This window comes from Phyllobates terribilis, unplaced genomic scaffold (genome assembly GCF_046119375.1).
Source record: "Phyllobates terribilis strain yellow unplaced genomic scaffold, ASM4611937v1 Scaffold_11__3_contigs__length_659146591, whole genome shotgun sequence".
Classification (NCBI taxonomy): Eukaryota; Metazoa; Chordata; class Amphibia; order Anura; family Dendrobatidae; genus Phyllobates; species Phyllobates terribilis.
The window spans coordinates 574,615,448-574,724,495 of NW_027362771.1; the positions used below are offsets into that span (position 1 = coordinate 574,615,448).

General features: G+C 46.5%; 25 non-coding genes across 25 annotated transcripts; all 25 read right to left on the bottom strand.

Moving 5' to 3' along the window:
* Positions 1 to 232: 232 nt before the first annotated feature.
* On the bottom strand, positions 233 to 372 carry LOC141168115 (U4 spliceosomal RNA). Its single transcript, XR_012251865.1, has one exon. It is a non-coding gene; the product is annotated as a U4 spliceosomal RNA (small nuclear RNA).
* Positions 373 to 9,780: 9,408 nt separating this feature from the next.
* LOC141168256 (U4 spliceosomal RNA) lies at positions 9,781 to 9,920 on the bottom strand. Its single transcript, XR_012251999.1, has one exon. It is a non-coding gene; the product is annotated as a U4 spliceosomal RNA (small nuclear RNA).
* Positions 9,921 to 10,608: 688 nt separating this feature from the next.
* TRNAK-UUU (transfer RNA lysine (anticodon UUU)) lies at positions 10,609 to 10,681 on the bottom strand. Its single transcript has one exon. It is a non-coding gene; the product is annotated as a tRNA-Lys (tRNA).
* Positions 10,682 to 13,122: 2,441 nt separating this feature from the next.
* TRNAK-UUU (transfer RNA lysine (anticodon UUU)) lies at positions 13,123 to 13,195 on the bottom strand. The gene has a single exon. It is a non-coding gene; the product is annotated as a tRNA-Lys (tRNA).
* Positions 13,196 to 16,683: 3,488 nt separating this feature from the next.
* LOC141168213 (U4 spliceosomal RNA) lies at positions 16,684 to 16,823 on the bottom strand. The gene has a single exon (XR_012251958.1). It is a non-coding gene; the product is annotated as a U4 spliceosomal RNA (small nuclear RNA).
* Positions 16,824 to 20,584: 3,761 nt separating this feature from the next.
* TRNAK-UUU (transfer RNA lysine (anticodon UUU)) lies at positions 20,585 to 20,657 on the bottom strand. The gene has a single exon. It is a non-coding gene; the product is annotated as a tRNA-Lys (tRNA).
* Positions 20,658 to 23,169: 2,512 nt separating this feature from the next.
* On the bottom strand, positions 23,170 to 23,242 carry TRNAK-UUU (transfer RNA lysine (anticodon UUU)). Its single transcript has one exon. It is a non-coding gene; the product is annotated as a tRNA-Lys (tRNA).
* Positions 23,243 to 27,656: 4,414 nt separating this feature from the next.
* LOC141168361 (U4 spliceosomal RNA) lies at positions 27,657 to 27,796 on the bottom strand. Its single transcript, XR_012252099.1, has one exon. It is a non-coding gene; the product is annotated as a U4 spliceosomal RNA (small nuclear RNA).
* Positions 27,797 to 29,525: 1,729 nt separating this feature from the next.
* LOC141168093 (U4 spliceosomal RNA) lies at positions 29,526 to 29,665 on the bottom strand. The gene has a single exon (XR_012251845.1). It is a non-coding gene; the product is annotated as a U4 spliceosomal RNA (small nuclear RNA).
* Positions 29,666 to 33,832: 4,167 nt separating this feature from the next.
* On the bottom strand, positions 33,833 to 33,972 carry LOC141168241 (U4 spliceosomal RNA). The gene has a single exon (XR_012251985.1). It is a non-coding gene; the product is annotated as a U4 spliceosomal RNA (small nuclear RNA).
* A 3,988-nt stretch (positions 33,973 to 37,960) lies between these two features.
* LOC141168420 (U4 spliceosomal RNA) lies at positions 37,961 to 38,099 on the bottom strand. The gene has a single exon (XR_012252157.1). It is a non-coding gene; the product is annotated as a U4 spliceosomal RNA (small nuclear RNA).
* Positions 38,100 to 38,796: 697 nt separating this feature from the next.
* On the bottom strand, positions 38,797 to 38,869 carry TRNAK-UUU (transfer RNA lysine (anticodon UUU)). The gene has a single exon. It is a non-coding gene; the product is annotated as a tRNA-Lys (tRNA).
* Positions 38,870 to 40,893: 2,024 nt separating this feature from the next.
* LOC141168082 (U4 spliceosomal RNA) lies at positions 40,894 to 41,033 on the bottom strand. The gene has a single exon (XR_012251835.1). It is a non-coding gene; the product is annotated as a U4 spliceosomal RNA (small nuclear RNA).
* A 4,012-nt stretch (positions 41,034 to 45,045) lies between these two features.
* On the bottom strand, positions 45,046 to 45,185 carry LOC141168437 (U4 spliceosomal RNA). The gene has a single exon (XR_012252174.1). It is a non-coding gene; the product is annotated as a U4 spliceosomal RNA (small nuclear RNA).
* A 786-nt stretch (positions 45,186 to 45,971) lies between these two features.
* TRNAK-UUU (transfer RNA lysine (anticodon UUU)) lies at positions 45,972 to 46,044 on the bottom strand. Its single transcript has one exon. It is a non-coding gene; the product is annotated as a tRNA-Lys (tRNA).
* An 8,256-nt stretch (positions 46,045 to 54,300) lies between these two features.
* Positions 54,301 to 54,440, bottom strand: LOC141168308 (U4 spliceosomal RNA). Its single transcript, XR_012252049.1, has one exon. It is a non-coding gene; the product is annotated as a U4 spliceosomal RNA (small nuclear RNA).
* Positions 54,441 to 58,439: 3,999 nt separating this feature from the next.
* Positions 58,440 to 58,579, bottom strand: LOC141168370 (U4 spliceosomal RNA). The gene has a single exon (XR_012252108.1). It is a non-coding gene; the product is annotated as a U4 spliceosomal RNA (small nuclear RNA).
* Positions 58,580 to 64,096: 5,517 nt separating this feature from the next.
* On the bottom strand, positions 64,097 to 64,236 carry LOC141167884 (U4 spliceosomal RNA). The gene has a single exon (XR_012251669.1). It is a non-coding gene; the product is annotated as a U4 spliceosomal RNA (small nuclear RNA).
* Positions 64,237 to 64,942: 706 nt separating this feature from the next.
* On the bottom strand, positions 64,943 to 65,015 carry TRNAK-UUU (transfer RNA lysine (anticodon UUU)). Its single transcript has one exon. It is a non-coding gene; the product is annotated as a tRNA-Lys (tRNA).
* Positions 65,016 to 65,894: 879 nt separating this feature from the next.
* On the bottom strand, positions 65,895 to 66,034 carry LOC141168106 (U4 spliceosomal RNA). The gene has a single exon (XR_012251857.1). It is a non-coding gene; the product is annotated as a U4 spliceosomal RNA (small nuclear RNA).
* A 3,822-nt stretch (positions 66,035 to 69,856) lies between these two features.
* Positions 69,857 to 69,996, bottom strand: LOC141167896 (U4 spliceosomal RNA). The gene has a single exon (XR_012251680.1). It is a non-coding gene; the product is annotated as a U4 spliceosomal RNA (small nuclear RNA).
* Positions 69,997 to 73,642: 3,646 nt separating this feature from the next.
* Positions 73,643 to 73,715, bottom strand: TRNAK-UUU (transfer RNA lysine (anticodon UUU)). Its single transcript has one exon. It is a non-coding gene; the product is annotated as a tRNA-Lys (tRNA).
* Positions 73,716 to 74,878: 1,163 nt separating this feature from the next.
* TRNAK-UUU (transfer RNA lysine (anticodon UUU)) lies at positions 74,879 to 74,951 on the bottom strand. The gene has a single exon. It is a non-coding gene; the product is annotated as a tRNA-Lys (tRNA).
* A 13,343-nt stretch (positions 74,952 to 88,294) lies between these two features.
* Positions 88,295 to 88,434, bottom strand: LOC141167907 (U4 spliceosomal RNA). The gene has a single exon (XR_012251689.1). It is a non-coding gene; the product is annotated as a U4 spliceosomal RNA (small nuclear RNA).
* A 10,559-nt stretch (positions 88,435 to 98,993) lies between these two features.
* On the bottom strand, positions 98,994 to 99,066 carry TRNAK-UUU (transfer RNA lysine (anticodon UUU)). The gene has a single exon. It is a non-coding gene; the product is annotated as a tRNA-Lys (tRNA).
* Positions 99,067 to 109,048: the final 9,982 nt, after the last annotated feature.

The following is a 109,048-nucleotide window of genomic DNA, read 5'->3' on the forward strand; positions in this document are numbered from 1 at the left end:
TAAAAACAACTAAAGCATGACTCCATATGGAGAAATCTCCGGGGAAGCAACTGACTAGATAGTAATCCTGTAATTGATCCCGCACGTTTCTTTGCTGATTCTCTTGTCCTCAGGGAAGTGAAATGTCACTTAAAATTCTCAGCCCGACACATGTAACATACGGCTCCAATACAACTGTATACACGTAACTATCTCCGATAAACACCTCTTCTAACATTAACCACCTATTCAGTCTCCTGGGAGACTGTCAAAAATTGCCATGCTGACTGTACTACGAGCCCTCATGGCGAGATATTGGGAAAAGTTTTCAACTAGCAATAATCACGCCTCGGATAAACCTCATGGGCTATGATACTGCCACTGCGCAAAGCTGGAGGCCATCTGTGAGGAGCTGCGGCCTCCGGATCTGGGGCTCTGTCTACACTGAGGAGAGACAAAGTCATTAGGGGGCTGTGCGAGCAAAGGATTCTGGGAGTGGATATGCTAATAACACCCCTCTCCTAAGTCTGTAATGGCAGAAAGAAAAGCTCCCCAGGCTGGGGGAGGGGAGGGGGTTTATGCACTGATATAATACCGTTATACCATGAGCGCAGAATAACACAAAGTAGTGACTAAATACCAACTTACCATGATCTCATAATAATGCCAGATAGTGAGAGAATACTATCTCTGGGCTCGGCCTCTCCGATCATTTATAGACACCCGCATCCTGTGTAATACCAGGTCCATCAGGTGGTCGAAAAGGGATGTTGTAATCTGTGGCCCTATAGAGGCCACAATGTAAGGAACTGTACAGGTGACCTAGTTGTGGCGCCATCAGAGGAGATCACCGCTAGTCCTCCATGCTGAGCCTCCTCCCATAATATTAGGCCTGTTGTGCTGTATATTATATTATATCACCTATATATCATGGAGTCATTTCAACATTTTTTATTCAATTTTATTAAAAGTTTCAGCCTGAAAAGGTACTCGAACCCTGAACTAAAGATTTAGGACTATTTCAGGCTGGACCTAACTCGCTTCCATTAGCCTCTGAGCACTTCCGAAGAGTGAATGCAACCACGGTCTCTTATAAGAAGGTGCATAGACAGGTTTTTTTAAGCCCTTTTACAATGTAACCACTGCAGCCAATCACTAGCCACAGCAGTAACCAATGTGACTGGAGACTGACAGTAGTGATCACACTTCTGTACGGCCAAAATAGGATGTACAGAGATGGGCTGTTTCCTATTTATGGAGGCGAATATTAAGCAATTGCAGGTTTAAGTCCCCTAAGGGGACTGATAAAAATAAGATCATGCCCATCTGTGCGTCCAGAATAGGATGTACAGAGGCTGCCTGTATAGAGGTGAGTATTAAGCAATCGCAGGTCCAAGTCCCCAAAGGGGACTGATAAAAATAATATCACTCCCCTTTTACAAATATGTAAAAAAATTAGCACATTGGGTATTGCTGGGTTTCTAAATATCTGAACTAATAAAATATTTTTATCCCAAATGCTACAAGCCGAAACCGAAGAAAAAAAAATCTAAATGGCAGAATTGCAGGGGAGGTTGGGGGAGGGGTCATGTCACCTCCCAAAATAAAGTGGAATTAAAACAGATACGAAAGTGTTGGAGGCCAACAGGTACAATATATATATATATATCATAGGAATGACTGAACTTTGAGTGCTGGATATTTCCAGGACTCTATCAAGAGACACTAGGTACAAGGTTGTGAACCTGCTAGGCGAAAAGGCCGGTGTTCTTTGTGTGATGTCCTTTGTTTTAGTGATAAAGTAAAGGTTGCATCTACATATGGAATGAGTATAGGCCCTCCAGCCTCCTGGATGATACAGGTACACACACCTTCTGTGGTGAACTTGAATACAGATCCTGTTTTTGTGTCCTAGTGTAATCTACATATGTACACTGCCCCTGTGGATTTGAATTGTATACCATTGCTCCTGAGGTAGACATCCTGTCTTCAGCCTATGGATATGTATATTGGTGCACAATGCTTTTGATGAACATCTTGGAGCCAGCCCAAATGGAGTTGAACCTACACAAGGACTTTCTTCCAGAAGTACAAGAGTGCCATCTGCAGGAAGGTGTTGACCAATGCAGCCAATGACAATGCTCATACTACCCTGAAGATGATTGGATATTTGCCACAGAAGATACCGGAGAAGAAGGGCGGAGTCGTGGGTTGTATGTGGGTGTGGATGTGAAATTTTTAGTATAAATGAAGTAGAGTCAAGACTATCTCTCTCTCTCTCTCTCTGCCATGAAGGATCATTGCTAAGTATACTTATAATTGTATTTGTATTTTCTCTAATTAGAGGACATTGAAGAAAGGTTCTATTGTGAAATTGTTGATTGAATTGCCTTATTATTATCTTATTTTTCTTGTCATTAAACATCTGTATTATTTTCCCAAAACTTGAGTTATTGATTATATAGGAAAGGTTCAGGACAGGATATAGAACGGGAAATCACCACCTACAGAAAGTCATATGGACCCCAAAATGGTACAATATAGACTACACCTCGCCCCGAAAAAAACAAGACCTCGTACAACTCTAACAACCCAAAAAATAAAAGTTATGGCTCTCAGAATATGATGGCTGAAACAAGATATTTTTATTTAAAGCAGTTTGATTTTTTTTTTTTTACAGTAAAACAACTATATAAAATGTGACATCACGATGATCACACTGACAAGTAGAAGAAAGTTATCAGGTCATTTTTACAGCAACTTGAACGCCAAAAAATCAAAACTCAAATAACAATGGCGGAATCAAAACTTTTTCATTACTTGGAATTTTTCCCACTATTCAGTATATTTTATGGCAAAATGAATGCTATCATACAACACTAAATCTCGTCCCGCAAGAGATGAGCTCTCATACAGCAACGCGGATGGAGAAATAAAAATGTTGTGGCTTTTAGAAAACAGAGAGAAAAAAAAATAGATTGGCCACTTCTTTCATCGTCAGCCTGCAGACAAGTCAGATCTCCCACCTCCACAAAATAGGAAAGCACATCAATTATAACCACATGATTCAGTCTCAAAAATGCAACTACTAGTTTATAGCAATTTTTCGGAGTTACAAAAAACAGCGCCACCCCTGTGAACAGGTTGTTTGTGGTATTGCAGCTAGGCCCTATTCTCTTCAATAGAGCTCAGCAGTAATACCAGACTTAATCGGGTTTTTGCACCATCCAGAAATTTCTAGACAGTTCTTTATGGGTTTTCAATGTGTCCATAAACCATGTTCTCTGTTTGTGACTTTCGAAAAGTTGTTCAGAAAAAAAATAAAAATCAGGCTGGCGGCTCCGGACACAACTCTGGACTAGTGTGGAACAGACATTTTTTTCTAATCCTTGCCAAAAACTGACCAATGTGACTTCTGACTAATTAACGAATCAGCCTCGGGTTATTTATACTTACCCGAAATCTGTATAAAGCCGGGTCTTCCCCAAGGTGATCCAAAAAGGGACGGTGTAATCTGTGGCCTATGGATGCCACAATATGGGAAACTGTGCAGGTGACCTTACATACATATCATGCAGTTGTTTGAAAAAAAATGTCATGAAATTTTATTAAATAACAATTCTGCCCAAATGAGGACTTGAACCCTGGACCCTCAGATTAAAAGTCTGATGCTCTACTGACTGAGCTATCCAGGCTCTGTAGAAAACATAGGAGTGGTAAGATTTCAGTGTGGAACTAACAACAACTAACACCTTGTATTATATAAATACATTATTTCTTGCACCTGGGAAGTATGAAGGGATCTATACTGATACCATATATTACATGCACGCTCACTGAAGCCCATAGGATGAATGCCTCCTTGGACCTGCCAGGGTCAGTCACAGAGGTTATGTTCCCTCTGTAAGTGACCTAAGGCTGCACACCATAACTACTGATGTGCACAGCTCCCACCTGCTTTGTGTGCCCCCTATGACTGATCCTGAGTAGCAGGAAACATCCGATGTTCAAGGGGTCACCTACGCAGTCACACAGTAATACCATTTGGAGCCACAAGGCCGAGCGCCATCTCTGCACAGTTCCCCGTCACTTCCGCTCAGACCATACACATAACATGAGAGCAACAAGAGCCTGTACTATGTGCAAAAAGAGCCTGTACTATGTGCAACAAGAGCCTGTACTATGTGCAACAAGACCAACATAATGGAACGCCAACATGGCAGCAACATAAAGAAAATGCATAATATTTAGTCTGTCTCTTATAAGAAGGTGTGTAGACAGTTTTGTTTAACCATTTTACAATGTAACCGCTGCAGCCAATCACTAGCCATAGCAGTGACCAATGTGATCATAGACTGGCTGCAGTGATCCCACATCTGTACGGCCTAATAGGATGTTCAGTGACTGGCTGTTTATGAAGTATGGAGGCGAGTATTTTTTCAACTTTTTAAAGGGTTTTTCTATTATTAAGTTTTCTATCTCCGTAGGCTCGCCCAGTGAAAATAATAATAAACTGTGTTTTCCTCACCCCCCGATACTTCCGAGCTGCCTGTCTGTCATTGCTTCCCGTCCTGTCAAGAGGCTGCAGCAGTGATGCCACAACTTGTGACCACTACAGCCAATCACTGAGGTCGGCATCAGTCTGGTGATTGGCTGCAGTGGTCACGTTCTGTAGTTGTGATGTCTCGCCAGCAACTTGTCAACAAAGACCAGAGGAAGCGACAGGAAGGCAGCGCTGGATATTAGGAAGTCTGGTGACATAGAGACGTTTATCCTCGGAAACACTTTGAAGATTTCTGTCCTGGACAACCCCTTTAAGGTGATTAGACCGGATCATAGTCAGCTGAAAGGCTCCATGTACATCGAAAGAGACCACGCCTCTCTCCCTGTGGGGTCTGTCCTCTAACTTAGGTTGGGTCTGTGATTCCCCTTCCCCCATCACTTGCGGTTTTGTTTTTTTATCACACACTTTTAGTGTTTTTCTTAATTTATTTATTTTTTCTGTAGAAAAGTCTGTGTGACCCCAGAAAGAAACAGTTGCTATGAAAGTCTTTGGTGTCCATAGCAACCAATCACAGAGCAGCTTTCATTTTACCAGAGCTGTGTAAGAAATGAAATCCGGACCGTGATTGGTTGCTATGGGAAACAAAGACAACCACCGGTGCAAGCTCTGATCGCTGCTGTTCAACCCTCTGACAATGTCTGACAGCGGCATGTAAATGGTCGTGATTTGTCTGCACCCATCTCGACCCCCCAAATTCCCACCCACTCCTGCAATGTGATTGCATGGTGCCGATGGGTTACCATGACAGCCGGGGGTCTAGTGAAGGCCCCTGTCACCGCTATGTTTGAACATACAAGTACAGAAAACTTCACCTAATAAATACTATTCATTGTCCAAAAAAAACCAAAGTGCTTTACAAACATGTACTGTATTAGAAATCATGGCTGCTTTCTTCCAAAAACAGCACCGCTCCGGTTCACAGGTTGTGTGTGGTATTGCAACTGAGCTCCATTTACTAAAATAAAGCTGAGCAGTAATTCCAGACACGACCCGTCCATAACGGCGGAGCTCCGTCCAGAGGAAAGGTTTATCTAAGACCGGTTTCACAAATCTGCGGTCCACAGTCTGGGTGCGATCCATGATGTACGGAGCGGCTGCGGGTCTCTTATATCAGGCAATCGCAGGGTTAAACCCCGAAGGGACTGAAAAAAAATCAAAGACATTTAAAGAAAAAAATTAAAATTATATACCGTATATTCCGGCGTATAAGACGACCCCCCCTACTTTCCTGTTAAAATATAGAGTTTAGGATATATTCACCGTATAGGACTACCCCTTTTCCAACGCATACCAAACACCGGTAAAAATGAAAAAAAAAACAGATTTGAATTTAACATGGTCCTTTTTTAATTTAAATTCTTATGACATGCAGGTATATAGCAGGAAAACTGTCACTCATAAACATAAGGCATACAACAACAACATTACTATCATCCATTTTCATCAGCGGCATACACCGGTACCCGACAATTTACAACAGAAAGAATAGAGCTTCACACATAGATTAGATAGATAGAAATATGTCAGTCACATATATATGAAGTACAGTGACAGTGTTGCTTACTGTACTTGTCATTTAGTGTAAAGGATTTATTTAAAAAAATAATAGTGTTTTCATGCACCGTCTCTTTAAAAAAGCCGGCCGGCAATTCAGCATCTGTACCCGACAATTTAGAATAGAAGGAATAGAGAATCATACATAGATTAGATAGATAGAAACATGTCAGTCACATATATATGAAGTACAGTGACAGTGTTGATTACTGTACTTGTCATTTAGTGTTAAAATAAAGGATTTATTTTAAAAAAAATTGGCGTGGGGTTCCCCTTAATTTTAGTCTCTAGCGGAGGTTAAGCAGATGGCTGGGGCAGATGTTTGAAGCCTGGGAAGGGGGTAATACCCACGGAGCTTCCCAGTCTACTAATATCAGCCCCCAGATGAATACCTAGCCTTTACTAGCTATTAAAATGGGGGACCCCCCAAAAAAAATGACGTGGGGTCCCCCCTATTTTAATAGCTAGCAAAGGCTAGGCAGACAGCTGGGGGCTGATATTAATAGCCCAGGAAGGGTGCCATGAATATTGGCCCCCTCCCAGGCTAGAAACACCAGCCGTCAGCCGCCCCAGAAATGGCGCATCCATAGGATGCGCCAATTCTGGCACTTAGCCTCGCTCTTCCCACTGCCCTGTAGCGGTGGCAGGGGGTAATAGGGCTGGGGTTCATGTCAGCGCCAGCTGCCATGAAGCCCAGGTTAGTAATGATGGGAGTCTATAAGACACCCCCATTGCTAACCTACAAAGTGTTAAAAAGAAAAAACACACACTACACCAAGAAAAAAATAATTTATTTGAAATAAACCACACCATTTTATTTAATTCTTAGTTTACTAAAAAAAAAATAGTTACCTGTCCACGTTCCTGCGCTGATCTCCCATGCACAGCTGTCACATCTGGAGATGGTGACAGCTGTGCATGGCTGCTGTAAGCTCACGCTGCTGGGAACACGTCCGCTCCCGGCAGCGGGAGCCACTGACTGAGGTCACCGGAGTGCATTCAGTCAGTGCAGCTCCGGAGACCTCCTTTACGGCACTGCTGTACCGTGGGAATTTCTCACGATACAGCAGGGCCGTAAAGCAGCTAACTGGAGCAGCGCTGCCTGAACTCCGGCGAACCCGCTTATGCAATGACGGGGCTGCTTTACGGCCCCGTCATTCTAGCGGCGGCGGTTCAGAGCGGTCACATTCTATGTGGCTGCTCTAAACTGGAGATCATCGTGGGACACTCGTGAACTACTACGGAGGGGTAAGGATAAGGTTGTGGTTTATTATTTTATATTTTATTACAGGAGATCGATGGCTTCGGGGAATTAGGTGTCTAGGTGAGTATAGGTGTAGTTTTTTATTTTTTACTTTATTTTAGGTGGCGATCGGCGGGGACAGGTAATGTATGAACTAATTTATTGTAGGTAACCACTGGCCACCAATGACATGTATTTAACATTTATTGGGGACACAGTAGGGCAATTTATATAGCAGGATCAGGCTGATGGGAACTACTGCTCCCATCGAGCTGATCCTGCTGGCAGGAATGGACGGGGGACAGACATAGGCCGATGGGAGTAGTAGTGTCACATCGGCCTATGTCTGCCTGCACGCACACACCCGCACACATCGCACAGACACCGCGCACACCCGCAGACATCGCACAGACACCGCACACATCGCACAGACACCGCACACACCCCCAGACATCGCACAGACACCGCGCACACCCGCACACACTCGCAGACATCTCACAGACACCGCACACACCCGCAGACATCGCACAGACACCCCACACACACTCGCAGACACACGCACAGACACCCGCACACACCAATCATGACAGGTCTGGGAGGTGAGGCTGACCTGTGAGACCGTGGGAAAGTTCATGTGAGTTCATGCAATGCAGTGAAGCATGAACTCACATGAACCCTCTGAGGGCACCGCGGCGACTTCAAATGAACAGCTGATCGGCATCACCTGATACCTCAGCTGTTCATTTGAAATAACCGGCGGGAAAGCGCAGCACAGAACGGGAAAGCCGGCGGTGAAGTCTTTTCACTGCCGGCTTCCCCGCCCGGGTCCTTCGCTCCCCGCTCCTTGGTGCTGCGCTCCCCGCCCGGTCCTAACTTACGATCGGGATGGGAGGTGGCGAGGGGAGCGGAGGATCGGGGTGGGAGGCTGCGGGGAAGCAGTATGGGGCTGTGTGATTGTTTAAAACTTCCCAGCTCCGGACACAGCGCAGCGCTTCTGTGACAAGTGAAAGCTGTCGGCACAGAAGCCCTGCGCTGTGTCCGGAGCTGGGAAGACACTGCGATGTGTCAGAAAAGTTCGCTAGGTTCTGTCTGTCTCCGCTGCTGGGAATACGCTGCGCTGTGTCCCAGGCCTGAGAAGACACAGCGCAGCGATGTGTCAGTTTCAGCACAGAAGCGCTGACTGTCTGGACCTACCGCCGCCGTATTTTAACTCCCTCCACCTTATATTAACTCCCACATGGCAGAGATACGGCCACGGCAGCTTATTAACACCCCCAGAGTATCCCCGCATGTCAATTTCTGAAAGTTCAAAAACATTACCGGCGTATAAGACGACCCCAGACTAGACAGAAGATTTTTCAGTCTTCAAAAGTCGTCTTATACGCCGGAATATACGGTATATATTGAATAAATATATTTAAATAAATCGTATTTTCTCAGTTTAAGAAGAAAAAAATAGATATACATATCATATCTATATTTAAATACATATTATATATATATCATTTTATATACATATATTTAAATATATATTATAATATTTAAAGAAAAAATAAAAATTATGTGCATATATATATATATAATCTTTAACATTTTTTAGATTTTTCAAAAAATGTTCATATCTAATATTTATAATATTTAAAGAAAAAATAAAAATATATTTATATATACATATATATCCAAAAAAGACAAAGGCAGCAGCACTCCATTGTTCAATATAGGGTGAACTTTTTCAAGCTGGAAAAAGTTTCACATTTTGAACGAAACGTTGCCCTGACGTGATGGGTCAATAAATCCCCCTATATTGGACTATGGAGCGCTGCCTTTGTCTTTGCTGGACGTCTTGAGGTTTGGTTTTGCCTGTAAGGCGTATTTAGCACCCAACTGTTTTTGTAATAACTTTGCTAGTGCTGCACCTGTATTTTTCTAATTATATATTCATATAAATAAATATAAATATATATATATATATATATATATATATATATATATAAACACATATGTACAGTATATATAGAATTTTTTCATGTATTGTTTTACATTTTCTGATATGTATATATATATACACATATACTATCAGTACTATTTTGGGGTCTATATGACTTTTTTATCTCTTATTATTCCATCATATTTTGGGAGGTGACCAAAAAAATCCCAAAGAATTTGCCATTTACACTTTCTTCTGTTTTGGTGCACGCCGTATATAATAAATAGTATTTTATATATGTACCAAGCGATACCAAATGTGTTAATTTTTTATTTATTTTTGGAAAAGTGGGTGTTTGATCTTTATACACACAGATAAATATATATATATATAATTCTTCCTGCATGGAACAAGTTCTCATTGGCATAGAAATATACCTGAAATGTTATAATTTCTAGAATATTGATCCTACAGCACATGGCCGATTCAGATCTATCTCAACCACCTATTCAGCCTCCTGGGAGACTGTCAAAAATTGCCATGCTGACTGTATTACGAGCCGTCATGGCGAGGTATTGGGAAAAGTTTTCAACTAGCAATAATCACGCCTCGGATAAACCTCATGGACTATGATACTGCCACTGCGCAAAGCTGGAGGCCATCTGTGAGGAGCTGCGGCCTCCGGATCTGGGGCTCTGTCTACACTGAGGAGAGACAAAGTCATTAGGGGGCTGTGGGAGCAAAGGATTCTGGGAGTGGATATGCTAATAACACCCCTCCCCTAAGACTGTAATGGAAGAAAGAAAAGCCCCCCAGGCTGGGGGAGGGGAGAGGGTTCATCCTCCATCTGATCATAGTGTCACCACCTCCTGCTATACAGACTGTCTGCTCCTGCGTCCTGGGGGAACCTTCACTTATGTATTACAGGATTGCATTACCAGGAACTTCCTGATCATGGCGCAAGAAGAGAAGCAATACTGTCATGCTGTGACCATATAATAACAAATAGTAACTTATAACCGCCAAACCATCAGCACATAATAACAGAAAATAGTGATTAAATACCACCATACCATCACCACATTATAATACTAAATAGTGACTGAATACCGCCATATAGTGCCCTCTATACAGACTGTTCACAAGTTCCTATATTACATTACCAGTGATCGCCTGTTGTTGGCGCCAAAAGTGCAGCTAAGGAGAACAAAATTAACTGGAATCAAAGATATTACAGTAACCGTGATATTTTCTTGAACAGTCGCCATCATTCATCCTTCCCTAGGTCTATTATATCCTTTAGAAATAGCGTTTATTGGTTTCATCTTTATTAAAAGCTTCCGCCCGAACAGGGACTTGAACCCTGGACCCTCAAATTAAAAGTCTGATGCTCTAGCGACTGAGCTATCCAGGCTTCTGTACATGATCACTGACACAATGACTTTCTCCTGTATTATCGGCCGTCTGCTCCTCCTTTCTTGTTACAGACTATCACCACTCACCACTATACGTTCTGTCCATTGGTTTCTACGTCCTGGAAGGGAACCGTCTCTTCTGTATTCCAGACCTGTCCAGCAATGCAGAGATGATCCCATAAGACTTAACGATTGAATTGGGGAGAGGACGTCATCAGGGACTTGTAATGACTTGTGGATGGGACAGGATGATATCAGGGACTTATAATAAACTGGAGAGTGAGGTCGGACGCTATCAGGGACTTGTAATGACTTGGGGGTAGGGGAGGATGATATTAGAGACTTATAATAAACTGGAGAGAGTGAGGACGGACGCTAGTGTAGCACCCAGAGGGTTCGGTCGCTACAGAGGTATTGCATCTCACCCAGATGTGCGATATCTCACTCTCAGGTAAGGATGGAGTATGGCTCAGGACCCTGACACCTGCATGCATTACACCAAATTTCCGGGGGACAGGGCGACAATGCTCCCACGGGAGAGCACAATTGTCCCTGATCCCTGGCAGGAGTGGGGAGGGGTCACCTAGGAAAGGGGGAACCCTGTGGTGTGTGGGTGGAGAGTGCAGATCCTGGGTGCACTGAGTAGGAGTATAAAGAGGGGAGCCATCTTAGGAAGTGTGTTCAGTCAGAGGGGAGCACTGACAGAGAAGGGCTCTGTGGAGCTCTGCTCCAGGAGGCGAGCCTAGCCTGAGAGGCCCAAGACTGAGAAGAGAAAGAGCAGAGAGGAGAGGGAGCAGGAAAGGCTCCAGGAGAAGAAGGGACCCCAGAGGTACGGGCCATGCAGCAAGCCGGCCGTACGCCCGCCGCTACCTGGAGGTAGGGGGGTCAGGCCAAGACAGGGAACCGGTTCCCTTAACTAGTGGAGGCAGAAACCACACTCAGCTAGTCACCGGAGGCTGTGGCATTGCATGTGTCACAGCCCCTCACAGTCCACGCTAGGAAGGGACCACATAGGGTCCAGGGGACGGAACACACGTCGCCCGCCAAGACCCGAGGCAGCTGGACAGAAGCGGTGTAAGGTGTGAAGCATGAAGAGCCAGAGAAAGGACACATGAAGGGGGTCCTGATAAGTACTCCAAAGATATCTGGGAGTCGGCCGAGCCCCTCACTTGGCGAACACAGTACGACGCGGGAGATTATGACCGGCCATAATAATCTGGATTAACAACTATGAGTAAAGACCCTGGACTGCACTGCAAAGACTCTGAGTAGTTTCTGCTGCGCCCTTGCACCACAACTCTCATCATCCACTCACGCTGCCCTGAGGCAATACTCTTCCTGTGGGGAGTCACACCATCTAGCTGCACACCTCATCAGCCTCAGCGGCCTGCCCAGCAGCGGCGGTTCCTCCTAACCGCAAGCCACAGGTGGCGTAGTCGGACATTTAATAATCATAAAAAACACATTAATACACTGCCACTGGTTTGACCACCCTGAGCCACGGGACTGGGTCACCGCCACGGTGACTACAACCCCCAGCATCCACTAAAAGGCCCAGTTCTGGGTTCCCCACACGGCCCAGGGGGCGCGTCACTATCAGGGACTTATATTGAATTGGGAGAAAAAGGAGGAGGACGTCATCATGGACTTTTAATGAATTAGTTGGTTAGAGAAGATGCTATACAGGGACTTATAATGAATTGACATTGGGGAGGATACCCAAACGGACTCATAACGGATTGGGGTCTGGGAGTGGACACTATCAGGGATATATTATGAACTAGGGGTGGAAGAGGACACTATACAGGGAGCTGTAATCAATTGTGGGTGGGAGAGGCTGCTATCAGAGGCTTATAATGATTTGGGGGATGGGGAGGGACTTATAGTGATAAGAACTAAAAATAGTGACTGAAAACCACCATACTATAAACACATAATTGTAAATTCCCCCCAAAATTAAATTTGGGGGGAGGGGGGGATTCTAATTCCTCTTACTGTGGCTTTGCATTTAATTTTGATTACGGTTATACCAGGAACACATGATTAAACCAATACTCACCTAAAACCGCCATCCCGTGACCACATTATATTGTCAAATAGTGACTGATTACTTCCATACCAAGACCATATAATAACACCAAATAGGGACTGAATACCGCCATATAGTCCCTCTATACAAACTGTCCACATGTTTCTACTACGTGGAATATGTAACGAGCCCTCACTTATGTTCTAGTACATTACATTACCAGTGATTGCCTGTTGTTGGCGCCAAGAGAGCAGCTAAGGAGAACATGGTCACCACTTAAGACTGTCCAAAATCAAAAGAACTCTGCTAACAATGATATTTTCCTGAATAGTCTCCATCATTTGTCCTTCTCTAGGTCTCTTATATCCTTATGAAATGACATTTATTGTTTTCCTCTTTGTTAAAGGCTTCTGCCCAAACAGGGACTTGAACCCTGGACCCTCAGATTAAAAGTCTGATGCTCTACCGACTGAGCTATCCGGGCTTCTGTACATGATCACTGACACAATGATTTTCTGCTGCAGCTGTCGGCCGTCTGCTCCTCCTTTCTGGTTACATAGTATCACACACACACTTTCTCCTACAACTATCTGCTTTTCTTTCCAGTTACACAGTATCACCACCTGTGCACACATTCAGACACAATGACTTTCTTCTGAATTATTGGCCATCTGCTCCTCTTTTCGGGTTACACACTATCACCACTTCCAACTATTCATACTGTCCATTGGTTTCCACGTGCTGAAAAAAAAATTCACTTCTGTATTCCAGACATGTCCAGCAATGCAGAGATGATCTCATAAGACATAACATTTGAATTGGGGAGAGGACATCATCAGGGACTTATAATGACTTGGGCGGTGGGAGAGGATGATATCAGGGACTGGACAAAGTCACTTGTGGCAAGTTAAAGGCGTGGACAATATGAAAATCACAGCTGAAACCAGATTAAAAAAAAAAAGAGACGACGTTGACTCAATCTTTACATTGTGTATCTGTGTGTGCCATACTAAGCATGGAGAACAGAAAAAGGAGACGAGAACTGTCTGAGGACTTGAGGATCAAAATTGTTGAAAAATATCAACAATTTCACGGTTACAAGTCCATCTTCAGAGATCTTGATGTTCCTTTGTCCACGGTGCACAACATAATCAAGAAGTTTACAACCCATAGCACTGTAGCTAATCTCCCTGGACGTGTACGGCAGAGAAAAATTGTTGAAAGGTTGCAACGCAGGATAGTCCTGGCAAAAGGAGCCCCAGTCAGGTTCCAAAGAAATTCAAGCTGTCCTGCAAGCTGAGGGTGTATCAGTGTCAGCGCGAGCTATCCACCGACATTTGAATGAAATGAACCGCTATGGTGGGAGATCCAGGAGGACTCCCCTGCTGACCTAGAGACATAAAAAAGCTAGACCAAATAGTACGCGAGTAAGACAAAATCCTTCTGGGAAAGCATTTTATGGATGAGACCAAGATAGAGCTTTTTGGTAAGGCACATAATTCTACTGTTTACCAAAAACAGAATGAGACGTACAAAGAAATCAACACAGTACTTAGAGTCAAATATGGTGGAGGTTCAAAGATGTTTTGGGGTTGTTTTGCTGCCTCTGGAACTGGGTGATTTATTGTGTGCAAGGTATTATGGAATCTGAGGATTTTGGGTCACAATGTATTGCCCGGTGTCAGAAAGCCGGGATTGCATCCTAGGTCATGGGTCTTCCAGCAGGACAATGATCCCAAACATACTTCAAGAAGCCCCCAGAAATGGATGGAAACAAAGCGTTGGAGAGTTCTGAAGTGGTCAGTAATGAGTCCGGATCTAGATCCCATTGATCACCTGTGGAGAGATCTTACAATTGCTGTTGGGAAAAGACGCCTTCACATATGAGAGACCTGGAGCAATTTGCAAAAGAAGAGTCCAAGATTCCAGGTGAGAGGTGTAAGAAGCTGATGGTTATAGGAACCGACTTGTCAGGAATATTATAAAATATTGATATCAGTGACAGCTTAACAGAATATTAGCCCTTCTCCCATGCCCTCTGCTGTAGTGTTTGTCCAGAGATGACAATCATACAGTGTCTAATGCAAATTATCACCACTTGTCAGCACCGAGCTGTCCCATTTTCCTTCTGCCAGCACAAAGCCCGAATTAACGCAGGGCTGATAAATAGTTATTCACACACGGCCAGGGAAGAAGTGTGAAAACTTCGTTAGGGAACCAAGCCTCTTGTCTCTGAGAGAGCAGGTGGTAACTACTATGCGGGCTTGCGCTAATTTACATGTAACTGTTGAAGACCAGTTCCCCAGCTTCAAAGGGGAATTTGCAGACATGATGACTCCGATATTAGATATGAAATAATATGAGTTCTATAGGTCCGACAATAACGGGACCCATATGTGGAGTAAGCAAATCAGCCCTGGAATATGCAGGTATTTTTCCACGGCCGTAACCAACATCGGGGGGCCGTAGTGCAAGAACCCCGGAATAGCAGACTGCAGCGATGTGATGTGTAATATCAAAAGAAAGATAAAATCATGAGGGAAAATATGGCGTAGTTTGCGAGCTTCTGCGATTAACGAGTGATGAGTTATCGCAAAAGTCAGAATTTCTAATAAAAATCTACAGGCTGAAGACCAGCCCACATGATGTCACCGCAAGGGGCGTGTGGCCAGATCTCTCCTTAGGTATAAAGTAATCTATGGGGAAGACAGAAGTACTCATTGCTGGGGGGAATACGAATTATACGCAAAGGGTCCTGTTCAATAACAGCAATCTGGAGAACCCCCCCTCCCACTATATTGAATCGTCTCCGCGATCGTGTAGTGTAGGTAATTTTCACTCTTTACCCTGTTTATTTTATGTAACTGTTTATGTATTTTAATGTCCCCTTTGTAACATCCTTGTATATATTTTTCCTAAACACTGCCTCCCTTTTGGATTAAATATAAAATTTAATAGTTCTGTTTCTTTTGTTCTGTAATCGTTCTCCTCCCCGAAGCCATAAACGCTACCGGGTTGGTTCCTGACCCGATACAAGTCCATTAATACCGGGCTGTATCAAACCAGAACTGGTGGCAGCATACCATCTGGGGGATTTGAGGAAGGCTGGCAGTGACGGTCGGAGGTGTGGATATATATTACTGGCGCAGCCAGGGAAATATATATATACCGCCCTCACTGCAGAGGGCCTCAAATACCCAGTGGGCTACAGGACGGCCTCTCCGGCGACCACTCGCTCTAGGTGCAGTACCTTGACTGACCTGAGAGGCGAGGGGGCGCCAGAGAGTTGTGCCTGTATTGTGGCATCACGGATTGGTGACGTGTAAGGGACAACACACCCCAGTGTCTTTCCCCGCTGGTGGCAGCTTCCTGGCACTACTTACTCTAGGTGCAGTACCTTGACTGACCTGAGAGGCATGGGGGCGCCAGAGAGCTGCACTCACCGACCGGCAAGTTTTCCTGACACGACTGATTGCTGATATTTATTCCAAAGGGTGAAACCAAATATTAAGTTGAGGGTGCCAACAATTTTGTCCGACCCATTATTGGGGTTTTGTGTAAAATTATGTCCAATTTGCCTTTTCTTCTCTGTTTTTTTTGTGTTGTTCCAACACTCACAAAGGAAACAAACACGTGTAGAACAAAACACGGGGAATTATAATAATGTTCTGAGAAATACTGCAGCTTCTGGAACAATTTCAAGGGTGCTGACACCCTAGCCATACCATGACTACATGATAACACAAAAATATATAACATGACTATATGGAGAAATCTCCGGGGAAGCAGCTGACTAGATAGTAATCCTGTAATTGATCCCGCACGTTTCTTTGCTGATTCTCTTGTCCTCAGGGAAGTGAAATGTTACTTATAATTCTCAGCCCGACACATGTAACATACGGCTCCAATACAACTGTATACACATAATTATCTCCAATAAAAGAAGTGCTTAATACTAACACCATTATTCAGTCTCCTGGGAGACTGTCAAAAATTGCCATGCTGACTGTATTACGATCCCTCATGGCGGGGTATTGGGAAAAGTTTTCAACTAGCAATAATCACGCCTCGGATAAACCTCATGGGCTATGATACTGCCACTGCGCAAAGCTGGAGGCCATCTGTGAGGAGCTGCGGCCTCCGGATCTGGGGCTCTGTCTACACTGAGGAGAGACAAAGTCATTAGGGGGCTGTGGGAGCAAAGGATTCTGGGAGTGGATATGCTAATAACACCCCTCCCCTAAATCTGTAATGGAAGAAAGAAAAGTCCCCCAGGCTGGGGGAGGGGAGGGGGTTCATCCTCCATCTGACTGCTCTTCAATAACTGAATACCGCCATATCATCACCACATAGTAACACCAGATAGTGACTGAATACCGCCATACCATCACCACATAACACTAAATAGTGACTGAATACCGCCATACCATCACCACATAATAACACCACAAAGTGACTGAATACCGCCATACCATCACCACATAATAACACTAAATAGTGACTGAATACCGCCATACCATCACCACATAATAACACTAAATAGTGACTGAATACTGCCATATCATCACCACATAATAACACCATATAGTGACTGAATACCGCCATACCATCACCACATAATAACACTAAATAGTGACTGAATACCGCCATACCATCACCACAAAATAACACCAGATAGTGACTGAATGCCACCTAAGGCTATGTGCCCATGATGCAGAATGCTCCGGATTTTTCCTGAGCGTTTCTGCATCTCCCTGGCAGAAAAAACGCATGTGGATTGTACATGCGGATTGTACATGCTGATTGTACATGCGGATTGTACATGTGGATTGTACATGTGGATTGTACATGTGGATTGTACAGGCGGATGGTACAGGCGGATTGTACATGCGGATTGTACATGCGGATTGTACATGCGGATTGTACATGCGGATTGTACAGGCGGATTGTACATGCGGATTGTACAGGCGGATTGTACAGGCGGATTGTACAGGCGGATTGTACAGGCGGATTGTACATGCGGATTGTACATGCGGATTGTACAGGCGGATTGTACAGGCGGATTGTGCAGGCGGATTGTGCATGCGGATTGTACATGCGGATCGTACATGCGGATTGTACAGGCGGATTGTACAGGCGGATTGTACATGTGTTTTTCCTGCCAGGGACATGCGGATGTGGAGCGTTCTTCACATGCATTTCCTCATGCGGGTTGTCATGCGCTTTCCAGGTGATTTTGGTCAGAGGTTTATGACCCCAAGGCTATAGGGTCTAGGAGAGGGGGAAAGACAAAAAACACGGGCGCAGATCTAAGTGCAGATAATTTAGTACAACTCTTTTTTTTTATATATTCTTTTTTAGAAGCTGATTTGCTCACCTTTGATGTAGCTTGTGGTATAGCGTATCAACCTATTAGGTCTGACTGAGATGCCTTGTCTCCTTGATGTGCAGCTATAGTCTGGAGACAACGGATCTCTCAGCCAGGAGACCGTGGAATGAAGATCAGGAAGAAATAAAAAGATTCATCCAGTCTATTCAGCGCTCCCAAACGACAGGCACCAGGTAGAAGTATTATAGATCTTCAGAAATTTACTTAGGATAAAAATCATCACAAAACGATACATAGAACAACGCGTTTCAGCTATAGATTTATACATATGTAAAGCAGGTGCCGGAATGCAACGCACAGAGACCCAAGGCGAGAACAGTCAGAGATGATTGTAACCAGTTTTATACAACAGGTATACTGAAACAAGGGATTAGCAACAAGGGTAATGAACAGTGGTTTGAAATATCAGAAAAATACGAAATTTCTCAAAGTAAGGCGCAGTCTCTCAAAGTAAGGCGCAGTCTCTCAAAGTAAGGCGCAGTCTCTCAAAGTAAGGCGCAGTCTCTTCAAAGTAAGGTGATGCCCTCAATCATGGGAGACACCACGCAAGTTCTTTAACTGTGCATTTGGCTCTAGCGGGGGTCACCGGTTATTCCCGCTTGGCCGTGAGTCTCTTCCGGATAAATTCAATTAAATCACGTTGTGCTACTTTAGCCCCAACCGTTCCTCTCCCAACCTGAGTACCTAAACCCAATTGTCCCCAGTACCGTGGGTGAACAGTGGAAGTGACGGCCCTGCTCACCTATGCAGCTCCTCTGTCTCCGCTGGCGTGACTTTCCTGGGGCAACCGTCTCTCAACTCCTCTCTGCTTGGCCATTGGAGGCAGTCTCTCGAGCCTTGGATAGGGGGGTCCAGGCCTCGTCTGTCGGCGGGTGACGTCGGGTTCCGCGAACTCACTCAGCACCGCGATCAGGTTCCTAGTCTCCTCAGCAGGCGCAGCACTCGGGTCACAACTGTGAGGGATCCAGAGCTCTTTTACCGGTGCCCGGCTGGAGCACCTCTCAGGCCTCTGGATTTGGCCTGTCACGCGGGGTTTCTCAGGACGCAGGGAGCACGTCTGCTCCTTTCTGCTGCTTGGCGCCAAAGAACCCTCTGGTTTGGCGCGCTGGCCTCTTATCTCCCGGAACTCCTTCCTGGAAGTCACCTGATCGGGTCCAGCATCTGAACCTGCTCTCCCTGCAACTTCCCTTGCATATTTTGGTTCCGCTTGACTGTATCTGGCCAGTAGATGGCAGTCTCGCTCCATCCTTGAAACGTCATGTTGAAGTTCTTTTACAGGCTTTCTTGCCTGTTCTACACATATATATTGCCATATCTCACATGAGGAAGGCTATTTTGTATAAATATATAGCCGAAACGCGTTGTTCTATGTATCGTTTTGTGATGATTTTTATCCTAGGTAAATTTCTGAAGATCTATAATACTTCTACCTGGTGCCTGTCGTTTGGGAGCGCTGAATAGACTGGATGAATCTTTTTATTTTTTCCTGATTTCCAAGCGATTTTAGCATCACTTGGAAAGTGCTTGACAACTTGGTCACACTATATAAATCCATGCAGCCGGCGTAGATTTATATAGTGTGACCGTAAAAGAATGGTAAAAATAAATATATACTTACCTTCTGATGGCCCCCGGAGTCCTTGTCCTGCCATGACGTCACCGCAGGTCCTTTTAGTCTACCGTGAGCTGCCGGCATGCCAGGACAAGGACTCCGGCCGTCATCAGAAGGTAAGTATAATGTATATTTTTTATTTTATTATATTTTTTACAGATACTATGGTACGTGGGTCTGGATGAGAGTCTCCTCTTCTCCAAACCCGGGTACCATCCGCACATTGAACCACATGGAATCCGCATGTACAGATGCAGTGATGCAGATGTCTTGCGGTCCAATGAAAGTCAATGGCGGCGAAAACGCCACAATTCCGCAAAATAATTGGTAGTGCTGCATATTTTTCCGCAATGATAATCCGCAGCTGAATTTCCGCAGCATGTGCACAGCACATGCGGATTATCATTGGAGAACATGGCAGACCTTCTACCAAGCGGTTTTTAAGCATTTCTGCAGCGGAATTGCTGCTGCGGAAAAGCTTAAAAAATGCATAGTGGGCACACAGCCATAGTATAACTATATCACACCAAATAGTGACTGAACACCGCCATACTATCACCACATAATAACTCCAAATAGTGACTGAATACCGCCATATCATCACCACATAATAAATCCAAATAGTGACTGAATACCGCCATACCATCACCACATAATAACTCCAAATAGTGACTGAATACCGCCATACCATCACCACATAATAGCAATTTCTAGGGTCGGCTTCTTCAGCTATTTATACATTCCTTAAAGTGACAATGTAACAAACAGTACATGTGACCTTATCCTCCATACTGTGCCTGAGTTCACAAATCTGTATCTGTCCCACGAAATATTGTTTGAATATTCTTTAATTAAACTTTATTAAAAGCTTCCCCCCGAACAGGGACTTGAACCCTGGACCCTCAGATTAAAAGTCTGATGCTCTACCGACTGAGCTATCCGGGCTTCTGTACATGATCACTGACACAATGACTTTCTCCTGTATTGTCGGCCGTCTGCTCCTCCTTTCTTGTTACAGACTATCACCACTCACCACTATACGTTCTGTCCATTGGTTTCTACGTCCTGGAAGGGAACCGTCTCTTCTGTATTCCAGACCTGTCCAGCAATGCAGAGATGATCCCATAAGACTTAACGATTGAATTGGAGGGAGGACGTCATCAGGGACTTGTAATGACTTGTGGATGGGACAGGATGATATCAGGGACTTATAATAAACTGGAGAGTGAGGTCGGACGCTATCAGGGACTTGTAATGACTTGGGGGTAGGGGAGGATGATATCAGGGACTTATAATAAACTGGAGAGTGAGGTCGGACGCTATCAGGGACTTGTAATGACTTGGGGGTAGGGGAGGATGATATTAGAGACTTATAATAAACTGGAGAGTGAGGACGGACGCTAGTGTAGCACCCAGAGGGTTCGGTCGCTACAGAGGTATTGCATCTCACCCAGATGTGCGATATCTCACTCTCAGGTAAGGATGGAGTATGGCTCAGGACCCTGACACCTGCATGCATTACACCACATTTCCGGGGGACAGGGCGACAATGCTCCCACGGGAGAGCACAATTGTCCCTGATCCCTGGCAGGAGTGGGGAGGGGTCACCTAGGAAAGGGGGAACCCAGTGGTGTGTGGATGGAGAGTGCAGATCTTGGGTGCACTGAGTAGGAGTATAAAGAGGGGAGCCATCTTAGGAACTGTGTTCAGTCAGAGGGGAGCACTGACAGAGAAGGGCTCTGTGGAGCTCTGCTCCAGGAGGCGAGCCTAGCCTGAGAGGCCCAAGACTGAGAAGAGAAAGAGCAGAGAGGAGAGGGAGCAGGAAAGGCTCCAGGAGAAGGAGTGAAGGGACCCCAGAGGTACGGGAGATGCAGCAAGCCGGCCGTACGCCCGCCGCTACCTGGAGGTAGGGGGGTCAGGCCAAGACAGGGAACCGGTTCCCTTAACTAGTGGAGGCAGAAACCACGCTCAGCTAGTCACCGGAGGCTGTGGCATTGCATGTGTCACAGCCCCTCACAGTCCACGCTAGGAAGGGACCACATAGGGTCCAGGGAACGGAACACACGTCGCCCGCCAAGACCCGAGGCAGCTGGACAGAAGCGGTGTAAGGTGTGAGGCACGAAGAGCCAGAGAAAGGACACATGAAGGGGGTCCTGATAAGTACTCCAAAGATATCTGGGAGTCGGCCGAGCCCCTCACTTGGCGAACACAGTACGACGCGGGAGATTATGACCGGCCGTAATAATCTGGATTAACAACTATGAGTAAAAACCCTGGACTGCACTGCAAAGACTCTGAGTAGTTTCTGCTGTGCCCTTGCACCACAACTCTCATCATCCACTCACGCTGCCCTGAGGCAATACTCTTCCTGTGGGGAGTCACACCATCTAGCTGCACACCTCATCAGCCTCAGCAGCCTGCCCAGCAGCGGCGGTTCCTCCTAACCGCAATCCACAGGTGGCGTAGTGGGACATTTAATAATCATAAAAACCACATAAATAGACTGCCACTGGTTTGACCACTCTGAGCCACGGGACTGGGTCACCGCCACGGTGACTACAACCCCCAGCATCCACTAAAAGGCCCAGTTCTGGGTTCCCCACACGGCCCAGGGGGCGCGTCACTATCAGGGACTTATATTGAATTGGGAGAAAAAGGAGGAGGACGTCATCATGGACTTTTAATGAATTAGTTGGTTAGAGAAGATGCTATACAGGGACTTATAATGAATTGACGTTGGGGAGGATACCCAAACGGACTCATAACGGATTGGGGTCTGGGAGTGGACACTATCAGGGATATATTATGAAATAGGGGTGGAAGAGGACACTATACAGGGAGCTGTAATCAATTGTGGGTGGGAGAGGCTGCTATCAGAGGCTTATAATGATTTCAGGGATAGGCAGGGACTTATAGTGATAAGAACTAAAAATAGTGACTGAAAACCACCATACTATAAACACATAATTGTAAATTTCCCCCAAAATGAATTGATTCTAATTCCTCTTACTGTGGTTTTGCTTTTAATTTTGATTACGGTTATACCAGGAACACGTAGTTAAACCAATACTCACCTAAAACCGCCATCCCGTGACCACATTATATTGTCAAATAGTGACTGATTACTTCCATACCAAGACCATATAATAACACCAAATAGGGTCTGAATACCTTCATATAGTCCCTCTATACTGACTGTCTACAAGTTCCTACTACGTGGAATATGTAACGAGCCCTCACTTATGTTCTAGTACATTACATTATCAGTGATCGCCTGTTGTTGGCGACAAGAGAGCAGCTAAGGAGAACATGGTCACCACCCAAGACTGTCCAAAATCAAAAGAATTATGGTAACCATGATTTTTTCCTGAATAGTCTCCATCATTTGTCCTTCTCTAGGTCTCATTTATATCCTCATGAAATAACATTAATTGTTTTCCTCTTTGTTAAAAGCTTCCGCCCGAACAGGGACTCGAACCCTGGACCCTCAGATTAAAAGTCTGATGCTCTACCGACTGAGCTATCCAGGCTTCTGTACATAATCACTGACACAATGATTTTCTGCTGCAGCTGTCGGCTGTCTGCTCCTCCTTTCTGGTTACGTAGTGTCACACACACACTTTCTCCTACAGCTATCTGCTTTTCTTTCCAGTTACACAGTATCACCACCTGTGCACACATTCTGACACAAGGACTTTCTCCTGAATTATCGGCCATCTGCTCCTCTTTTCGGGTTACACACTATCACTACTTCCAACTATTCATACTGTCCATTGGTTTCCACGTTCTGGAAAAAAAAATCACTTCTGTATTCCAGACTTGTCCAGCAATGCAGAGATAATCCCATAAGACATAACGTTTGAATTGGGGAGAGGACATCATCAGGGACTTATAATGACTTGGGCGGTGGGAGAGGATGATATCAGGGACTGGACAAAGTCACCTGTGGCAAGTTAAAGGCGTGGGCAATATGAAAATCACACCTGAAACCAGATGAAAAAAAAAAAGAGATGACGTTGACTCAATCTTTACATTGTATATCTGTGTGTGCCATACTAACCATGGAGAACAGAAAGAGGAGACGAGAACTGTCTGAGGACTTGAGGACGAAAATTGTTGAAAAATATCAACAATTTCAAGGTTACAAGTCCATCTTCAGAGATCTTGATGTTCCTTTGTCCACGGTGCACAACATAATCAAGAAGTTTACAACCTATAGCACTGTAGCTAATCTCCCTGGACGTGTACGGCAGAGAAAAATTGTTGAAAGGTTGCAACGCAGGATAGTCTGAGGAAAAGTAGCCCCAAATTCAAGCTGTCCTGCAACCTGAGGGTGCATCAGTGTCAGCACGAACTATCCACCGACATTTGAATGAAATGAAACGCTATGGTGGGAGATCCAGGAGGACCCCCCCTGCTGACACAAAGACATAAAAAAGCTAGACCGAAGTTTGCCAAATTGTAAGTGAGTAAGCCAAAATCCTTCTGGGAAAGGGTTTTATGGACAGATGACAACAGGATAGAGTTTTTTGGTAAAGCACATCATTCTACTGTTTACCGAAAACAGAATGAGACCTACAAAGAAAACAACACAGCACCTAGAGTCAAATATGGTGGAGGTTCAAAGATGTTTTGGGGTTGTTTTGCTGCCTCTGGAACTGAGTGATTTACTGTGTGCAAGGTATTATGGAATCTGAGGATTACCAAAGGATTTTGGGCCACAATGTATTGCCCAGTGTCAGAAAGCTGGGATTGCATTTTAGGTCATAGGTCTTGCAGCAGGACAATGACCCCAAATATACTTCAAGAAGCACCAAGAAATGGATGGAAACAAATTGCTGGAGAGTTCTGAAGTGGCAGCAATGAGTCCGGATCTAAAACCCGTTGATCACCTGTGGAGAGATCTTAAAATTACTGTTTGGAGAAGGCACCCTTCACATATGAGAGACCTGGTGCAGATTGTAAGAAGAGTCCAAGATTCCTGCTGAGAGGTGTAAGAAGCTGATGGTTATAGGAAGCGACTGATTGCAGATATTTATTCCACATTCCAAATATTAAGTTGAAGGCGCCAACAATTTTGTCTGGCCCATTATTGGGGTTTTGTGTAAACTTATGTCCAATTTGCCTTTTTTTTCCTCTGTTTTTATATTTTGTTCCAACACTCACAAACGTGTACAAAATACGGGGAATTGTAATAATGCTCTGGTAGAAATACTTCATTTTCTGGAACAATTTCAATGGTGCCGACACCCTAGCCATACCATGACTACATGATAACACAAAAAATACACTGCTCAAAAAAATAAAGGGAACACTTAAACAACAGAATATAACTCCAAGTAAGTCAAACTTCTGTGAAATCAAACTGTCCACTTAGGAAGCAACACTGATTGACAATCAATGTCACATGCTGTTGTGCAAATGGAATAGACAATAGATGGAAATTATTGCAATTATCAAGACCCCCTCAATAAAGGAGTGGTTCTGCAGGTGGGGACCACAGACCACATCTCAGCAACAATGCTTTCTGGCTGATGTTTTGGTCACTTTTGAATGTTGGTTGTGCTTTCACACTCGTGGTGGCATGAGACGGACTCTACAACCCACAGAAGTTGCTCAGGTAGTGCAGCTCATCCAGGATGGCACATCAATGCGAGCTGTGGCAAGAAGGTTTGCTTTGTCTGTCAGCGTAGTGTCCAGCTGCTGGAGGCGCTACAGGAGACAGGCCAGTACACCAGGAGACGTGGAGGGGGCCGTAGGAGGGCAACAACCCAGCAGCAGGACCGCTACCTCTGCCTTTGTGCAAGGAGGAACAGGAGGAGCACTGCCAGAGCCCTGCAAAATGACCTCCATCAGGCCCCAAATGTGCATGTGTCTGCACAAACGGTTAGAAACCGACTCAGTGAGGGTGATATGAGGGCCCGACGTACACAGATGAGGGTTGTCTTCACAGCCCAACACTGCAGGATGCTTGACATTTGCCACAGAACACCGGGATTGGTAAAGTCACCACTGGCGCCCTGTGCTCTTCACAGATGAAAGCAGGTTCACACTGAGCACATGTGACAGACGTGACAGAGTCTGGAGATGCCGTGGAGAGCGATCTGCTGCCTGCAACATCCTTCAGCATGACCGGTTTGGCAGTGGGTCAGTAATGGTGTGGGGTGGCATTTCTTTGGAGGGCCGCACAGCCCTCCATGTGCTCGCCAGAGGTAGCCTGACTGCCATTAGGTACCGAGATGAGATCCTCAGACCCCTTGTGAGACCATATGCTGATGCGGTTGGCCCTGGGTTCCCCCTAATGCAGGACAATGCCAGACCTCATGTGGCTGGAGTGTGTCAGCAGTTCCAGCAAGATGAAGGCATTGAAGCTATGGACTGGCCCGCCCGTTCCCCAGACCTGAATCCGATTGAGCACATCTGGGACATCATGTCTCGCTCCATCCACCAACGTCACATTGCACCACAGACTGTCCAGGAGTTGGCGGATGCTTTAGTCCAGGTCTGGGAGGAGATCCCACAGGAGACCATCCACAACCTCATCCTCATCAGAAGCATGCCCAGGCGTTGTAGGGAGGTCATACAGGCACGTGGAGGCCACACACAATACTGAGCCTCATCAGGAGCATGCCCAGGCGTTGTAGGGAGGTCATACAGGCACGTGGAGGCCACACAATACTCAGCCTCATCAGGAGCATGTCCAGGCATTGTAGGGAGGTCATACAGGCACGTGGAGGCCACACACAATACTCAGCCTCATCAGGAGCATGTCCAGGCATTGTAGGGAGGTCATACAGGCACGTGGAGGCCACACACAATACTCCGCCTCATCAGGAGCATGCCCAGGCGTTGTAGGGAGATCATACAGGCACGTGGAGGCCACACACAATACTCAGCCTCATCAGGAGCATGTCCAGGCGTTGTAGGGAGGTCACACAGGTACGTGGAGGCCACACACAATACTCAGCCTCATCAGGAGCATGCCCAGGCGTTGTAGAGAGGTCATACAGGCACGTGGAGGCCACACACAATACTCAGCCTCATCAGGAGCATGTCCAGGCGTTGTAGGAAGGTCATACAGGCACGTGGAGGCCACACACAATACTCAGCCTCATCAGGAGCATGCCCAGGCGTTGTAGGGAGGTCATACAGGCACTTGGAGGCCACACACAATACTCAGCCTCATCAGGAGCATGCCCAGGCGTTGTAGGGAGGTCATACAGGCACGTGGAGGCCACACACAATACTGAGCCTCATCAGGAGCATGCCCAGGCGTTGTAGGGAGGTCATACAGGCACGTGGAGGCCACACACAATACTCCGCCTCATCAGGAGCATGCCCAGGCGTTGTAGGGAGGTCATACAGGCACGTGGAGGCCACACAATACTCAGCCTCATCAGGAGCATGCCCAGGCGTTGTAGGGAGGTCATACAGGCACGTGGAGGCCACACACACAATACTGAGCCTCAGTTTGACTTGTTTTAAGGACATTACATCACAGTTGGATCAGCCTGTAGTGTGTTTTTCCACTTTAATTTTGGGGGTGACTCCAAATCCAGGCCTCCATTGGTTAATACATTTGATTTCCATTGATGATTTTTGTGTGATTTTGTTGTCAGCACATTCAACTTTCTACAGAACAAAGTATTCAATGAGAATATTTCATTCATTCAGATCTAGGATGTGTTATCTGAGTGTTCCCTTAATTTTTTGGAGCAGTGTATATAACATGACTCCATATGGAGAAATCTCCGGGGAAGCAGCTGACTAGATAGTAATCCTGTAATTGATCCCGCACGTTTCTTTGCTGATTCTCTTGTCCTCAGGGAAGTGAAATGTTACTTATAATTCTCAGCCCCACATGTAACATACGGCTCCAATACAACTGTATACACATAATTATCTCCCATAAACACTTCTTTTAATACTAACACCATTATTCAGTCTCCTGGGAGACAGTCAAAAATTGCCATGCTGACTGCATTACGAGCCCTCATGGCGGGGTATTGAGAAAAGTTTTCAACTAGTAATAATCACGCCTCGGATAAACCTCATGGGCTATGATACTGCCACTGCGCAAAGCTGGAGGCCATCTGTGAGGAGCTGCGGCCTCCGGATCTGGGGCTCTGTCTACACTGAGGAGAGACAAAGTCATTAGGGGGCTGTGGGAGCAAAGGATTCTGGGAGTGGATATGCTAATAAACCCCTCCCCTAAGTCTGTAATGGAAGAAAGAAAAGCCCCACAGGCTGGGGGAGGGGAGAGGGTTCATCCTCCACCTGACTGCTCTTCAGTAACTGAATACCGCCATACCATCACCACATAATAACACCAGATAGTGACTGAATATCGCCATACCATCACCACATAATAACACTAAATAGTGACTGAATACCGCCATACCATCACCACATAATAACACTAAATAGTGACTGAATACCGCCATACCATCACCACATAACAGCAAATAGTGACTGAATACCGCCATACCATCACCACATAACACCAGATAGTGACTGAATATCGCCATACCATCACCACATAATAACACCAGATAGTGACTGAATATCGCCATACCATCACCACATAATAACACTAAATAGTGACTGAATACCGCCATACCATCACCACATAATAACACTAAATAGTGAGTGAATACCGCCATACCATCAGCACATAACAGCAAATAGTGACTGAATACCGCCATACCATCACCACATAATAACACCAAATAGTGGCTGAATACCGCCATACCATCACCACATAATAACAACAGATAGTGACTGAATACCGCCATACCATCACCACATAATAACACCAGATAGTGACTGAATATCGCCATACCATCACCACATAACAGCAAATAGTGACTGAATACCGCAATACCATCACCACATAATAACACCAAATAGTGGCTGAATACCGCCATACCATCACCACATAATAACACCAAATAGTGGCTGAATACCGCCATACCATCACCACATAACACCAAATAGTGGCTGAATACAGCCATACCATCACCACATAACACCAAATAGTGGCTGAATACCGCCATACCATCACCACATAACCAAATAGTGACTGAATAGCGCCATACCATCAATACAAAATAACAGCAAATATTGACTGAATACCGCCATACCATCACCACATAATAACAGCAAATAGTGACTGAATACCGCCATACCATCCCCACATAATATCACCAAATAGTGATTGAATACCGCCATACCATCACCACATACTAACACCAAATAGTGACTAAATACCGCCATATCATCACCACATAATAACACGAGATAGTGACTGAATACCGCCATACCATCACCACATAATAACACCAAATAGTGGCTGAATATAGCCATACCATCGCCACATAGTAACACTAAATGGTGGCTGAATACCGCCATACCATCACCACATAATAACACCAAATAGTGGCTGAATACCGCCATACCATCACCACAAAATAACACCAAATAGTGGCTGAATACCGCCATACCATCACCACATAATAACACCAAATAGTGACTGAATACCACCATACCATCACCACATAGTAACACCAAATAATGACTGTAATACCGCCATACCATCACCACATAAAAACAAAAAACAACCATAACATGACTATATATGGAGAAATCTCCAGGGAAGGTACTGAATAGATAGTAATTCTGTAATTGATCCCGCACGTTTCTTTGCTGATTCTCAGCCCGACACATGTAACATACGGCTCCAACACAACTGTATATAGATTTATTCCAGCTAAACAGCAATAACTCTTCTTCTACTATTAACCACCTACTCAGTCTCCCGGGAGACTATCAAAAATTGCCATGCTGACTGTATTACGAGCCCTCATGGCGGGGTATTGGGAAAAGTTTTCAACTAGCAATAATCACGCCTCGGATAAACCTCATGGGCTATGATACTGCCACTGCGCAAAGCTGGAGGCCATCTGTGAGGAGCTGCGGCCTCCGGATCTGGGGCTCTGTCTACACTGAGGAGAGACAAAGTCAATAGGGGGCTGTGGGAGCAAAGGATTCTGGGAGCAAAGGATTCTGGGAGCATAGGATTCTGGGAGCATAGGATTCTGGGAGCATAGGATTCTGGGAGCATACGATATGCTAATAAACCCCTCCGCTAAGTCTGTCATGGAAGAAACAAGAGACGTTTCAACATTTTTGATTAAAAGCTTCCGTCTGAACAGGGACTTGAACAGGGATTAAAAGTCTGATGCTACCGACTGAGCTATTCGGGCTTCTGTACAGACTCTCTGAGGTCAGGACTTTCTGCTGGGTCTCTCCGCCGTCTGACGGCTCCTCATTTCCGGTTACACAGTTTCTCCATCTTCTACTACACGAACTCAGCACCAGATCCGATTTCCTGGAGAGGAACCTTTACTTATGTATTAGGGGATTATGTTACTAGTGACCCCCGCTGAAAATGCCAGGAGAGCAGCTGACATACCGCCATACTATAACCACATAATAACACCAAGTAGTGACTGAATACCGCCATACTATAACCACATAATAACACCAAGTAGTGACTGAATACCGCCATACTATAACCACATAATAACAACAAGTAGTGACTGAATACCGCCATACTATAACCACATAATAACAACAAGTAGTGATTGAATGCCTCAAAACCATGGTCGTATAAAGGCACCAAATAGTGACTGGATACCGCCATACAGTGACAACAAAATAGCATTAAACATTGACTGATTAGTGAATGAATACCGCCATACCATATAATAACACCAGATAGTGACTGAATACTGCCATACCATCACCACATAACACTAGATAGTGACTGAATACCGCCAAACTATTACCTCATAATAGCACCAGATAGAAACTGAATACTGTCATGCCATCACCATATAATAGTCCCAGATAGTGACTGAATACCGCCATACCATTGCCCTATAAAAACACCAGATAGTGACTGAATACCGCCATACCATCACCACATAATAATACCAGATAGTGACTGAATACCGCAATACCCACAATACCTTCAATAATAGTATGTAACGACATGACACATGACGCAGCCTAGTTCTCTACATGATTCAGTCCCCGGGGAGATTCTCGGGGTTTTTCTGAGCAGTCAGTTATGTGTTGTCGATGCGTCCATAAACCATGCTGAGAGTCGGCGACTTCGGAAGAAGTTTTCCAAAAAAAAAGAATAGGAAAATCAGGACAAACCTGAAGAAGTGCGGCCCTGGTTCTGGAAAAAACGATTAGACTAATGTGATTTCTGGACAATTAACAGGCACAATGCCTGGGGTCGGCCTCTCCGGTCATTTATATTTACCCAAAATCCGTATAAAGCCAGGTCCATCAGGACTGGCTGTATGGAGGTGACTATTAAGCAATTGCAGGTCCAAGTGTTATGATCTGCAACAAGTACTAAGGAAAGATAGGGGAAAGCTGTCCCTACAGTAAGACTAAGCTGAATCCCTACTATGTAGCAGGCTGACTGTTCCTAGCGAACAGACCCGCCTTAGTCCTTGGCTAGTCTGAACGAAGACCTATAGCATAAGGGGAGGGGTCCCTAAAAGAACTAAGGACTGGGACAAAAAATGGGACACCTCCTAAACAGAGAAGTTGTTGCAGAACACAAAAAGACTAACTGACAAAAAGGTACTAGAGGTCCCAGAAGGACCAAACGAACTGACAGAGAAAGGCACCGAAGCACCAGGCTAGAGAAACAGTCAAACACTGAAGTCCAGCACAGCCACAAGGGCGGAGCTGGAATATCAAGGCAGATTGTCTTGTGACCACAAAACACAAGATGGAAAAAACAAACAGGAGGGTTCTAACACCAAGTCCCTTAATGGGACAGGAAAAAATAAAATCTGACCCCTTTTTACCAAAATGTCAAAAATTTACACTTTTGGTATCGCCAGGTTGGTAAATGTCTGAACTAATAAAATATTACTTATCCCATATGCTACACACTGAAACAGAGGAAAAAATATCAATGTCAGAATCGCATTTTATTGTTTTTTGGTCGCGTCACCTCCCAAAATAAGGTGGAATTAAAACAGATTTGAAAGTCGTAAGGACCCCAAAATGGTACCAATAAAAATTACAGCTCGCCCACCCTCCCCCTCACTTTCCCACCTCCCTGTCATAAAGAAAAATTAAAATCCACACAGACATCTCCGGAGAGGGAAATATCACCCGCACATTGAACATATGGAACTCATTATAACTGGGGAAAAGGAAAAATAATTAAAACAGGAGAAGTGAGAGAGAGAAAGCCGACACTTCCATCTCCATTGGTCACTACTAACACCGTCAGCCTGCAGACAAGTCAGGTCTCCCACCTCCACACAATAGGAAACCACATCTATTATACCCACATGATTCAGTCTGACAAATGCAACTGCTAGTTTATAGGAATTGTTCGGAATTACAAAAAACAGCGCCACCCCTGTGCACAGGTTGTATGTGGTATTGTAGCTAGGCCCCATTCTCTTCAATAGAGCTAAGCAGTAATACCAGACATAATCAGGTTTTTGCACCATCCAGAAATTCCTGGAGAGACCTTGGCTCGGCCTCTCCCGTCATTTATATTTACCCGAAATCTGTATAAAGCCAGGTCCATCAGGGACAGAGTAATCTGGGGCCCTATGGATTTCACAATATAGGAAACTGACTGTGCAGGAGACCTTGTGACGCCATCAGAGGAGATCACTGCTCGTCCTCCATACTGAGCCACCTCCCATAATATTGTGTCATCATCAACCAGCTCCTGGTAGACATATATGTATCATACAGTCATTTCAATATTTTTTCATCATTACATTTTATTAAAAAAACACTTCTGCCCAAACAGGGACTTGAACCCTGGACCCTGAGATTAAAAGTCTGATGCTCTACCGACTGAGCTTTCTGGCCTCTGCACCACACAAGGGAGTGGTTAGATTTTAGTCTGAAATCAACCACTGTTCAACACCTTGTATTATATAAATACATTATTTCTTGCACCTGGGAAGTATGAAGGGATCTATACTGATACCATATATTACATGCACGCTCACTGAAGCCCACAGGATGAATGCCTCCTTGGACCTGCCAGGGTCAGTCACAGAGGTTATCTTCGCTCTGTAAGTGACCTAAGGCTGCACACCATAACTACTGATGTGCACAGCTCCCGCCTGCTTTGTGTGCCCCCTACGACTGACTCTGAACGGGGGGAAACATCCGATGTTCACAGGGTCACCTATGCAGTCACACCGTAATCCCGTCTGGAGCAACAAGGCCGAGCCCCATCTCTGCACAGTTCCCCGTCACTTCTGCTCGGACCATACACATAACATGAGAGCAACAAGAGCCTGTACTATGTGCAACAAGAGCCTGTATTATGTGCAAAAAGAGCCTGTACTATGTGCAAAAAGAGCCTGTACTATATGCAAAAAGAGCCTGTACTATGTGCAAAAAGAGCCTGTACTATATGCAAAAAGGCCAACATAATGGAACGCCAAAACAGAAATAAACACTTGAAATAGATCACTCTGTGTGTAATGACTCTATATAATATAGGAGTTTCACTTTTTGTATTGAAGAACTGAAATAAATTAACTTTTTGATGATATTCTAATTTAGTGAGAAGCACTTCTATATTTTACATATATATATTGTATTTGATCTTTATACACACACACACACATATACATATATTTATATATAGATAATATCTCCCCCTTTTCCAAAAACAGATAAAAAATTAACACATTTGGTATCAGAAGAAAGTGTAAATGGCAAATTTTCTGGGATTTTTTGGGTCACCTCCCAAAATACGATGGAATAATAAGAGATAAGAAAGTCATATAGACCCCAAAATAGTACTGATGAAAGCTAGACCTCGCCCCGAAAAAACAAGTCCTCGTACGTCTCCATCAACCGGAAAATAATAAGTTCTGGCTCAGAATACAGAGACAAAGACAAGATTTTTTGTAACTAGTAAAAAATAAATCCCCGTATATAAATGTGATATCGCTATCACCGCACTGAGCAGAAGAACAACGATATTAGGTTGTACTTACTGCAATCTAAATGCCGTGAAATTAAAACCCAAAGAACATCGTCAGTCTCCTGGGAGACTGTCAAAAATTGCCATGCTGACTGTATTACGAGCCCTCATGGCGGGGTATTGGGAAAAGTTTTCAACTAGTAATAATCACGCCTCGGATAAACCTCATGGGCTATGATACTGCCACTGCGCAAAGCTGGAGGCCATCTGTGAGGAGCTGCGACCTCCGGATCTGGGGCTCTGTCTACACTGAGGAGAGACAAAGTCATTAGGGGGCTGTGGGAGCAAAGGATTCTGGGAGTGGATATGCTAATAACGCCCCTCCCCTAAGTCTGTAATGGAAGAAAGAAAAGCCCCCCAGGCTGGGGGAGGGGAGAGGGTTTATCCTCCATCTGATCATAGTGTCACCACCTCCTGCTATACAGACTGTCTGCTCCTGCGTCCTGGGGGAACCTTCACTTATGTGTTAGAGGATTGCATTACCAGGAACTTCCTGATGATGGCGCAAGAAGAGCAGCTGAGAGGCAATACTGTCATGCCGTGACCATATAATAACAAATAGTGATTAAATACCGCCATTTATTAACCCTCCCTATCGATCCTACCTTCAAATTATCTGCTAACCTTAAAGGTTCACATACTTTTGTCACTCACAGACATGTGAGATTGGATTATTTTCTTTAAAAAAAAGTGTAAAAGTTTAATGTTTTGGACTCATTTGATTTGGTTCTTCATCCACTTGTGAAAAGCTGATGTCGTTTTAGGTCAAATTTATGCAGAAATTAGGAAAATTCTGATGTGGGGAAAGATACTAAGAGGGTCTCATAATGAACTGGGGGTGGGAGAGGACGCTATCAATGACATGTTATGAAATAGGGGTGGAAGAGAACACTAAACAGGGACTTTGATGAATTGGGGGTCGGGGAGGCTGTTACCAGAAGCTTATAATGAAAAAAACCTAAAAAATAGTGACTGTACCATAAACACCCAATAATACCAAATAGTGACTGAATAATACCACAATACTATGAACACACAAAAGCAAATAGTGACTGTAACACCGCCATAACATGACCATATAATAGCACCCCAAAACCATAACATGAATCTATTTGGAGTAATCTCCAGAGAACAGCTGACAAGATATTAATTCTGTTACTGATTCTCCATATTTCTTTGCTTAATCTTTTGGCCTTAGGCACTGGCGTACCGCCAATGGCGGCAGGCCACACCACTGCTATGGGGCCCATTGAGCCGTGGGGCCGCAACGGCCCATCACTGCAGCAGGCCCTCACCGCACTGTGCCCCATCTCTGCCCGTTAGCACCAGTACTGCCTGCCCACACAAAATAATGGGGGTGGAAGCATCTACTGACTTGCTGATGGCCGGAGGAGGGACCTAGTGCGAGCAATGATGATGGTGGAGGGAGCGTCAGCAGACATTCCCACCCCCATCATTCTTGCTCGGTGTCTGACGTGTCAGAGCAGCGGGCGCGATGACGTCATTACAGGGTGCCCGCTGCTCCGAGATGTCCGGCGCTTCACACCGCACGCTGAGGAGACCAGAGAATCAGGTGGAACCAGGAGATGTGAGTACTGTATTTTTTTTTTAAATCAGTGACCGGTGGCCATAATACAGTATGAGGAGTGCATTATGCTGTATGTAGGACCATGGGGGTGCATTATACTGTATGGAGGATCATGGGGGTGCATAGTACCGTATGGAGTAATATGATGGCGCATACTACTGTATGTAGGATCATAGGGGTGCATTATATCATATGGCGTACCATGGGGGTACATTATGCTGTATGGAGGACCATGGGGGCACATTATACTGTATGGAGGATCATGGGGTTCATTCTACTGTATGGAGGACCATTGGGGTGCATACTGCTGTATGGAGGATAATGGGGGTGCATTATAATGTATGGAGGATCATGGCGGTGCATACTACTGTATGGAGAATCAGTGGGGTACATACTACTGTATGGAGGATCATGAGGGTGCATTTTACTGTATGGAGGATCATGGTTGTGCATACTACTGTATGGAGGACCATGGGAGTGCATACTACTGTATGGAGAACCATGGGGGTGTATACTACTGTATGGAGGATCATGGGGGTGCATACTACTGTATGGAGGATCATGGGGGGTATATACTACTGTATGGAGGACCATGGGAGTGCATACTACTGTATGGAGTACCATTGGTGTGCATACTACTGTATGGAGGATCATGGGGGTGCATACTACTGTATGGAGAACCATGGGGGTGCATACTACTGCATGGAGGACCATGTGGGGCGCATTATATTGTGGGAAGGACCATGGGGGTGCATTATACTGTTTGGAGGATCACGGTGGGTGCATTATATTGTGTGGAGGACCATGGGGGTGCATTATACTGTATGGAGGACCATAGGGGTGCATCAGGCCTGGCGTCAGCACCTGGCGCACTCGGGCAAGTGCGGGGGCCACTCGCCATCAGGCACCCCGGCGCGCTATGAGGCCTGTGGGCGGGGGAGTCTGATGCCAGCGCTTGCGACTGCCCTCCCCCCACCCGCTTGCTCAGGACCCCGGCACAATACTTACCTCTCCCCATTCCTCCACAGATTCTGTATCTTCCGCTTCTCCTGACTGTGATGTCTCAGGTCAGATGGCGAGATGATGTCTTTCCAGAGCGCCCTCTCCTGAGCAGTCACAGCGCAGAGAGCGGGAAGAATACAACGCTGAGGAGTCCGGAGTAGAGTAGCTGCAGCAGCAGCAGGAGAGATGAGGTGAGGTGAGTATTCTATTTTTTTCATTTAATAGGGGCATGGAGCATTGTAGGGGGGCCCAGCCTGCATGGAGCATTAGATGAGGCCCAGCCTGCATGGAGCATTATATGGGGACAATACAGCATGGAGCATTATATGGGGTCCATTCTGCATGGCACATTATATGGGGCCCAGTATTCTGCATGGAGCATCATATGGGGCCATTTTTCTGCATTGAGCATTATATGGGGCTCATAATACTCTATGGAGGACTATATGGGGCTCATATACTGTATGGAGGACTATGTGGGGCCCATAATATTGTATGGAGGACTATATAGGGCCCATAATACTGTATGGAGGACTATACTGTCCGGTCTGCACTGTGCGCTGCAAGCATTCGCCGGTTTCTGAGATATTGTAGAATTTACAATAGATATCAGTCATGTAATGTAAGAAGTGAGTGACATCTTTGCATTGTATTATATCTACATTCCTCTACCTCATCTGTGCATCATGAATCGTGGTATGTGTTAAAGGGGCCCACTGAGACGCTTTCGAGCAGGGCCCACGAAAACCTGGAGCCGGCCCTGGGGATCATTATACTGTATGGAGGACCATGGGGGTAAATTATTCTGTATGGCTGTATGGAGGACTATGGGGGTACATTAATTTGTATGTAGGACCATGGGGGTGCATTATATTGTATGGAGGACCATGGGGAGTGCACTATATTTTATGGAGGATCATGGGGAATGCATTATACTATATGGAAAGTTAGGGGGGACGCATTATACTATATGGAAGGCTATGTGGGGGTCCATTATACTGTATGCAAGCAATTATACAGTGTGAAGGTTTGTGTGGGGGCCATCTTACTGTTTGGAGGGCTAGTGCGGGCCATTATACAGTGGGGAGAGGTGTGGGGCCATTATACTGTATGTAGGGCTGTGTGGGGGTCACACTTGGGGGATCATACTGTGTTAGGGTCACCATATGTTGCCTTGGGAGTTGAAGTGGGGTACAGTAGGGTCATTTTACTGCGCATGTGGAGGAATTCACCATGGGGGTATCATACTGTGTTTGGGGGACACTTTTGTTGGCATCATACTTTATGGGGACAATGAAAGAGGAATCTGGGACTTCACCAGGAGGAAAATTACTAAGTAAAGGCTGGAAGGTTGTGAGATCTGCTCTTCTGCACCCCCGACAATTATTACTTTTTTTTTGGTGGTGGGGGTGGCAATTATAACTTCTTCTGTGTGGCCCCATGATTTCTATGTACGCCCTTAACCTTATGGAAGTACAACTTTATATATAATTCTCAGCCCGACAAATACAACAAACAGCTCCAATACAACTGTATATAAAATTACTCCAGTTAAACAGCAATAACTCTTTTTCTACTATTAACCACCTACTCAGTCCTCTGGGAGACTGTCAAAAATTGCCATGCTGACTGTATTACAAGCCCTCATGGTGGGTTATTGGGAAAAGTTTTCAACTAGCAATAATCACGCCTCGGATAAACCTCATGGGCTATGATACTGCCACTGCGCAAAGCTGGAGGCCATCTGTGAGGAGCTGCGGCCTCCGGATCTGGGGCTCTGTCTACTCTGAGGAGAGACAAAGTCATTAGGGGGCTGTGGGAGCAAAGGATTCTGGGAGTGGATATGCTAATAACACCCCTCCCCTAAGTCTGTAATGGAAGAAAGAAAAGCCCCCCAGGCTGGGGGAGGGGAGAGGGTTCATCCTCCATCTGACCATAGTGTCACCACCTCCTGCTATACAGACTGTCTGCTCCTGCGTCCTGGGGGAACCTTCACTTATGTGTTAGAGGATTGCATTACCAGGGACTTCCTGATGATGGCGCTAGAGCAGCTGAGAAGCAATACTGTCATGCCGTGACCATCTAATAACAAATTGTGATTAAATACCGCCATACCAGGAACACATAATAACACCAAATAGGGGCTGAATACCGCCACATAGTTCCTCTATACTGACTGTCCACAAGTTCCTACTACGTGGAATATGTAACGAGCCCTCACTTATGTTCTAGTACATTACATTATCAGTGATCGCCTGTTGTTGGCGCCAAGAGAGCAGCGAACGAGAACAAGGTCACCACCCAAAACTAAATGAAATCAAAGAACAGTAACCGTGATATTTTCCTGAACAGTCGCCATCATTTGTCCTTCCCTAGGTCTCTTAAATCCTTTAGAAATAGCGTTTATTGGTTTCATCTTTATTAAAAGCTTCCGCCCGAACAGGGACTTGAACCCTGGACCCTCAGATTAAAAGTCTGATGCTCTACCGACTGAGCTATCCGGGCTTCTGTACATGATCACTGACACAATGACTTTCTCCTGTATTATCGGCCGTCTGCTCCTCCTTTCTGGTTACAGACTATCACCACTCACCACTATACGTTCTGTCCATTGGTTTCTACGTCCTGGAAGGGAACCGTCTCTTCTGTATTCCAGACCTGTCCAGCAATGCAGAGATGATCCCATAAGAGGCAACGATTGAATTGGAGGGAGGACGTCATCAGGGACTTGTAATGAACTGGGGGTAGGGGAGGATGATATCAAGGATTTATAATTAATTGGGGGATTGGGGAGGATGCTATACAGAGGCTTATAGTAAACCAGAGGGTGGGGAAGGAGGCTATAAGGGACTTATTATGAATTGGGTTGTGGGGGAAGACACTAACAGGAGGAGGACGCTATCAAGGACATATTATGAACTAGGGGTGGAAGAGAACACTATACAGGGACTTTTCAATGCATTGCGGTCGGGGAGTCTGTTATCAGGGACTTATGATGAATTGGAGGGGTTGGGTGGAGAATGCCATAAGGGACTTTCAATTAATTTGTGGTGGTGGGAGGATGTTATCAGGTTAGCAAAGCCCACTAGGGGTACAAGAATCCAATGAATTTAAGTAGGGGTAAGCCGGATCAGATTTGGTAAATAAAATCTCACTTTTAATATTCAAGATTAAAATATGGGTACCAATATCTCACAATGACATATACAGATATTAAAGTGACAAAGTGAACTTGTCCTCAATTATAAAATAGTTGGATCTTACCATTAGAAGTTTTCAATCAGCAAAAACATCACACAGGAGGGAGAAAAGGGAAATAAAGTCAGACAGGTAAAGCTACGTTCCCTGTCGTGCCCAATGCAATATCTCCCCGTCCTGACAAGGACAGTGCCCGAGTGCGACCTATCCCTCTAATAATGTCCTTGTACAAACCCTCCATACGCATTTCATCAACCTGTAAAGGGAGACTCCTCAGGGGAGAAGAATGTATATAAAGGCAATAGATTATGTAACAGTATCACAGCCCCTTTATGTGGCAGAGTGCTGACAGAGTGCTGACAATAGCAGAGTGCTGACAGAGTGCTGACAATAGCAGAGTGCTGACAGAGTGCTGACAGAATGCTGACAGAGTGCTGACAGAATGCTGACAAGAGTGCTGACAATAGCAGAGTGCTGACAGAGTGCTGACAGAATGCTGACAAGAGTGCTGACAGAGTGCTGACAGAGTACTGACAAGAGTGCTGACAGAGTGCTGACAGCGCTGACAGAGTGCTGACAGAGTGCTGACAGCGCTGACAGAGTGCTGACAGAATGCTGACAATAGTGCTGACTGAGTGCTGACTGAGTGCTGACAGATTGCTGACAGAGTGCTGACAAGAGTGCTGACAAGAGTGCTGACAGAATGCTGACAGCGCTGACAAGAGTGCTGACAGAATGCTGACAAGAGTGCTGACAGAATGCTGACAAGAGTGCTGACAGAATGCTGACAGAGAGCTGACAAGAGTGCTGTGCAGCACATGGAGCAAATGCTTCATAATCTATTCCCTTTATATACATTCATCTCCCCTGAGGAGCCCCCATTACAGGACACCATCAGGGACTTATAATGATAACAACTAATAATAGTGAATGAATGGCACTGTATCATAGACACATAATAGTATCACATAGTGACTGAATATCGCTATACCATGAACATAATATAACAGCAAACAGTTTTTGAATACCGCCAAACCATGAAAATATAGAAACACCAAACAATGACTTTATTACCGCCATACCATGACCACATAATAATAAAAACAACTAAAGCATGACTCCATATGGAGAAATCTCCGGGGAAGCAGCTGACTAGATAGTAATCCTGTAATTGATCCCGCACGTTTCTTTGCTGATTCTCTTGTCCTCAGGGAAGTGAAATGTCACTTATAATTCTCAGCCCGACACATGTAACATACGGCTCCAATACAACTGTATACACGTAACTATCTCCTATTAGCACTTCTTTTAATACTAACTCTATTATTCAGTCTCCTGGGAGACCGTCAAAAATTGCCATGCTGACTGTATTACGAGCCCTCATGGCGGGGTATTGGGAAAAGTTTTCAACTAGCAATAATCACGCCTCGGATAAACCTCATGGGCTATGATACTGCCACTGCGCAAAGCTGGAGGCCATCTGTGAGGAGCTGCGGCCTCCGGATCTGGGGCTCTGTCTACACTGAGGAGAGACAAAGTCATTAGGGGGCTGTGGGAGCAAAGGATTCTGGGAGTGGATATGCTAATTACACCCCTCCCCTAAGTCTGTAATGGAAAAAAGAAAAGCCCCCCAGGCTGGGGGAGGGGAGAGGGTTCATCCTTCATCTGACCATAGTGTCACCACCTCCTGCTATACAGACTGTCTGCTCCTGCGTCCTGGGGGAACCTTCACTTATGTGTTAGAGGATTGCATTACCAGGGACTTCCTGATGATGGCGCAAGAAGAGCAGCTGAGAAGCAATACTGTCATGCTGTGACCATATAATAACAAATAGTGATTAAATACCGCCATATATTAACCCTCCCTATCGATCCTACCTTCAAATTATCTGCTAACCTTAAAGGTTCACATACTTTTGTCACTCACATACATGTGAGATTGGATTATTTTCTTTAAAAAAAAGTGTAAAAGTTTAATGTTTTGGACTCATTTGATTTGGTTCTTCATCCACTTGTGAAAAGCTGATGTCGTTTTAGGTCAAATTTATGCAGAAATTAGGAAAATTCTGATGTGGGGAAAGATACTAAGAGGGTCTCATAATGAACTGGGGGTGGGAGGGGACGCTATCAATGACATGTTATGAAATAGGGGTGGAAGAGAACACTAAACAGGGACTTTGATGAATTGGGGGTCGGGGAGGCTGTTACCAGAAGCTTATAATGAAAAAAAACTAAAAAATAGTGACTGTACTATAAACACCCAATAATACCAAATAGTGACTGAATAATACCACTATACTATGAACACACAAAAGCAAATAGTGACTGTAACACCGCCATAACATGACCATATAATAGCACCCCAAAACCATAACATGACTCTATTTGGAGTAATCTCCAGAGAAGCAGCTGACAAGATATTAATTCTGTAATTGATTCTTCATATTTCTTTGCTTAATCTTTTGGCCTTAGGCACTGGCGTATTGCCAATGGCGGCAGGCCACACCACTGCTATGGGGCCCCTTGAGCCATGGGGCCGCAACAGCCCTTCACTGCAGCAGGCCCTCACCGCACTGTGCCCCGTCTCTGCCCGTTAGCACCAATACTGCCCGCCCACACAGAATAATGGGGGTGGAAGCGTCTACTGACTTGCTGATGGCCGGAGGGGGGACCTAGTGCAAGCAATGATAATGGTGGAGGGAGCGTCAGCAGACATTTCCACCCCCATCATTCTTGCTTGGTGTCTGACGTGTCAGAACAGCGGGCACGATGACGTAATTACAGGGCGCCCGCTGCTCCTTGATGTCCGGCGCTTCCCACCGCACGCTGAGGAGATCGGAGCATCAGGTGGAACCAGGAGAGGTGAGTACTGTATTTTTTTTTTAAATCAGTGACCGGTGGCCATAATACAGTATGAGGAGTGCAATATACTGTATGTAGGACCATGGGGGTGCATTATACTGTATGGAGGATCATGGGGGTGCATAGTACCGTATGGAGTAACATGATGGCGCATACTACTGTATGTAGGATCATGGGGATGCATTATATTGTATGGCGTACCATGGGGGTACATTATGCTGTATGGAGGACCATGGGGGCACATTATACTGTATGGAGGATCATGGGGTGCATTCTACTGTATGGAGGACCATTGGGGTGCATACTGCTGTATGGAGGATAATGGGGGAGCATTCTATTGTATGGAGGATCATGGCGGTGCATACTACTGTATGGAGAATCAAGGGGGTACATACTACTGTATGGAGTATCATGAGGGTGCATTTTACTGTATGGAGGATTATGGGGGTGCATACTACTGTATGGAGGACCATGGGAGTGCATACTACTGTATGGAGGATCATGGGGGTGCATACTACTATATGGAGAACAATGGGGGTGCATACTACTGTATGGAGGATCATGGGGGTGCATACTACTGTATGGAGGACCATGGGAGTGCATTCTACTGTATGGAGTATCATGGGGGTATATACTACTGTATGGAGAACCATGGGGGTGCATACTACTGTATGGAGGATCATGGGGGTGCATACTACTGTACGGAGAACCATGGGGGTGCATATTACTGCATGGAGGACCATGTGGGGCGCATTATATTGTGGGAAGGACCATGGGGGTGCATTATACTGTTTGGAGGATCACGGTGGGTGTATTATATTGTGTGGAGGGCCATGGGGGGTGCATTGTACTTTATGGAGGACCATAGGGGTGCATCAGGCCTGGCGTCAGCACGTGGCGCACTCGGGCAAGTGCGGGGGCCACTCGCCATCAGGCACCCTGGCGCGCTATGAGGCCTGTGGGCGGGGAGTCTGATGCCAGCGCCTGCAACTGCCCTCCCCCCACCCGCTTGCTCAGGGCCCCAGCACAATACTTACTTCTCCCCATTCCTCCGCAGATCCTGTATCTTCCGCTTCTCCTGACTGTGATGTCTCAGGTCAGATGGCGCGATGACGTCTTTCCAGCGCGCCCTCTCCTGAGCAGTCACAGCGCAGAGAGCGGGAAGAATGCAACGCTGAGGAGTCCGGAGTAGAGTAGCGGCAGCAGCAGCAGGAGAGATGAGGTGAGGTGAGTATTTTATTTTTTTCATTTAATAGGGGCATGGAGCATTGTAAGGGGTCCCAGCCGGCATGGAGCATTATGTGGGGCCCAGCCTGCATGGAGCATTAGATGGGGCCCAGCCTGCATGGAGCATTATATGGGGCCCATTCTGCATGGCGCATTATATGGGGCCCAGTATTCTGCATGGAGCATCATATGGGGCCATTTTTCTGCATGGAGCATTATATGGGTCTCATAATACTGTATGGAGCATTATATGGGTCTCATAATACTGTATCGAGGACTATATGGGGCTCATATACTGTATGGAGGACTATGTGGGGCCCATAATATTGTATGGAGGACTATATAGGGCCCATAATACTGTATGGAGGACTATACTGTCCAGTCTGCACTGTGCGCTGCAAGCATTCGTTGGTTTCTGAGATATTGTAGAATTTACAATAGATATCAGTCATGTAATGTAAGAATTGAGTGAAATCTTTGCATTGTATTATATCTACATTCCTCTACCTTATCTGTGCATCATGAATCGTGGTATGTGTTAAAGGGGCCCACTGAGACGCTTTCGAGCCGGCCCTGGGGATCATTATACTGTATGGAGGACCATGGGGGTACATTATTCTGTATGGCTGTATGGAGGACCATGGGGGTGCATTAATTTGTATGTAGGACCATGGGGGTGCATTATATTGTATGGAGGACCATGGGGAGTGCACTATATTTTATGGAGGATCATGGGGAATGCATAATACTATATGGAGAGTTATGGGGGACGCATTATACTATATGGAAGGCTATGTGGGGGTCCATTATACTGTATGCAAGCAATTATACAGTGTGAAGGTTTGTGTGGGGGCCATCTTACTGTTTGGAGGGCTAGTGCGGGCCATTATACAGTGGGGAGAAGTGTGGGGCCATTATACTGTATGTAGGGCTGTGTGGGGGTCACACTTGGGGGATCATACTGTGTTAGGGTCACCATATGTTGCCTTGGGAGTTGAAGTGGGGTACAGTAGGGTCATTTTACTGCGCATGTGGAGGCATTCACCATGGGGGTATCATACTGTGTTTGGGGGGCACTTTTGTTGGCATCATACTTTATGGGGACAATGAGAGAGGAATCTGGGACTTCACCAGTAGGAAAATTGCTAAGTAAAGGCTGGAAGGTTGTGAGATCTGCTCTTCTGCACCCCCGACTATTATTACTTTTTTTTGGGGGTGGGAATTATAACTTCTTCTGTGGGGCGCTATGATTTCTATGTACGCCCTTAACCTTATGGAAGTACAACTTTACATATAATTCTCAGCCCTACACATTCAAGTCCATTACAACTGTATATAGAATTATTCCAGTAAAACCGGAATAACTCTTTTTCTACTATTAACCACCTATTCAGTCTCCTGGAAGACTGTCAAAAATTGCCATGCTGACTGTATTACGAGCCCTCATGGCGGGGTATTGGGAAAAGTTTTCAACTACCAATAATCACGCCTCGGATAAACCTCATGGGCTATGATACTACCACTGCGCAAAGCTGGAGGCCATCTGTGAGGAGCTGCGGCCTCCGGATCTGGGGCTCTGTCTACACTGAGGAGAGACAAAGTCATTAGGGGGCTGTGGGAGCAAAGGATTCTGGGAGTGGATATGCTAATAAACCCCTCCCCTAAGTCTGTAATGGAAGAAAGAAAAGCCCCCCAGACTGGAGGAGGGGAGGGGGTTCATCCTCCATCTGACCATAGTGTCACCACCTCCTGCTATACAGACTGTCTGCTCCTGCGTCCTGGGGGAACCTTCACTTATGTGTTACAGGATTGCATTACCAAGGACTTCCTGATGATGGCGCTAGAGCAGCTGAGAAGCAATACTGTCATGCTGTGACCATATAATAACAAATAGTGATTAAATACCGCCATACCAGGACCACATAATAACACCAAATAAAGACTGTATACCGCCATACCATGAGCACATTATAATACTAAATAGTGACTCATTACCGTCATACCAGGAACACATAATAACACCAAATAGGGACTGAATACCGCCACATAGTTCCTCTATACTGACTGTCCACAAGTTCCTACTACGTGGAATATGTAACGAGCCCTCACTTATGTTCTAGTACATTACATTATCAGTGATCGCCTGTTGTTGGCGACAAGAGAGCAGCTAAGGAAAACATGGTCACCACCCAAAACTAACTGAAATCAAAGAACAGCAACCGTGATATTTTCCTGAACAGTCGCCATCATTTGTCCTTCCCTAGGTCTCTTATATCCTTTAGAAATAGCGTTTATTGGTTTCATCTTTATTGAAAGCTTCCGCCTGAACAGGGACTTGAACCCTGGACCCTCAGATTAAAAGTCTGATGCTCTACCGACTGAGCTATCCGGGCTTCTGTACATGATCTCTGACACAATGACTTTCTCCTGTATTATCGGCCGTCTGCTCCTCCTTTCTTTTTACAGACTATCACCACTCACCACTATACGTTCTGTCCATTGGTTTCTACGTCCTGGAAGGGAACCGTCTCTTCAGTATTCCAGACCTGTCCAGCAATGCAGAGATGATCCCATAAGAGGCAACGATTGAATTGGAGGGAGGACGTCATCAGGGACTTGTAATGAACTGGGGGTAGGGGAGGATGATATCAAGGATTTATAATTAATTGGGGGATTGGGGAGGATGCTATACAGAGGCTTATAGTAAACCAGAGGGTGGGGAAGGAGGCTATAAGGGACTTATTATGAATTGGGTTGTGGGGGAAGACACTAACAGGAGGAGGACGCTATCAAGGACATATTATGAACTAGGGGTGGAAGAGAACACTATACAGGGACTTTTCAATGAATTGCTGTCAGGGAGTCTGTTATCAGGGACTTATGATGAATTGGAGGCATAGGCGGATTATAATGAGGGCAATCCGGGCGACCGCCCGGGGCACCGAGCCTGCAAGGGGCCCGCGGCTCCGGGCGGTGTGTCTAATGCCGGATTGCCCTCATTATATGTGCGGGCCGCCGCGGCACATACAGTGGCGGGAGGGGGGGCCCCGGACCGCTCCCCCAGCAGCGACCGCCGCTACTTCTTCATCGGCCGGGCCAGCACTGCAAGCAGTTAACTTCCCTGTGCTGGCCCAGCCGCGTCACTGCTAGGAGACACGGCTCTGTGCGCGGCCGTGTCTCCTAGCTGTGACGTCACGCAGTGCGCGCCCGGCCTGTACTGCTACTTACCACCGGAGCGGAGAGAGAGCAGGCAGGAGGAATGGAGCCGGGGGATGGTGAGTGTGTGTGTGTGGGCAGATGTGTGTGTGGGCAGGTGTGTCTGTGTGGGCAGGTGTGTCTGTGTGGGCAGGTGTGTGTGCGTGTGTGGGGGGGGGCAGGTGTGTCTGTGTGGGCAGGTGTGTGTGTGGGCAGGTGTGTGTGTGTGTGGGCAGGTGTGTGTGTGTGTCTGTGTGGGCAGGTGTGTGTGTGGGCAGGTGTGTGTGTGTGTGTGTGTGTGTGTGGGGGCAGGTGTGTGTGTGGGCAGGTGTGTGTGTGTGTGGGCTGGTGTGTGTGTGTGTGGGCAGGTGTGTGTGTGTGTGTGTGTGGGCAGGTGTGTGTGTGTGTGGGCAGGTATGTGTGTGTGTGTGTGTGTGGGCAGGTGTGTGTGTGTGTGTGGGCAGGTGTGTGTGTGTGTAGGCAGGTGTGTGTGGGCAGGTGTGTGTGTGTGTGGACAGGTGTGTAGGTGTGTGTGTGTGTCTGTGTGGGCAGGTGTGTGTGTGTGTCTGTGTGGGCAGGTGTGTGTGGGCAGGTGTGTAGGTGTGTGGGCAGGTGTGTGTGTCTGTGTGGGGGTAGGTGTGTGTGTGGGCAGATGTGTGTGTGGGGGGGGCAGGTGTGTGTGTCTGTGTGGGCAGGTGTGTGTGTGTGTCTGTGTGGGCAGGTGTGTGTGTGTGTAGGTGTGTGTGTGTGTGTGTGTGTGGGCAGGTTAGAAAGTCTTGCCCTGTTGAACACTACACCTGACTTGAGACCACCACCTCTTGGTTTTCCAATGTTCTTGCTTCTCTAGGGCTCTTCTCAGATATTCATTATAGATGGCTACGTGCGCCCCCCGCTGTGTATAGATGGCTACGTGCGCCCCCCCGCTGAGTATAGATGTCGCCGTGCGGCCTCCTGCTGTGTATAGATGGCTACGTGCGGCCTCCCACTGAGTATAGATGGCGCTGTGCGGCCTCCTGCTGTCTCTGGGGGGAACGCCGTGCGGCATCTATACTCAGCAGGAGGCCGCACGTAGCCATCTATACACGTATACTCAGCAGGAGGCCGCACGTAGCCATCTATACGGTGCCATCTATACACAACGGGAGGCCACACGGCGCCATCTATACACAGCGGGAGGCCGCACGGTACCATCTATACACAGCAGGAGGCCGCACGGCGCCATCTATACACAGCGGGAGGCCGCACGTAGCCATCTATACACAGCGGGAGGCCGCACGGCACCATCCATACACAGCAGGAGGCTGCACGTAGCCATCTATACACGTATACTCAGCAGGAGGCCGCACATAGCCATCTATACGGTGCCATGTATACACAGCAGGAGGCCGCACGTAGCCATCTATACACGTATACTCAGCAGGAGGCCGCACATAGCCATCTATACGGTGCCATCTATACACAGCGGGAGGCCGCACGGCGCTATCTATACACAGCGGGAGGCCGCACGGCACCATCTATACACAGCGGGAGTCTCAGTGCTTTGCAAGAGCAGTCAATAAATTCTGCTTGACTAATTCTGAGCACCATAAAGTCTGGTTCGCTTCTAACCTGCTGTCTTCATTTTCAGCTTGCTGAATTCTAACTCATTTACTGTCATTCGAGACGATGCCTTTGCTGGTCTCTTTCACCTTGAATACCTGTAAGTGCTCCACTTAATGTCATATTTTTGATTCTGTTCTTCTTCATCTTTTGGCATGTGCAATTGTATGAGCAAGTATTCATATGAATTTATGACCTACTTAAACCTTCGAGGACCTTAAATTTTATTCAATCAAATTTTTTTCCAGTTTAAAACTATGGGACATATATGTGCCTTGGTCCTCAAAGGGTTTTTAAAGGGGCTGCAAACATAAATACGAAAAAAATAATTCAATTAGTGCTTTTTGTGTTCATTTAATTTTTATTTGAAGTCCATTTTTTTATATACCTTGAAATTAAGCCCTACCCCATGGAATGAAGCCCTACCTACATGACATCTGAGAGCTACATGGATCCCGCTTGTGAGGTGCCTGTCCGTCACTACTATTCAGTTTTAGGGTCCACTCACTAAGCCATATATTCTCTCATGCAAGAGAATAGGGCCAATTATGCTAATGACACTCGGCTCAAACTCTGTCAGAGCTTCAACTGAGTGTGATCCGATTCTCTCGCAGCACAGATATGGATAACTTAATTTCTCCATCTTCTCCATAGTCTCTGTGAGTGTTCACCGGACTGCACTTGGATGACATCCGAGTGCAGTCCAATGTTTTACGTGCGCCCATAGACTTGTATGGGTGCACATGGTCCGAATATCGAATGAGATTATTTTCTCATGCCAATAATAGCAGATCTGCACTTTCCCATAGTATAACATAGGGCCGAGTCCTATCCGATAAAACATCACATAGCATTCGGCCATGTTATACGACAGTGTGAGCGAGCCCTTAGAGTCAAGGAATATTTACATGCAGATGATGATATTACTCTCCAAGTGTATATTTTTTTAAGCGAGTTCATAGTAAATGCTTTGCCTTTTTGACATGTGATCAACTAAAGAACAAGAAAGATTTAGGACCTCCCCTATAGAGAAATGGAAAATAGTTTGGAGGACTTGCATGTCCTTTTTTATTTATTTATTTATTTATTATGAGAAAATCATAAAAGATCCCGTTTTTTAACCATGCTGTGACTTTCTGCTGAGGGAGAGGGAGAGAGCTGCCCTATTCAGAGTCTGTAATAAGACCTGCTGACAAAAGTGTTGAAGATACAGTCTAATGTGAATTAACAATGAAAAAAAGTTAATTTCACAAATGGCTTGTATTTTCTTAATACAAACTTTTTTTGTGTTTACAGCTCCTTTAAAGGGAATCTGTCATCAGGTTTTTGCCACCTAATCTGAGAGCAGCATAATGTAGGGTTAGAGGCACTGATTCCAGTAATGTGTCACTTACTGGGCTGCTTAGTGTTGTTTTGATAAAATCAATGATTTGGCAGAATGTAATTATCACTAGATGACTAGTAAGTTCTGTAGGACCCCACCCCCATCACTGATCAGTAGATTTCTGTGTACACTGAGCATGGGCAGAAAGCTGCCAATCAGTGGTGTGGGCGGGGCTATACAGAGCGCAGCATTCAGAGAGCTGCTAGATCTGCAGCAGATAAAACGGTGATTTTCTCAAAATGACAACAAGCAGCTGAAAAAGTGACACATCGCTGGAATCAGGGTATCTGCCCCTATATTGTTCTGCTCTCAGATGAGGCAGCACAATTAATATTGTGCCAAATTAATTTCCCGTGAACTATCACGTGATAGATCACAGGGGATCATGTGACATGTCACGTGATAAATCAGGTGGGGGGGGCCCGCGCCTTCTAAACTGCCCGGGGCCCTTGCTACTCTTAATCCACCCCTGATTGGAGGGGTTGAGTGGAGAATGCCATAAGGGACTTTTAACCCTCCGTCAGGGGCAATATGTTTCATAACGAGTTTAGGGGCACAGGCTAGAAAATTGGCTATATTTTCCTTTTTTTTAAATTTCAATGCTCTAAAAGTGATCAGTTACCTTAATAGGAATGTAATAAATGAGAATCCACATAATCAGGTGGAAAAAAAAATGTTTACTAACCAGAAAAGTAATATGTTTCAAAGTGCACACATTTTGCTACTTGCAAAACAAACCCGACAGTTTTCTTCAAAAACTATTAGTAAACATAAAATTTAGATAAGCAAAATAAATTATAAGGTTGCTGAAATAGTACTGTACTCAAAATCAGTTACTATCAGATGTTAGCGGTTCACCTGTAAAAGTACACTTGCAGAGCAATGAGCATGATTTGCAGATCATTTCTGCATGAGACAGGCAAATAGCATTTTTGCAATTTTTCCATGCATAATTTGAGAGTCTCCTGAGTCCTGTGCAGGTGTTGCATCTCTGCCTTTTGGGTGGTGGGGGAGCTGGTGATTCTTCGCGTTCATGTTCTGTGCGAAATTTTCTCAGCCGCATTTGCATGCTAGAGGGTATTCCAATTGTTTTCACACTTCTTCTGCGAAGCTCTGCAATGACCAGTTCATGAGCCAATGATTTAGATAGAGTCTTCTACGCTGTGATCCCAGCTGGTTTCCTATGTAAATAACGAGAGAATTTATTCCTGCCTCATTTAGCATAGTGAAAAAAATTACCATTGGCCAGCGCCTGGCATTTCTACACACGCTGAGAGTAGCACACATCTGATCTGCAGGGTCTACACCACCCTTGGTTTCGTTGTAAAACGTTATCATTTCCGGCTTATTTTGTGCTTCAGACCGAGGATCGATCACATCATCATCATCATCATGAAGAGAGGATACAAGAATAACATTTTAGTTCTTGCGTGGGACATAGGACACTAAAACTTTCCCATCACTAAATCCAAACATACTGTGGTATTGTTCTCTCCCTTTCACATTGATAAACTGTGGCGGCAATTGTGTTTTATTTTTTCGCACAGCACCCACATATGATATATTTTTGGATTTCAAAAAATCAATCAAACCCACATCAGTAAACCAGTTATCTGCAGTTATATTCCTCCCCGAACCATACAAAGGCTCAGCCATTCGCTTTCCCACCTCACTCGGTGTGTTGCTTACACAATATGGACCTGCTGGCTGTTTCCCCGCATAAACTTCCATATTGTAGGTAGAAGTAATCCTGGAGTCAGCAAGGGAAACATTTTTTAGCCCATATTTGTTTGGTTTAGATGGGATATATTGCCGAAAGCCACATCTACCACGAAATCCCGGGAGCATTTCATCAATAGTGACATTTTGACCTAGACAATAGCTTTTTTGACAGGTTTGGACAAATTTTTCAAATATCTCCCGAATTTTTTTCGCTCAGTTCTGGTACTTCTGTCGTCAAAACGAGGACACCGCATTATAATTTTGAATCTCTTTCTATTCATTACCAAGGAAAATTTCTCAATGCCGTCCCCATCTCTACCCCAGAGCTCCTCCAAACTCTGTCGGTTTGCCCTATAGGCGCCTGCAAGATATAGCAAACCAATAAACGCCCTCAGTTCAATTACATCAATAGGGTTGACATCTCGCTTTCTAATGAAACTGTCCCTTATGGTGTCCATGTACTGATTTGTATATGTCACAATTGTGACCAGAATGTCATCAGTGAATAAACAGTTCCAGCATTCCATTTCATTTTTAGCATTCCATTCCTTGCAGTTCCTATGACACCTGGAAGGTGGCTCAAAATGTTATGCGAGCGTGTGTGAGAACGTTTAGGGGGTGGCTTTTTTATCCATTTTGTTGTTTTATCTTTGCCCAAATAATTTGTTTCTATGTCTTGAGCATCCTCCGCACTCTCTCCATCTTGATCTGTATCAGACACATCTGGACATTCTTCCACATCATCTTCTGAATCAATGTCACTTTCTTCCCCTAAATCTTCTAGCTGTAAGGGGTCTGTCTCATCATCATCAAGCAGTATATTTTGCACTTGCTCAACATGAAGGGCATTTGACAAGTCAAATATTCTCCTCGCCATTTCAGAAGAAAAGCTGAAGCAAGAGAGAGAATATGTGTTAGGGCGCCATGTGCCTGAGAAGCACACTCTTATTTCTAACAAAACCTTCTATGACAAATCCACAAATTTAGCACTAGCTATTCATAAAACAAGCTAAAAAAACAATTGGGATGAATAAAAACAGCAAATACTAACCGTCAAAGGTGTGACGCATTCAGGGGCTGATATCTGATCTCCTGAAGCTCTGCAGCACAAGAGGCTTCTCAGGTTTCACACAGCCTTTAAAGTTAGGAAGGTACTGGGAGGAGGGTGTTTCCCAGACAAACCACTGAAAATAGAGAAATGAAACTGAGTGAGCTGCGCCTGTCAGATCAGATGCCCCTGACGGAGGGTTAATTAATTGGTGGTGGTGGGAGGATGCTATCAGGTTAGCAAAGCCCACTAGGGGTACAAGAATCCAATGAATTTAAGTAGGGGTAAGCCGGATCAGATTTGGTAAATAAAATCTCACTTTTAATATTCAAGATTAAAATATGGGTACCAATATCTCACAATGACATATACAGATATTAAAGTGACAAAGTGAACTTGTCCTCAATTATAAAATAGTTGGATCTTACCATTAGAAGTTTTCAATCAGCAAAAACATCACACAGGAGGGAGAAAAGGGAAATAAAGTCAGACAGGTAAAGCTACATTCCCTGTCGTGCCCAATGCAATATCTCCCCGTCCTGACAAGGACAGTGCCCGAGTGCGACCTATCCCTCTAATAATGTCCTTGTACAAACCCTCCATACGCATTTCATCAACCTGTAACGGGAGACTCCTCAGGGGAGATGAATGTATAAAGGCAATAGATTATATAACAGTATCACAGCCCCTTTATGTGGCAGAGTGCTGACAATAGTGATGACAGAGTGCTGACAGAGTGCTGACAGAGTGCTGACAGAGTGCTGACAGAATGCTGACAAGAGTGCTGACAGAATGCTGACAAGAGTGCTGACAGAATGCTGACAGAGTGCTGACAGAATGCTGACAAGAGTGCTGACAGAATGCTGACAGAGTGCTGACAGAATGCTGACAAGAGTGCTGACAGAGTGCTGACAAGAGTGCTGAAAGAGTGCTGACAAGAGTGCTGACAGAGTGCTGACAGAATGCTGACAAGAGTGCTGACCGAGTGCTGACAGAGTGCTGACAGAATGCTGACAGAGTGCTGACAAGTGTGCTGACAGAGTGCTGACAGAATGCTGACAGAATGCTGACAAGAGTGCTGACAGAGTGCTGAGAGTGCTGACAAGAGTGCTGACAAGAGTGCTGATAGAGTGCTGACAGAGTGCTGACAGAATGCTGACAGAGTGCTGACAAGAGTGCTGTGCAGCACATGGAGCAAATGCTTCATAATCTATTCCCTTTATATACATTCATCTCCCCTGAGGAGCCCCCATTACAGGACACCATCAGGGACTTATAATGATAACAACTAATAATAGTGAATGAATAGCACTGTATCATAGACACATAATAGTATCACATAGTGACTGAATATCGCTATACCATGAACATAATATAACAGCAAACAGTTTTTGAATACCGCCAAACCATGAAAATATAGAAACACCAAACAATGACTTTATTACCGCCATACCATGACCACATAATAATAAAAACAACTAAAACATGACTCCATATGGAGAAATCTCCGGGGAAGCAGCTGACTAGATAGTAATCCTGTAATTGATCCCGCACGTTTCTTTGCTGATTCTCTTGTCCTCAGGGAAGTGAAATGTCACTTATAATTCTCAGCCCGACACATGTAACATACGGCTCCAATACAACTGTATACACGTAATTATCTCCCATAAACACTTCTTTTAATATTAACCAACTATTCAGTCTCCTGGGAGACTGTCAAAAATTGCCATGCTGACTGTATTTCAAGTCATCATGGCGGAGTATTGTGAAAAGTTTTCAACTAGCAATAATCACGCCTCGGATAAAACTCATGGGCTATGATACTGCCACTGCGCAAAGCTGGAGGCCATCTGTGAGGAGCTGCGGCCTCCGGATCTGGGGCTCTGTCTACACTGAGGAGAGACAAAGTCATTAGGGGGCTGTGGGAGCAAAGGATTCTGGGAGTGGATATGCTAATAAACCCCTCCCTTAAGAAGAATTGGTAGCAGGGAGGATGGAGAACATTTTTCCAGCGATGTTGCTGTGTCGGGCCACATTTCGTTATTATTTGTGCCGAGCTGTAGGAGCTTTTAACGGTACCTTTTTAGGGTACGTATGATGTTACAGTCGCTTTTTATATGCAGGAACCAAAAATTCTATTTTATTATTTTTTTGTTACTGTTTCTTTACATTTTACACTATTTGGTGTTAAATAATTGCGTATTTCAATAGATCTAAGGTTTATGGGCCCAGAAAAATAGTAGTTTTATTTCTAGGTAGTGGAGGGAGATAATGCAACAGATGTCTTAGAGAGAAATTGTAAAATCCATAAAGATATCTCCAGACATGGGACATATCACCCTCACATTGAACATATGGGATTAATTATAACTGGGGAAGTGAGAAAGAGCTGAACATTGAAGTAGGGACTTCCTGCTGTGAGCAGGTAATTACATTAAGGCCACGTCCCCACTATCAGTATTTGGTCAGTATTCGGTCAGTATTTTTTCTCAGGAGTGGGAGACAAAACCAGGAGTGGGTGATAAATGCAGAATTTATGCACTTATTTCTATTATACCTTTTCTCTGATTGTTCCTCACCTGGTTTTGGCTCCTACTCCTGAGAAAAAATACTGACCAAATACTGACTAAATACTGATAGTGGGATCGTGGCCTTAGGGATCTGATGGGAACCAGCCAACAAACTTAGGATTCTTATGCTCAGAGGCAGAGAAGTATAGGGGCTTCCTCTGTTCATGGAATTATCTCAGACACTCAGGAGCCAGTGGTCAGTGATGAATATTGGGGTTGCATCAATCCGATATTTATGGGAGAAATATTTTCAGAGCTGTAGCGAAAGGACAACCATAATGCATTCACTCACATCATGGTAAGGCCATCCGAACCCCTCCAACTTAATATCATTCTGATGGATGATGCTATCTGTGCCATGTTTCATCTCTATAGAAAGGTAAAATCGTGATAGAAAACACAATAATATCTCCCACCTGGGACCTCCAGGGGCAAAGATATGCTGAAAGTTGGAAATCTCGTAAACTTCTAAAAGACCTAGCACATCCCATGACAGGCCCCCATATAAGCTCACTGAGGGGAGGCATGTGCGGGTAACCTTGATCTAATAAAAAGCAAAGTTTGTGTTTTTAGTATTTGTCAGTTCTGGAAGACACAGTACTCTGTGATTCTGTCTATTGCTCTAAGGAATACTTTCTTCCACTAAGCTCTGATTCATTTCCATGATTAGGTTTAGTACTTTTCTCTTATTATCCCTTTTATTTTATGTAATTGAATATATACCATATTGTTTTGTTCCCCTTTTGTATCATCTTTGTATATTTTTATAAACACTGCCTACCTTTCTGGATTTATATATTTTATTAACTATATAAAATTTAATATCGCTGTTCCTCTGGCTCTGTAAACCGCAACCCTGAAGCCATACGCTATCTGTAAAGGGTGTCCAATCAGAGGTGGTGGCAGCGAGCAGTGGTTCCCTTTTGTTATTGTGGAGCTGGCAGTGACCATACGGGGGGTATATATATATATATATATATGTATATATACATATACATATATTCCATGCGTTGGAATTGGAGGTGCATATACCGTACACTCACTGTGAGTTCCTCAATAACCGGCCTTGTAGTAGAAGCAGCTGTGGCCTCGTCCATCACTCGTCAGTCTATTGTGTAATTGTCCTGACCATAAGAGGCAGCTGAGTTGCATCCCCTGACATCTGGTGGCAGTGATCGAATCTGTATGGTCTCCCAGAGGAATAACAACATGTGTGGTGATAATCACAACTTGAGAATGGGATCGCTAGGAGCACAAATATGGCGACAACACAGAATCATGAGCACGAATATGGCGGCATCAGACACAAGAGTACAAAGATGGAGGCCACACAGTATTATCAGGAGTACAAACATGGCGGCACCAGAGCCACCACAAGAGTACAAAGATGGCAGCTGCACAGTATTATCAGGAGTACAAAGATGGCGGCACCAGACACACCACAAGAGTACAAAGATGGCGGCAGCACAGTATTATCAGGAGTACAAACATTGCGGCACCAGAGCTACCACAAGAGTGCAAAGATGGCGGCACCAGAGCTATCACAAGAGTGCAAAGATGGCGGCCGCACAGTATTATCAGGAGTACAAAGATGGCGGCACCAGAGCTACCACAAGAGTACAAAGATGGCGGCCGCACTGTATTATCCGGAGTACAAAGATTGCGGCACCAGAGCTACCACAAGAGTACAAAGATGACGGCCGCACAGTATTATCAGGAGTACAAAGATGGCGGCACCAGACACACCACAAGAGTACAAAGATGGCGGCCGCACAGTATTATCAGGAGTACAAAGATGGCGGCACCAGACACACCACAAGAGTACAAAGATAGCGGCCGCACAGTATTATCAGGAGTACAAAGATGGCGGCACCAGACACACCACAAGAGTACAAAGATGGCGGCCGCACAGTATTATCAGGAGTACAAAGATGGCGGCACCAGACACACCACAAGAGTACAAAGATAGCGGCCGCAGAGTATTATCAGGAGTACAAAGATGGCGGCACCAGACACACCACAAGAGTACAAAGATAGCGGCCGCACAGTATTATCAGAAGTACAAAGATGGCGGCACCAGACACTCCACAAGAGTGCAAAGATGGCGGCCGCACAGTAATATCAGGAGTACAAACATGGCGGCACCAGAGCCACCAGAAGAGTACAAAGATGGCGGCAGCACAGTATTATCAGGAGTACAAACATTGCGGCACCAGAGCTACCACAAGAGTACAAAGATGGCGGCACCAGAGCTACCACAAGAGTGCAAAGATGGCGGCACCAGAGCTACCACAAGAGTGCAAAGATGGCGGCCGCACAGTATTATCAGGAGTACAAAGATAGCGGCACCAGACACACCACAAGAGTTCAAAGATAGCGGCCGCACAGTATTATCAGGAGTACAAAGATGGCGGCATCAGAGCCACCACAAGAGTACAAAGATGGCGGCACCAGAGCTACCACAAGAGTACAAAGATGGCGGCACCAGAGCTACCACAAGAGTGCAAAGATGGCGGCACCAGAGCTACCACAAGAGTGCAAAGATGGCGGCCGCACAGTATTATCAGGAGTACAAAGATGGCAGCACCAGAGCTACCACAAGAGTGCAAAGATGGCGGCCGCACAGTATTATCAGGAGTACAAAGATGGCGGCACCAGAGCTACCACAAGAGTGCAAAGATGACGGCACCAGAGCTACCACAAGAGTACAAATATGGCGGCCGCACAGTATTATCAGGAGTACAAAGATGGCGGCCGCACAGTATTATCAGGAGTACAAAGATGGCAGCATCAGAGCCACCACAAGAGTACAAAGATGGCGGCCGCACAGTATTATCAGGAGTACAAAGATGGCGGCACCAGACACACCACAAGAGTACAAAGATAGCGGCCGCACAGTATTATCAGGAGTACAAAGATGGCGGCATCAGAGCCACCACAAGAGTACAAAGATGGCGGCACCAGAGCTACCACAAGAGTACAACGATGGCGGCACCAGAGCTACCACAAGAGTGCAAAGATGGCGGCACCAGAGCTACCACAAGAGTACAAAGATGGCGACCGCACAGTATTATCAGGAGTACGAAGACGGTGGCCGCACATTATTATAAGTTGTACAAAGACGGCAGCATCAGAGCCACCACACGAGTACAAAGATGGCCACCACATTGCACAACTGAAAGCACTATCATGACAAACTCCAACCACAAAGCTCACAGATTGCTATTTGCACACCACCCATCCTTAGTCTGCTCTTTACCACCTATTCAGTCTCCTGGGAGACTGTCAAAAATTGCCATGCTGACTGTATTTCAAATCATCATGGCGGGGTATTGGGAAAAGTTTTCAACTAGCAATAATCACGCCTCGGCTAAACCTCATGGGCTATGATACTGCCACTGCGCAAAGCTGGAGGCCATCTGTGAGAAGCTGCGGCCTCCGGATCTGGGGCTCTGTCTACACTGAGGAGAGACAAAGTCATTAGGGGGCTGTGGGAGCAAAGGATTCTGGGAGTGGATATGCTAATAACACCCCTCCCCTAAGTCTGTAATGGCAGAAAGAAAAGCTCCCCAGGCTGGGGGAGGGGAGGGGGTTTATGCACTGATATAATACCGTTATACCATGAGCGCAGAATAACACAAAGTAGTGACTAAATACCAACTTACCATGATCTCATAATAATGCCAGACAGTGAGAGAATACTATCTCTGGGCTCGGCCTCTCCGATCACTTATAGACACCCGCATCCTGTGTAATACCAGGTCCATCAGGTGGTCGAAAAGGGATGTTGTAATCTGTGGCCCTATAGAGGCCACAATGTAAGGAACTGTACAGGTGACCTAGCTGTGGCACCATCAGAGGAGATCACCGCTAGTCCTCCATGCTGAGCCTCCTCCCATAATATTAGGCCTGTTGTGCTGTATATTATATTATATCACCTATATATCATATTATATCACCTATATATCATGGAGTCATTTCAACATTTTTTATTCAATTTTATTAAAAGTTTCAGCCTGAAAAGGTACTCGAACCCTGAACTAAAGATTTAGGACTATTTCAGGCTGGACCTAACTCGCTTCCATTAGCCTCTGAGCACTTCCAAAGAGTGAATGCAACCACGGTCTCTTATAAGAAGGTGCATAGACAGGTTTTTTAAGCCCTTTTACAATGTAACCACTGCAGCCAATCACTAGCCACAGCAGTAACCAATGTGACTGGAGACTGACAGTAGTGATCACACTTCTGTACGGCCAAAATAGGATGTACAGAGATGGGCTGTTTCCTATTTATGGAGGCGAATATTAAGCAATTGCAGGTTTAAGTCCCCTAAGGGGACTGATAAAAATAAGATCATGCCCATCTGTGCGTCCAGAATAGGATGTACAGAGGTTGCCTGTATAGAGGTGAGTATTAAGCAATCACAGGTCCAAGTCCCCAAAGGGGACTGATAAAAATAAAATCACTCCCCTTTTACCAATATGTAAAAAAATTAGCACATTGGGTATTGCTGGGTTTCTAAATATCTGAACTAATAAAATATTTTTATCCCAAATGCTACAAGCCGAAACCGAAGAAAAAAAAATCTAAATGGCAGAATTGCAGGGGAGGTTGGGGGAGGGGTCATGTCACCTCCCAAAATAAAGTGGAATTAAAACAGATACGAAAGTCATATGGACCCCAAAATGGTACAATATAGACTACACCTCGCCCCGAAAAAAACAAGACCTCGTACAACTCTAACAACCCAAAAAATAAAAGTTATGGCTTTCAGAATATGATGGCTGAAACAAGATATTTTTATTTAAAGCAGTTTGATTTTTTTTTTTTACAGTAAAACAACTATATAAAATGTGACATCACGATGATCGCACTGACAAGTAGAAGAAAGTTATCAGGTCATTTTTACAGCAACTTGAACGCCAAAAAATCAAAACTCAAATAACAATGGCGGAATCAAAACTTTTTCATTACTTGGAATTTTTCCCACTATTCAGTATATTTTATGGCAAAATGAATGCTATCATACAACACTAAATCTCGTCCCGCAAGAGATGAGCTCTCATACAGCAACGCGGATGGAGAAATAAAAATGTTGTGGCTTTTAGAAAACAGAGAGAAAAAAAAATAGATTGGCCACTTCTTTCATCGTCAGCCTGCAGACAAGTCAGATCTCCCACCTCCACAAAATAGGAAAGCACATCTATTATAACCACATGATTCAGTCTCAAAAATGCAACTACTAGTTTATAGCAATTTTTCGGAGTTACAAAAAACAGCGCCACCCCTGTGAACAGGTTGTTTGTGGTATTGCAGCTAGGCCCTATTCTCTTCAATAGAGCTGAGCAGTAATACCAGACTTAATCGGGTTTTTGCACCATCCAGAAATTTCTAGACAGTTCTTTATGGGTTTTCAATGTGTCCATAAACCATGTTCTCTGTTTGTGACTTTCGAAAAGTTGTTCAGAAAAAAAATAAAAATCAGGCTGGCGGCTCCGGACACAACTCTGGACTAGTGTGGAACAGACATTTTTTTCTAATCCTTGACAAAAACTGACCAATGTGACTTCTGATTAATTAACGAATCAGCCTCGGGTTATTTATACTTACCCGAAATCTGTATAAAGCCGGGTCTTCCCCAAGGTGATCCAAAAAGGGACGGTGTAATCTGTGGCCTATGGATGCCACAATATGGGAAACTGTGCAGGTGACCTTACATACATATCATGCAGTTGTTTGAAAAAAAATGTCATGAAATTTTATTAAATAACAATTCTGCCCAAATGGGGACTTGAACCCTGGACCCTCAGATTAAAAGTCTGATGTTCTACTGACTGAGCTATCCAGGCTCTGTGGAAAACATAGGAGTGGTAAGATTTCAGTGTGGAACTAACAACAACTAACACCTTGTATTATATAAATACATTATTTCTTGCACCTGGGAAGTATGAAGGGATCTATACTGATACCATATATTACATGCACGCTCACTGAAGCCCATAGGATGAATGCCTCCTTGGACCTGCCAGGGTCAGTCACAGAGGTTATGTTCCCTCTGTAAGTGACCTAAGGCTGCACACCATAACTACTGATGTGCACAGCTCCCGCCTGCTTTGTGTGCCCCCTATGACTGATCCTGAGTAGCAGGAAACATCCGATGTTCAAGGGGTCACCTACGCAGTCACACAGTAATACCATTTGAAGCCACAAGGCCGAGCGCCATCTCTGCACAGTTCCCCGTCACTTCCGCTCGGACCATACACATAACATGAGAGCAATAAGAGCCTGTACTATGTGCAACAAGAGCCTGTACTATGTGCAACAAGACCAACATAATGGAACGCCAACATGGCAGCAACATAAAGAAAATGCATAATATTTAGTCTGTCTCTTATAAGAAGGTGTGTAGACAGTTTTGTTTAACCATTTTACAATGTAACCGCTGCAGCCAATCACTAGCCATAGCAGTGACCAATGTGATCATAGACTGGCTGCAGTGATCCCACATCTGTACGGCCTTAGAGGATGTACAGTGACTGGCTGTTTATGAAGTATGGAGGCGAGTATTTTTTCAACTTTTTAAAGGGTTTTTCTATTATTAAGTTTTCTATCTCCGTAGGCTCGCCCAGTGAAAATAATAATAAACTGTGTTTTCCTCACCCCCCGATACTTCCGAGCTGCCTGTCTGTCATTGCTTCCCGTCCTGTCAAGAGGCTGCAGCAGTGATGCCACAACTTGTGACCACTACAGCCAATCACTGAGGTCGGCATCAGTCTGGTGATTGGCTGCAGTGGTCACGTTCTGTAGTTGTGATGTCTCGGCAGCAACTTGTCAACAAAGACCAGAGGAAGCGACAGGAAGGCAGCGCTGGATATTAGGAAGTCTGGTGACATAGAGACGTTTATCCTCGGAAACACTTTGAAGATTTCTGTCCTGGACAACCCCTTTAAGGTGATTAGACCGGATCATAGTCAGCTGAAAGGCTCCATGTACATCGAAAGAGACCACGGCTCTCTCCCTGTGGGGTCTGTCCTCTAACATAGGTTGGGTCTGTGATTCCCCTTCCCCCATCACTTGCGGTTTTGTGTTTTTATCACACACTTTTAGTGTTTTTCTTAATTTATTTATTTTTTCTGTAGAAAAGTCTGTGTGACCCCAGAAAGAAACAGTTGCTATGAAAGTCTTTGGTGTCCATAGCAACCAATCACAGAGCAGCTTTCATTTTACCAGAGCTGTGTAAGAAATGAAATCCGGACCGTGATTGGTTGCTATGGGAAACAAAGACAACCACCGGTGCAAGCTCTGATCGCTGCTGTTCAACCCTCTGACAATGTCTGACAGCGGCATGTAAATGGTCGTGATTTGTCTGCACCCATCTCGACCCCCCAAATTCCCACCCACTCCTGCAATGTGATTGCATGGTGCCGATGGGTTACCATGACAGCCGGGGGTCTAGTGAAGGCCCCTGTCACCGCTATGTTTGTACATACAAGTACAGAAAACTTCACCTAATAAATACTATTCATTGTCCAAAAAAACCCAAAGTGCTTTACAAACATGTACTGTATTAGAAATTATGGCTGCTTTCTTCCAAAAACAGCGCCACTCCGGTTCACAGGTTGTGTGTGGTATTGCAACTGAGCTCCATTTACTAAAATAAAGCTGAGCAGTAATTCCAGACACGACCCGTCCATAACGGCGGAGCTCCGTCCAGAGGAAAGGTTTATCTAAGACCGGTTTCACAAATCTGCGGTCCACAGTCTGGGTGCGATCCATGATGTATGGAGCGGCTGCGGGTCTCTTATATCAGGCAATCGCAGGGTTAAACCCCGAAGGGACTGAAAAAAAATCAAAGACATTTAAAGAAAAAAATTAAAATTATATATATATTGAATAAATATATTTAAATAAATCGTATTTTCTCAGTTTAAGAAGAAAAAAATAGATATACATATCATATCTATATTTAAATACATATTATATATATATCATTTTATATACATATATTTAAATATATATTAGAATATTTAAAGAAAAAATAAAAATTATGTGCATATATATATATATATATATATATATATATATATATATATATATATCTTTAACATTTTTTAGATTTTTCAAAAAATGTTCATATCTAATATTTATAATATTTAAAGAAAAAATAAAAATATATTTATATATACATATATATCCAAAAAAGACAAAGGCAGCAGCACTCCATTGTTCAATATAGGGTGAACTTTTTCAAGCTGGAAAAAGTTTCACATTTTGAACGAAACATTGCCCTGACGTGATGGGTCAATAAATCCCCCTATATTGGACTATGGAGCGCTGCCTTTGTCTTTGCTGGACGTCTTGAGGTTTGGTTTTGCCTGTAAGGCGTATTTAGCACCCAACTGTTTTTGTAATAACTTTGCTAGTGCTGCACCTGTATTTTTCGAATTATATATTCATGTAAATAAATATATATATATATACACACACATATGTACAGTATATATAGAATTTTTTCATGTATTGTTTTACATTTTCTGATATGTATATATATACACATATACTATCAGTACTATTTTGGGGTCTATATGACTTTTTTATCTCTTATTATTCCATCATATTTTGGGAGGTGACCAAAAAAATCCCAGAGAATTTGCCATTTACACTTTCTTCTGTTTTGGTGCACGCCGTATATAATAAATAGTATTTTATATATGTACCAAGCGATACCAAATGTGTTAATTTTTTATTTATTTTTGGAAAAGTGGGTGTTTGATCTTTATACACACAGATATATATATATATATATAATTCTTCCCGCATGGAACAAGTTCTCATTGGCATAGAAATATACCTGAAATGTTATAATTTCTAGAATATTGATCCTACAGCACATGGCCGATTTAGATCTATCTCAACCACCTATTCAGTCTCCTGGGAGACTGTCAAAAATTGCCATGCTGACTGTATTACGAGCCCTCATGGCGGGGTATTGGGAAAAGTTTTCAACTAGCAATAATCACGCCTCGGATAAACCTCATGGGCTATGATACTGCCACTGCGCAAAGCTGGAGGCCATCTGTGAGGAGCTGCGGCCTCCGGATCTGGGGCTCTGTCTACACTGAGGAGAGACAAAGTCATTAGGGGGCTGTGGGAGCAAAGGATTCTGGGAGTGGATATGCTAATAACGCCCCTCCACTAAATCTGTAATGGAAGAAAGAAAAGCCCCCCAGGCTGGGGGAGGGGAGGGGGTTTATCCTCCATCTGACCATAGTGTCACCACCTCCTGCTATACAGACTGTCTGCTCCTGCGTCCTGGGGGAACCTTCACTTATGTGTTACAGGATTGCATTACCAGGAACTTCCTGATGATGGCGCAAGAAGAGAAGCTGAGAGGCAATACTGTCATGCCGTGACCATATAATAACAAATAGTGACTTATAACCGCCATACCATCAGCACATAACAGAAAATAGTAATTAAATACCGCCATACCATGACCACATTATAATACTAAATAGTGACTGAATACCGCCATATAGTGCCCTCTATACAGACTGTTCACAAGTTCCTATATTACATTACCAGTGATCGCCTGTTGTTGGCGCCAAAAGTGCAGCTAAGGAGAACAAGGTCACCACCCAAAACTAACTGGAATCAAGGATATTACAGTAACCGTGATATTTTCTTGAACAGTCGCCATCATTTGTCCTTCCCTAGGTCTCTTATATCCTTTAGAAATAGCGTTTATTGGTTTCATCTTTATTAAAAGCTTCCGCCTGAACAGGGACTTGAACTCTGGACCCTCAGATTAAAAGTCTGATGCTCTACCGACTGAGCTATCCGGGCTTCTGTACATGATCACTGACACAATGACTTTCTCCTGTATTGTCGGCCGTCTGCTCCTCCTTTCTGGTTACAGACTATCTCCACTCACCACTATACGTTCTGTCCATTGGTTTCTACGTCCTGGAAGGGAACCGTCTCTTCTGTATTCCAGACCTGTCCAGCAATGCAGAGATGATCCCATAAGAGGCAACGATTGAATTGGAGGGAGGACGTCATCAGGGACTTGTAATGACTTGTGGATGGGACAGGATGATATCAGGGACTTATAATGAATTGGGGAGAATGCTATACAGAGGCTTATAATAAACAGGAGAGTGCGGGAGGACACCACAAGGGACTTATTATGAATTGGGAGTGGTGTAGGATGCCATAAGGGACTTAGAATAAATTGAGTTGTGGGAGGAAGATACTTAGAGGGTCTCATAATGAATTGGGGTTGGTGGAGGACGCTATAAAGGACATATTATGAACTAGGGGTGGAAGAGAAAACTATACAGGGACTTATGATGAATTAGGGGGGGGGGGGTGGCAAATGCCATAAGGGACTTTTAATCAATTGGTGGCTGAGGGATGCTGTTATCAGACACTTATAGATAATAACTAATAGTGACTGTAATACCGCAATACCATGCCCACATAACAAGAAAAAAACAACAACATGACTACATGGAGAAATCTCCGGGGAAGCAGCTGACTAGATAGTAATCCTGTAATTGATCCCGCACGTTTCTTTGCTGATTCTCTTGTCCTCAGGGAAGTGAAATGTTACTTATAATTCTGAGCCCGACACATGTAACATACGGCTCCAATACAACTGTATATAGAATTACTCCAGTTAAACAGCAATAACTCTTCTTCTACTATTAACCACCTATTCAGTCTCCTGGGAGACTGTCAAAAATTGCCATGCTGACTGTATTACGAGCCCTCATGGCGGGGTATTGGGAAAAGTTTTCAACTAGCAATAATCACGCCTCGGATAAACCTCATTGGCTATGTTACTGCCACTGCGCAAAGCTGGAGGCCATCTGTGAGGAGCTGCGGCCTCCGGATCTGGGGCTCTGTCTACACTGAGGAGAGACAAAGTCATTAGGGGGCTGTGGGAGCAAAGGATTCTGGGAGTGGATATGCTAATAAACCCCTCCCTTAAGAAGAATTGGTAGCAGGGAGGATGGAGAACATTTTTCCAGCGATGTTGCTGTGTGGGGCCACATTTCGTTATTATTTGTGCCGAGCTGTAGGAGCTTTTAACGGTACCTTTTTAGGGTACGTATGATGTTACAGTCGCTTTTTATATGCAGGAACCAAAAATTCTATTTTATTATTTTTTTGTTACTGTTTCTTTACATTTTACACTATTTGGTGTAAAATAATTGCGTATTTCCATAGATCTAAGGTTTATGGGCCCAGAAAAATAGTAGTTTTATTTCTAGGTAGTGGAGGGAGATAATGCAACAGATGTCTTAGAGAGAAATTGTAAAATCCATAAAGATATCTCCAGACATGGGACATATCACCCTCACATTGAACATATGGGATTAATTATAACTGGGGAAGTGAGAAAGAGCTGAACATTGAAGTAGGGACTTCCTGCTGTGAGCAGGTAATTACATTAAGGCCACGTCCCCACTATCAGTATTTGGTCAGTATTCGGTCAGTATTTTTTCTCAGGAGTGGGAGACAAAACCAGGAGTGGGTGATAAATGCAGAATTTATGCACTTATTTCTATTATACCTTTTCTCTGATTGTTCCTCACCTGGTTTTGGCTCCTACTCCTGAGAAAAAATACTGACTAAATACTGATAGTGGGATCGTGGCCTTAGGGATCTGATGGGAACCAGCCAACAAACTTAGGATTCTTATGCTCAGAGGCAGAGAAGTATAGGGGCTTCCTCTGTTCATGGAATTATCTCAGACACTCAGGAGCCAGTGGTCAGTGATGAATATTGGGGTTGCATCAATCCGATATTTATGGGAGAAATATTTTCAGTGCTGTAGCGAAAGGACAGCCATAATGCATTCACTCACATCATGGTAAGGCCATCCGAACCCCTCCAACTTAATATCATTCCGATGGATGATGCTATCTGTGCCATGTTTCATCTCTATAGAAAGGTAAAATCGTGATAGAAAACACAATAATATCTCCCACCTGGGACCTCCAGGGGCAAAGATATGCTGAAAGTTGGAAATCTCATAAACTTCTAAAAGACCTAGCACATCCCATGACAGGCCCCCATATAAGCTCACTGAGGGGAGGCATGTGCGGGTAACCTTGATCTAATAAAAAGCAAAGTTTGGGTTTTTGGTATTTGTCAGTTCTGGAAGACACAGTACTCTGTGATTCTGTCTATTGCTCTAAGGAATACTTTCTTCCACTAAGCTCTGATTCATTTCCATGATTAGGTTTAGTACTTTTCTCTTATTATCCCTTTTATTTTATGTAATTGAATATATACCATATTGTTTTGTTCCCCTTTTGTATCATCTTTGTATATTTTTGTAAACACTGCCTACCTTTCTGGATTTATATATTTTATTAACTATATAAAATTTAATATCGCTGTTCCTCTGGCTCTGTAAACCGCAACCCTGAAGCCATACGCTATCTGTAAAGGGTGTCCAATCAGAGGTGGTGGCAGCGAGCAGTGGTTCCCTTTTGTTATTGTGGAGCTGGCAGTGACCATACGGGGGGTATATATATATATATATATATATATATATATATATATATATATGTATATATATATATATGTATATATACATATACATATATTCCATGCGTTTGAATTGGAGGTGCATATACCGTACACTCACTGTGAGTTGCTCAATAACCGGCCTTGTAGTAGAAGCAGCTGGGGCCTCGTCCATCACTCGTCAGTCTATTGTGTAATTGTCCTGACCATAAGAGGCAGCTGAGTTGCATCCCCTGACATCTGGTGGCAGTGATCGAATCTGTATGGTCTCCCAGAGAAATAACAACATGTGTGGTGATAATCACAACTTGAGAATGGGATCGCTAGGAGCACAAATATGGCGACAGCACAGAATCATGAGCACGAATATGGCGGCATCAGACACAAGAGTACAAAGATGGAGGCCACACAGTATTATCAGGAGTACAAACATGGCGGCACCAGAGCCACCACAAGAGTACAAAGATGGCAGCTGCACAGTATTATCAGGAGTACAAAGATGGCGGCACCAGACACACCACAAGAGTACAAAGATGGCGGCAGCACAGTATTATCAGGAGTACAAACATTGCGGCACCAGAGCTACCACAAGAGTGCAAAGATGGCGGCACCAGAGCTACCACAAGAGTGCAAAGATGGCGGCCGCACAGTATTATCAGGAGTACAAAGATGGCGGCATCAGACACACCACAAGAGTACAAAGATGGCGGCCGCACTGTATTATCCGGAGTACAAAGATTGCGGCACCAGAGCTACCACAAGAGTACAAAGATAGCGGCCGCACAGTATTATCAGGAGTACAAAGATGGCGGCACCAGACACACCACAAGAGTACAAAGATAGCGGCCGCACAGTATTATCAGGAGTACAAAGATGGCGGCACCAGACACACCCCAAGAGTACAAAGATAGCGGCCGCAGAGTATTATCAGGAGTACAAAGATGGCGGCACCATACACACCACAAGAGTACAATGATGGCGGCCGCACAGTATTATCAGGAGTACAAAGATGGCGGCACCAGACACTCCACAAGAGTGCAAAGATGGCGGCCGCACAGTAATATCAGGAGTACAAACATGGCGGCACCAGAGCTACCACAAGAGTACAAAGATGGCGGCACCAGAGCTACCACAAGAGTGCAAAGATGGCGGCACCAGAGCTACCACAAGAGTGCAAAGATGGCGGCCGCACAGTATTATCAGGAGTACAAAGATGGCGGCACCAGACACACCACAAGAGTACAAAGATAGCGGCCGCACAGTATTATCAGGAGTACAAAGATGGCGGCATCAGAGCCACCACAAGAGTACAAAGATGGCGGCACCAGAGCTACCACAAGAGTACAAAGATGGCGGCACCAGAGCTACCACAAGAGTGCAAAGATGGCGGCCGCACAGTATTATCAGGAGTACAAAGATGGCGGCACCAGACACACCACAAGAGTACAAAGATAGCGGCCGCACAGTATTATCAGGAGTACAAAGATGGCGGCACCAGAGCTACCACAAGAGTACAAAGATGGCGGCACCAGAGCTACCACAAGAGTGCAAAGATGGCGGCCGCACAGTATTATCAGGAGTACAAATATGGCGGCACCAGACACACCACAAGAGTACAAAGATAGCGGCCGCACAGTATTATCAGGAGTACAAAGATGGCGGCATCAGAGCCACCACAAGAGTACAAAGATGGCGGCACCAGAGCTACCACAAGAGTACAAAGATGGCGGCACCAGAGATACCACAAGAGTGCAAAGATGGCGGCACCAGAGCTACCACAAGAGTGCAAAGATGGCGGCCGCACAGTATTATCAGGAGTACGAAGATGGCGGCATCAGAGCCACCACAAGAGTACAAAGATGGCGGCACCAGAGCTACCACAAGAGTGCAAAGATGGCGGCACCAGAGCTACCACAAGAGTGCAAAGATGGCGGCACCAGAGCTACCACAAGAGTACAAAGATGACGGCCGCACAGTATTATCAAGAGTACAAAGATGGCGGCATCAGAGCCACCACAAGAGTGCAAAGATGGCCACCACATTGCACAACTGAAAGCACTAACATAACAAACTCCAACCACAAAGCTCACAGATTGCTATTTGCACACCACCCATCCTTAGTCTGCTCTTTACCACCTATTCAGTCTCCTGGGAGACTGTCAAAAATTGCCATGCTGACTGTATTACGAGCCCTCATGGCGGGGTATTGGGAAAAGTTTTCAACTAGCAATAATCACGCCTCGGATAAACCTCATGGGCTATGATACTGCCACTGCGCAAAGCTGGAGGCCATCTGTGAGGAGCTGCGGCCTCCGGATCTGGGGCTCTGTCTACACTGAGGAGAGACAAAGCCATTAGGGGGCTGTGGGAGCAAAGGATTCTGGGAGTGGATATGCTAATAACGCCCCTCCCCTAAATCTGTAATGGAAGAAAGAAAAGCCCCCCAGGCTGGGGGAGGGGAGAGGGTTCATCCTCCATCTGACTGCTCTTCAATAACTGAATACCGTCATATCATCACCACATAATAACACCAGATAGTGACTGAATACCGCCATACCATCACCACATAATAGCACTAAATAGTGACTGAATACCGCCATAGTATAACTATATAACACCAAATAGTGACTGAATACTGCCATACCATCACCACATAATAACACCACATAGTGACTGAATACCGCCATACCATCACCACATAATAACACCAAATAGTGACTGAATACCGCCATACCATCACCACATAATAACACTAAATAGTGACTGAATACCGCCATACCATCACCACATAATAACACCAGATAGTGACTGAATACCGCCATACCATCACCACATAATAACACCAGATAGTGACAGAATACCGCCATACCATCACCACATAATAACACCAAATAGTGACTGAATGCCGCCTAAGGCTATGTGCCCATGATGCAGAATGCTCCGGATTTTTTCCTGAGCGTTTCTGCATCTGCCTGGCAGAAAAAAACGCATGCGGATTGTACATGCGGATTGTACATGGGGATTGTGCATGCAGATTGTACATGCGGATTGTACATGCGGATTGTACATGCGGATTGTACATGTGGATTGTGCATGCGGATTCTACGTGCGGATTGTACATGCGGATTGTGAATTCGGATTGTACATGCGGATTGTGCATGCGGATTCTACGTGCGGATTGTGCATGCGGATTGTGCATGCGGATTCTACGTGCGGATTGTACATGCGGATTCTACGTGCGGATTGTACATGCGGATTGTGCATGCGGATTCTACGTGCGGATTGTGCATGCGGATTGTGCATGCGGATTGTACATGCGGATTGTGCATGCGGATTGTTCAGGCGGATTGTGCATGCGGATTGTACAGGCGGATTGTACATGCGGATTGTACATGTGTTTTTCCTGCCAGGGACATGCGGATGTGGAGCGTTCTTCACATGCATTTCCTCATGCGGGTTGTCATTCGCTTTCCAGGTGATTTTGGTCAGAGGTTTATGACCCCAAGGCTATAGGGTCTAGGAGAGGGGGAAAGACAAAAAACACGGGCGCAGATCTAAGTGCAGATAATTTAGTACAACTCTTTTTTTTTATATATTCTTTTTTAGAAGCTGATTTGCTCACCTTTGATGTAGCTTGTGGTATAGCGTATCGACCTATTAGGTCTGACTGAGATGCCTTGTCTCCTTGATGTGCAGCTATAGTCTGGAGACAACGGATCTCTCAGCCAGGAGACCGTGGAATGAAGATCAGGAAGAAATAAAAAGATTCATCCAGTCTATTCAGCGCTCCCAAACGACAGGCACCAGGTAGAAGTATTATAGATCTTCAGAAATTTACTTAGGATAAAAATCATCACAAAACGATACATAGAACAACGCGTTTCAGCTATAGATTTATACATATGTAAAGCAGGTGCCGGAATGCAACGCACAGAGACACAAGGCGAGAACAGTCAGAGATGATTGTAACCAGTTTTATACAACAGGTATACTGAAACAAGGGATTAGCAACAAGGGTAATGAACAGTGGTTTGAAATATCAGAAAAATACGAAATTTCTCAAAGTAAGGTGCAGTCTCTAAAAGTAAGGCGCAGTCTCTCAAAGTAAGGCGCAGTCTCTTCAAAGTAAGGTGATGCCCTCAATCATGGGAGACACCACGCAAGTTCTTTAACTGTGCATTTGGCTCTAGCGGGGGTCACCGGTTATTCCCGCTTGGCCGTGAGTCTCTTCCGGATAAATTCAATTAAATCATGTTGTGCTACTTTAGCCCCAACCGTTCCCCTCCCAACCTGAGTACCTAAACCCAATTGTCCCCAGTACCGTGGGTGAACAGTGGAAGTGACGGCCCTGCTCACGTATGCAGCTACTCTGTCTCCGCTGGCGTGACTTTCCTGGGGCAACCGTCTCTCAACTCCTCTCTGCTTGGCCATTGGAGGCAGTCTCTCGAGCCTTGGATAGGGGGGTCCAGGCCTCGTCTGTCGGCGGGTGACGTCGGGTTCCGCGAACTCACTCAGCACCGCGATCAGGTTCCTAGTCTCCTCAGCAGGCACAGCACTCGGGTCACAACTGTGAGGGATCCAGAGCTCTTTTACCGGTGCCCGGCTGGAGCACCTCTCAGGCCTCTGGATTTGGCCTGTCACGCAGAGTTTCTCAGGACGCAGGGAGCACGTCTGCTCCTTTCTGCTGCTTGGCGCCAAAGAACCCTCAGGTTTGGCGCGCTGGCCTCTTATCTCCCGGAACTCCTTCCTGGAAGTCACCTGATCGGGTCCAGCGTCTGAACCTGCTCTCCCTGCAACTTCCCTTGCATATTTTGGTTCCGCTTGACTGTATCTGGCCAGTAGATGGCAGTCTCGCTCCATCCTTGAAACGTCATGTTGAAGTTCTTTTACAAGCTTTCTTGCCTGTTCTACACATATATATTGCCATATCTCACATGAGGAAGGCTATTTTGTATAAATATATAGCCGAAACGCGTTGTTCTATGTATCGTTTTGTGATGATTTTTATCCTAAGTAAATTTCTGAAGATCTATAATACTTCTACCTGGTGCCTGTCGTTTGGGAGCGCTGAATAGACTGGATGAATCTTTTTATTTTTTCCTGATTTCCAAGCGATTTTAGCATCACTTGGAAAGTGCTTGACAACTTGGTCACACTATATAAATCCATGCAGCCGGCGTAGATTTATATAGTGTGCCCGTAAAAGAATGGTAAAAATAAATATATACTTACATACTGATGGCCCCCGGAGTCCTTGTCCTGCCATGACGTCACCGCAGGTCCTTTTAGTCTACCGTGAGCTGCCGGCATGCCAGGACAAGGACTCCGGGGGTCATCAGAAGGTAAGTATAATGTATATTTTTTATTTTATTATTTTTTTTACAGATACTATGGTACCTGGGTCTGGATGAGAGTCTCCTCTTCTCCAAGCCCGGGTACCATCCGCACATTGAACCGCATGGAATCCGCATGTACAGATGCAGTGATGCGGATGTCTTGCGGTCCAATGAAAGTCAATGACGGCGAAAACGCCACAATTCCGCAAAATAATTGGTAGTGCTGTGGATTTTTCCGCAATGATAATCCGCAGCTGAATTTCCGCAACATGTGCACAGCACATGCAGATTATCATTGGGGAACATGGCAGACCTTCTACCAAGCGTTTTTTAAGCATTGCTGCTGCGGAAAAGCTTAAAAAACACATAGTGGGCACACAGCCATAGTATAACTATATCACACCAAATAGTGACTGAATACCGCCATACCATCACCACATACCATCATGAACTATTTATTCATTCCTTAAAGCAACAATGTAACAAACAGTACATGTGACCTTATCCTCCATACTGTGCCTGTGTTCACAAATCTGTATCTGTCCCATGAAATATTGTTTGAATATTCTTTAATTAAACTTTATTAACAGTTTCTGCCCGAACAGGGACTTGAACCCTGGACCCTCAGATTAAAAGTCTGATGCTCTACCGACTGAGCTATCCGGGCTTCTGTACATGATCACTGACACAATGACTTTCTCCTGTATTATCGGCCGTCTGCTCCTCCTTTCTGGTTACAGACTATCACCACTCACCACTATACGTTCTGTCCATTGGTTTCTACGTCCTGGAAGGGAACCGTCTCTTCTGTATTCCAGACCTGTCCAGCAATGCAGAGATGATCCCATAAGAGGCAACGATTGAATTGGGGAGAGGACGTCATCAGGGAATTATAATGACTTGTGGATGGGACAGGATGATATTAGAGACTTATAATAAACTGGAGAGTGAGGACGGACGCTATCAGGGACTTATATTGAATTGGGAGAAAAAGGAGGAGGACGTCATCATGGACTTTTAATGAATTAGTTAGTTAGAGAAGATGCTATACAGGGACTTATAATGAATTGTGGGACAGGGGAGCACACTATTAGGGACTTATCATGAATTGACATTGGGGAGGATACCCAAAGGGACTTATAACGGATTGGGGTCTGGGAGTGGACACTATCAGGGATATATTATGAACTAGGGGTGGAAGAGGACACTATACAGGGAGCTGTAATCAATTGTGGGTGGGAGAGGCTGCTATCAGAGGCTTATAATGATTTGGGGGATGGGGAGGGACTTATAGTGATAAGAACTAAAAATAGTGACTGAAAACCACCATACTATAAACACATAATTGTAAATTCCCCCCAAAATTAAATTGGGGGGAGGGGGATTCTAATTCCTCTTACTGTGGCTTTGCTTTTAATTTTGATTACAGTTATACCAGGAACACATAATTAAACCAATACTCACCTAAAACCGCCATCCCATGACAATATATTGTCAAATAGTGACTGATTACTTCCATACCAAGACCACATAATAACACCAAATAGGGACTGAATACCGCCATATAGTCCCTCTATACTGACTGTCCACATGTTTCTACTACGTGGAATATGTAACGAGCCCTCACTTATGTTCTAGTACATTACATTACCAGTGATCGCCTGTTGTTGGTGCCAAGAGAGCAGCTAAGGAGAACATGGTCACCACTTAAGACTGTCCAAAATCAAAAGAATTCCGCTAACAATGATTTTTTCCATCATTTATCCTTCTCTAGGTCTCTTATATCCTTATGAAATAACATTTATTGTTTTCCTCTTTGTTAAAGGCTTCTGCCTGAACAGGGACTTGAACCCTGGACCCTCAAATTAAAAGTCTGATGCTCTACCGACTGAGCTATCCAGGCTTCTGTACATGATCACTGACACAATGATTTTCTGCTGCAGCTGTGGGCCGTCTGCTCCTCCTTTCTGGTTACATAGTATCACACACACACTTTCTCCTACAACTATCTGCTTTCTGCTTTTCTTTCCAGCTACACAGTATCACCACCTGTGCACACATTCTGACACAATGACTTTCTCCTGAATTATCGGCCATCTGCTCCTCTTTTCGGGTTACACACTATCACCACTTCCAACTATTCATACTGTCCATTGGTTTCCACGTGCTGAAAAAAAAATTCACTTCTGTATTCCAGACTTGTCCAGCAATGCAGAGATGATCTCATAAGACATAACATTTGAATTGGGGAGAGGACATCATCAGGGACTTATAATGACTTGGGCGGTGGGAGAGGATGATATCAGGGACTGGACAAAGTCACTTGTGGCAAGTTAAAGGCGTGGGCAATATGAAAATCACAGCTGAAACCAGATAAAAAAAAAAAAAGAGACGACGTTGACTCAATCTTTACATTGTGTATCTGTGTGTGCCATACTAAGCATGGAGAACAGAAAGAGGAGACGAGAACTGTCTGAGGACTTGAGGATCAAAATTATTGAAAAATATCAACAATTTCAAGGTTACAAGTCCATCTTCAGAGATCTTGATGTTCCTTTGTCCACGGTGCACAACATAATCAAGAAGTTTACAACCCATAGCACTGTAGCTAATCTCCTTGGATGTGTACGGCAGAGAAAAATTGTTGAAAGGTTGCAACGCAGGGTAGTCCTGGGAAAAGGAGCCCCAATCAGGTTCCAAAGAAATTCAAGCTGTCCTGCAAGCTGAGGGTGTATCAGTGTCAGCGCGAGCTATCCACCGACATTTGAATGAAATGAACCGCTATGGTGGGAGATCCAGGAGGACTCCCCTGCTGACCCAGAGACATAAAAAAGCTAGACCAAAAAGTACGCGAGTAAGACAAAATCCTTCTGGGAAAGCATTTTATGGATGAGACCAAGATAGAGCTTTTTGGTAAAGCACATAATTCTACTGTTTACTAGTGTTGAGCGATACCTTCCGATATCAGGAAATATCGTATCGGATTGGATCGGGCCGATACCCAAAAAGTATCGGATATCGCCGATTCCGATACCGGAAACCAATGCAAGTCAATGGGACACAAATATCGGAATGAAAATAAACCCTTTCTTTCCTTGTAGGTTAATTCTACATGAAGTAAAACAACTAAGAATAATGTAGAATGACATGAAAAGCCGGCAATTCATCAGCGGCATTCACCGGTACCCGACAATTTACAACAGAAAGAATAGAGCATCACACATAGATTAGATAGATAGAAACATGTCAGTCACATATATATGAAGTACAGTGACAGTGTTGCTTACTGTACTTGTCATTTAGTGTAAAGGATTTATTAAAAAAAATATTAGTGTTTTCGTGCACCGTCTCTTTAAAAAAGCCGGCCGGCAATTCAGCAGCGGTACCCGACAATTTAGAACAGAAAGAATAGAGAATCACACATAGATTAGATAGATAGAAACATGTCAGTCACATATATATGAAGTACAGTGACAGTGTTGATTACTGTACTTGTCATTTAGTGTTAAAATAAAGGATTTATTTAAAAAAAAATTGGCGTGGGGTTCCCCTTAATTTTAGGCTCTAGCGGAGGTTAAGCAGACAGCTGGGGCAAATGTTTGAAGCCTGGGAAGGGGGTAATACCCACGGAGCTTCCCAGGCTACTAATATCAGCCCCCAGCTGAATACCTAGCCTTTACTAGCTATTAAAATGGGGGAACCCCCCCAAAAAAATAACGTGGGGTCCCCCCTAATTTAATAGCTAGCACAGGCTAGGCAGACAGCTGGGGGCTGATATTAATAGCCCAGGAAGGGTGCCATGAATATTGCCCCCCTCCCAGGCTAGAAACACCAGCCGTCAGCCGCCCCAGAAATGGCGCATCCATAGGATGCGCCAATTCTGGCACTTAGCCTCGCTCTTCCACGCTGCCCTGGTGCGGTGGCAGGGGGTAATAGGGTTGGGGTTGATGTCAGCTTATAATGCCAGCTGACATCAAGCCCAGGTTAGTAATGGAGAGGCGTCTATAAGACACCCCCATTACTAACCCCATAGTCAAAGTTAAAAGAAAACACAAACACCCAGAGTAAAGTCCTTTAATTGAAATAAAGACACAATTCTTTATTGTTCTAAATTAAACCATACTTACCATCACGCCCATTCCAGCTGAAGCCAACGATCTCCTGCAATAAAAGAAAAATAATAAAGCAACCTCATCCTTACCTTTCGATGGTTCCCAGGACAGCTCCAGCTCTGCTACATCGAGATGACAGGCTGGACCGCAGCAGAACGCTGCCATCCAGCCTGTCATCCCGCGGACACTGAGAAGCGCAGGCATGCTTGCGCTCCTCAGTGTCTCTCTGTGACGTCATCCAGATGAGCCGAGTTCATGTCCAATGAACTCAGCTCACCTCATGCACGTCACTGACAGCGTGGGAAAGTTCTCCTGCACTCAGCGCTTCAGCGTGAGAATTCTCCCACGCTGTCAGTGACATACATGAGGTGAGGTCATGTCCAATGAACTCAGCTCACCTCATGTACGTCACTGACAGTGTGGGAAAATTCTCACGCTGAAGTGCTGAGTGCAGGAGAACTTTCCCACGCTGTCAGTGACGTGCATGAGGTGAGCTGAGTTCATTGGACATGACCTCGGCTCATCTGGATGCCGTCACAGCCAGACATTGAGGAGCACAAGCATGCCTGTGCTTCTCAGTGTCTGCGGGATGACAGGATGGATGGCAGCGTTCTGCTGCGGTCCAGCCTGTCATCTCGATGTAGCAGAGCTGGAGCCGTCGTGGGAGCCATGGAAAGGTAAGGATGAGGTTGCTTTATTATTTTACTTTTATTGCAGGAGATCGTTGGCTTCAGCTGGAATGGGCGTGATGGTAAGTATGGTTTAATTTAGAACAATAAAGAATTGTGTGTTTATTTCAATTAAAGGACTTTTTTCTGGGTGTTGTGTTTTTTTAAATACTTTACTAGAAATTCATGGTGGTCATGTCTAATATTGGCGTGACCCCATGAATTTTGGGCTTAGGGCCAGCTGATAATACCAAGCTGGCCTTAACCCCTTTATTACCCAGTGAGCCACCGCACCAGGGCCCTGGATGAGTTGGGTACAGCGCCAGAAGATGGCGCTTCAATGAACGCGCCATTTTCTGGGGCGGCTGCGGACTGCAATTTGCAGCGGGGGTGGCCCAGAAAGCTTGGGTCTCCCTGCGCTGCGGATTCCAGCCCCCAGCTGCATAGTTGTATCTGGCTGGACACAAAAATAGGGCGAAGCCCCAAGCATTTTTTTTTTTAATTATTTCATGAAATTCATGGAATAATTAAGAAAAAAAGGGCTTCCCTATATTGTTGTGTCCAACCAGGTACAAATAGGCAGCTGGTGGTTGGGGGCAGCCCATTCCTGCCTGCTGTACCTGGCTGGACACAAATATAGGGCGAAGCACCACGTCAATTTTTTTTAAAATAAATCCTTTATTTTAACACTAAATGACATTTGAGGAGTTAATAAAGATGCAGTCCCTAAATTATTATTTATTTTTTAATTAATTTTTCCCAAAACTTTTGACGTGGGCTTCGCCATATTTTTGTATGCCAGCCAGGTACAGCATCCAGCTTCTATGAACGCGCCATTTTCCGGGGCGGCTGCGGACTGCAATTTTCAGCGGGGGGGGGGGGGGGGGAAAGCTTGGGCCTCCCTGCGCTGCAGATTCCATCCCCCAGCTGCCTAGTTGTACCTGGCTGGACACAAAAATAGGGAGAAGCTTCACGTATTTTTTTTTTTTAATTATTTCATGAAATTCATGAAATAATTAAGAAAAAAAGGGCTTCCCTATATTGTTGTGTCCAACCAGGTACAAATAGGCAGCTGGTGGTTGGGGGCAGCCCGTTCCTGCCTGCTGTACCTGGCTGGACACAAATATAGTGCGAAGCCCCACGTCAATTTTTTTTTAATTATTTCATGAAATTCATGGAATAATTAAGAAAAAAAGGGCTTCCCTATATTGTTGTGTCCGGCCAGGTACAAATAGGCAGCTGGTGGTTGGGGGCAGCCCGTTCCTGCCTGCTGTACCTGACTGGACACAAATATAGGGCGAAGCCCCACATAATTTTTTTTTAATTATTTCATGAATTTCCTGAAATAATTAAAAAAAAATTGACGTGGGGCTTCACACTATATTTGTGTCCAGCCAGGTACAGCAGGCAGGAACGGGCTGCCCCCAACCACCAGCTGCCTATTTGTACCTGGCCAGACACAACAATATAGGGAAGCCCTTTTTTTCTTAATTATTCCATGAATTTCATGAAATAATTAAAAAAAAACAAACGTGGGGCTTCTCCCTATTTTTGTGTCCAGCCAGGTACAACTAGGCAGCTGGGGGATGGAATCTGCAGCGCAGGGAGGCCCAAGCTTTCTGCCCCCCGCTGAAAATTGCAGTCCGCGGCCGCCCCGGAAAATGGCGCGTTCATAGAAGCTGGATGCTGTACCTGGCTGGCATACAAAAATATGGCGAAGCCCACGTCAAAAGTTTTGGGAAAAATTTATTAAAAAATAAATAATAATTTAGGGACTGCATCTTTATTAAGTCCTCAAATGTCATTTAGTGTTAAAATAAAGGATTTATTTTAAAAAAAAATGGCGTGGGATCCCCCATAATTTTAGTCTCTAGCGGAGGTTAAGCAGACGGCTGGGGCAGATGTTTGAAGCCTGGGAAGGGGGTAAAACCCACGGAGCTTCCCAGGCTACTAATATCAGCCCCCAGCTGAATACCTAGCCTTTACTAGCTATTAAAATGGGGGACCCCCCCAAAAAAAATGACGTGGGGTCCCCCCTATTTTAATAGCTAGCAAAGGCTAGGCAGACAGCTGGGGGCTGATATTAATAGCTCAGGAAGGGTGCCATGAATATTGGCCCCCTCCCAGGCTAGAAACACCAGCCGTCAGCCGCCCTAGAAATGGCGCATCCATAGGATGCGCCAATTCTGGCACTTAGCCTCGCTCTTCCACGCTGCCCTGGTGCGGTGGCAGGGGGTAATAGTGGTGGGGTTCATGTCAGCGCCAGCTGCCATGAAGCCCAGGTTAGTAATGATGGGTGTCTATAAGACACCCCCATTACTAACCTACAAAGTGTTAAAAAGAAAAAACACACTACACCCAGAAAAAAATAATTTATTTGAAATAAAACACCATTTTATTTAATTCTTAGTTTACTAAAAAAAAATAGTTACCTGTCCACGTTCCTGCGCTGATCTCCCATGCACAGCTGTCACATCTGGAGATGGTGACAGCTGTGCATGGCTGCTGTAAGCTCACGCTGCCGGGAACACGTCCGCTCCCGGCAGCGGGAGCCACTGACTGAGGTTACCGGAGTGCATTCAGGCAGCGCAGCTCCGGAGACCTCCTTTACGGCAGTGCTGTACCGTGGGAATTTCTCACGATACAGCAGTGCCGTAAAGCAGCTAACCGGAGCAGCGCTGCCTTAACTCTGGTGAACCCTTACGGCCCCGTCATTCTAGCGGCGGCAGCGGTTCAGAGCGGTCACATTCTATGTGGCTGCTCTGAACTGGAGATCTTCGTGGGACACTCGTGGACTGCTACGGAGGGGTAAGGATAAGGTTGTGGTTTATTATTTTATATTTTATTACAGGAGATCGATGGCTTCGGGGAATTAGGTGTCTAGGTGAGTATAGGTGTAGTTTTTTATTTTTTACTTTATTTTAGGTGACGATCGGCGGGGACAGGTAATGTATAAACTAATTTCTTTTAGGTAACCACTGGCCACCAATGACATGTATCTAACATTTATTGGGGACACAGTAGGGCAATTTATATAGCAGGATCAGGCTGATGGGAACTACTGCTCCCATCGAGCTGATCCTGCTGGCACGAGTGGACGGGGGACAGACATAGGCCGATGGGAGTAGTAGTGTCACATCGGCCTATGTCTGCCTGCACGCACAGACACCCCGCACACACACCCCGCACACACACACCCCGCACACACACACCCCGCACACACACACACCCCGCACACACACACACCCCGCACACACACACACCCCGCACACACACACCCCGCACACACTAATCATGACGGGTCTGGGAGGTGAGGCTGACCTGTGCGGCCGTGGGAAAGTTCATGTGAGTTCATGCAGTCAAGCATGAACTCACATGAACCCTCTGAGGGCACCGCGGCTACTTCAAATGAACAGCTGATCGGCATCACCTGATACCTCAGCTGTTCATTTGAAATAACCGGCGGGAAAGCGCAGCACAGAACGGGAAAGCCGGCGGTGAAGTCTTTTCACTGCCGGCTTCCCCGCCCGGTCCTTCGCTCCTTGGTGCTGCGCTCCCCGCCCGGTCCTAATTTACGATTGGGATTGGAGGTGGCGAGGGGAGCGGAGGATCGGGGTGGGAGGCTGCGGGGAAGCAGTATGGGGCTGTGTGATTGTTTAAAAGCCGGCGGCTTTTTACCGCCCGCCGGCTTTTAAACAATCAGGAGAATTCTCCCACGCTGGGATGGCATTCTGATGACAAGCTGGATCGCAGCTGAGCGCTGCCATCCAGCTTGTCATCCTTCACAGACACTGCAGAGCGCAGGCATTATGGGAACTTCCGATTCCGGTATTCGATATTATAAAAGTATCGGAATTAAGTATCGGAATTCCGATACAGTGAATATCGGCCGATACCCGATATTTCAGTATCGGAATGCTCAACACTACTGTTTACCAAAAACAGAATGAGACGTACAAAGAAAACAACACAGTACTTAGAGTCAAATATGGTGGAGGTTCAAAGATGTTTTGGGGTTGTTTTGCTGCCTCTGGAACTGGGTGATTTATTGTGTGCAAGGTATTATGGAATCTGAGGATTTTGGGTCACAATGTATTGCCCGGTGTCAGAAAGCCGGGATTGCATCCTAGGTCATGGGTCTTCCAGCAGGACAATGATCCCAAACATACTTTAAGAAGCCCCCAGAAATGGATGGAAACAAAGCGTTGGAGAGTTCTGAAGTGGTCAGTAATGAGTCCGGATCTAGATCCCATTGATCACCTGTGGAGAGATCTTACAATTGCTGTTGGGAGAAGACGCCTTCACATATGAGAGACCTGGAGCAATTTGCAAAAGAAGAGTCCAAGATTCCAGGTGAGAGGTGTAAGAAGCTGATGGTTATAGGAACCGACTTGTCAGGAATATTATAAAATATTGATATCAGGGACAGCTTAACAGAATATTAGCCCTTCTCCCATGCCCTCTGCTGTAGTGTTTGTCCAGAGATGACAATCATACAGTGTCTAATGCAAATTATCACCACTTGTCAGCACTGAGCTGTCCCATTTTCCTTCTGCCAGCACAAAGCCCGAATTAACGCAGGACTGATAAATAGTTATTCACACACGGCCAGGGAAGAAGTGTGAAAACTTCGTTAGGGAACCAAGCCTCTTGTCTCTGAGAGAGCAGGGGGTAATTACTATGCGGGCTTGCGCTAATTTACATGTAACTGTTGAAGACCAGTTCCCCAGCTACAAAGGGGAATTTGCAGACATGATGACTCCGATATTAGATATGAAATAATATGAGTTCTATAGGTCCGACAATAACGGGACCCATATGTGGAGTAAGCAAATCAGCCCCGGAATATGCAGGTATTTTTCCACGGCCGTAACCAACATCGGGGGGCCGTAGTGAAAGAACCCCGGAATAGCAGACTGCAGCGTTGTGATGTGTAATATCAAAAGAAAGATAAAATCATGAGGGAAAATATGGCGTAGTTTGCGAGCTTCTGCGATTAACGAGCGATGAGTTATCGCAAAAGTCAGCATTTCTAATAAAAATCTACAGGCTGAAGACCGGCCCACATGATGTCACCACAAGGGGCGTGTGGCCAGATCTCTCCTTAGGTATAAAGTAATCTATGGGGAAGACAGAAGTACTCATTGCTGGGGGGGATACGAATTATACGCAAAGAGTCCTGTTCAATAACAGCAATCTGGAGAACCCCCCCCTCCCACTATATTGAATCGTCACCGCGATCGTGTAGTGTAAGTAATTTTCACTCTTTACCCTGTTTATTTTATGTAACTGTTTATGTATTTTAATGCCCCCTTTGTAACATCCTTGTATATATTTTTCCTAAACACTGCCTCCCTTTTGGATTAAATATAAAATTTAATAGTTCTGTTTCTTTTGTTCTGTAATCGTTCTCCTCCCCGAAGCCATAAACGCTATCGGGTTGGTTCCTGACCCGATACAAGTCCATTAATACCGGGCTGTATTAAACCAGAACTGGTGGCAGCATACCATCTGGGGGATTTGAGAAAGACTGGCAGTGACGGTCGGAGGTGTGGATATATATTACTGGCGCAGCCAGGGAAATATATATATACCGCCCTCACTGCAGAGGGCCTCAAATACCCAGTGGGCTACAGGACGGCCTTTCCGGCGACCACTCGCTCTAGGTGCAGTACCTTGACTGACCTGAGAGGCGAGGGGGCGCCAGAGAGTTGTGCCTGTATTGTGGCGTCACGGATTGGTGACATGTAAGGGACAACACACCCCAGTGTCTTCCCCCGCTGGTGGCAGCTTCCTGGCACTACTTACTCTAGGTGCAGTACCTTGACTGACCTGAGAGGCAAGGGGGCGCCAGAGAGCTGCACTCACCGGCCGGCAAGTTTTCCTGACAAATTGGTGGCAAGCGGTGGGATATTACAGAACATCAGTGGCTGGATTGAGCAATCATTCCTGTCACTGAAAACTTGCACGATTCTTTCGAGAATTCTGTGCAGAGTTTTAAGAAATCAGACTCGGTGTTTTAATATTTTTTATCTGGGACATTACTATACGTGTAGCAGTTGCATCCCCTCCCTTCTCTTGTTTTTCTATCCTATCTTTTATTTGGCAAACAATGGCTACACGTGGAGAGCCCTGGTATCAACAGCAGACGAAGTCCACTCTCATCGCCCTCTGTGAGCTGAGGCAGATTGACCCCACGGGCAAAAACAAGGCCCAAATGATTGCTGAACTGTTACAAGGTGCTGCAGAGCCCGTCCGACAGCAAAGCCCTGATGATGGGGCGGCCAGCCAAGGCCCGGATAGCGCTGCCGCAGGGGTCCCACCTGTGATTGCCAGCCATACCCGCAACCAGGGTAGTATGGACCCCCTCCTGCAGATGGCCTTGGAGCAGCTCGCCGCAGATGATCGTGATGGACGACTGCAGCTGATCCTGAAGTTCCAGGAGCGAGCAGAGCAACAGGCCCAAGCTGACCGAGAGGCTGCTGAGCGACAAGCCCAAGCTGACCGAGAGGAGCGCCAGGCCCAAGCTGACCGAGAGGCCGAGAAAGCTGAGCGCCAGGCACAAGCTGACCGAGAGGCTGCTGAGCGCCATGCCCAAGCGGACCAAGAGGCTGCTGAGCGACAAGCTGACCGACAACTCCAGCTGGAGCTAGCCCGGATTCAGAAGGAGTCGCCCTCTACGCAGACCCGTGAGTCCAACGGTGCCAGCTGCTTTAAACCCCATCCTGAGCACTTCCCTGTGATGGAAAAGGATGGGGACTTGGACACATTTCTGCGAGGCTTTGAAAAGGCCTGCAGGCAGTATCAGCTGCCCATGGACCAGTGGGCCAGATATTTAACTCCAGGGCTCCGAGGAAAAGCCTTGGAGGTGTTTGCTTCCCTCCCTCGGGAACAAGATGGAGACTATGAGGCCGTCAAGCAGGCCCTGATAAAAAAGTACCAGCTGACTCCGGAGGTTTACCGGAAAAAGTTCATAGCCCTCCAACGTGGACCACATGACACCTACAGCGATGTGGTAGACGGGCTCAGAACCAACTTTGAGCAGTGGATCCAAGGACTGTCAGTCACCACCTTCAAGGACCTGAAGGATCTGATGGTGAAGGACAAGTTTTTTCATCTTTGCCCAGTGGAAGTGAGACAGTTTGTGCTTAACCGGGAGCCGAAGGAAGCCGCCAAAGCAGCCCAGATTGCGGATACCTATGAGGCCAACAGCACACCAGAGGTGCGGAAGTCAGCCGCCGCCAGCTGGAAAGGGGGTAAGCCGACAACCACCCCCAGTGTTTCAGCCCGCCGGCCCTCAGTGGGTCCTGCCCCTTCTTCCAGCACCTGGACTGCATTTGACTCCCGTAAGTGTTATACTTGTGACCAAACTGGTCACATCAGCCTTGTCTGCCCGGAGAGGCAGAAGATGAACCCCACACCTGAGACCCCAGGGCCTACTGCAGCCATTCTTTTTGTGGGTGGGGCGGTTGGCCGGGCCCGGGAGAACTTACAACCCGTTACTGTGGGAAACACAGTCACTGTCGGCCTTAAGGACACTGGTGCAGAATGCACCCTGATCCGCCCTGAGTTTGTGTTACCAGAGGAACTCATTCCTGGGAAGACCCTGACTGTCACCGGGTTTGGGGGTGTTCGCCGTCCCATACCGATGGCCCGAGTTTTCCTGGACTGGAGTGCGGGGAGGGGGTTAAGGGAAGTGGGGGTGTCGGAGAATCTCCCCACTAATGTGTTATTGGGAACTGATCTGGGACGGTTGGTTGCCCGATACATTCCTGACAACCCTCCCAGATCTAATATGTCATTTAATGCCGCTGTCAAAAATGTGAATGTGATGTCTAATAAAAGTGTGTGTTGCGATAAAGGGGAACTCAGCCACCTCACCCCGCGGGGTGATGCTGCTGAGGATCCCCTAAAGCGAGCCAGCATAAGTGCTAGGGGCAAGGGGAGCAGGCACGGACACCAGGAAGCAGGTCGTCCCGTGCAGGTGACCAATGTCACACCAGATGGTGACATGGTCAATGGTAGCTGCCCCATGACTAGCACAGCTCCAGAGGTGATGTGGAAGGATGGGGAGAAACACGGGGATCATAGGGAAAGGGGTCCCGGGCCGGCGACCAGTGTCACGACGGACTGTGACATGGCCGGTCATAGCCCCCCCCTAGGGAGCGCAGCTCTCAAGGTAAAGATGAGGACAGGTAAAAAGGTAGGCGGCATAACCAGGCGAGGTTACAGGAAAGTGTGTCCCCCTGTCTGTCAGGAGTATGGGAGGAAGGTACCCATAGCCTGTCAGAGGTGTGGGGAAAATGTATCCCAAACCAGTCAGGGTGATCAGAAAGCTGGACCCTCAGGTTGGTGGGCAAGTGGATCTGCGGCTTGTCAGATCAGCAGGAAGGGTGGGCCAGGAGGTGGGCTCAAGGGGCGATCTGTAAATCACCCCTTATGCCACCTCAAAGAGGGGGAGATGTCAGGAATATTATAAAATATTGATATCAGGGACAGCTTAACAGAATATTAGCCCTTCTCCCATGCCCTTTGCTGTAGTGTTTGTCCAGAGATGACAATCATACAGTGTCTAATGCAAATTATCACCACTTGTCAGCACCGAGCTGTCCCATTTTCCTTCTGCCAGCACAAAGCCGGAATTAACGCAGGACTGATAAATAGTTATTCACACACGGCCAGGGAAGAAGTGTGAAAACTTCGTTAGGGAACCAAGCCTCTTGTCTCTGAGAGAGCAGGGGGTAATTACTATGCGGGCTTGCGCTAATTTACATGTAACTGTTGAGGACCAGTTCCCCAGCTTCAAAGGGGAATTTGCAGACATGATGACTCCGATATTAGATATGAAATAATATGAGTTCTATAGGTCCGACAATAACGGGACCCATATGTGGAGTAACCAAATCAGCCCCGGAATATGCAGGTATTTTTCCACGGCCGTAACCAACATTGGGGGGCCGTAGTGCAAGAACCCCGGAATAGCAGACTGCAGCGATGTGATGTGTAATATCAAAAGAAAGATAAAATCATGAGGGAAAATATGGCGTAGTTTGCGAGCTTCTGCGATTAACGAGCGATGAGTTATCGCAAAAGTCAGCATTTCTAATAAAAATCTACAGGCTGAAGACCGGCCCACATGATGTCACCGCAAGGGGCGTGTGGCCAGATCTCTCCTTAGGTATAAAGTAATCTATGGGGAAGACAGAAGTACTCATTGCTGGGGGGAATACGAATTATACGCAAAGGGTCCTGTTCAATAACAGCAATCTGGAGAACCCCCCCTCCCACTATATTGAATCATCTCCGCGATCGTGTAGTGTAAGTAATTTTCACTCTTTACCCTGTTTATTTTATGTAACAGTTTATGTATTTTAATGCCCCCTTTGTAACATCCTTGTATATATTTTTCCTAAACACTGCCTCCCTTTTGGATTAAATATAAAATTTAATAGTTCTGTTTCTTTTGTTCTGTAATCGTTCTCCTCCCCGAAGCCATAAACGCTACCGGGTTGGTTCCTGACCCGATACAAGTCCATTAATACCGGGCTGTATCAAACCAGAACTGGTGGCAGCATACCATCTGGGGGATTTGAGGAAGGATGGCAGTGACGGTCGGAGGTGTGGATATATATTACTGGCGCAGCCAGGGAAATATATATATACCGCCCTCACTGCAGAGGGCCTCAAATACCCAGTGGGCTACAGGACGGCCTCTCCGGCGACCACTCGCTCTAGGTGCAGTACCTTGACTGACCTGAGAGGCGAGGGGGCGCCAGAGAGTTGTGCCTGTATTGTGGCGTCACGGATTGGTAACGTGTAAGGGACAACACACCCCAGTATCTTCCCCCACTGGTGGCAGCTTCCTGGCACTATTTACTCTAGGTGCAGCACCTTGACTGACTTGAGAGGCAAGGGGGCGCCAGAGAGCTGCACTCACCGGCCGGCAAGTTTTCCTGACACGACTGATTGCTGATATTCATTCCAAAGGGTGAAACCAAATATTAAGTTGAGGGTGCCAACAATTTTGTCCGACCCATTATTGGGGTTTTGTGTAAAATTATGTCCAATTTGCCTTTTCTTCTCTGTTTTTTTTGTGTTGTTCCAACACTCACAAAGGAAACAAACACGTGTAGAACAAAACACGGGGAATTATAATAATGTTCTGAGAAATACTGCAGCTTCTGGAACAATTTCAAGGGTGCCGACACCCTAGCCATACCATGACTACATGATAACACAAAAATATATAACATGACTATATGGAGAAATCTCCGGGGAAGCAGCTGACTAGATAGTAATCCTGTAATTGATCCCGCACGTTTCTTTGCTGATTCTCTTGTCCTCAGGGAAGTGAAATGTTACTTATAATTCTCAGCCCGACACATGTAACATACGGCTCCAATACAACTGTATACACGTAATTATCTCCAATAAAAGAAGTGCATAATACTAACACCATTATTCAGTCTCCTGGGAGACTGTCAAAAATTGCCATGCTGACTGTATTACGAGCCCTCATGGCGGGGTATTGGGAAAAGTTTTCAACTAGCAATAATCACGCCTCGGATAAACCTCATGGGCTATGATACTGCCACTGCGCAAAGCTGGAGGCCATCTGTGAGGAGCTGCGGCCTCCGGATCTGGGGCTCTGTCTACACTGAGGAGAGACAAAGTCATTAGGGGGCTGTGGGAGCAAAGGATTCTGGGAGTGGATATGCTAATAACACCCCTCCCCTAAATCTGTAATGGAAGAAAGAAAAGCCCCCCAGGCTGGGGGAGGGGAGGGGGTTCATCCTCCATCTGACTGCTCTTCAATAACTGAATACCGCCATATCATCACCACATAGTAACACCAGATAGTGACTGAATACCGCCATACCATCACCACATAATAACACCAGACAGTGACTGAATACCGCCATACCATCACCACATAACACTAAATAGTGACTGAATACCGCCATACCATGACCACATAATAACACCACAAAGTGACTGAATACCGCCATACCATCACCACATAATAACACCACAAAGTGACTGAATACCGCCATACCATCACCACATAATAACACTAAATAGTGACTGAATACCGCCATACCATGACCATATAATAACACCAAATAGTGACTGAATACCGCCATACTATCACCACATAATAACACTAAATAGTGACTGAATTCCGCCATACCATCACCACATAATAACACCAAATAGTGACTGAATACCGCCATAGTATCACCATATATAATAAAACCAAATAGTGGCTGAACACCGCCATACCATCACCACATAACACCATATAGTGACTGAATACCGCCATACCATCACCACATAATAACACCAGATAGTGACTGAATACCGCCATACCATCACCACATAATAACACCAAATAGTGACTGAATACCGCCATAGTATCACCATATATAATAAAACCAAATAGTGGCTGAACACCGCCATACCATCACCACATAACACCATATAGTGACTGAATACCGCCATACCATCACCACATAATAACACCAGATAGTGACTGAATACCGCCATACCATCACCACATAATAACACCAGATAGTGACTGAATACCGCCTAAGGCTATGTGCCCATGATGCAGAATGCTCCGGATTTTTCCTGAGCGTTTCTGCATCTCCCTGGCAGAAAAAACGCATGCGGATTGTGCATGCGGATTGTACAGGCGGATTGTGCAGGCGGATTGTACAGGCGGATTGTGCATGCGGATTGTGCATGCGGATTGTACATGCGGATTGTGCATGCGGATTGTGCATGCGGATTGTACATGCGTTTTCCTGCCAGGGACATGCGGATGTGGAGCGTTCTTCACATGCATTTCCGCATGCGGGTTGTCATGCGCTTTCCGGCTGGAGCACCTCTCAGGCCTCTGGATTTGGCCTGTCACGCGGGGTTTCTCAGGACACAGGGAGCACGTCTGCTCCTTTCTGCTGCTTGGCGCCAAAGAACCCTCTGGTTTGGCGCGCTGGCCTCTTATCTCCCGGAACTCCTTCCTGGAAGTCACCTGATCGGGTCCAGCGTCTGAACCTGCTCTCCCTGCAACTTCCCTTGCATATTTTGGTTCCGCTTGACTGTATCTGGCCAGTAGATGGCAGTCTCGCTCCATCCTTGAAACGTCATGTTGAAGTTCTTTTACAAGCTTTCTTGCCTGTTCTACACATATATATTGCCATATCTCACATGAGGAAGGCTATTTTGTATAAATATATAGCCGAAACGCGTTGTTCTATGCATCGTTTTGTGATGATTTTTATCCTAAGTAAATTTCTGAAGATCTATAATACTTCTACCTGGTGCCTGTCGTTTGGGAGCGCTGAATAGACTGGATGAATCTTTTTATTTTTTCCTGATTTCCAAGCGATTTTAGCATCACTTGGAAAGTGCTTGACAACTTGGTCACACTATATAAATCCATGCAACCGGCGTAGATTTATATAGTGTGACCGTAAAAGAATGGTAAAAATAAATATATACTTACCTTCTGATGGCCCCCGGAGTCCTTGTCCTGCCATGACGTCACCGCAGGTCCTTTTAGTCTACCGTGAGCTGCCGGCATGTCAGGACAAGGACTCCGGCCGTCATCAGAAGGTAAGTATAATGTATATTTTTTATTTTATTATATTTTTTACAGATACTATGGTACCTGGGTCTGGATGAGAGTCTCCTCTTCTCCAAACCCGGGTACCATCCGCACATTGAACCGCATGGAATCCGCATGTACAGATGCAGTGATGCAGATGTCTTGCGGTCCAATGCGAGTCAATGGCGGCGGAAACGCCACAATTCCGCAAAATAATTGGTAGTGCTGCGGATTTTTCCGCAATGATAATCCGCAGCGGAATTTCCGCAGCATGTGCACAGCACATGCGGATTATCATTGGGGAACATGGCAGACCTTCTACCAAGTGTTTTTTAAGCATTTCTGCAGCGGAATTGCTGCTGCGGAAAAGCTTAAAAAATGCATAGTGGGCACACAGCCATAGTATAACTATATCACACCAAATAGTGACTGAACACCGCCATACTATCACCACATAGTAACTCAAAATAGTGACTGAACACCGCCATACAATCACCACATAATAGTGACGCGCCCCTGGGCCTGAGTCGCGCAGCGTTGCGCACGCGGGAGCCTACCCGGAGCCGGATCAGATGGGGGTAGTAGTCTCGTGGCGGTGACCCGGTCCGTGCCCAGGGAGTCAGACTAAGTGGCAGTCTATTAGCAGTAGATGGTGGATGACTACGCCACCCGTTGAATGCAGCTATGGAGCTGCCGCTGCAGGGCAGACCGCTGAGGCCGGTGGAAGGATGGTGCAGCGTGGATGATATAACCCCCAACGGGAGGGGTATGGCCTCAGGGCAGCCGACGTGGATGATGGGGGTAGCAGGAACCACTCAGAGACGATGCGGTGTAGTTCAGGGTCTTTACTGGTGACAAAGATAGACCCTCCCGGAGTACTTGCTAGCAATCGGGGCCTGGTCAGTCCTTGAGCAGATGGGATCTCCCCTGGCCAGGCGGAGTTGTAGGCCTTCCCAACTAACTGTACTCTTCTGGCTACCTTGCTAGAGGCGGGTAAAAGTAGCCCACGTCCCTGAGTGTACCGTGTGGTGCTCACCCGTATGGCCGGTGACTCGGGGCCTTCTAATGGCTTCCGCTCCACGATGGCGGTGCTGGTCCCACGCGTGTGACCGTGCCTTCGGGTTTCTGGGCCAGAGGACCTGCAATCCCCTGCCGGTCGGTTTCTGCTGCTGGGTAGAGATTAGTCCCCACAGCCTCGGACTCCGGGTCCGGTGATACTTCTCAGTCAGGGCGAGCTCTGCAGCTGCCAGCCCCTGACTCCTTGTAGCACTGTTCCCACAGAGCTCCTGATGTTCTTTTCCTATATCTGTTTCTCTGTCTCTACTTCTTCTCTACTCCCCAACCCTGCCTCAGCCCTAGGTTTATATAGGGGAAGTTCTTCCCCTCCCAGGACTGGGCAGGAGGTGTGGCATGCATAGGATCCCTGACCAAGAGACCTCCCACCTGCTCTCAGACGTAATATCTCTATCACTGTGGCAACCAGACCCCTGGGGTGTCACATTCCCCCCTAGTGAAATTTAGTACTCCGGGACTAAACATATTTTTGGAAAAACATAACAAGGTATAAACAATAATAGTACAATAAGAAAAACATATAAAGATGGTCACGGCGTGTCCGCAACCGGGTGCAGTTTTTGAAGAAAAGCAAGGTGTCCATTTCACCAAACAGGGAGACGTAACCAGGTAGGGGTCTGTCCTACCCCGAGTCCTTAACAGTCTTTAGTCCGTCCTGGGTTACGCTCCAACTATGTACACAGGATTCCCGGTAAATCCACCAAAGACTCCTATAAACAACTAGAAACACATAATTATACACAAGCAACAAGAAAAACAGGTAACCACAAATAAAACAATTTATACACTTCAAATCCTCCAACGTGCGGGTAACTGGCCTCTAGTGGCCCTAGTGGACCTACGGAGCTGACTGTCTAGCCCTGAACTACAGGGTGTAGGAGCTGTCAAGGGTAAACTGGGCAGCTGTCTACCGGCTCCTTGGCTCACTAGGGGTACGGCAGGCTCACTATAAGCAGAGGGTTGATCCTCCTGTTCTGCTTGTGTGGAGTCTTCTGCCTCCTGGACCGGCTGCTCTTCCAGCTCTACCTTTCGCTCCGTAGGTGCTTGGGATGCTGGTTGGAGGAAGGTGAGTACGGGTACCACAACTGCGCCATTGACTTGAGTCCAAGACCGAGGGAAGTCTCCGAGCACAGTACTAACCATGTCTTCCCTTTCCTCTACGGGTCGAGGGTCTTCTTGTTCCTCTTCAGGGTTCCGTAGCTGTTCGGGACACTTCTTCAGGTGATCCCGGGATACAATGGTCGTGGTTTCCCCTCCGTCTTTACTGATGGTACAGACCTTTGGGTTGTCGTGGCTTGAGGGCAGTACGGTGTACGGGTCCTTCTCCCACTGGTCGTCCAACTTGTGGAGCCGTCTTTTTCTCTTCAAGACCTGCTCTCCGGGTACCAGGGGAACAGCGGGAGCATACTGGTTGTAAGTTTTCTCTTGTCTTTCCCTAGCCTGACAGAGACTTCGCTCCACACTCTCCTGTACTCTCCGGTACTGCTGCTGCCTCTCTGTGTCCCAGTCTGCTTCTGGTGAAGTGTCCTCGGGTGTCAGGACTCCCATTTCCAGGTCAACAGGTAACTTACCAGGTCTCGCCCTCATTAGGTAAGCCGGGGTACAGTTGGTGGAACCTACCGGGATGTGGTTGTATAGGTCCACCAGATCGGGCAGCTTCTCAGGCCACAGACTGCGTTCTTCCAGGGGCAACGTTTTCAGAAGATCCATTACCACCTGGTTCATTTTCTCACAAAGTCCATTAGTTTGCGGATGATAGGGTGTTGTCCTTATCTTCCGGCAGCCATACAGAGTGCAGAATTCTTGGAAGACCTCCGCTTCAAAGGCAGGTCCCTGGTCTGTCAACACTTGGTCCGGGTACCCGTGTGGACGGCAGAAATGCTGCTGGAAGGCTCTAGCTGCTGTTCGAGCTGTTAAGTCCTTGACGGGGACGACAACCAAGAACCGGGAATAGTGATCCACGATGGTTAGTGCGTAGACGTAGCCACTTCTGCTTGGGGTCAGTTTTACATGATCCAAGGCTACCAGTTCCAACGGCTGCCGGGTGACGATGGACTGCAGGGGAGTCTTCTGGCTGGCACGGTCCTTCCTTCTTAGGTTGCACGGGCCACAGTCTCTGCACCACCTCTCGATGGTTCCCCTCATGCCTACCCAGTGAAACCGCTCGCGCAGCAGGAACTCCAGCTTCTTCCATCCGAAGTGTCCAGCCCCGTCGTGGTATGCCTCCATCACCATGGCTGCGTCTCTTCGTGGCACCACTACTTGCCAGATTAGTTCATGCGTCCGGGAGTTAACCATTCTGCGGCACAACTTCCCCTTGTAAAGGAACAGTCGACTCTTCTCAGCCCATAGTTGCTTGGCTTCCTCCGGAGCGTCTGGGTCAAGGCGAGCCTCTGGCCGAGTCAGCATCTCCTTCACCAGTCGGACGGCAGGGTCACTGTCTTGCGTTTCCTCCCAGTTGTAGTGAGGCAAGGGGTTAAACGTAGCGGCTTGCTTACTCTTTACCCGATGGGAATACTGGATAGTCCCATGACGGTGGAACGCGGGGAGTTCAACTTCTTCCAGTCCCTCTGGATCTTCTCCTACGTCCGGTAGGTTTGGCATCCTGGACAGGGCGTCCGCGTTGGTATTGGAGCGTCCTGCCCGGTATTTGATTGTGAACTCGTAGTTGGACAGACGGGCCATCCATCTCTGCTCTAGGGCACCGAGTCTTGCCGTGTCCAGGTGTGTCAACGGGTTGTTATCCGTGTACACGATGAACGGGGAAGAAGCGAGGTAGTGCTTAAAGCGTTCGGTGACTGCCCACACCACTGCCAGGAACTCTAGCTTAAATGAGCTGTAATTCTCAGGGTTTCTTTCGGTGGGTCGCAGTTTTCGGCTGGCGTAAGCGATTACTCGTTCTTTCCCCTGCTGGATCTGGGACAGCACGGCTCCTAGCCCGATGTTACTTGCGTCGGTGTAGAGGATAAAGGGCTGGCTGTAATCAGGGTACGCCAGGATTTCATCCCCCGTGAGGGCCATCTTCAGCTGGCGGAAGGACTCTTCTTCTAACTTCTCCCATCTGAAGGGTGGCTTCTGGTTCTTGGCCTTCCGGGACTGGCCTATCAGGAGGTCCTGCATAGGAGCTGCCTTTTTGGTGAAACCGGGGATGAATCTGCGGTAATAGCCTACCAACCCGAGGAACTGCCGCACTTCTTTTACACTGGAGGGACTTGGCCATTCCTTAATTGCGGTGATCTTATCGGGGTCGGGAGCCACTCCGTCAGCGCTCACCACGTGTCCCAGGTACTGCACCTTTGGTTTCAGGAGGTGGCACTTGGAGGGTTTCACCTTTAGGCCGTAGCTTGCCAGAGCTTCGAACACTTCCGCCAGGTGTTTCAGGTGGTCCGCATACGTCTTGGAATATACGATGACATCGTCCAGGTACAACAAGACCGTCTCGAAGTTTCTGTGGCCCAGACAGCACTCCATTAATCGTTGGAAGGTTCCTGGTGCGTTGCAGAGTCCGAACGGCATGCAGGTAAACTCGCTAAGTCCCATCGGGGTGGTGAATGCGGTCTTCTCCCGGTCCGCCTCTGCTACAGGAACCTGCCAGTACCCACTAGTGAGATCCAAGGTAGAGAAGAAGTTAGCAGATCTTAAAGCAGCCAAAGACTCCTCTATCCTTGGTAAGGGGTACGCATCCTTGTGTGTGATACGGTTGATTTTCCGGTAATCTACACACATCCTCATGGTGTTGTCTTTCTTTTTGACTAAGACTAGTGGAGCTGCCCAGGGGCTACAGCTATCCCTGATCACCCCAGCCTCCTTCATGTCTCTAAGCATCCCCTTGGCGTGTTGGTAGTGTGCAGGGGGTACGGGTCGATACCTCTCTTTTATGGGAGGATGGTCTCCCGTGGGGATGTGGTGTTCTACCCCCTTGACTCGCCCGAAGTCTAACGGGTGTTTACTAAACACTCTCTCGTACTCTTGAACCACCCGATAGACTCCCTGTTTCTGGTGTGAGGGAGTGGAGTCAGTACCCAAATGTAGTTGCTGACACCAGTCCTCCATCGTTTTCTTAGAGCCGTTACCTTCCTCCGGGGAAGATGGAGGCAAGGGTTCAACGGACTGTATGGAATCTTGATTGATGGTATACAATTTGGCTAGCGTGGCATACCGGGGCAGGTACACTTCCCTCTTCCCGATATTTATTATGCGAACGAGCACCCTCCCATGGCGTACATTGACCACCCCCCGTGCTGTCAAAATGGTGGGCCTACTATCTGAGTAAACTGGTTCTACCATTGCCTGGTAATCTCTACCTCTCAGACCAATAGCTGCCCGGCACCAAATCATCATTTCACTTTTTGGGGGCATGGCAATAGGGAAAGGGTCACACATTCGCACGCTACCAATCTCACCACCGGAGAGTTCTAGCTGTTGCCGTCGCATCAGTGCCCGGATCTCTTTCTGGAGCACTCGCTGCTGGCCGGAGCTGGCGTTCTTGGCAACCTGCTGTAAAAGGAAAATCACCTCTGCAAGACAATTTTCAATTACATTAGTTCCTAGAGTTATCTTTGGGTGACTCTCGTGTTTGTCAATGTCTACAATGATCAGTCCCTGTGCCGCCAATTCGACTCTACCGATTTTAATGGTCACCACTTTAAATCCAATCTGTGGCACGGGCTGACCATTGCTGGCGATGATACTCAAGTCGTCGTCAGGGTAGCGGGTGATATCCGAGTCATTCCAGTACTGCTTGAAGAGCACGTACGGGATGGTGGTGACCTGTGACCCGGTGTCCAGCAGGGAACTCATAGGAATGCAATCCAGTACCACGGGTAAGACCGGACGTCCTCCCACATATTTGTCGCGCCAGTTCGATGGGCCTGGTGATCTTTTTCCTGGGGGTTGGCCCTCTACCCCAGGTTGTGCCAGTTTAAAGGACAGTACCTTGCCATATGTCCGGGTTGATTGCAGCGGCGGCAGATGGGTCGTCCGTCCTCGTTGTATCGGTCGCTGGGTCTTCCTCTGGCCGGTGGGGTCCTCCTTGGTCGACGCCACAGGATGTCCTCCAGTCCGGATGCCAGCTGGATCTTCCCTGGAGTGGAAACCTGTAAAGACTGCACAGTTCGGGTTAGCGCAGCAACGCTTTTAGCTAGCTCTTGGACCTGATGGTGCAGGTCTGGAGCCGGGTCATTGTTCAAAGCCTGCGCATCAGCTCCCACAGACCCTGCCGACAAGGGCGCCGCCTCCTGGTGGTAAGTGGTAGTGGGGCGTCTGTGGGTCACAACGCCACCGGGTGCCGGTTCTCGAAGCACCCGGATGGCTCTGTCCTTGAACTGTGCAAATCCCAGATGAGGGTCCTGTAAGGCCATTGCCCGCAACTGGGTTCGGTGGGCATTGCAATATAAACCCTCTATAAATTGTTCAGTCAACAGCCTGTCCTCGTCTCCCACGCCGTCAGGGTCGGTCTGCTTAATGGCTCTCAGGGCCTCTTGTAGGTTCAGGGCATAGTCCCTTATACTCTCATGTGCCCGCTGTTTGCACCCGTAGAATCTAAGCTTGATCTCGGCTGAGGTGCGGGTATCAAAGGTGTCCCTCAGCCGGGTTAGTATCCCCGCGACAGTCCTCCCCCCAGGTGGCCAGGACTTTACCTCCCTTTGGGCTGCCCCGGTTAGTTGGGCCACCAGGATGCTCACTTTTTGCTCCTCTGTGAGGGGGTACACCTGGAAGAGGCTATCCAGCTTTTCTCTAAAGTCATGCAGGGTATGGGACTCCCCTGAGTACTGGGGTAGCCAGGCTGCCCCCGGGATATAGGGCATGGTGAAAGGCATGACCGCAACAGCGGTGGCGCTGGCGGGGGTTGAAGCGGTGAAGCTCTCCTCCGTATCCGACATCCTTCTCCCCCTTAGTGGACCGTGGCCTACCTTGCGATGATCCTCTTCCGTAGGCCGCGGCTCCGCAGTGGATCGTCAGGGTTGAGGACCTTCCGTCGCGCTCCTGTGACGTCGGCGTCTGCTGGGCTCCTTCCAGGACCTTACGCAACGTCCGGACGTGAGGCGGGGCTTCAGTTCTCGCGCGCTTTCGGAGTCCACGCCCCTCTTCTTCCCGCGCGGCGTCCTCAAGATGGCGGCCAACGGCGGGAAAACTCCACGGATGGCGGGAAGAAGGCCGAAGATGGCGCCGGATGGCGGGAATCTTCACGGATGGCGGGAAGAAGGCTGAAGATGGCGCCGGATGGCGGGAAAACTTCACGGATGGTAAGTTTCAAAAGTCTCTTTTTCAGGCACGCAGTACCCGGTGGTTGCGGGCACGAAATCCTGCCGACTACGCCAAAAGTTGACGCGCCCCTGGGCCTGAGTCGCGCAGCGTTGCGCACGCGGGAGCCTACCCGGAGCCGGATCAGATGGGGGTAGTAGTCTCGTGGCGGTGACCCGGTCCGTGCCCAGGGAGTCAGACTAAGTGGCAGTCTATTAGCAGTAGATGGTGGATGACTACGCCACCCGTTGAATGCAGCTATGGAGCTGCCGCTGCAGGGCAGACCGCTGAGGCCGGTGGAAGGATGGTGCAGCGTGGATGGTATAACCCCCAACGGGAGGGGTATGGCCTCAGGGCAGCCGACGTGGATGATGGGGGTAGCAGGAACCACTCAGAGACGATGCGGTGTAGTTCAGGGTCTTTACTGGTGACAAAGATAGACCCTCCCAGAGTACTTGCTAGCAATCGGGGCCTGGTCAGTCCTTGAGCAGATGGGATCTCCCCTGGCCAGGCGGAGTTGTAGGCCTTCCCAACTAACTGTACTCTTCTGGCTACCTTGCTAGAGGCGGGTAAAAGTAGCCCACGTCCCTGAGTGTACCGTGTGGTGCTCACCCGTATGGCCGGTGACTCGGGGCCTTCTAATGGCTTCCGCTCCACGATGGCGGTGCTGGTCCCACGCGTGTGACCGTGCCTTCGGGTTTCTGGGCCAGAGGACCTGCAATCCCCTGCCGGTCGGTTTCTGCTGCTGGGTAGAGATTAGTCCCCACAGCCTCGGACTCCGGGTCCGGTGATACTTCTCAGTCAGGGCGAGCTCTGCAGCTGCCAGCCCCTGACTCCTTGTAGCACTGTTCCCACAGAGCTCCTGATGTTCTTTTCCTATATCTGCTTCTCTGTCTCTACTTCTTCTCTACTCCCCAACCCTGCCTCAGCCCTAGGTTTATATAGGGGAAGTTCTTCCCCTCCCAGGACTGGGCAGGAGGTGTGGCATGCATAGGATCCCTGACCAAGAGACCTCCCACCTGCTCTCAGACGTAATATCTCTATCACTGTGGCAACCAGACCCCTGGGGTGTCACAATAGCAATTTCTGGGGTCGGCTTCTTCAGCTATTTATACATTCCTTAAAGCGACAATGTAACAAACAGTACATGTGACCTTATCCTCCATACTGTGCCTGCGTTCACAAATCTGTATCTGTCCCATGAAATATTGTTTGAATATTCATTAATTAAAAGCTTCCGCCCGAACAGGGACTTGAACCCTGGACCCTCAGATTAAAAGTCTGATGCTGTACCGACTGAGCTATCCGGGCTTCTGTACACGATCACTGACACAATGACTTTCTCCTGTATTATCGGCCGTCTGCTCCTCCTTTCTGGTTACAGACTATCACCACTCACCACTATACGTTCTGTCCATTGGTTTCTACGTCCTGGAAGGGAACCGTCTCTTCTGTATTCCAGACCTGTCCAGCAATGCAGAGATGATCCCATAAGAGGCAACGATTGAATAGGAGGGAGGACGTCATCAGGGACTTGTAATGACTTGGGGGTAGGGGAGGATGATATTAGAGACTTATAATAAACTGGAGAGTGAGGACGGATGCTAGTGTAGCACCCAGAGGGTTCGGTCGCTACAGAGGTATTGCATCTCACCCAGATGTGCGATATCTCACTCTCAGGTAAGGATGGAGTATGGCTCAGGACCCTGACACCTGCATGCATTACACCACATTTCCAGGGGACAGGGCGACAATGCTCCCACGGGAGAGCACAATTGTCCCTGATACCTGGCAGGAGTGGGGAGGGGTCACCTAGGAAAGGGGGAACCCAGTGGTGTGTGGATGGAGAGTGCAGATCTTGGGTGCACTGAGTAGGAGTATAAAGAGGGGAGCCATCTTAGGAAGTGTGTTCAGTCAGAGGGGAGAAGTGAAAGAGCAGGGCTCTGTGGAGCTCTGCTCCAGGAGGCGAGCCTAGCCTGAGAGGCCCAAGACTGAGAAGAGAAAGAGCAGAGAGGAGAGGGAGCAGGAAAGGCTCCAGGAGAAGGAGTGAAGGGACCCCAGAGGTACGGGCCATGCAGCAAGCCGACCGTACGCCCGCCGCTACCTGGAGGTAGGGGGGTCAGGCCAAGACAGGGAACCGGTTCCCTTAACTAGTGGAGGCAGAAACCACACTCAGCTAGTCACCGGAGGCTGTGGCATTGCATGTGTCACAGCCCCTCACAGTCCACGCTAGGAAGGGACCACATAGGGTCCAGGGGACGGAACACACGTCGCCCGCCAAGACCCGAGGCAGCTGGACAGAAGCGGTGTAAGGTGTGAAGCACGAAGAGCCAGAGAAAGGACACATGAAGGGGGTCCTGATAAGTACTCCAAAGATATCTGGGAGTCGGCCGAGCCCCTCACTTGGCGAACACAGTACGACGCGGGAGATTATGACCGGCCGTAATAATCTGGATTAACAACTATGAGTAAAGACCCTGGACTGCACTGCAAAGACTCTGAGTAGTTTCTGCTGCACCCTTGCACCACAACTCTCATCATCCACTCACGCTGCTGTGTCACCCTGGCCTGGATGCCACAAAGTGTAATAAAGCTGTGTCTGAGAGCAAGGGGGAGGTTCTCTGGTTAGGGGAACATTAGCATGCAATGCCTCCTGTCTCAGGCCAGTAGGGGGAGCAGGCTGCCCCTATAAAAGCTGGTACTGGGGACAGGGTTAGGGAGAACTGGATTGCCTGTCTCAGCTCTGAGACGTGTCCCAGAGTGGAGCAGGGACAGAAAGTTGATTGCACCTAAGAGGAAGTGTGGCAGGAGGAGAGAGCCACAAGCCAGAGACAAGAGGCGAAGAGAGCCTGTCTTGGCAGAGAAAAGACTTACTTTACCAGACTTTGGTGTCTGAGGCTGGAAGGATTCCACATCCCCCAGCAGAGAACCAGTCCGCAAGGGACTGTACATTCCTTGGCCTAAGAAGCCTGGAGGCCCTGCCACAACCGAAGGGACCAGTAAAGCCGTACAAGGCTGGGAGCAGAAAGGAACCCACGTCGCAGGCCATACAGGCGAGAAAGCATGGAAAGCTCGGAAACGTGGACTGTTACCCTATAAAGAGGAGAAAGCACGGTAGGCCTACACCCTCACCCTGACCAGGGCCAATTTCCCCGTTGCTCTCAGATATCCGGGTCCCCTCCTAGCTGGGACTGTTTGTGGGTCAGTTTACCTGTTTAGTAAAGACCCTGGACTGCAACCTGTTGTCTGTGTGCTCCTTGCTCCTCCAGCACTACGATCACTCCCACCATCCACTATACTGCCCTGGGGCCGCACTCTTCCCGTGGGGAGTCACACTACCATAGCTGCACACCTCATCAGCCCCAGCGGTCTGCATGCAGCGGCGGTTCCTAATAACCGCAATCCACGGGTGGCGTAGTCGGACATAATCAATATAACGGACTACCACTGGCCTGACCACCCTGAGCCACGGAACCGGGTTGCCACTACTACTCCCATCGTTCCCCCTATTGCCCGGATCCGAGTGCCCCACGGCCCAGGGGGCGAGTCAGCTTTGGCGTAGTAGGCAGGATTTCGTGCCCGCAACCACCGGGTACTGCGTGCCTGAAAAAGACTTTTGTAACTTACCTGTGGAGTCGTTTCCCGCCATCCGGAGCCGATTCCCGCCATTAGACGCCATCTTGGACTGTTTCCCGCCGTCTTCCCGCCATCCGCAGCTGCTTCCCGCCATCGGACGCCATCTTCAGGACGCCGCGCGGGAAGAAGAGGGGCGTGGACGTCAAAACCGCGCGAGATCCGAAGCTCCGCCCCACGCACCGACGCTGCGCAAGGTCCTGGAAGGGAGAGACAGCGACGCTGACGTCATCAGGACGCGACGCCAGGTTCTCGTCCATAGCAGCAGCAGCGGAGCCGCGGCCTACAGAAGAGGATCGTCGGAAGGTAGGCCACGCTTGACTAGGGGGGAAGGAAGATGTCGGACACAGAGGCGCCCACTACCACCAACGCAGCTGCAGCAGCGGTGATGCCCTTTTCCCTGCCCTACATCCCTGGAGCGGCCTGGCTGCCCAAATACTCAGGGGAGCCCCATGCCCTAACTGACTTCAAGGAAAGGCTATACAGTTTGTTCCACGTTTACCCCCTGACAGAGGAACAGAAGGTCAGCATATTAACAGGGCAGTTAACTGGCGCAGCCCAGCGGGAGGTAAAATCATGGCCCACTGAGGAGAAAAGGACTGTGAAGGGTATTCTGGCCCGGCTGCGGGGTACCTTTGACACACGTACCTCCGCTGAAATTAAAATGAGGTTCTATGGATGTAAGCAGCGGGCACAGGACAGCATCAGAGACTATGCCCTAAATCTGCAGGAAGCCTTGAGGGCTATTCAACAAACTGACCCTGGCAGTGTGCAGGAAACGGACAAACTGCTAACAGAACAATTCATAGAAGGTCTGCTATCTAGCGCCCACAGGGCCCAACTGCGCCTCATGTTCTTTCAGAACCCCGACCTGACCTTTGCCCAATTTAAGGACAGGGCCATAAGGGTGCTCCGTGAATCTGCAACCAGTAGCGCTATAAACCCCCGGCGCCCTGCTATCACCTACCACCAGGAGGCGGCGCCCTCCTCTATGGACTCCGTGGAGGCTGATGCACAGGCCCTGAACCAAGCCCCGTCGAAAGGCCTGCACCACCAAGTCCAGGAGCTAACCAGGAGCGTCGCGGCGTTGACCAGGACCGTCCAGGCGTTGCAAGTGGACCCGTCAAGACCCATCGAGCTGGCTTCAAGTCCGGAGGATGTCCCGTGGCGTCGACAGAGGAGGATCCCGTCGTTCCGAGGGAGGCCCACAGACCGCTACGCAGAGGATGGACAGCCCATTTGCCGTCGTTGCAACCAGCCCGGACACATTTCCAGGTACTGTAATTTAAACGGGTCCAACCTGGGGCGGAGGGCCGACCCCCAGGCATAAGATCACCAGGCCCTTATAATTGGCGTGATAAGTACGTTGGGGGGCGCCCGGTTTTACCCGTGGTGCTGGACGGTATCCCCATGAGCGCCTTGCTGGATACTGGGTCGCAAGTAACCACAATCCCTTATGTACTTTTTAAGCAGTATTGGACTGATGCTGATATCACACGGTATCCAGACAGTAACTTGAGCATCATCGCCAGTAATGGCTTACCCGTGCCGCAGATGGGGTTCAAGGAGATGACCATTAAAATTGGTAAAGTTGAACTGCCGGCACAGGGAGTGATTATTGTGGACATTGACCGTCATGAAAGTCACCCTAAAATAACTGTGGGTACTAACATAATTGAAAATTGTCTTTCAGAGGTAATTGTAATTCTACAACAGGTGGCGGTGAATGCTAGTTCCAGCCAACAGAGAGTCCTCAACAAGGAGATAAAAGCCCTGATGAGACGGCAGCAGGTAGAACTGTCTGGTGGTGAGATCGGTAGCGTAAGAATGAGTGACCCATTCCCCATTTCCATGCCTCCCAAAAGTGAAATGATGATCTGGTGTCGGACTGCAATCGGGTTGAGAGGTAGAGACTACCAAGCCATGGTAGAACCCGTGTACTCAGACAGCAGGCCCACCATTTTGACAGCCCGGGGGGTGGTTGATGTCCGTCATGGGAGGGTGCCCGTCCGCATCCTCAACATTGGGGAGAGGGAAGTACACTTACCCAGGTACGCTACACTCGCCAAACTGTTTGTCGTCGAACACAAAGCTATCAGGGCCGTGGAACCCTTGCCTCCATCTCCACCGGCGGAGGGTAATGGCTCCCAGAAACAAAAGGAGGACTGGTGCCAGAAACTCCACGTGGGTGCTGACTCCACTCCCCTGCACCAAAAACAAGGAGTCTACCGGGTGGTACAGGAGTACGAGAGAGTCTTTAGTAAGCACCCGCTAGACTTCGGCAGAGTAAAAGGGATAGAACACCACATCCCCACAGGGAGCCATCCACCAATAAAAGAGAGGCACAGACCTGTACCCCCTGCACATTATCAGAACGCCAAGGGTATGCTAAGGGAGATGAAAGAAGCTGGGGTCATTAGAGACAGCTGTAGCCCCTGGGCAGCCCCCTTGGTTCTGGTCAAAAAGAAAGACGGCACCATGAGAATGTGCATGGACTATAGACAAATCAACCGTATCACCCACAAAGACGCATATCCGCTGCCTAGAATAGAAGAGTCTTTAGCCGCACTAAAATCTGCTAACTTCTTTTCTACTTTGGACCTTACTAGCGGGTACTGGCAGGTTCCTGTGGCAGAGGCTGACAAGGAGAAGACCGCCTTCACCACCCCGATGGGACTGAGCGAATTCAACTGTATGCCTTTCGGGCTCTGCAACGCACCAGGGACCTTCCAGCGGCTGATGGAATGCTGTCTAGGGCACCGAAACTTCGAGACGGTCCTCCTTTACCTGGACGACGTGATCGTCTATTCGAAGACCTATGAGGACCATCTCAAGCACCTGGCTGAGGTGTTCGAAGCCCTGGCAGGCTATGGCCTGAAGGTGAAACCATCGAAGTGCCACCTGCTGAAACCAAAGGTCCAGTACCTAGTGTTATGTTCTGCTACCAAAGCTAAGGAAAGAGAGGAGATCTGTCCCTACTATAAGACTCAGCTGAATCCCTACGATGTAACAGGGAACCTGATCCTGCGATCAGACCTGCTAAAGTCCTAATCTAGTCTGTACGGAGACCTATAGATGTGAGGAGGGAATCCCTACAAGTACTAAGGACTGGGAGGAATATGGGACACCTCCTAACAGAAATAGTAGCAGACAGATGAACAAACAAAATAGATAGAACATAGAGGTCCGTAGACCAAGCAAACTAACAGAGTTAGATACAGAGCACAGGCTAGCTAGAAAGTAGATATACAATGAAGTCCAGCAAAGCCAGAAGGGCGGAGCAGGATTAAATAGGCCAACAAGGTCATGTGACCAGCAAAGGAAAAAAAACCTAACAGCAAGGTTCTAACAGTACCCCCCCTTCTAAGAGGATCCTCCGGATCCCCTAGGACCAGGCTTATCAGGAAATCTCCTGTGAAACGCTCTGATAAGTCTGGACGCGGAAACATCATCTGACCTCACCCAAGAGTTATCCTCGGGTCCGAAACCTTTCCAGGCCACAAGATACTGCAAACTACCTCTATACCGTCTAGAGTCAAGGATGCGAGAAATTTCATATTCCCCGTCCTCCACCACCGGAGGAACAGAGGCAGAGGCGTCACCATCCGACACAACAGCTTTTTTTAACAGAGAGACATGAAAGACCGGATTAATTCTCCAGGAGGTAGGAACCTCCAACCTAACAGCAGATTGGTTGACAACCTGAAGCACCTTAAAGGGCCCTACAAACTTGGGACCCAATTTCTTAGAAGGAATCCTCAACCGCAGATTCCTAGAGGACAACCAAACCATGTCACCAACAGCGAACAAAACCTCCTGTCGTTTCCTATCAAAGTAGTCTTTAGATTTTCTGTTGGCCTCCTGAAGATTACCACGCACATCCGTCCAAACTCTTTCCAAATCACCGGAAAAATTCTCCTCCTCAGGCACGGCAGATCCCAACTTGGAGAACGACCCAAACGACGGATGTCTCCCAGAACAACAAAAAAAAGGCGAACAACCAGCAGAAGAAGATGTATGATTGTTCAGAGCAAATTCGGCAAATGGCAGAAACTCAGACCACCCCTCTTGATTGTCTGCCACAAAACAACGCAAGAACTGCTCAACATCCTGGTTTTTCCTTTCTGTCTGGCCATTAGATTCAGGATGATATCCGGACGAAAACGACAAATGAATTCCCAACCTGTCACAAAAGGCATGCCAAAAACGAGCCACGAACTGAGGACCCCTATCAGAAACAATGTCAGTAGGAACGCCATGAAGTCTAACAATTTCCTTGACAAAGGCCTTAGCGAGAGTTTTAGCGCAGGGCAGTTTGACGAAGGGAACCAAGTGACACATCTTGCTAAAACGGTCCACGACCACCCAGATGACAGTAAAACCCTCAGAGGAGGGAAGGTCAGTTATAAAGTCCATAGCCAAATGTGTCCAAGGAGCACTGGGGACCTCCAAAGGACAAAGCAACCCCGCAGCAGGAGTATGTGAGGACTTAGATCTAGCACATATAGTACATTGGCGCACCCACTTAATGACTTCCTTCTGCCATCCAGGCCACCAAAAACTGCGACCCACCAGTCTCTTGGTCTCAGAGATTCCGGGATGACCTGCCAACCGAGATTCGTGACACTCAACAAACAAATCTCTCCTAAAGGTCCCAGGCACAAACAACCTCCTATGAGGAGTGTTAGATGGGGCATTCTCCTGAGCTTTAAGAATCTCATCTTCCAAAACGGAGTCCAAAGCAGCTATCACAACACCTTCTTGTAAAATGTTCTCCTCTTTCTCAGCACCGACTATGGGAGAAAAACTGCGAGACAAGGCATCCGCCTTAACATTCTTAGTACCAGGGATGTAAGTAACGGAGAAATTAAACCGCGAGAAAAACAGTGCCCACCTAGCCTGACGGGCATTCAGGCGCTTGGCAGCATCAAGATATATCAGATTTTTATGATCCGTAAGAACCTGAACGGGAAATTCCGCACCTTCCAAGAAGTGGCGCCAGTGTTCAAATGCGAGTTTAATAGCCAATAATTCCCGATTACCAATATCGTAATTCAGTTCAGTCTCCGAAAATTTTTTTGAAAAAAAGGCACAGGGATGTAATCCATCCCCGTTATCCTGAGACAATACTGCGCCAACCCCCACAGAGGAAGCATCAACCTCAACCAAAAACGGCCTAGTAACATCAGGCTGCATAAGGATGGGAGCAGAGGTGAACCTCTCCTTGAGATACACAAAAGCTTCAATGGCCTCAGAAGACCACTGAACCGCATCAGCACCTTTCCTGGTGAGATCAGTCAGAGGTTTGACAATACTAGAGAAATTTTTTATGAATTTTCTGTAGTAATTGGCGAAACCCAAAAACCTCTGTATCGATTTCAAACCAATAGGCCTAGGCCATTCCTGCACAGCCTGAACCTTAACCGGATCCATCTCAAAACCTTTGCTGGAGATAATGTAGCCCAAAAAACTAATTCTCTGTACAGCGAACTCACATTTCTCCAGCTTAGCAAAAAGCGAATTGTCCATTAATAACTGTAATACCTCACGCACGCTCCGCCAATGAGACTCCAGATCTGGCGAATAAATCAAAATGTCATCCAAATACACAACCACATTTTTACCGATCAAAGGTCTAAGGATGTCATTAATCAGATTCTGAAAAAATGCAGGAGCATTAGTAAGACCAAAAGGCATAACCAGATTCTCAAAATGACCCACAGGAGTGTTAAAAGCAGTCTTCCATTCATCACCCTCCTTCATGCGCAACAGATTGTATGCCCCCTTAAGGTCAATTTTAGAGAACCACTTGGCCCCCAATAACTGGTTAAACAGATCAGGAATCAATGGCAGTGGGTAAGGATTGCGTACCGTAATTTTGTTAATCTCACGAAAATCCAGACAAGGACGTAAACCGCCGTCCTTTTTTTTTACAAAAAAAAATCCAACCGCCACAGGAGACTTAGAGGGCCTAATGTGACCGGCGGCCAAACTTGTCTGTATGTATTCCTCCAAAGCCTTCCTCTCAGGAATGGTAAGGTTAAATAAACGACTTTTAGGAAGAGTCGCTCCAGTGACAAATTCAATAGAACAATCATAGTCTCTATGGGGAGGCAAAACCTGCGATTCCTTCTCAGAAAAAACTCTCCAAAAATCCTGAATAGGAACAGGCAATTCTCCCCTATCCAAAGCTGCAATACGCCCGTTACAACACTTGTCATAACATTTATGGCTCCAGGATTTAATTTCACTGGTAGACCAATCCAGTACAGGATTGTGAAATTTTAACCAGGGCAAACCCAATATTACTGGAGAAGGCAAGTTATTCAACACTACCAAATCCAATTTCTCATGGTGAACACCATTAATAGTGAGAGGAAATTCACTGACCTTGAGAGTAATATTCTTCAAAGGGGAACCATCCACAGAAACCACAGCAATGGGGGATGATAAAGGTTCAGGTTTTAAATTGAGTTTTTCCACGAATCCCCCATCAATTACATTCAGTGTAGACCCGCAATCAACAAACACCCGAAATTCCATTAATTTTTCCTGAGCAATCGTGGAAGCAGCTAAAAATATACCCTTGGAATTTAAACAGGCAATACGGGCGTGACTGACCATTTTTTTTTCTTTCTTCATACGAAGCTCACAGCCTTTAATCAAATGACCAGATTTTCCGCAATAGAAACACAAGCCTTCTGAAAAACGACGGTCTTTTTGTTGAGAGCGAGGTGCCACCGATCCAATCTCCATCGGTTCACCACTGTTAGTACACACATTATCATAACCAGAAACTGACATAGCAGAGGATTTGCTCTCATTAACCCTAGCACGCAGTCTTCTATCCACCCGTATAGCTAATTGCATAGCCTGTTGCAAATCCTCAGGTGTAGGATAAGCAATTAGCAGGTCTTTAACCCTTTCACTGAGCCCAGCAAGAAATAGACTTTTCAGAGCAGAATCGTTCCACCCTGTTTGAGTGGACCAACGACGAAAATGAGTACAATATTTTTCGACATTACCTGATCCTTGTTTTAAACGTCTCAACTCAGTCTCAGCTGATGCCACACGGTCAGGATCATCATATAATAGTCCTAAAGCAGAAAAAAAACTATCCACTGATCTGAAGCATGTATCACTAGGTTACAAAGAAAAGGCCCACTCCTGAGGCTCTTTGCGCAAAAGTGACATTATGAACCCTACGCGCTGGGATTCATCCCCAGAGGACTTGGGTCTCAAACGAAAATACAATAAGCAAGCATTTTTAAATGAAAAAAATTCTCGATGTTCACCAAAAAATAAATCCGGCAAACATACCTTAGGCTCCAAGAAATATGCTCCAGGACAGTTACTCACGTGCTGACGGAGCTCGGCCACTTCCAGAGAGAGTCCCTGCAGGTGTTTAGCCAAATCCTGAACCGACACCATGATGGAACAAAAAAAAAAAAAAAAATCTTTCCTTAGAGAATTTGCAGGCTGGACTTACTGTTATGTTCTGCTACCAAAGCTAAGGAAAGAGAGGAGATCTGTCCCTACTATAAGACTCAGCTGAATCCCTACGATGTAACAGGGAACCTGATCCTGCTAAAGTCCTAATCTAGTCTGTACGGAGACCTATAGATGTGAGGAGGGAATCCCTACAAGTACTAAGGACTGG